Genomic DNA, 144179 nt, shown 5'->3' with positions numbered 1-144179 from the left:
ACTCACAATGTTTACATCATGTTAGCACATTGTAGTTATCAGCAGAATTGAACTGTACACTCCTTTGAGTTCAATGCATTCTTTCTATTCAATGCATTCTGTGGTAACGTTGTGTACATAACTACTCAGTGTGATTTGGAACTGTATAGATATTGCATGTAGAGTGCTCAGTGCCATGGAATACTGCAATGCAAGCTGAATTCAGGAACCTACCTGGTACCATTTACACTGGAACAGCCATTGACTTGGTGTAATTCTGTAAAGGCTAAAGTTCCACTGTGTAGAGAAGGTAATGTTACTGAACGTAACTTTTGGAGCATAGGTAGCACAACCATAAAATTGGTTGCTGACAAGTGTAAACCATTTGGTTAGTGTCCTAACAATGTTTACATCATGTTAGCACACAGTAGTTATCAGCAAAATTGAACTGTACTCTCCTTTGAGTTGAATGCATTCTTTCTATTCAATGCATTCTGTGGTAACGTTGTGTACATAACTACTCAGGGTGATTTGGAACTGTATAGATATTGCATGTAGAGTGCTCAGTGCAATGGAATACTGCAATGCAAGCTGAATTCAGGAACCTACCTGGTACCATTTACAGTGGAACAGCCACTGACTTGGTTTAATTCTGTCAAGGCTAAAGTTCCACTGTGCAGAGAAAGTAATGTTACTGAAAGTAATTTCTGGTGCATAGGTAGCACACTCATAAAATTGGTTACAGACAACTCTAAATCATATGGTTAGTGTACTAACAATGATTACATCATGTTAGCAAATGGTAGTCATTAGCAAAATTGAACTGTACACTCCTTTGAGTTGAATGCATTTCTTTATTCAATGCATTCTGTGGTAACGTTGTGTACATAACTACTCAGGGTGATTTGGAACTGTATAGATATTGCATGTAGAGTGCTCAGCGCCATGGAATACTCCAATGCAAGCTGAATTCAGGAACCCACCTGGTACCATTTACAGTGGAACAGCCTTTGACTGGGTTTAATTCTGACAAGGCTAAAGTTTCACTGTGTAGAGAAGGTAATGTTACTGAACGTAACTTTTGGAGCATAGGTAGCACACTCATAAAATTGGTTGCAGAAACCTCTAAATCATATGGTTAGTGTACTAACAATGATTACATCATGTTAGCAAATGGTAGTTATCAGCAAAATTGAACTGTACACTCCATTGTGTTGAATGCATTACTTTCTATTCAATGCATTCTGTGGTAACTTTGTGTACATAACTACTCAGGGTGATTTGGAACTGTATAGATATTGCATGTAGAGTGCTCAGCGCCATGGAATACTCCAATACAAGCTGAATTCAGGAACCTACCTGGTACCATTTACACTGGAACAGCCATTGACTTGGTTTAATTCTGTAAAGGCTAAAGTTCCACTGTGTAGAGAAGGTAATGTTACTGAACGTAACTTCTGGAGCATAGGTAGCACAACCATAAAATTGGTTGCTGACAAGTGTAAACCATTTGGTTAGTGTCCTAACAATGTTTACATCATGTTAGCACACAGTAGTTATCAGCAAAATTGAACTGTACACTCCATTGAGTTGAATGCATTACTTTCTGTTCAATGCATTCTGTGGTAACGTGGTGTACATAACTACTCAGGGTGATTTGGAACTGTATAGATATTGCATGTAGAGTGCTCAGTGCCATGGAATACTCCAATGCAAGCTGAATTCAGGAACCTACCTGGTACCATTTACAGTGGAACAGCCACTGACTTGGTTTAATTCTGTCAAGGCTAAAGTTTCACTGTGTAGAGAAGGTAATGTTACTGAACGTACCTTCTGGAGCATAGGTAGCACACTCATAAAATTGGTTGCAGACACCTCTAAATCATATGGTTAGTGTACTAACAATGTTTACATCATGTTAGCAAATGGTAGTCATCAGCAAAATTGAACTGTACACGCCATTGAGTTGAATGCATTACTTTCTATTCAATGCATTCTGTGGTGGTTGTATAGATAACTACACAGGGAGATTTGGAACTGTATAGATATTGCATGTAGAGTGCTCAGTGTCATGGAATACTCCAATGCAAGCTGAATTCAGTAACCTACCTGGTACCATTTTCAGTGGAACAGCCATTGACTTGGTTAAATTCTGCAAAGGCTAAAGTTCCACTGTGTAGAGAAAGTAATGTTACTGAAAGTAATTTCTGGAGCATAGGTAGCACACTCATAAAATTGGTTGCAGACAAGTGTAAACCATTTGGTTAGTGTCCTAACAATGTTTACAGCATGCTAGCACACAGTAGTTATCAGCAAAATTGAACTGTACATTCCATTGAGTTGAATGCATTACTTTCTATTCAATGCATTCTGTGGTAACGTTGTGTACATAACTACTCAGGGTGATTTGCAACTGTATAGATATTGCATGTAGAGTGCTCAGTGCATTGGAATACTCCAATGCAAGCTGAATTCAGGAACCTACCTGGTACCATTTACAGTGGAATAGCCATTGACTTGGTTTAATTCTGTAAAGGCTAAAGTTCCACTGTGTAGAGAAGGTAATGTTACTGAACGTAACTTCTGGAGCATAGGTAGCACACTCATAAAATTGGTTGCAGAAACCTCTAAATCATATGGTTAGTGTACTAACAATGCTTACATCATGTTAGCAAATGGTAGTTATCTGCAAAATTGAATTGTACACTCCATTGAGTTGAAAGCATTACTTTCTATTCAATGCATTCTGTTGTAAGGTTGTATACATAACTACTCAGGGTGATTTGGAACTGTATAGATATTGCATGTAGAGTGCTCAGCGCCATGGAATACTCCAATACAAGCTGAATTCAGGAACCTACCTGGTACCATTTACACTGGAACAGCCATTGACTTGGTTTAATTCTGTAAAGGCTAAAGTTCCACTGTGTAGAGAAGGTAATGTTACTGAACGTAACTTCTGGAGCATAGGTAGCACAACCATAAAATTGGTTGCTGACAAGTGTAAACCATTTGGTTAGTGTCCTAACAATGTTTACATCATGTTAGCACACAGTAGTTATCAGCAAAATTGAACTGTACACTCCATTGAGTTGAATGCATTACTTTCTGTTCAATGCATTCTGTGGTAACGTGGTGTACATAACTACTCAGGGTGATTTGGAACTGTATAGATATTGCATGTAGAGTGCTCAGTGCCATGGAATACTCCAATGCAAGCTGAATTCAGGAACCTACCTGGTACCATTTACAGTGGAACAGCCACTGACTTGGTTTAATTCTGTCAAGGCTAAAGTTTCACTGTGTAGAGAAGGTAATGTTACTGAACGTACCTTCTGGAGCATAGGTAGCACACTCATAAAATTGGTTGCAGACACCTCTAAATCATATGGTTAGTGTACTAACAATGTTTACATCATGTTAGCAAATGGTAGTCATCAGCAAAATTGAACTGTACACTCCATTGAGTTGAATGCATTACTTTCTATTCAATGCATTCTGTGGTGGTTGTATAGATAACTACACAGGGAGATTTGGAACTGTATAGATATTGCATGTAGAGTGCTCAGTGTCATGGAATACTCCAATGCAAGCTGAATTCAGTAACCTACCTGGTACCATTTTCAGTGGAACAGCCATTGACTTGGTTAAATTCTGCAAAGGCTAAAGTTCCACTGTGTAGAGAAAGTAATGTTACTGAAAGTAATTTCTGGAGCATAGGTAGCACACTCATAAAATTGGTTGCAGACAAGTGTAAACCATTTGGTTAGTGTCCTAACAATGTTTACAGCATGCTAGCACACAGTAGTTATCAGCAAAATTGAACTGTACATTCCATTGAGTTGAATGCATTACTTTCTATTCAATGCATTCTGTGGTAACGTTGTGTACATAACTACTCAGGGTGATTTGCAACTGTATAGATATTGCATGTAGAGTGCTCAGTGCATTGGAATACTCCAATGCAAGCTGAATTCAGGAACCTACCTGGTACCATTTACAGTGGAATAGCCATTGACTTGGTTTAATTCTGTAAAGGCTAAAGTTCCACTGTGTAGAGAAGGTAATGTTACTGAACGTAACTTCTGGAGCATAGGTAGCACACTCAGAAAATTGTTTGCAGACAACTCTAAATCATATGGTTAGTGTACTCACAATGTTTACATCATGTTAGCACATTGTAGTTATCAGCAGAATTGAACTGTACACTCCTTTGAGTTGAATGCATTCTTTCTATTCAATGCATTCTGTGGTAACGTTGTGTACATAACTACTCAGTGTGATTTGGAACTGTATAGATATTGCATGTAGAGTGCTCAGTGCCATGGAATACTGCAATGCAAGCTGAATTCAGGAACCTACCTGGTACCATTTACACTGGAACAGCCATTGACTTGGTTTAATTCTGTAAAGGCTAAAGTTCACTGTGTAGAGAAGGTAATGTTACTGAACGTAACTTCTGGAGCATAGGTAGCACAAACATAAAATTGGTTGCTGACAAGTGTAAACCATTTGGTTAGTGTCCTAACAATGTTTACATCATGTTAGCACACAGTAGTTATCAGCAAAATTGAACTGTACTCTCCTTTGAGTTGAATGCATTCTTTCTATTCAATGCATTCTGTGGTAACGTTGTGTACATATCTACTCAGGGTGATTTGGAACTGTATAGATATTGCATGTAGAGTGCTCAGTGCAATGGAATACTGCAATGCAAGCTGAATTCAGGAACCTACCTGGTACCATTTACAGTGGAACAGCCACTGACTTGGTTTAATTCTGTCAAGGCTAAAGTTCCACTGTGCAGAGAAAGTAATGTTACTGAAAGTAATTTCTGGAGCATAGGTAGCACACTCATAAAATTGGTTACAGACAACTCTAAATCATATGGTTAGTGTACTAACAATGATTACATCATGTTAGCAAATGGTAGTCATTAGCAAAATTGAACTGTACACTCCTTTGAGTTGAATGCATTTCTTTATTCAATGCATTCTGTGGTAACGTTGTGTACATAACTACTCAGGGTGATTTGGAACTGTATAGATATTGCATGTAGAGTGCTCAGCGCCATGGAATACTCCAATGCAAGCTGAATTCAGGAACCTACCTGGTACCATTTACAGTGGAACAGCCACTGACTTGGTTTAATTCTGACAAGGCTAAAGTTTCACTGTGTAGAGAAGGTAATGTTACTGAACGTAACTTCTGGAGCATAGGTAGCACACTCATAAAATTGGTTGCAGAAACCTCTAAATCATATGGTTAGTGTACTAACAATGCTTACATCATGTTAGCAAATGGTAGTTATCTGCAAAATTGAATTGTACACTCCATTGAGTTGAAAGCATTACTTTCTATTCAATGCATTCTGTTGTAAGGTTGTATACATAACTACTCAGGGTGATTTGGAACTGTATAGTTATTGCATGTAGGAATAGCCATTGACTTGGTTTAATTCTGTATAGGCTAAAGTTCCACTGTGTAGAGAAGGTAATGTTACTGATCGTAACTTCTGGAGCATAGGTAGCACACCCATAAAACTGGTTGCTGACTACTCTAAATAATATGGTTAGTGTCCTAACAATGTTTACATCATGTTAGCACATAGTAGTTATCAGCAAAATTGAACTGTACACTCCATTGAGTGGAATGCATTACTTTCTATTCAATGCATTCTGTGGTAACGTTGTGTACATAACTACTCAGGGTGATTTGGAACTGTATAGATATTGCATGTAGAGTGCTCAGCGCCATGGAATACTCCAATGCAAGCTGAATTCAGGAACATACCTGATACCATTTACAGTGGAACAGCCTTTGACGGTTTAATTCTGACAAGGCTAATGTTTCACTGTGTAGAGAAGGTAATGTTACTGAACGTAACTTCTGGAGCATAGGTAGCACACTCGTAAAATTGGTTGCAGAAACCTCTAAATCATATGGTTAGTGTACCAAACAATGTTTATATCATGTTAGCAAACGCTAGTTATCTGCAAAATTGAATTGTACACTCCATTGAGTTGAAAGCATTACTTTCTATTCAATGCATTCTGTTGAAAGGTTGTATACATAACTACTCAGGGTGATTTGGAACAGTATAGTTATTGCATGTAGAGTGCTCAGCGCCATGGAATACTGCAATGCAAGCTGAATTCAGGAACCTACCTGGTACCATTTACACTGGAAAAGCCATTGACTTGGTTTAATTCTGTAAAGGCTAAAGTTCCACTGTGTAGAGAAGGTAATGTTACTGAACGTAACTTCTGGAGCATAGGTAGCACAACCATAAAATTGGTTGCTGACAAGTGTAAACCATTTGGTTAGTGTCCTAACAATGTTTACATCATGTTAGCACACAGTAGTTATCAGCAAAATTGAACTGTACACTCCATTGAGTTGAATGCATTACTTTCTATTGAATGCATTCTGTGGTAACGTTGTGTACATAACTACTCAGGGTGATTTGGAACTGTAATGATATTGCATGTAGAGTGCTCAGTGTCATGGAATACTCCAATGCAAGCTGAAATCAGTAACCTACCTGGTACCATTTTCAGTGGAACAGCCATTGACTTGGTTTAATTCTGTAAAGGCTAAAGTTCCACTGTGCAGAGAAGGTAATGTTACTGAACGTAACTTCTGGAGCATAGGTAGCACACCCATAAAATTGGTTGCAGACACCTCTAAATAATATGGTTAGTGTCCTAACAATGTTTACATCATGTTAGCAAATGGTAGTTATCAGCAAAATTGAACTGTACACTCCATTGAGTTGAAAGCATTACTTTCTATTCAATGCATTCTGTTGTAAGGTTGTATACATAACTACTCAGGGTGATTTGGAACTGTATAGATATTGCATGTAGAGTGCTCAGCGCCATGGAATACTCCAATGCAAGCTGAATTCAGGAACCTACCTGGTACCATTTACAGTGGAACAGCCTTTGACTTGGTGTAATTCTGTCAAGGCTAAAGTTCCAGTGTGTAGAGAAGGTAATGTTACTGAACGTAACTTCTGGAGCATAGGTAGCACTCTCATAAAATTGGTTGCAGACACCTCTAAATCATACGGTTAGTGTACTGACAATGTTTGCATCATGTTAGCACATAGTAGTTATCAGCAAAATTGAACTGTACACTCCTTTGATTTGAATGCATTCTTTCTATTCAATGCATTCTGTGGTAACGTTGTGTACATAACTACTCAGGGTGATTTGGAACTGTATAGATATTGCATGTAGAGTGCTCAGTGCATTGGAATACTCCAATGCAAGCTGAATTCAGGAACCTACCTGGTACCATTTACAGTGGAATAGCCATTGACTTGGTTTAATTCTGACAAGGCTAAAGTTCCACTGTGTAGAGAAGGTAATGTTACTGAACGTAACTTCTGGAGCATAGGTAGCACACTCATAAAATTGCTTGCAGACACCTCTAAATCATATGGTTAGTGAATTATCAATGTTTACATCATGTTAGCAAATGGTAGTTATCTGCAAAATTGAATTGTACACTCCATTGAATTGAAAGCATTACTTTCTATTCAATGCATTCTGTGGTAACGTTGTGTACATAACTACTCAGGGCGATTTGGAACTGTATAGATATTGCATGTAGAGTGCTCAGCGCCATGGAATACTCCAATGCAAGCTGAATTCAGGAACCTACCTGGTACCATTTACAGTGGAACAGCCTTTGACATGTTTTAATTCTGACAAGGCTAAAGTTTCACTGTGTAGAGAAGGTAATGTTACTGAACGTAACTTCTGGAGCATAGATAGCACACTCATAAAATTGGTTGCAGAAACCTCTAAATCATATGGTTAGTCTACTAAGAATGTTTACATCATGTTAGCAAATGGTAGTTTTCTGCAAAATTGAATTGTACACTCCATTGAGTTGAAAGCATTACTTTCTATTCAATGCATTCTGTTGTAAGGTTGTATACATAACCACTCAGGGTGATTTGGAACTGTATAGATATTGCATGTAGAGTGCTCAGTGTCATGGAATACTCCAATGCAAGCTGAATTCAGTAACCTACCTGGTACCATTTTCAGTGGAACAGCCATTGACTTGGTTAAATTCTGCAAAGGCTAAAGTTCCACTGTGTAGAGAAAGTAATGTTACTGAAAGTAATTTCTGGAGCATAGGTAGCACACTCATAAAATTGTTTGCAGACAAGTGTAAACCATTTGGTTAGTGTCCTAACAATGTTTACATTATGCTAGCACATAGTAGTAATCAGCAAAATTGAACTGTACTCTCCTTTGAGTTGAATGCATTCTTTCTATTCAATGCATTCTGTGGTAACGTTGTGTACATAACTACTCAGGGTGATTTGGAACTGTATAGATATTGCATGTAGAGTGCTCAGTGCATTGGAATACTCCAATGCAAGCTGAATTCAGGAACCTACCTGGTACCATTTACAGTGGAATAGCCATTGACTTGGTTTAATTCTGTAAAGGCTAAAGTTCCACTGTGTAGAGAAGGTAATGTTACTGAACGTAACCTCTGGAGCATAGGTAGCACACCCATAAAACTGGTTGCGGACCACTCTAAATAATATGGTTAGTGTCCTAACAATGTTTACATCATGTTAGCACATAGTAGTTATCAGCAAAATTGAACTGTACACTCCATTGAGTTGAATGCATTACTTTCTATTCAATGCATTCTGTGGTAACGTTGTGTACATAACTACTCAGAGTGATTTGGAACTGTATAGATATGGTATGTAGAGTGCTCAGCGCCATGGAATACTGCAATGCAAGCTGAATTCAGGAACCTACCTGGTACCATTTACAGTGGAACAGCCATTGACTTGGTTTAATTCTGTAAAGGCTAAAGTTCCACTGTGTAGAGAAGGTAATGTTACTGAACGTAACTTCTGGAGCATAGGTAGCAGAGCCATAAAATTGGTTGCTGACAAGTGTAAACCATTTGGATAGTGTCCTAACAATGTTTACATCATGTTAGCACATAGTAGTTATCAGCAAAATTGAACTGTACTCTCCTTTGAGTTGAATGCATTCTTTCTATTCAATGCATTCTGTGGTAACGTTGTGTACATAACTACTCAGGGTGGTTTGGAACTGTATAGATGTTGCATGTAGAGTGCTCAGTGCATTGGAATACTCCAATGCAAGCTGAATTCAGGAACCTACCTGGTACCATTTACAGTGGAATAGCCATTGACTTGGTTTAATTCTGTAAAGGCTAAAGTTCCACTGTGTAGAGAAGGTAATGTTACTGAACGTAACTTCTGGTGCATAGGTAGCACACCCATAAAATTGGTTGCTGACCACTCAAAATAATATGGTTAGTGTCCTAACAATGTTTACATCATGTTAGCACATAGTAGTTATCAGCAAAATTGAACTGTACACTCCATTGAGTTGAATGCATTACTTTCTATTCAATGCATTCTGCGGTAACGTTGTGTACATAACTACTTAGGGTGATTTGGAACTGTATAGATATTGCATGTAGAGTGCTCAGCGCCATGGAATACTCCAATGCAAGCTGAATTCAGGAACCTACCTTTTACCATTTACAGTGGAACAGCCTTTGACATGGTTTAATTCTGACAAGGCTAAAGTTTCACTGTGTAGAGAAGGTAATGTTACTGAACGTAACTTCTGGAGCATAGGTAGCACACTCATAAAATTGGTTGCAGAAACCTCTAAATCATATGGTTAGTGTACTAAGAATGTTTACATCATGTTAGCAAATGGTAGTTATCTGCAAAATTGAATTGTACACTCCATTGAGTTGAAAGCATTACTTTCTATTCAATGCATTCTGTTGTAAGGTTGTATACATAACTACTCAGGGTGATTTGGAACTGTATAGATATTGCATGTAGAGTGCTCAGTGTCATGGAATACTCCAATGCAAGCTGAATTCAGTAACCTACCTGGTACCATTTTCAGTGGAACAGCCATTGACTTGGTTAAATTCTGCAAAGGCTAAAGTTCCACTGTGTAGAGAAAGTAATGTTACTGAAAGTTATTTCTGGAGCATAGGTAGCACACTCATAAAATTGTTTGCAGACAAGTGTAAACCATTTGGTTAGTGTCCTAACAATGTTTACATCATGCTAGCACATAGTAGTAATCAGCAAAATTGAACTGTACTTTGAGTTGAATGCATTCTTTCTATTCAATGCATTCTGTGGTAACGTTGTGTACATAACTACTCAGGGTGATTTGGAACTGTATAGATATTGCATGTAGAGTGCTCAGTGCATTGGAATACTCCAATGCAAGCTGAATTCAGGAACCTACCTGGTACCATTTAATGTGGAATAGCCATTGACTTGGTTTAATTCTGTAAAGGCTAAAGTTCCACTGTGTAGAGAAGGTAATGTTACTGAACGTAACTTCTGGTGCATAGGTAGCACACCCATAAAATTGGTTGCTGACCACTCAAAATAATATGGTTAGTGTCCTAACAATGTTTACATCATGTTAGCACATAGTAGTTATCAGCAAAATTGAACTGTACACTCCATTGAGTTGAATGCATTACTTTCTATTCAATGCATTCTGCGGTAACGTTGTGTACATAACTACTCAGGGTGATTTGGAACTGTATAGATATTGCATGTAGAGTGCTCAGTGCATTGGAATACTCCAATGCAAGCTGAATTCAGGAACCTACCTGGTACCATTTACAGTGGAATAGCCATTGACTTGGTTTAATTCTGTAAAGGCTAAAGTTCCACTGTGTAGAGAAGGTAATGTTACTGAACGTACCTTCTGGAGCATAGGTAGCACAACCATAAAATTGGTTGCTGACAAGTGTAAACCATTTGGTTAGTGTCCTAACAATGTTTACATCATGTTAGCACATAGTAGTTATCAGCAAAATTGAACTGTACACTCCATTGAGTTGAATGCATTACTTTCTATTCAATGCATTCTGTGGTAACGTTGTGTACATAACTACTTAGGGTGATTTGGAACTGTATAGATATTGCATGTTGAGTGCTCAGCGCCATGGAATACTCCAATGCAAACTGAATTCAGGAACCTACCTTTTACCATTTACAGTGGAACAGCCTTTGACATGGTTTAATTCTGACAAGGCTAAAGTTTCACTGTGTAGAGAAGGTAATGTTACTGAACGTAACTTCTGGAGCATAGGTAGCACACTCATAAAATTGGTTGCAGAAACCTCTAAATCATATGGTTAGTGTACTAAGAATGTTTACATCATGTTAGCAAATGGTAGTTATCTGCAAAATTGAATTGTACACTCCATTGAGTTGAAAGCATTACTTTCTATTCAATGCATTCTGTTGTAAGGTTGTATACATAACTACTCAGGGTGATTTGGAACTGTATAGATATTGCATGTAGAGTGCTCAGTGTCATGGAATACTCCAATGCAAGCTGAATTCAGTAACCTACCTGGTACCATTTTCAGTGGAACAGCCATTGACTTGGTTAAATTCTGCAAAGGCTAAAGTTCCACTGTGTAGAGAAAGTAATGTTACTGAAAGTTATTTCTGGAGCATAGGTAGCACACTCATAAAATTGTTTGCAGACAAGTGTAAACCATTTGGTTAGTGTCCTAACAATGTTTACATCATGCTAGCACATAGTAGTAATCAGCAAAATTGAACTGTACTCTCCTTTGAGTTGAATGCATTCTTTCTATTCAATGCATTCTGTGGTAACGTTGTGTACATAACTACTCAGGGTGATTTGGAACTGTATAGATATTGCATGTAGAGTGCTCAGTGCATTGGAATACTCCAATGCAAGCTGAATTCAGGAACCTACCTGGTACCATTTACAGTGGAATAGCCATTGACTTGGTTTAATTTTGTAAAGGCTAAAGTTCCACTGTGTAGAGAAGGTAATGTTACTGAACGTAACTTCTGGAGCATAGGTAGCACACTCATAAAATTGTTTGCAGACAACTCTAAATCATATGGTTAGTGTACTAACAATGATTACATCATGTTAGCAAATGGTAGTTATCAGCAAAATTAAACTGTACACTCCATTGAGTTGTATAGTTATTGCATGTAGAGTGCTCAGTGTCATGGAATACACCAATGCAAGCTGAATTCAGTAACCTTCCTGGTACCATTTTCACTGGAACAGCCATTGACTTGGTTTAATTTTGTAAAGGCTAAAGTTCCACTGTGTAGAGAAGGTAATGTTACTGAACGTAACTTCTGGAGCATAGGTAGCACACCCATAAAACTGGTTGCTGACCACTCTAAATAATATGGTTAGTGTCCTAACAATGTTTACATCATGTTAGCACATAGTAGTTATCAGCAAAATTGAACTGTACACTCCATTGAGTTGAATGCATTACTTTCTATTCAATGCATTCTGTGGTAACGTTGTGTACATAACTACTCAGAGTGATTTGGAACTGTATAGATATTGTATGTAGAGTGCTCAGCGCCATGGAATACTGCAATGCAAGCTGAATTCAGGAACCTACCTGGTACCATTTACACTGGAACAGCCATTGACTTGGTTTAATTCTGTAAAGGCTAAAGTTCCACTGTGTAGAGGAGGTAATGTTACTGAACGTCACTTCTGGAGCATAGGTAGCACAACCATAAAATTGGTTGCTGACAAGTGTAAACCATTTGGTTAGTGTCCTAACAATGTTTACATCATGTTAGCACATAGTAGTTATCAGCAAAATTGAACTGTACTCTCCTTTGAGTTGAATGCATTCTTTCTATTCAATGCATTCTGTGGTAACGTTGTGTACATAACTACTCAGGCTGGTTTGGAACTGTATAGATGTTGCATGTAGAGTGCTCAGTGCATTGGAATACTCCAATGCAAGCTGAATTCAGGAACCTACCTGGTACCATTTAATGTGGAATAGCCATTGACTTGGTTTAATTCTGTAAAGGCTAAAGTTCCACTGTGTAGAGAAGGTAATGTTACTGAACGTAACTTCTGGTGCATAGGTAGCACACCCATAAAATTGGTTGCTGACCACTCAAAATAATATGGTTAGTGTCCTAACAATGTTTACATCATGTTAGCACATAGTAGTTATCAGCAAAATTGAACTGTACACTCCATTGAGTTGAATGCATTACTTTCTATTCAATGCATTCTGTGGTAACGTTGTGTACATAACTACTCAGGGTGATTTGGAACTGTATAGATATTGCATGTAGAGTGCTCAGCGCCATGGAGTACTGCAATGCAAGCTGAATTCAGGAACCTACCTGGTACCATTTACACTGGAACAGCCATTGACTTGGTTTAATTCTGTAAAGGCTAAAGTTCCACTGTGTAGAGAAGGTAATGTTACTGAACGTACCTTCTGGAGCATAGGTAGCACAACCATAAAATTGGTTGCTGACAAGTGTAAACCATTTGGTTAGTGTCCTAACAATGTTTACATCATGTTAGCACATAGTAGTTATCAGCAAAATTGAACTGTACACTCCATTGAGTTGAATGCATTACTTTCTATTCAATGCATTCTGTGGTAACGTTGTGTACATAACTACTTAGGGTGATTTGGAACTGTATAGATATTGCATGTAGAGTGCTCAGCGCCATGGAATACTCCAATGCAAACTGAATTCAGGAACCTACCTTTTACCATTTACAGTGGAACAGCCTTTGACATGGTTTAATTCTGACAAGGCTAAAGTTTCACTGTGTAGAGAAGGTAATGTTACTGAACGTAACTTCTGGAGCATAGGTAGCACACTCATAAAATTGGTTGCAGAAACCTCTAAATCATATGGTTAGTGTACTAAGAATGTTTACATCATGTTAGCAAATGGTAGTTATCTGCAAAATTGAATTGTACACTCCATTGAGTTGAAAGCATTACTTTCTATTCAATGCATTCTGTTGTAAGGTTGTATACATAACTACTCAGGGTGATTTGGAACTGTATAGATATTGCATGTACAGTGCTCAGTGTCATGGAATACTCCAATGCAAGCTGAATTCAGTAACCTACCTGGTACCATTTTCAGTGGAACAGCCATTGACTTGGTTAAATTCTGCAAAGGCTAAAGTTCCACTGTGTAGAGAAAGTAATGTTACTGAAAGTAATTTCTGGAGCATAGGTAGCACACTCATAAAATTGTTTGCAGACAAGTGTAAACCATTTGGTTAGTGTCCTAACAATGTTTACATCATGCTAGCACATAGTAGTTATCAGCAAAATTGAACTGTACACTCCATTGAGTTGAATGCATTACTTTCTATTCAATGCATTCTGTGGTAACGTTGTGTACATAACTACTCAGGGTGATTTGGAACTGTATAGATATTGCATGTAGAGTGCTCAGTGCATTGGAATACTCCAATGCAAGCTGAATTCAGGAACCTACCTGGTACCATTTACAGTGGAACAGCCTTTGACATGGTTTAATTCTGACAAGGCTAAAGTTTCACTGTGTAGAGAAGGTAATGTTACTGAACGTAACTTCTGGAGCATAGGTAGCACACTCATAAAATTGGTTGCAGAAACCTCTAAATCATATGGTTAGTGTACTAAGAATGTTTACATCATGTTAGCAAATGGTAGTTATCTGCAAAATTGAATTGTACACTCCATTGAGTTGAAAGCATTACTTTCTATTCAATGCATTCTGTTGTAAGGTTGTATACATAACTACTCAGGGTGATTTGGAACTGTATAGATATTGCATGTAGAGTGCTCAGTGTCATGGAATACTCCAATGCAAGCTGAATTCAGTAACCTACCTGGTACCATTTTCAGTGGAACAGCCATTGACTTGGTTAAATTCTGCAAAGGCTAAAGTTCCACTGTGTAGAGAAAGTAATGTTACTGAAAGTAATTTCTGGAGCATAGGTAGCACACTCATAAAATTGTTTGCAGACAAGTGTAAACCATTTGGTTAGTGTCCTAACAATGTTTACATCATGCTAGCACATAGTAGTAATCAGCAAAATTGAACTGTACTCTCCTTTGAGTTGAATGCATTCTTTCTATTCAATGCATTCTGTGGTAACGTTGTGTACATAACTACTCAGGGTGATTTGGAACTGTATAGATATTGCATGTAGAGTGCTCAGTGCATTGGAATACTCCAATGCAAGCTGAATTCAGGAACCTACCTGGTACCATTTACAGTGGAATAGCCATTGACTTGGTTTAATTTTGTAAAGGCTAAAGTTCCACTGTGTAGAGAAGGTAATGTTACTGAACGTAACTTCTGGAGCATAGGTAGCCCACTCATAAAATTGTTTGCAGACAACTCTAAATCATATGGTTAGTGTACTAACAATGATTACATCATGTTAGCAAATGGTAGTTATCAGCAAAATTAAACTGTACACTCCATTGAGTTGTATAGTTATTGCATGTAGAGTGCTCAGTGTCATGGAATACTCCAATGCAAGCTGAATTCAGTAACCTACCTGGTACCATTTTCAGTGGAACAGCCATTGACTTGGTTTAATTCTGTCAAGGCTAAAGTTCCACTGTGTAGTGAACGTAATTTTACTGAACGTAACTTCTGGAGCATAGGTAGCACACCCATAAAACTGGTTGCTGACCACTCTAAATAATATGTTTAGTGTCCTAACAATGTTTACATCATGTTAGCACATAGTAGTTATCAGCAAAATTGAACTGTACACTCCATTGAGTTGAAAGCATTACTTTCTATTCAATGCATTCTGTGGTAACGTTGTGTACATAACTACTCAGGGTGATTTGGAACTGTATAGATATAGCATGTAGAGTGCTCAGCGCCATGGAATACTGCAATGCAAGCTGAATTCAGGAACCTACCTGGTACCATTTACACTGGAAAAGCCATTGACTTGGTTTAATTCTGTAAAGGCTAAAGTTCCACTGTGTAGAGAAGGTAATGTTACTGAACGTAACTTCTGGAGCATAGGTAGCACAACCATAAAATTGGTTGCTGACAAGTGTAAACCATTTGGTTAGTGTCCTAACAATGTTTACATCATGTTAGCACACAGTAGTTATCAGCAAAATTGAACTGTACACTCCATTGAGTTGAATGCATTACTTTCTATTCAATGCATTCTGTGGTAACGTTGTGTACATAACTACTCAGGGTGATTTGGAACTGTAATGATATTGCATGTAGAGTGCTCAGTGTCATGGAATACTCCAATGCAAGCTGAATTCAGTAACCTACCTGGTACCATTTTCAGTGGAACAGCCATTTACTTGGTTTAATTCTGTAAAGGCTAAAGTTCCACTGTGTAGAGAAGGTAATGTTACTGAACGTAACTTCTGGAGCATAGGTAGCACACTCATAAAATTGGTTGCTGACCACTCTAAATAATATGGTTAGTGTCCTAACAATGTTTACATCATGTTAGCACATAGTAGTTATCAGCAAAATTGAACTGTACACTCTATTGAGTTGAATGCATTACTTTCTATTCAATGCATTCTGTGGTAACGTTGTGTACATAACTACTCAGGGTGATTTGGAACTGTATATATATTGCATGTAGAGTGCTCAGCGCCATGGAATACTCCAATGCAAGCTGAATTCAGGAACCTACCTGGTACCATTTACAGTGGAACAGCCTTTGACATGGTTTAATTCTGACAAGGCTAAAGTTTCACTGTGTAGAGAAGGTAATGTTACTGAACGTAACTTCTGGAGCATAGGTAGCACACACATAAAATTGGTTGCAGACAAGTGTAAACCATTTGGTTAGTGTCCTAACAATGTTTACATCATGCTAGCACATCGTAGTTATCAGCATAATTGAACTGTACACTCCTTTGAGTTGAATGCATTCTTTCTATTCAATGCATTCTGTGGTAACGTTGTGTACATAACTACTCAGTGTGATTTGGAACTGTATAGATATTGCATGTAGAGTGCTCAGTGCATTGGAATACTCCAATGCAAGCTGAATTCAGGAACCTACCTGGTACCATTTACAGTGGAACAACCATTGACTTGGTTTAATTTTGTAAAGGCTAAAGTTCCACTGTGTAGAGAAGGTAATCTAACTGAACGTAACTTCTGGAGCATAGGTAGCACACTCAAAAAATTGTTTGCAGACAACTCTAAATCATATGGTTAGTGTACTAACAATGTTTACATCATGTTAGCACATAGTAGTTATCAGCAAAATTGAACTGTACACTCCATTGAGTTGAATGCATTACTTTCTATTCAATGCATTCTGTGGTAACGTTGTGTACATAACTACTCTGGGTGATTTGGAACTGTAATGATATTGCATGTAGAGTGCTCAGTGTCATGGAATACTCCAATGCAAGCTGAATTCAGTAACCTACCTGGTACCATTTTCAGTGGAACAGCCATTTACTTGGTTTAATTCTGTAAAGGCTAAAGTTCCACTGTGCAGAGAAGGTAATGTTACTGAACGTAACTTCTGGAGCATAGGTAGCACACCCATAAAACTGGTTGCTGACCACTCTAAATAATATGGTTAGTGTCCTAACAATGTTTACATCATGTTAGCACATAGTAGTTATCAGCAAAATTGAACTGTACACTCCATTGAGTTGAATGCATTACTTTCTATTCAATGCATTCTGTGGTAACGTTGTGTACATAACTACTCAGAGTGATTTGGAACTGTATAGATATTGTATGTAGAGTGCTCAGCGCCATGGAATACTGCAATGCAAGCTGAATTCAGGAACCTACCTGGTACCATTTACACTGGAACAGCCATTGACTTGGTTTAATTCTGTAAAGGCTAAAGTTCCACTGTGTAGAGGAGGTAATGTTACTGAACGTCACTTCTGGAGCATAGGTAGCACAACCATAAAATTGGTTGCTGACAAGTGTAAACCATTTGGTTAGTGTCCTAACAATGTTTACATCATGTTAGCACATAGTAGTTATCAGCAAAATTGAACTGTACTCTCCTTTGAGTTGAATGCATTCTTTCTATTCAATGCATTCTGTGGTAACGTTGTGTACATAACTACTCAGGCTGGTTTGGAACTGTATAGATGTTGCATGTAGAGTGCTCAGTGCATTGGAATACTCCAATGCAAGCTGAATTCAGGAACCTACCTGGTACCATTTAATGTGGAATAGCCATTGACTTGGTTTAATTCTGTAAAGGCTAAAGTTCCACTGTGCAGAGAAGGTAATGTTACTGAACGTAACTTCTGGAGCATAGGTAGCACACCCATAAAATTGGTTGCTGACCACTCAAAATAATATGGTTAGTGTCCTAACAATGTTTACATCATGTTAGCACATAGTAGTTATCAGCAAAATTGAACTGTACACTCCATTGAGTTGAATGCATTACTTTCTATTCAATGCATTCTGTGGTAACGTTGTGTACATAACTACTCAGGGTGATTTGGAACTGTATAGATATTGCATGTAGAGTGCTCAGCGCCATGGAGTACTGCAATGCAAGCTGAATTCAGGAACCTACCTGGTACCATTTACACTGGAACAGCCATTGACTTGGTTTAATTCTGTAAAGGCTAAAGTTCCACTGTGTAGAGAAGGTAATGTTACTGAACGTACCTTCTGGAGCATAGGTAGCACAACCATAAAATTGGTTGCTGACAAGTGTAAACCATTTGGTTAGTGTCCTAACAATGTTTACATCATGTTAGCACATAGTAGTTATCAGCAAAATTGAACTGTACACTCCATTGAGTTGAATGCATTACTTTCTATTCAATGCATTCTGTGGTAACGTTGTGTACATAACTACTTAGGGTGATTTGGAACTGTATAGATATTGCATGTAGAGTGCTCAGCGCCATGGAATACTCCAATGCAAACTGAATTCAGGAACCTACCTTTTACCATTTACAGTGGAACAGCCTTTGACATGGTTTAATTCTGACAAGGCTAAAGTTTCACTGTGTAGAGAAGGTAATGTTACTGAACGTAACTTCTGGAGCATAGGTAGCACACTCATAAAATTGGTTGCAGAAACCTCTAAATCATATGGTTAGTGTACTAAGAATGTTTACATCATGTTAGCAAATGCTAGTTATCTGCAAAATTGAATTGTACACTCCATTGAGTTGAAAGCATTACTTTCTATTCAATGCATTCTGTTGTAAGGTTGTATACATAACTACTCAGGGTGATTTGGAACTGTATAGATATTGCATGTAGAGTGCTCAGTGTCATGGAATACTCCAATGCAAGCTGAATTCAGTAACCTACCTGGTACCATTTTCAGTGGAACAGCCATTGACTTGGTTAAATTCTGCAAAGGCTAAAGTTCCACTGTGTAGAGAAAGTAATGTTACTGAAAGTTATTTCTGGAGCATAGGTAGCACACTCATAAAATTGTTTGCAGACAAGTGTAAACCATTTGGTTAGTGTCCTAACAATGTTTACATCATGCTAGCACATAGTAGTAATCAGCAAAATTGAACTGTACTCTCCTTTGAGTTGAATGCATTCTTTCTATTCAATGCATTCTGTGGTAACGTTGTGTACATAACTACTCAGGGTGATTTGGAACTGTATAGATATTGCATGTAGAGTGCTCAGTGCATTGGAATACTCCAATGCAAGCTGAATTCAGGAACCTACCTGGTACCATTTACAGTGGAATAGCCATTGACTTGGTTTAATTTTGTAAAGGCTAAAGTTCCACTGTGTAGAGAAGGTAATGTTACTGAACGTAACTTCTGGAGCATAGGTAGCACACTCATAAAATTGTTTGCAGACAACTCTAAATCATATGGTTAGTGTACTAACAATGATTACATCATGTTAGCAAATGGTAGTTATCAGCAAAATTAAACTGTACACTCCATTGAGTTGTATAGTTATTGCATGTAGAGTGCTCAGTGTCATGGAATACACCAATGCAAGCTGAATTCAGTAACCTTCCTGGTACCATTTTCAGTGGAACAGCCATTGACTTGGTTTAATTCTGTCAAGGCTAAAGTTCCACTGTGTAGTGAACGTAATGTTACTGAACGTAACTTCTGGAGCATAGGTAGCACACCCATAAAACTGGTTGCTGACCACTCTAAATAATATGGTTAGTGTCCTAACAATGTTTACATCATGTTAGCACATAGTAGTTATCAGCAAAATTGAACTGTACACTCCATTGAGTTGAATGCATTACTTTCTATTCAATGCATTCTGTGGTAACGTTGTGTACATAACTACTCAGAGTGATTTGGAACTGTATAGATATTGTATGTAGAGTGCTCAGCGCCATGGAATACTGCAATGCAAGCTGAATTCAGGAACCTACCTGGTACCATTTACACTGGAACAGCCATTGACTTGGTTTAATTCTGTAAAGGCTAAAGTTCCACTGTGTAGAGGAGGTAATGTTACTGAACGTCACTTCTGGAGCATAGGTAGCACAACCATAAAATTGGTTGCTGACAAGTGTAAACCATTTGGTTAGTGTCCTAACAATGTTTACATCATGTTAGCACATAGTAGTTATCAGCAAAATTGAACTGTACTCTCCTTTGAGTTGAATGCATTCTTTCTATTCAATGCATTCTGTGGTAACGTTGTGTACATAACTACTCAGGGTGGTTTGGAACTGTATAGATGTTGCATGTAGAGTGCTCAGTGCATTGGAATACTCCAATGCAAGCTGAATTCAGGAACCTACCTGGTACCATTTAATGTGGAATAGACATTGACTTGGTTTAATTCTGTAAAGGCTAAAGTTCCACTGTGTAGAGAAGGTAATGTTACTGAACGTAACTTCTGGTGCATAGGTAGCACACCCATAAAATTGGTTGCTGACCACTCAAAATAATATGGTTAGTGTCGTAACAATGTTTACATCATGTTAGCACATAGTAGTTATCAGCAAAATTGAACTGTACACTCCATTGAGTAAAATGCATTACTTTCTATTCAATGCATTCTGTGGTAACGTTGTGTACATAACTACTTAGGGTGATTTGGAACTGTATAGATATTGCATGCAGAGTGCTCAGCGCCATGGAATACTCCAATGCAAGCTGAATTCAGGAACCTACCTGGTACCATTTACAGTGGAACAGCCTTTGACATGGTTTAATTCTGACAAGGCTAAAGTTTCACTGTGTAGAGAAGGTAATGTTACTGAACGTACCTTCTGGAGCATAGGTAGCACAACCATAAAATTGGTTGCTGACAAGTGTAAACCATTTGGTTAGTGTCCTAACAATGTTTACATCATGTTAGCACATAGTAGTTATCAGCAAAATTGAACTGTACACTCCATTGAGTTGAATGCATTACTTTCTATTCAATGCATTCTGTGGTAACGTTGTGTACATAACTACTTAGGGTGATTTGGAACTGTATAGATATTGCATGTAGAGTGCTCAGCGCCATGGAATACTCCAATGCAAGCTGAATTCAGGAACCTACCTGGTACCATTTACAGTGGAACAGCCTTTGACATGGTTTAATTCTGACAAGGCTAAAGTTTCACTGTGTAGAGAAGGTAATGTTACTGAACGTAACTTCTGGAGCATAGGTAGCACACTCATAAAATTGGTTGCAGAAACCTCTAAATCATATGGTTAGTGTACTAAGAATGTTTACATCATGTTAGCAAATGGTAGTTAACTGCAAAATTGAATTGTACACTCCATTGAGTTGAAAGCATTACTTTCTATTCAATGCATTCTGTTGTAAGGTTGTATACATAACTACTCAGGGTGATTTGGAACTGTATAGATATTGCATGTACAGTGCTCAGTGTCATGGAATACTCCAATGCAAGCTGAATTCAGTAACCTACCTGGTACCATTTTCAGTGGAACAGCCATTGACTTGGTTAAATTCTGCAAAGGCTAAAGTTCCACTGTGTAGAGAAAGTAATGTTACTGAAAGTAATTTCTGGAGCATAGGTAGCACACTCATAAAATTGTTTGCAGACAAGTGTAAACCATTTGGTTAGTGTCCTAACAATGTTTACATCATGCTAGCACATAGTAGTTATCAGCAAAATTGAACTGTACACTCCATTGAGTTGAATGCATTACTTTCTATTCAATGCATTCTGTGGTAACGTTGTGTACATAACTACTCAGGGTGATTTGGAACTGTATAGATATTGCATGTAGAGTGCTCAGTGCATTGGAATACTCCAATGCAAGCTGAATTCAGGAACCTACCTGGTACCATTTACAGTGGAACAGCCTTTGACATGGTTTAATTCTGACAAGGCTAAAGTTTCACTGTGTAGAGAAGGTAATGTTACTGAACGTAACTTCTGGAGCATAGGTAGCACACTCATAAAATTGGTTGCAGAAACCTCTAAATCATATGGTTAGTGTACTAAGAATGTTTACATCATGTTAGCAAATGGTAGTTATCTGCAAAATTGAATTGTACACTCCATTGAGTTGAAAGCATTACTTTCTATTCAATGCATTCTGTTGTAAGGTTGTATACATAACTACTCAGGGTGATTTGGAACTGTATAGATATTGCATGTAGAGTGCTCAGTGTCATGGAATACTCCAATGCAAGCTGAATTCAGTAACCTACCTGGTACCATTTTCAGTGGAACAGCCATTGACTTGGTTAAATTCTGCAAAGGCTAAAGTTCCACTGTGTAGAGAAAGTAATGTTACTGAAAGTAATTTCTGGAGCATAGGTAGCACACTCATAAAATTGTTTGCAGACAAGTGTAAACCATTTGGTTAGTGTCCTAACAATGTTTACATCATGCTAGCACATAGTAGTAATCAGCAAAATTGAACTGTACTCTCCTTTGAGTTGAATGCATTCTTTCTATTCAATGCATTCTGTGGTAACGTTGTGTACATAACTACTCAGGGTGATTTGGAACTGTATAGATATTGCATGTAGAGTGCTCAGTGCATTGGAATACTCCAATGCAAGCTGAATTCAGGAACCTACCTGGTACCATTTACAGTGGAATAGCCATTGACTTGGTTTAATTTTGTAAAGGCTAAAGTTCCACTGTGTAGAGAAGGTAATGTTACTGAACGTAACTTCTGGAGCATAGGTAGCCCACTCATAAAATTGTTTGCAGACAACTCTAAATCATATGGTTAGTGTACTAACAATGATTACATCATGTTAGCAAATGGTAGTTATCAGCAAAATTAAACTGTACACTCCATTGAGTTGTATAGTTATTGCATGTAGAGTGCTCAGTGTCATGGAATACTCCAATGCAAGCTGAATTCAGTAACCTACCTGGTACCATTTTCAGTGGAACAGCCATTGACTTGGTTTAATTCTGTCAAGGCTAAAGTTCCACTGTGTAGTGAACGTAATTTTACTGAACGTAACTTCTGGAGCATAGGTAGCACACCCATAAAACTGGTTGCTGACCACTCTAAATAATATGTTTAGTGTCCTAACAATGTTTACATCATGTTAGCACATAGTAGTTATCAGCAAAATTGAACTGTACACTCCATTGAGTTGAAAGCATTACTTTCTATTCAATGCATTCTGTGGTAACGTTGTGTACATAACTACTCAGGGTGATTTGGAACTGTATAGATATAGCATGTAGAGTGCTCAGCGCCATGGAATACTGCAATGCAAGCTGAATTCAGGAACCTACCTGGTACCATTTACACTGGAAAAGCCATTGACTTGGTTTAATTCTGTAAAGGCTAAAGTTCCACTGTGTAGAGAAGGTAATGTTACTGAACGTAACTTCTGGAGCATAGGTAGCACAACCATAAAATTGGTTGCTGACAAGTGTAAACCATTTGGTTAGTGTCCTAACAATGTTTACATCATGTTAGCACACAGTAGTTATCAGCAAAATTGAACTGTACACTCCATTGAGTTGAATGCATTACTTTCTATTCAATGCATTCTGTGGTAACGTTGTGTACATAACTACTCAGGGTGATTTGGAACTGTAATGATATTGCATGTAGAGTGCTCAGTGTCATGGAATACTCCAATGCAAGCTGAATTCAGTAACCTACCTGGTACCATTTTCAGTGGAACAGCCATTTACTTGGTTTAATTCTGTAAAGGCTAAAGTTCCACTGTGTAGAGAAGGTAATGTTACTGAACGTAACTTCTGGAGCATAGGTAGCACACTCATAAAATTGGTTGCTGACCACTCTAAATAATATGGTTAGTGTCCTAACAATGTTTACATCATGTTAGCACATAGTAGTTATCAGCAAAATTGAACTGTACACTCTATTGAGTTGAATGCATTACTTTCTATTCAATGCATTCTGTGGTAACGTTGTGTACATAACTACTCAGGGTGATTTGGAACTGTATATATATTGCATGTAGAGTGCTCAGCGCCATGGAATACTCCAATGCAAGCTGAATTCAGGAACCTACCTGGTACCATTTACAGTGGAACAGCCTTTGACATGGTTTAATTCTGACAAGGCTAAAGTTTCACTGTGTAGAGAAGGTAATGTTACTGAACGTAACTTCTGGAGCATAGGTAGCACACACATAAAATTGGTTGCAGACAAGTGTAAACCATTTGGTTAGTGTCCTAACAATGTTTACATCATGCTAGCACATCGTAGTTATCAGCATAATTGAACTGTACACTCCTTTGAGTTGAATGCATTCTTTCTATTCAATGCATTCTGTGGTAACGTTGTGTACATAACTACTCAGTGTGATTTGGAACTGTATAGATATTGCATGTAGAGTGCTCAGTGCATTGGAATACTCCAATGCAAGCTGAATTCAGGAACCTACCTGGTACCATTTACAGTGGAACAACCATTGACTTGGTTTAATTTTGTAAAGGCTAAAGTTCCACTGTGTAGAGAAGGTAATCTAACTGAACGTAACTTCTGGAGCATAGGTAGCACACTCAAAAAATTGTTTGCAGACAACTCTAAATCATATGGTTAGTGTACTAACAATGATTACATCATGTTAGCAAATGGTAGTTATCAGCAAAATTGAACTGTACACTCCATTGAGTTGTATAGTTATTGCATGTAGAGTGCTCAGTGTCATGGAATACTCCAATGCAAGCTGAATTCAGTAACCTACCTGGTACCATTTTCAGTGGAACAGCCATTGACTTGGTTAAATTCTGCAAAGGCTAAAGTTCCACTGTGTAGAGAAAGTAATGTTACTGAAAGTAATTTCTGAAGCATAGGTAGCACACACATAAAATTGGTTGCAGACAAGTGTAAACCATTTGGATAGTGTCCTAACAATGTTTACATCATGCTAGCACATAGTAGTTATCAGCATAATTGAACTGTACACTCCTTTGAGTTGAATGCATTCTTTCTATTCAATGCATTCTGTGGTAACGTTGTGTACATAACTACTCAGTGTGATTTGGAACTGTATAGATATTGCATGTAGAGTGCTCAGTGCATTGGAATACTCCAATGCAAGCTGAATTCAGGAACCTACCTGGTACCATTTACAGTGGAATAGCCATTGACTTGGTTTAATTCTGTCAAGGCTAAAGTTCCACTGTGTAGTGAAGGTAATGTTACTGAACGTAACTTCTGGAGCATAGGTAGCACACCCATAAAAGTGGTTGCTGACAAGTGTAAACCATTTGGTTAGTGTCCTAACAATGTTTACATCATGTTAGCACATAGTAGTTATCAGCAAAATTGAACTGTACACTCCATTGAGTTGAATGCATTACTTTCTATTCAATGCATTCTGTGGTAACGTTGTGTACATAACTACTCTGGGTGATTTGGAACTGTAATGATATTGCATGTAGAGTGCTCAGTGTCATGGAATACTCCAATGCAAGCTGAATTCAGTAACCTACCTGGTACCATTTTCAGTGGAACAGCCATTTACTTGGTTTAATTCTGTAAAGGCTAATGTTCCACTGTGCAGAGAAGGTAATGTTACTGAACGTAACTTCTGGAGCATAGGTAGCACACTCATAAAATTGGTTGCTGACCACTCTAAATAATATGGTTAGTGTCCTAACAATGTTTACATCATGTTAGCACATAGTAGTTATCAGCAAAATTGAACTGTACACTCTATTGAGTTGAATGCATTACTTTCTATTCAATGCATTCTGTGGTAACGTTGTGTACATAACTACTCAGGGTGATTTGGAACTGTATATATATTGCATGTAGAGTGCTCAGCGCCATGGAATACTCCAATGCAAGCTGAATTCAGGAACCTACCTGGTACCATTTACAGTGGAACAGCCTTTGACATGGTTTAATTCTGACAAGGCTAAAGTTTCACTGTGTAGAGAAGGTAATGTTACTGAACGTAACTTCTGGAGCATAGGTAGCACACACATAAAATTGGTTGCAGACAAGTGTAAACCATTTGGTTAGTGTCCTAACAATGTTTACATCATGCTAGCACATCGTAGTTATCAGCATAATTGAACTGTACACTCCTTTGAGTTGAATGCATTCTTTCTATTCAATGCATTCTGTGGTAACGTTGTGTACATAACTACTCAGTGTGATTTGGAACTGTATAGATATTGCATGTAGAGTGCTCAGTGCATTGGAATACTCCAATGCAAGCTGAATTCAGGAACCTACCTGGTACCATTTACAGTGGAACAACCATTGACTTGGTTTAATTTTGTAAAGGCTAAAGTTCCACTGTGTAGAGAAGGTAATCTAACTGAACGTAACTTCTGGAGCATAGGTAGCACACTCAAAAAATTGTTTGCAGACAACTCTAAATCATATGGTTAGTGTACTAACAATGATTACATCATGTTAGCAAATGGTAGTTATCAGCAAAATTGAACTGTACACTCCATTGAGTTGTATAGTTATTGCATGTAGAGTGCTCAGTGTCATGGAATACTCCAATGCAAGCTGAATTCAGTAACCTACCTGGTACCATTTTCAGTGGAACAGCCATTGACTTGGTTAAATTCTGCAAAGGCTAAAGTTCCACTGTGTAGAGAAAGTAATGTTACTGAAAGTAATTTCTGAAGCATAGGTAGCACACACATAAAATTGGTTGCAGACAAGTGTAAACCATTTGGTTAGTGTCCTAACAATGTTTACATCATGCTAGCACATAGTAGTTATCAGCATAATTGAACTGTACACTCCTTTGAGTTGAATGCATTCTTTCTATTCAATGCATTCTGTGGTAACGTTGTGTACATAACTACTCAGTGTGATTTGGAACTGTATAGATATTGCATGTAGAGTGCTCAGTGCATTGGAATACTCCAATGCAAGCTGAATTCAGGAACCTACCTGGTACCATTTACAGTGGAATAGCCATTGACTTGGTTTAATTCTGTCAAGGCTAAAGTTCCACTGTGTAGTGAAGGTAATGTTACTGAACGTAACTTCTGGAGCATAGGTAGCACACCCATAAAAGTGGTTGCTGACAAGTGTAAACCATTTGGTTAGTGTCCTAACAATGTTTACATCATGTTAGCACATAGTAGTTATCAGCAAAATTGAACTGTACACTCCATTGAGTTGAATGCATTACTTTCTATTCAATGCATTCTGTGGTAACGTTGTGTACATAACTACTCTGGGTGATTTGGAACTGTATAGATATTGCATGTAGAGGGCTCAGCGCCATGGAATACTGCAATGCAAGCTGAATTCAGGAACCTACCTGGTACCATTTACAGTGGAATAGCCATTGACTTGGTTTAATTCTGACAAGGCTAAAGTTCCACTCTGTAGAGAAGGTAATTTTACTGAACGTAACTTCTGGAGCATAGGTAGCACACCCATAAAACACAGAATGCATTGAATAGAAAGTAATGCTTTCAGCTCAATCGAGTGTACAGTTCAATTTTGCTGATAACTACCATTTGCTAACATGATGTAAACATTGTTAGTACACTAACCATATGATTTAGAGTGGTCTGCAACCAATTTTATGGGTGTGCTACCTATGCTCCAGAAGTTACGTTCAGTAACATTACCTTCTCTACACAGTGGAACTTTAGCCTTGTCAGAATTAAACCATGTCAAAGGCTGTTCCAGTGTAAATGGTACCAGGTAGGTTCCTGAATTCAGCTTGCATTGGAGTATTCCATGGCGCTGAGCACTCTACATGGAATAACTATACAGTTCCAAATCACCCTGAGTAGTTATGTACACAACGTTACCACAGAATGCATTGAATAGAAAGTAATGCATTCAACTCAATGGTGTGTACAGTTCAATTTTGCTGATAACTACTATGTGCTAACATGATGTAAACATTGTTAGGACACTAACCAAATGGTTTACACTTGTCAGCAACCAATTTTATGGTTGTGCTACCTATGCTCCAGAAGTTACGTTCAGTAACATTACCTTCTCTACACAGTGGAACTTTAGCCTTTACAGAATTAAACCCAATGGCTATTCCACTGTAAATGGTACCAGGTAGGTTCCTGAATTCAGCTTGCATTGGAGTATTCCAATGCACTGAGCACTCTACATGCAACATCTATACAGTTCCAAACCACCCTGAGTAGTTATGTACACAACGTTACCACAGAATGCATTGAATAGAAAGAATGCATTCAACTCAAAGGAGAGTACAGTTCAATTTTGCTGATAACTACTATGTGCTAACATGATGTAAACATTGTTAGGACACTAACCAAATGGTTTACACTTGTCAGCAACCAATTTTATGGTTGTGCTACCTATGCTCCAGAAGTTACGTTCAGTAACATTACCTTCTCTACACAGTGGAACTTTAGCCTTTACAGAATTAAACCAAGTCAATGGCTGTTCCAGTGTAAATGGTACCTGGTAGGTTCCTGAATTCAGCTTGCATTTCAGTATTCCATGGCGCTGAGCACTCTACATACAATATCTATACAGTTCCAAATCACTCTGAGTAGTTATGTACACAACGTTACCACAGAATGCATTGAATAGAAAGTAATGCATTCAACTCAATGGAGTGTACAGTTCAATTTTGCTGATAACTACTATGTGCTAACATGATGTAAACATTGTTAGGACACTAACCATATTATTTAGAGTGGTCAGCAACCAGTTTTATGGGTGTGCTACCTATGCTCCAGAAGTTACGTTCAGTAACATTACCTTCTCTACACAGTGGAACTTTAGCCTTTACAGAATTAAACCCAATGGCTATTCCACTGTAAATGGTACCAGGTAGGTTCCTGAATTCAGCTTGCATTGGAGTATTCCAATGCACTGAGCACTCTACATGCAATATCTATACAGTTCCAAATCACCCTGAGTAGTTATGTACACAACGTTACCACAGAATGCATTGAATAGAAAGAATGCATTCAACTCAAAGGAGAGTACAGTTCAATTTTGCTGATTACTACTATGTGCTAGCATGATGTAAACATTGTTAGGACACTAACCAAATGGTTTACACTTGTCTGCAAACAATTTTATGAGTGTGCTACCTATGCTCCAGAAATTACTTTCAGTAACATTACTTTCTCTACACAGTGGAACTTTAGCCTTTGCAGAATTTAACCAAGTCAATGGCTGTTCCACTGAAAATGGTACCAGGTAGGTTACTGAATTCAGCTTGCATTGGAGTATTCCATGACACTGAGCACTCTACATGCAATATCTATACAGTTCCAAATCACCCTGAGTAGTTATGTATACAACCTTACAACAGAATGCATTGAATAGAAAGTAATGCTTTCAACTCAATGGAGTGTACAATTCAATTTTGCAGAAAACTACCATTTGCTAACATGATGTAAACATTCTTAGTACACTAACCATATGATTTAGAGGTTTCTGCAACCAATTTTATGAGTGTGCTACCTATGCTCCAGAAGTTACGTTCAGTAACATTACCTTCTCTACACAGTGGAACTTTAGCCTTTACAGAATTAAACCAAGTCAATGGCTGTTCCAGTGTAAATGGTACCAGGTAGGTTCCTGAATTCAGCTTGCATTGCAGTATTCCATGGCGCTGAGCACTCTACATACAATATCTATACAGTTCCAAATCACTCTGAGTAGTTATGTACACAACGTTACCACAGAATGCATTGAATAGAAAGTAATGCATTCAACTCAATGGAGTGTACAGTTCAATTTTGCTGATAACTACTATGTGCTAACATGATGTAAACATTGTTAGGACACTAACCATATTATTTAGAGTGGTCAGGAACCAGTTTTATGGGTGTGCTACCTATGCTCCAGAAGTTACGTTCAGTAACATTACCTTCTCTACACAGTGGAACTTTAGCCTTTACAGAATTAAACCAAGTCAATGGCTATTCCACTGTAAATGGTACCAGGTAGGTTCCTGAAGTCAGCTTGCATTGGAGTATTCCAATGCACTGAGCACTCTACATGCAGTATCTATACAGTTCCAAATCACCCTGAGTAGTTATGTACACAACGTTACCACAGAACGCATTGAATAGAAAGAATGCATTCAACTCAAAGGAGAGTACAGTTCAATTTTGCTGATTACTACTATGTGCTAGCATGATGTAAACATTGTTAGGACACTAACCAAATGGTTTACACTTGTCTGCAAACAATTTTATGAGTGTGCTACCTATGCTCCAGAAATTACTTTCAGTAACATTACTTTCTCTACACAGTGGAACTTTAGCCTTTGCAGAATTTAACCAAGTCAATGGCTGTTCCACTGAAAATGGTACCAGGTAGGTTACTGAATTCAGCTTGCATTGGAGTATTCCATGACACTGAGCACTCTACATGCAATATCTATACAGTTCCAAATCACCCTGAGTAGTTATGTATACAACCTTACAACAGAATGCATTGAATAGAAAGTAATGCTTTCAACTCAATGGAGTGTACAATTCAATTTTGCAGAAAACTACCATTTGCTAACATGATGTAAACATTCTTAGTACACTAACCATATGATTTAGAGGTTTCTGCAACCAATTTTATGAGTGTGCTACCTATGCTCCAGAAGTTACGTTCAGTAACATTACCTTCTCTACACAGTGAAACTTTAGCCTTGTCAGAATTAAACCATGTCAAAGGCTGTTCCACTGTAAATGGTACCAGGTAGGTTCCTGAATTCAGCTTGCATTGGAGTATTCCATGGCGCTGAGCACTCTACATGCAATATTTATACAGTTCCAAATCACCCTGAGTAGTTATGTACACAACGTTACCACAGAATGCATTAAATAGAAAGTAATGCATTCAACTCAATGGAGTGTACAGTTCAATTTTGCTGATAACTACTATGTGCTAACATGATGTAAACATTGTTAGGACACTAACCAAATGGTTTACACTTGTCAGCAACCAATTTTATGGGTGTGCTACCTATGCACCAGAAGTTACGTTCAGTAACATTACCTTCTCTACACAGTGGAACTTTAGCCTTTACAGAATTAAACCAAGTCAATGGCTATTCCACTGTAAATGGTACCAGGTAGGTTCCTGAATTCAGCTTGCATTGGAGTATTCCAATGCACTGAGCACTCTACATGCAATATCTATACAGTTCCAAATCACCCTGAGTAGTTATGTACACAACGTTACCACAGAATGCATTGAATAGAAAGAATGCATTCAACTCAAAGGAGAGTACAGTTCAATTTTGCTGATAACTACTATGTGCTAACATGATGTAAACATTGTTAGGACACTAACCAAATGGTTTACACTTGTCTGCAACCAATTTTATGAGTGTGCTACCTATGCTCCAGAAGTTACTTTCAGTAACATTACTTTCTCTACACAGTGGAACTTTAGCCTTTGCAGAATTTAACCAAGTCAATGGCTGTTCCACTGAAAATGGTACCAGGTAGGTTACTGAATTCAGCTTGCATTGGAGTATTCCATGACACTGAGCACTCTACATGCAATAACTATACTGTTCCAAATCACCCTGAGTAGTTATGTATACAACCTTACAACAGAATGCATTGAATAGAAAGTAATGCTTTCAATTCAATGGAGTGTACAATTCAATTTTGCAGATAACTACCATTTGCTAACATGATGTAAACATTGATAGTTCACTAACCATATTATTTAGAGTGGTCAGCAACCAGTTTTATGGGTGTGCTACCTATGCTCCAGAAGTTACGTTCAGTAACATTACCTTCTCTACACAGTGGAACTTTAGCCTTTACAGAATTAAACCAAGTCAATGGCTATTCCACTGTAAATGGTACCAGGTAGGTTCCTGAATTCAGCTTGCATTGGAGTATTCCAATGCACTGAGCACTCTACATGCAGTATCTATACAGTTCCAAATCACCCTGAGTAGTTATGTACACAACGTTACCACAGAACGCATTGAATAGAAAGAATGCATTCAACTCAAAGGAGAGTACAGTTCAATTTTGCTGATTACTACTATGTGCTAGCATGATGTAAACATTGTTAGGACACTAACCAAATGGTTTACACTTGTCTGCAAACAATTTTATGAGTGTGCTACCTATGCTCCAGAAATTACTTTCAGTAACATTACTTTCTCTACACAGTGGAACTTTAGCCTTTGCAGAATTTAACCAAGTCAATGGCTGTTCCACTGAAAATGGTACCAGGTAGGTTACTGAATTCAGCTTGCATTGGAGTATTCCATGACACTGAGCACTCTACATGCAATATCTATACAGTTCCAAATCACCCTGAGTAGTTATGTATACAACCTTACAACAGAATGCATTGAATAGAAAGTAATGCTTTCAACTCAATGGAGTGTACAATTCAATTTTGCAGAAAACTACCATTTGCTAACATGATGTAAACATTCTTAGTACACGAACCATATGATTTAGAGGTTTCTGCAACCAATTTTATGAGTGTGCTACCTATGCTCCAGAAGTTACGTTCAGTAACATTACCTTCTCTACACAGTGAAACTTTAGCCTTGTCAGAATTAAACCATGTCAAAGGCTGTTCCACTGTAAATGGTACCAGGTAGGTTCCTGAATTCAGCTTGCATTGGAGTATTCCATGGCGCTGAGCACTCTACATGCAATATCTATACAGTTCCAAATCACCCTGAGTAGTTATGTACACAACGTTACCACAGAATGCATTAAATAGAAAGTAATGCATTCAACTCAATGGAGTGTACAGTTCAATTTTGCTGATAACTACTATGTGCTAACATGATGTAAACATTGTTAGGACACTAACCAAATGGTTTACACTTGTCAGCAACCAATTTTATGGGTGTGCTACCTATGCACCAGAAGTTACGTTCAGTAACATTACCTTCTCTACACAGTGGAACTTTAGCCTTTACAGAATTAAATCAAGTCAATGGCTATTCCACTGTAAATGGTACCAGGTAGGTTACTGAATTCAGCTTGCATTGGAGTATTCCATGACACTGAGGACACTACATGCAATATCTATACAGTTCCAAATCACCCTGAGTAGTTATGTATACAACCTTACAACAGAATGCATTGAATAGAAAGTAATGCATTCAACTCAATGGAGTGTACAGTTCAATTTTGCTGATAACTACTATGTGCTAACATGATGTAAACATTGTTAGGACACTAACCATATTATTTAGAGTGGTCAGCAACCAGTTTTATGGGTGTGCTACCTATGCTCCAGAAGTTACGTTCAGTAACATTACCTTCTCTACACAGTGGAACTTTAGCCTTTACAGAATTAAACCAAGTCAATGGCTATTCCACTGTAAATGGTACCAGGTAGGTTCCTGAATTCAGCTTGCATTGGAGTATTCCAATGCACTGAGCACTCTACATGCAGTATCTATACAGTTCCAAATCACCCTGAGTAGTTATGTACACAACGTTACCACAGAATGCATTGAATAGAAAGAATGCATTCAACTCAAAGGAGAGTACAGTTCAATTTTGCTGATTACTACTATGTGCTAGCATGATGTAAACATTGTTAGGACACTAACCAAATGGTTTACACTTGTCTGCAAACAATTTTATGAGTGTGCTACCTATGCTCCAGAGATTACTTTCAGTAACATTACTTTCTCTACACAGTGGAACTTTAGCCTTTGCAGAATTTAACCAAGTCAATGGCTGTTCCACTGAAAATGGTACCAGGTAGGTTACTGAATTCAGCTTGCATTGGAGTATTCCATGACACTGAGCACTCTACATGCAATATCTATACAGTTCCAAATCACCCTGAGTAGTTATGTATACAACCTTACAACAGAATGCATTGAATAGAAAGTAATGCTTTCAACTCAATGGAGTGTACAATTCAATTTTGCAGAAAACTACCATTTGCTAACATGATGTAAACATTCTTAGTACACGAACCATATGATTTAGAGGTTTCTGCAACCAATTTTATGAGTGTGCTACCTATGCTCCAGAAGTTACGTTCAGTAACATTACCTTCTCTACACAGTGAAACTTTAGCCTTGTCAGAATTAAACCATGTCAAAGGCTGTTCCACTGTAAATGGTACCAGGTAGGTTCCTGAATTCAGCTTGCATTGGAGTATTCCATGGCGCTGAGCACTCTACATGCAATATCTATACAGTTCCAAATCACCCTGAGTAGTTATGTACACAACGTTACCACAGAATGCATTAAATAGAAAGTAATGCATTCAACTCAATGGAGTGTACAGTTCAATTTTGCTGATAACTACTATGTGCTAACATGATGTAAACATTGTTAGGACACTAACCAAATGGTTTACACTTGTCAGCAACCAATTTTATGGGTGTGCTACCTATGCACCAGAAGTTACGTTCAGTAACATTACCTTCTCTACACAGTGGAACTTTAGCCTTTACAGAATTAAATCAAGTCAATGGCTATTCCACTGTAAATGGTACCAGGTAGGTTCCTGAACTCAGCTTGCATTGGAGTATTCCAATGCACTGAGCACTCTACATGCAACATCTATACAGTTCCAAACCACCCTGAGTAGTTATGTACACAACGTTACCACAGAATGCATTGAATAGAAAGAATGCATTCAACTCAAAGGAGAGTACAGTTCAATTTTGCTGATAACTACTATGTGCTAACATGATGTAAACATTGTTAGGACACTAACCATATTATTTAGAGTGGTCAGCAACCAGTTTTATGGGTGTGCTACCTATGCTCCAGAAGTTACGTTCAGTAACATTACCTTCTCTACACAGTGGAACTTTAGCCTTTACAGAATTAAACCAAGTCAATGGATGTTCCAGTGTAAATGGTACCAGGTAGGTTCCTGAATTCAGCTTGCATTGCAGTATTCCATGGCGCTGAGCACTCTACATACAATATCTATACAGTTCCAAATCACTCTGAGTAGTTATGTACACAACGTTACCACAGAATGCATTGAATAGAAAGTAATGCATTCAACTCAATGGAGTGTACAGTTCAATTTTGCTGATAACTACTATGTGCTAACATGATGTAAACATTGTTAGGACACTAACCATATTATTTAGAGTGGTCAGCAACCAGTTTTATGGGTGTGCTACCTATGCTCCAGAAGTTACGTTCAGTAACATTACCTTCTCTACACAGTGGAACTTTAGCCTTTGCAGAATTTAACCAAGTCAATGGCTGTTCCACTGAAAATGGTACCAGGTAGGTTACTGAATTCAGCTTGCATTGGAGTATTCCATGACACTGAGCACTCTACATGCAATATCTATACAGTTCCAAATCACCCTGAGTAGTTATGTATACAACCTTACAACAGAATGCATTGAATAGAAAGTAATGCATTCAACTCAATGGAGTGTACAGTTCAATTTTGCTGATAACTACTATGTGCTAACATGATGTAAACATTGTTAGGACACTAACCAAATGGGTTACACTTGTCAGCAACCAATTTTATGGTTGTGCTACCTATGCTCCAGAAGTTACGTTCAGTAACATTACCTTCTCTACACAGTGGAACTTTAGCCTTTACAGAATTAAACCAAGTCAATGGCTGTTCCAGTGTAAATGGTACCAGGTAGGTTCCTGAATTCAGCTTGCATTGCAGTATTCCATGGCGCTGAGCACTCTACATGCAATATCTATACAGTTCCAAATCACCCTGAGTAGTTATGTACACAACGTTACCACAGAATGCATTGAATAGAAAGTAATGCATTCAACTCAATGGAGTGTACAGTTCAATTTTGCTGATAACTACTATGTGCTAACATGATGTAAACATTGTTAGGACACTAACCATATTATTTAGAGTGGTCAGCAACCAGTTTCATGGGTGTGCTACCTATGCTCCAGAAGTTACGTTCAGTAACATTACCTTCTCTACACAGTGGAACTTTAGCCTTTACAGAATTAAACCAAGTCAATGGCTATTCCACTGTAAATGGTATCAGGTTGGTTCCTGAATTCAGCTTGCATTGGAGTATTCCAATGCGCTGGGCACTCTACATGCAATATCTATACAGTTCCAAATCACCCTGAGTAGTTATGTACACAACGTTACCACAGAATGCATTGAATAGAAAGAATGCATTCAACTCAAAGGAGAGTACAGTTCAATTTTGCTGATAACTACTCTGTACTAGCATGATGTAAACATTGTTAGGACACTAACCAAATGGTTTACACTTGTCTGCAACCAATTTTATGAGTGTGCTACCTATGCTCCAGAAGTTACGTTCAGTAACATTACCTTCTCTACAGAGTGAAACTTTAGCCTTGTCAGATTTAAACCAAGTCAAAGGCTGTTCCACTGTAAATGGTACCAGGTAGGTTCCTGAATTCATCTTGCATTGGAGTATTCCATGGCGCTGAGCACTCTACATGCAATATCTATACAGTTCCAAATCACCCTGAGTAGTTATGTACACAACGTTACCACAGTATGCATTGAACAGAAAGTAATGCATTCAACTCAATGGAGTGTACAGTTCAATTTTGCTGATAACTACTATGTGCTAACATGATGTAAACATTGTTAGGACACTAACCATATTATTTAGAGTGGTCAGCAACCAGTTTTATGGGTGTGCTACCTATGCTCCAGAAGTTACGTTCAGTAACATTACCTTCTCTACACAGTGGAACTTTAGCCTTTACAGAATTAAACCAAGTCAATGGATGTTCCAGTGTAAATGGTACCAGGTAGGTTCCTGAATTCAGCTTGCATTGCAGTATTCCATGGCGCTGAGCACTCTACATACAATATCTATACAGTTCCAAATCACTCTGAGTAGTTATGTACACAACGTTACCACAGAATGCATTGAATAGAAAGTAATGCATTCAACTCAATGGAGTGTACAGTTCAATTTTGCTGATAACTACTATGTGCTAACATGATGTAAACATTGTTAGGACACTAACCATATTATTTAGAGTGGTCAGCAACCAGTTTTATGGGTGTGCTACCTATGCTCCAGAAGTTACGTTCAGTAACATTACCTTCTCTACACAGTGGAACTTTAGCCTTTACAGAATTAAACCAAGTCAATGGCTATTCCACTGTAAATGGTACCAGGTAGGTTCCTGAATTCAGCTTGCATTGGAGTATTCCAATGCACTGAGCACTCTACATGCAGTATCTATACAGTTCCAAATCACCCTGAGTAGTTATGTACACAACGTTACCACAGAATGCATTGAATAGAAAGAATGCATTCAACTCAAAGGAGAGTACAGTTCAATTTTGCTGATTACTACTATGTGCTAGCATGATGTAAACATTGTTAGGACACTAACCAAATGGTTTACACTTGTCTGCAAACAATTTTATGAGTGTGCTACCTATGCTCCAGAAATTACTTTCAGTAACATTACTTTCTCTACACAGTGGAACTTTAGCCTTTGCAGAATTTAACCAAGTCAATGGCTGTTCCACTGAAAATGGTACCAGGTAGGTTACTGAATTCAGCTTGCATTGGAGTATTCCATGACACTGAGCACTCTACATGCAATATCTATACAGTTCCAAATCACCCTGAGTAGTTATGTATACAACCTTACAACAGAATGCATTGAATAGAAAGTAATGCATTCAACTCAATGGAGTGTACAGTTCAATTTTGCTGATAACTACTATGTGCTAACATGATGTAAACATTGTTAGGACACTAACCAAATGGTTTACACTTGTCAGCAACCAATTTTATGGTTGTGCTACCTATGCTCCAGAAGTTACGTTCAGTAACATTACCTTCTCTACACAGTGGAACTTTAGCCTTTACAGAATTAAACCAAGTCAATGGCTGTTCCAGTGTAAATGGTACCAGGTAGGTTCCTGAATTCAGCTTGCATTGCAGTATTCCATGGCGCTGAGCACTCTACATGCAATATCTATACAGTTCCAAATCACCCTGAGTAGTTATGTACACAACGTTACCACAGAATGCATTGAATAGAAAGTAATGCATTCAACTCAATGGAGTGTACAGTTCAATTTTGCTGATAACTACTATGTGCTAACATGATGTAAACATTGTTAGGACACTAACCATATTATTTAGAGTGGTCAGCAACCAGTTTCATGGGTGTGCTACCTATGCTCCAGAAGTTACGTTCAGTAACATTACCTTCTCTACACAGTGGAACTTTAGCCTTTACAGAATTAAACCAAGTCAATGGCTATTCCACTGTAAATGGTATCAGGTTGGTTCCTGAATTCAGCTTGCATTGGAGTATTCCAATGCGCTGAGCACTCTACATGCAATATCTATACAGTTCCAAATCACCCTGAGTAGTTATGTACACAACGTTACCACAGAATGCATTGAATAGAAAGAATGCATTCAACTCAAAGGAGAGTACAGTTCAATTTTGCTGATAACTACTCTGTGCTAGCATGATGTAAACATTGTTAGGACACTAACCAAATGGTTTACACTTGTCTGCAACCAATTTTATGAGTGTGCTACCTATGCTCCAGAAGTTACGTTCAGTAACATTACCTTCTCTACAGAGTGAAACTTTAGCCTTGTCAGATTTAAACCAAGTCAAAGGCTGTTCCACTGTAAATGGTACCAGGTAGGTTCCTGAATTCATCTTGCATTGGAGTATTCCATGGCGCTGAGCACTCTACATGCAATATCTATACAGTTCCAAATCACCCTGAGTAGTTATGTACACAACGTTACCACAGTATGCATTGAACAGAAAGTAATGCATTCAACTCAATGGAGTGTACAGTTCAATTTTGCTGATAACTACTATGTGCTAACATGATGTAAACATTGTTAGGACACTAACCATATTATTTAGAGTGGTCAGCAACCAGTTTTATGGGTGTGCTACCTATGCTCCAGAAGTTACGTTCAGTAACATTACCTTCTCTACACAGTGGAACTTTAGCCTTTACAGAATTAAACCAAGTAAATGGCTATTCCACTGTAAATGGTACCAGGTAGGTTCCTGAATTCAGCTTGCATTGGAGTATTCCAATGCACTGAGCACTCTACATGCAATATCTATACAGTTCCAAATCACCCTGAGTAGTTATGTACACAACGTTACCACAGAATGCATTGAATAGAAAGAATGCATTCAACTCAAAGGAGAGTACAGTTCAATTATGCTGATAACTACTATGTGCTAGCATGATGTAAACATTGTTAGGACACTAACCAAATGGTTTACACTTGTCTGCAAGCAATTTTATGAGTGTGCTACCTATGCTCCAGAAATTACTTTCTGTAACATTACTTTCTCTACACAGTGGAACTCTAGCCTTTGCAGAATTTAACCAAGTCAATGGCTGTTCCACTGAAAATGGTACCAGGTAGGTTACTGAATTCAGCTTGCATTGGAGTATTCCATGACACTGAGCACTCTACATGCAATAACTATACAGTTCCAAATCACCCTGAGTAGTTATGTATACAACCTTTCAACAGAATGCATTGAATAGAAAGTAATGCTTTCAACTCAATGGAGTGTACAATTCAATTTTGCAGATAACTAGCGTTTGCTAACATGATGTAAACATTGTTTGGTACACTAACCATATGATTTAGAGGTTTCTGCAATCAATTTTATGAGTGTGCTACCTATGCTCCAGAAGTTACGTTCAGTAACATTACCTTCTCTACACAGTGAAACTTTAGCCTTGTCAGAATTAAACCGTCAAAGGCTGTTCCACTGTAAATGGTACCAGGTATATTCCTGAATTCAGCTTGCATTGGAGTATTCCATGGCGCTGAGCACTCTACATGCAATATCTATACAGTTCCAAATCACCCTGAGTAGTTATGTACACAACGTTACCACAGAATGCATTGAATAGAAAGAATGCATTCAACTCAAAGGAGAGTACAGTTCAATTTTGCTGATTACTACTATGTGCTAGCATGATGTAAACATTGTTAGGACACTAACCAAATGGTTTACACTTGTCTGCAAACAATTTTATGAGTGTGCTACCAATGCTCCAGAAATTACTTTCAGTAACATTACTTTCTCTACACAGTGGAACTTTAGCCTTTGCAGAATTTAACCAAGTCAATGGCTGTTCCACTGAAAATGGTACCAGGTAGGTTACTGAATTCAGCTTGCATTGGAGTATTCCATGACACTGAGCACTCTACATGCAATATCTATACAGTTCCAAATCACCCTGAGTAGTTATGTATACAACCTTACAACAGAATGCATTGAATAGAAAGTAATGCTTTCAACTCAATGGAGTGTACAATTCAATTTTGCAGAAAAGTACCATTTGCTAACATGATGTAAACATTCTTAGTACACTAACCATATGATTTAGAGGTTTCTGCAACCAATTTTATGAGTGTGCTACCTATGCTCCAGAAGTTACGTTCAGTAACATTACCTTCTCTACACAGTGAAACTTTAGCCTTGTCAGAATTAAACCATGTCAAAGGCTGTTCCACTGTAAATGGTACCAGGTAGGTTCCTGAATTCAGCTTGCATTGGAGTATTCCATGGTGCTGAGCACTCTACATGCAATATCTATACAGTTCCAAATCACCCTGAGTAGTTATGTACACAACGTTACCACAGAATGCATTAAATAGAAAGTAATGCATTCAACTCAATGGAGTGTACAGCAATTTTGCTGATAACTACTATGTGCTAACATGATGTAAACATTGTTAGGACACTAACCAAATGGTTTACACTTGTCTGCAACCAATTTTATGGGTGTGCTGCCTATGCACCAGAAGTTACGTTCAGTAACATTACCTTCTCTACACAGTGGAACTTTAGCCTTTACAGAATTAAACCAAGTCAATGGCTATTCCACTGTAAATGGTACCAGGTAGGTTCCTGAATTCAGCTTGCATTGGAGTATTCCAATGCACTGAGCACTCTACATGCAACATCTATACAGTTCCAAACCACCCTGAGTAGTTATGTACACAACGTTACCACAGAATGCATTGAATAGAAAGAATGCATTCAACTCAAAGGAGAGTACAGTTCAATTTTGCTGATAACTACTATGTGCTAACATGATGTAAACATTGTTAGGACACTAACCATATTATTTAGAGTGGTCAGCAACCAGTTTTATGGGTGTGCTACCTATGCTCCAGAAGTTACGTTCAGAAACATTACCTTCTCTACATAGTGGAACTTTAGCCTTTACAGAATTAAACCAAGTCAATGGCTATTCCACTGTAAATGGTACCAGGTAGGTCCCTGAATTCAGCTTGCATTGGAGTATTCCAATGCACTGAGCACTCTACATGCAATATCTATACAGTTCCAAATCACCCTGAGTAGTTATGTACACAACGTTACCACAGAATGCATTGAATAGAAAGAATGCATTCAACTCAAAGGAGAGTACAGTTCAATTTTGCTGATAACTACTATGTGCTAACATGATGTAAACATTGTTAGGACACTAACCAAATGGTTTACACTTGTCTGCAACCAATTTTATGAGTGTGCTACCTATGCTCCAGAAATTTCTTTCAGTAACATTACTTTCTCTACACAGTGGAACTTTAGCCTTTGCAGAATTTAACCAAGTCAATGGCTGTTCCACTGAAAATGGTACCAGGTAGGTTACTGAATTCAGCTTGCATTGGAGTATTCCATGACACTGAGCACTCTACATGCAATAACTATACAGTTGCAAATCACCCTGAGTAGTTATGTATACAACCTTACAACAGAATGCATTGAATAGAAAGTGATGCTTTCAATTCAATGGAGTGTACAATTCAATTTTGCAGATAACTACCATTTGCTAACATGATGTAAACATTGATAGTTCACTAACCATATGATTTAGAGGTGTCTGCAACCAATTTTATGAGTGTGCTACCTATGCTCCAGAAGTTACGTTCAGTAACATTACCTTCTCTACACAGTGGAACTTTAGCCTTTACAGAATTAAACCAAGTCAATGGCTATTCCACTGTAAATGGTACCAGGTAGGTTCCTGAATTCAGCTTGCATTGGAGTATTCCAATGCACTGAGCACTCTACATGCAATATCTATACAGTTCCAAATCACCCTGAGTAGTTATGTACACAACGTTACCACAGAATGCATTGAATAGAAAGAATGCATTCAAATCAAAGGAGTGTACAGTTCAATTTTGCTGATAACTACTATGTGCTGACATGATGCAAACATTGTCAGTACACTAACCGTATGATTTAGAGGTGTCTGCAACCAATTTTATGAGTGTGCTACCTATGCTCCAGAAGTTACGTTCAGTAACATTACCTTCTCTACACACTGGAACTTTAGCCTTGACAGAATTAAACCGTCAAAGGCTGTTCCACTGTAAATGGTACCAGGTAGGTTCCTGAATTCAGCTTGCATTGGAGTATTCCATGGCGCTGAGCACTCTACATACAATATCTATACAGTTCCAAATCACTCTGAGTAGTTATGTACACAACGTTACCACAGAATGCATTGAATAGAAAGTAATGCATTCAACTCAATGGAGTGTACAGTTCAATTTCGCTGATTACTACTATGTGCTAGCATGATGTAAACATTGTTAGGACACTAACCAAATGGTTTACACTTGTCTGCAAACAATTTTATGAGTGTGCTACCTATGCTCCAGAAATTACTTTCAGTAACATTACTTTCTCTACACAGTGGAACTTTAGCCTTTGCAGAATTTAACCAAGTCAATGGCTGTTCCACTGAAAATGGTACCAGGTAGGTTACTGAATTCAGCTTGCATTGGAGTATTCCATGACACTGAGCACTCTACATGCAATATCTATACAGTTCCAAATCACCCTGAGTAGTTATGTATACAACCTTACAACAGAATGCATTGAATAGAAAGTAATGCTTTCAACTCAATGGAGTGTACAATTCAATTTTGCAGAAAACTACCATTTGCTAACATGATGTAAACATTCTTAGTACACTAACCATATGATTTAGAGGTTTCTGCAACCAATTTTATGAGTGTGCTACCTATGCTCCAGAAGTTACGTTCAGTAACATTACCTTCTCTACACAGTGAAACTTTAGCCTTGTCAGAATTAAACCATGTCAAAGGCTGTTCCACTGTAAATGGTACCAGGTAGGTTCCTGAATTCAGCTTGCATTGGAGTATTCCATGGCGCTGAGCACTCTACATGCAATATCTATACAGTTCCAAATCACCCTGAGTAGTTATGTACACAACGTTACCACAGAATGCATTGAATAGAAAGTAATGCATTCAACTCAATGGAGTGTACAGTTCAATTTTGCTGATAACTACTATGTGCTAACATGATGTAAACATTGTTAGTACACTAACCATATGATTTAGAGTTGTCTGCAACCAATTTTATGGGTGTGCTACCTATGCTCCAGAAGTTACGTTCAGTAACATTACCTTCTCTACACAGTGGAACTTTAGAATTTACAGAATTAAACCATGTCAAAGGCTCTTCCACTGTAAATGGTACCAGGTAGGTTCCTGAATTCAGCTTGCATTGGAGTATTCCAATGCACTGAGCACTCTACATGCAATATCTATACAGTTCCAAATCACCCTGAGCAGTTATGTACACAACGTTACCACAGAATGCATTGAATAGAAAGAATGCATTCAACTCAAAGGAGAGAACAGTTCAATTTTGCTGATAACTACTATGTGCTAACATGATGTAAACATTGTTAGGACACTAACCATATTATTTAGAGTGGTCAGCAACCAATTTTATGGGTGTGCTACCTATGCACCAGAAGTTACGTTCCGTAACATTACCTTCTCTACACAGTGGAACTTTAGCCTTTACAGAATTAAACCAAGTCAATGGCTATTCCACTGTAAATGGTACCAGGTAGGTTCCTGAATTCAGCTTGCATTGGAGTATTCCAATGCACTGAGCACTCTACATGCAACATCTATACAGTTCCAAACCACCCTGAGTAGTTATGTACACAACGTTACCACAGAATGCATTGAACAGAAAGAATGCATTCAACTCAAAGGAGAGTACAGTTCAATTTTGCTGATAACTACTATGTGCTAGCATGATGTAAACATTGTTAGGACACTAACCAAATGGTTTACACTTGTCTGCAACCAATTTTATGAGTGTGCTACCTATGCTCCAGATATTACTTTCAGTAACATTACTTTCTCTACACAGTGGAACTTTAGCCTTTGCAGAATTTAACCAAGTCAATGGCTGTTCCACTGAAAATGGTACCAGGTAGGTTACTGAATTCAGCTTGCATTGGAGTATTCCATGACACTGAGCACTCTACATGCAATATCTATACAGTTCCAAATCACCCTGAGTAGTTATGTATACAACCTTACAACAGAATGCATTGAATAGAAAGTAATGCTTTCAACTCAATGGAGTGTACAATTCAATTTTGCAGAAAACTACCATTTGCTAACATGATGTAAACATTCTTAGTACACTAACCATATGATTTAGAGGTTTCTGCAACCAATTTTATGAGTGTGCTACCTATGCTCCAGAAGTTACGTTCAGTAACATTACCTTCTCTACACAGTGAAACTTTAGCCTTGTCAGAATTAAACCATGTCAAAGGCTGTTCCACTGTAAATGGTACCAGGTAGGTTCCTGAATTCAGCTTGCATTGGAGTATTCCATGGCGCTGAGCACTCTACATGCAATATCTATACAGTTCCAAATCACCCTGAGTAGTTATGTACACAACGTTACCACAGAATGCATTAAATAGAAAGTAATGCATTCAACTCAATGGAGTGTACAGTTCAATTTTGCTGATAACTACTATGTGCTAACATGATGTAAACATTGTTAGGACACTAACCAAATGGTTTACACTTGTCAGCAAACCAATTTTATGGGTGTGCTACCTATGCACCAGAAGTTACGTTCAGTAACATTACCTTCTCTACACAGTGGAACTTTAGCCTTTACAGAATTAAACCAAGTCAATGGCTATTCCACTGTAAATGGTACCAGGTAGGTTCCTGAATTCAGCTTGCATTGGAGTATTCCAATGCACTGAGCACTCTACATGCAACATCTATACAGTTCCAAACCACCCTGAGTAGTTATGTACACAACGTTACCACAGAATGCATTGAATAGAAAGAATGCATTCAACTCAAAGGAGAGTACAGTTCAATTTTGCTGATAACTACTATGTGCTAACATGATGTAAACATTGTTAGGACACTAACCATATTATTTAGAGTGGTCAGCAACCAGTTTTATGGGTGTGCTACCTATGCTCCAGAAGTTACGTTCAGTAACATTACCTTCTCTACACAGTGGAACTTTAGCCTTTACAGAATTAAACCAAGTCAATGGCTGTTCCACTGTAAATGGTACCAGGTAGGTTCCTGAATTCAGCTTGCATTGCAGTATTCCATGGCGCTGAGCACTCTACATACAATATCTATACAGTTCCAAATCACTCTGAGTAGTTATGTACACAACGTTACCACAGAATGCATTGAATAGAAAGTAATGCATTCAACTCAATGGAGTGTACAGTTCAATTTTGCTGATAACTACTATGTGCTAACATGATGTAAACATTGTTAGGACACTAACCATATTATTTAGAGTGGTCAGCAACCAATTTTATGGGTGTGCTACCTATGCACCAGAAGTTACGTTCAGTAACATTACCTTCTCTACACAGTGGAACTTTAGCCTTTACAGAATTAAACCAAGTCAATGGCTATTCCACAGTAAATGGTACCAGGTAGGTTCCTGAATTCAGCTTGCATTGGAGTATTCCAATGCACTGAGCACTCTACATGCAACATCTATACAGTTCCAAACCACCCTGAGTAGTTATGTACACAACGTTACCACAGAATGCATTGAACAGAAAGAATGCATTCAACTCAAAGGAGAGTACAGTTCAATTTTGCTGATTACTACTATGTGCTAGCATGATGTAAACATTGTTAGGACACTAACCAAATGGTTTACACTTGTCTGCAACCAATTTTATGAGTGTGCTACTTATGCTCCAGATATTACTTTCAGTAACATTACTTTCTCTACACAGTGGAACTTTAGCCTTTGCAGAATTTAACCAAGTCAATGGCTGTTCCACTGAAAATGGTACCAGGTAGGTTACTGAATTCAGCTTGCATTGGAGTATTCCATGACACTGAGCACTCTACATGCAATATCTATACAGTTCCAAATCACCCTGAGTAGTTATGTATACAACCTTACAACAGAATGCATTGAATAGAAAGTAATGCTTTCAACTCAATGGAGTGTACAATTCAATTTTGCAGAAAACTACCATTTGCTAACATGATGTAAACATTCTTAGTACACTAACCATATGATTTAGAGGTTTCTGCAACCAATTTTATGAGTGTGCTACCTATGCACCAGAAGTTACGTTCAGTAACATTACCTTCTCTACACAGTGGAACTTTAGCCTTTACAGAATTAAACCAAGTCAATGGCTATTCCACTGTAAATGGTACCAGGTAGGTTCCTGAATTCAGCTTGCATTGGAGTATTCCAATGCACTGAGCACTCTACATGCAACATCTATACAGTTCCAAACCACCCTGAGTAGTTATGTACACAACGTTACCACAGAATGCATTGAATAGAAAGAATGCATTCAACTCAAAGGAGAGTACAGTTCAATTTTGCTGATAACTACTATGTGCTAACATGATGTAAACATTGTTAGGACACTAACCATATTATTTAGAGTGGTCAGCAACCAGTTTTATGGGTGTGCTACCTATGCTCCAGAAGTTACGTTCAGTAACATTACCTTCTCTACACAGTGGAACTTTAGCCTTTACAGAATTAAACCAAGTCAATGGCTGTTCCACTGTAAATGGTACCAGGTAGGTTCCTGAATTCAGCTTGCATTGCAGTATTCCATGGCGCTGAGCACTCTACATACAATATCTATACAGTTCCAAATCACTCTGAGTAGTTATGTACACAACGTTACCACAGAATGCATTGAATAGAAAGTAATGCATTCAACTCAATGGAGTGTACAGTTCAATTTTGCTGATAACTACTATGTGCTAACATGATGTAAACATTGTTAGGACACTAACCATATTATTTAGAGTGGTCAGCAACCAATTTTATGGGTGTGCTACCTATGCACCAGAAGTTACGTTCAGTAACATTACCTTCTCTACACAGTGGAACTTTAGCCTTTACAGAATTAAACCAAGTCAATGGCTATTCCACAGTAAATGGTACCAGGTAGGTTCCTGAATTCAGCTTGCATTGGAGTATTCCAATGCACTGAGCACTCTACATGCAACATCTATACAGTTCCAAACCACCCTGAGTAGTTATGTACACAACGTTACCACAGAATGCATTGAACAGAAAGAATGCATTCAACTCAAAGGAGAGTACAGTTCAATTTTGCTGATTACTACTATGTGCTAGCATGATGTAAACATTGTTAGGACACTAACCAAATGGTTTACACTTGTCTGCAACCAATTTTATGAGTGTGCTACTTATGCTCCAGATATTACTTTCAGTAACATTACTTTCTCTACACAGTGGAACTTTAGCCTTTGCAGAATTTAACCAAGTCAATGGCTGTTCCACTGAAAATGGTACCAGGTAGGTTACTGAATTCAGCTTGCATTGGAGTATTCCATGACACTGAGCACTCTACATGCAATATCTATACAGTTCCAAATCACCCTGAGTAGTTATGTATACAACCTTACAACAGAATGCATTGAATAGAAAGTAATGCTTTCAACTCAATGGAGTGTACAATTCAATTTTGCAGAAAACTACCATTTGCTAACATGATGTAAACATTCTTAGTACACTAACCATATGATTTAGAGGTTTCTGCAACCAATTTTATGAGTGTGCTACCTATGCACCAGAAGTTACGTTCAGTAACATTACCTTCTCTACACAGTGGAACTTTAGCCTTTACAGAATTAAACCAAGTCAATGGCTATTCCACTGTAAATGGTACCAGGTAGGTTCCTGAATTCAGCTTGCATTGGAGTATTCCAATGCACTGAGCACTCTACATGCAACATCTATACAGTTCCAAACCACCCTGAGTAGTTATGTACACAACGTTACCACAGAATGCATTGAATAGAAAGAATGCATTCAACTCAAAGGAGAGTACAGTTCAATTTTGCTGATAACTACTATGTGCTAACATGATGTAAACATTGTTAGGACACTAACCATATTATTTAGAGTGGTCAGCAACCAGTTTTATGGGTGTGCTACCTATGCTCCAGAAGTTACGTTCAGTAACATTACCTTCTCTACACAGTGGAACTTTAGCCTTTACAGAATTAAACCAAGTCAATGGCTGTTCCAGTGTAAATGGTACCAGGTAGGTTCCTGAATTCAGCTTGCATTGCAGTATTCCATGGCGCTGAGCACTCTACATACAATATCTATACAGTTCCAAATCACTCTGAGTAGTTATGTACACAACGTTACCACAGAATGCATTGAATAGAAAGTAATGCATTCAACTCAATGGAGTGTACAGTTCAATTTTGCTGATAACTACTATGTGCTAACATGATGTAAACATTGTTAGGACACTAACCATATTATTTAGAGTGGTCAGCAACCAGTTTTATGGGTGTGCTACCTATGCTCCAGAAGTTACGTTCAGTAACATTACCTTCTCTACACAGTGGAACTTTAGCCTTTACAGAATTAAACCAAGTCAATGGCTATTCCACTGTAAATGGTACCAGGTAGGTTCCTGAATTCAGCTTGCATTGGAGTATTCCAATGCACTGAGCACTCTACATGCAGTATCTATACAGTTCCAAATCACCCTGAGTAGTTATGTACACAACGTTACCACAGAATGCATTGAATAGAAAGAATGCATTCAACTCAAAGGAGAGTACAGTTCAATTTTGCTGATTACTACTATGTGCTAGCATGATGTAAACATTGTTAGGACACTAACCAAATGGTTTACACTTGTCTGCAAACAATTTTATGAGTGTGCTACCTATGCTCCAGAAATTACTTTCAGTAACATTACTTTCTCTACACAGTGGAACTTTAGCCTTTGCAGAATTTAACCAAGTCAATGGCTGTTCCACTGAAAATGGTACCAGGTAGGTTACTGAATTCAGCTTGCATTGGAGTATTCCATGACACTGAGCACTCTACATGCAATAACTATACAGTTGCAAATCACCCTGAGTAGTTATGTATACAACCTTACAACAGAATGCATTGAATAGAAAGTGATGCTTTCAATTCAATGGAGTGTACAATTCAATTTTGCAGATAACTACCATTTGCTAACATGATGTAAACATTGATAGTTCACTAACCATATGATTTAGAGGTGTCTGCAACCAATTTTATGAGTGTGCTACCTATGCTCCAGAAGTTACGTTCAGTAACATTACCTTCTCTACACAGTGGAACTTTAGCCTTTACAGAATTAAACCAAGTCAATGGCTATTCCACTGTAAATGGTACCAGGTAGGTTCCTGAATTCAGCTTGCATTGGAGTATTCCAATGCACTGAGCACTCTACATGCAATATCTATACAGTTCCAAATCACCCTGAGTAGTTATGTACACAACGTTACCACAGAATGCATTGAATAGAAAGAATGCATTCAACTCAAAGGAGAGAACAGTTCAATTTTGCTGATAACTACTATGTGCTAACATGATGTAAACATTGTTAGGACACTAACCATATTATTTAGAGTGGTCAGCAACCAATTTTATGGGTGTGCTACCTATGCACCAGAAGTTACGTTCCGTAACATTACCTTCTCTACACAGTGGAACTTTAGCCTTTACAGAATTAAACCAAGTCAATGGCTATTCCACTGTAAATGGTACCAGGTAGGTTCCTGAATTCAGCTTGCATTGGAGTATTCCAATGCACTGAGCACTCTACATGCAACATCTATACAGTTCCAAACCACCCTGAGTAGTTATGTACACAACGTTACCACAGAATGCATTGAACAGAAAGAATGCATTCAACTCAAAGGAGAGTACAGTTCAATTTTGCTGATAACTACTATGTGCTAGCATGATGTAAACATTGTTAGGACACTAACCAAATGGTTTACACTTGTCTGCAACCAATTTTATGAGTGTGCTACCTATGCTCCAGATATTACTTTCAGTAACATTACTTTCTCTACACAGTGGAACTTTAGCCTTTGCAGAATTTAACCAAGTCAATGGCTGTTCCACTGAAAATGGTACCAGGTAGGTTACTGAATTCAGCTTGCATTGGAGTATTCCATGACACTGAGCACTCTACATGCAATATCTATACAGTTCCAAATCACCCTGAGTAGTTATGTATACAACCTTACAACAGAATGCATTGAATAGAAAGTAATGCTTTCAACTCAATGGAGTGTACAATTCAATTTTGCAGAAAACTACCATTTGCTAACATGATGTAAACATTCTTAGTACACTAACCATATGATTTAGAGGTTTCTGCAACCAATTTTATGAGTGTGCTACCTATGCTCCAGAAGTTACGTTCAGTAACATTACCTTCTCTACACAGTGAAACTTTAGCCTTGTCAGAATTAAACCATGTCAAAGGCTGTTCCACTGTAAATGGTACCAGGTAGGTTCCTGAATTCAGCTTGCATTGGAGTATTCCATGGCGCTGAGCACTCTACATGCAATATCTATACAGTTCCAAATCACCCTGAGTAGTTATGTACACAACGTTACCACAGAATGCATTAAATAGAAAGTAATGCATTCAACTCAATGGAGTGTACAGTTCAATTTTGCTGATAACTACTATGTGCTAACATGATGTAAACATTGTTAGGACACTAACCAAATGGTTTACACTTGTCAGCAACCAATTTTATGGGTGTGCTACCTATGCACCAGAAGTTACGTTCAGTAACATTACCTTCTCTACACAGTGGAACTTTAGCCTTTACAGAATTAAACCAAGTCAATGGCTATTCCACTGTAAATGGTACCAGGTAGGTTCCTGAATTCAGCTTGCATTGGAGTATTCCAATGCACTGAGCACTCTACATGCAACATCTATACAGTTCCAAACCACCCTGAGTAGTTATGTACACAACGTTACCACAGAATGCATTGAATAGAAAGAATGCATTCAACTCAAAGGAGAGTACAGTTCAATTTTGCTGATAACTACTATGTGCTAACATGATGTAAACATTGTTAGGACACTAACCATATTATTTAGAGTGGTCAGCAACCAGTTTTATGGGTGTGCTACCTATGCTCCAGAAGTTACGTTCAGTAACATTACCTTCTCTACACAGTGGAACTTTAGCCTTTACAGAATTAAACCAAGTCAATGGCTGTTCCACTGTAAATGGTACCAGGTAGGTTCCTGAATTCAGCTTGCATTGCAGTATTCCATGGCGCTGAGCACTCTACATACAATATCTATACAGTTCCAAATCACTCTGAGTAGTTATGTACACAACGTTACCACAGAATGCATTGAATAGAAAGAATGCATTCAACTCAAAGGAGAGTACAGTTCAATTTTGCTGATTACTACTATGTGCTAGCATGATGTAAACATTGTTAGGACACTAACCAAATGGTTTACACTTGTCTGCAAACAATTTTATGAGTGTGCTACCTATGCTCCAGAAATTACTTTCAGTAACATTACTTTCTCTACACAGTGGAACTTTAGCCTTTGCAGAATTTAACCAAGTCAATGGCTGTTCCACTGAAAATGGTACCAGGTAGGTTACTGAATTCAGCTTGCATTGGAGTATTCCATGACACTGAGCACTCTACATGCAATATCTATACAGTTCCAAATCACTCTGAGTAGTTATGTACACAACGTTACCACAGAATGCATTGAATAGAAAGAATGCATTCAACTCAAAGGAGAGTACAGTTCAATTTTGCTGATTACTACTATGTGCTAGCATGATGTAAACATTGTTAGGACACTAACCAAATGGTTTACACTTGTCTGCAAACAATTTTATGAGTGTGCTACCTATGCTCCAGAAATTACTTTCAGTAACATTACTTTCTCTACACAGTGGAACTTTAGCCTTTGCAGAATTTAACCAAGTCAATGGCTGTTCCACTGAAAATGGTACCAGGTAGGTTACTGAATTCAGCTTGCATTGGAGTATTCCATGACACTGAGCACTCTACATGCAATATCTATACAGTTCCAAATCACCCTGAGTAGTTATGTATACAACCTTACAACAGAATGCATTGAATAGAAAGTAATGCATTCAACTCAATGGAGTGTACAGTTCAATTTTGCTGATAACTACTATGTGCTAACATGATGTAAACATTGTTAGGACACTAACCATATTATTTAGAGTGGTCAGCAACCAGTTTTATGGGTGTGCTACCTATGCTCCAGAAGTTACGTTCAGTAACATTACCTTCTCTACACAGTGGAACTTTAGCCTTTACAGAATTAAACCAAGTCAATGGCTATTCCACTGTAAATGGTACCAGGTAGGTTCCTGAATTCAGCTTGCATTGGAGTATTCCAATGCACTGAGCACTCTACAGGCAGTATCTATACAGTTCCAAATCACCCTGAGTAGTTATGTACACAACGTTACCACAGAATGCATTGAATAGAAAGAATGCATTCAACTCAAAGGAGAGTACAGTTCAATTTTGCTGATTACTACTATGTGCTAGCATGATGTAAACATTGTTAGGACACTAACCAAATGGTTTACACTTGTCTGCAAACAATTTTATGAGTGTGCTACCTATGCTCCAGAAATTACTTTCAGTAACATTACTTTCTCTACACAGTGGAACTTCAGCCTTTGCAGAATTTAACCAAGTCAATGGCTGTTCCACTGAAAATGGTACCAGGTAGGTTACTTAATTCAGCTTGCATTGGAGTATTCCATGACACTGAGCACTCTACATGCAATATCTATACAGTTCCAAATCACCCTGAGTAGTTATGTATACAACCTTACAACAGAATGCATTGAATAGAAAGTAATGCTTTCAACTCAATGGAGTGTACAATTCAATTTTGCAGAAAACTACCATTTGCTAACATGATGTAAACATTCTTAGTACGCTAACGATATGATTTAGAGGTTTCTGCAACCAATTTTATGAGTGTGCTACCTATGCTCCAGAAGTTACGTTCAGTAACATTACCTTCTCTACACAGTGAAACTTTAGCTTTGTCAGAATTAAACCATGTCAAAGGCTGTTCCAGTGTAAATGGTACCAGGTAGGTTCCTGAATTCAGCTTGCATTGCAGTATTCCATGGCGCTGAGCACTCTACATACAATATCTATACAGTTCCAAATAACTCTGAGTAGTTATGTACACAACGTTACCACAGAATGCATTGAATAGAAAGTAATGCATTCAACTCAATGGAGTGTACAGTTCAATTTTGCTGATAACTACTATGTGCTAACATGATGTAAACATTGTTAGGACACTAACCATATTATTTAGAGTGGTCAGCAACCAGTTTTATGGGTGTGCTACCTATGCTCCAGAAGTTACGTTCAGTAACATTACCTTCTCTACACAGTGGAACTTTAGCCTTTACAGAATTAAACCAAGTCAATGGCTATTCCACTGTAAATGGTACCAGGTAGGTTCCTGAATTCAGCTTGCATTGGAGTATTCCAATGCACTGAGCACTCTACATGCAGTATCTATACAGTTCCAAATCACCCTGAGTAGTTATGTACACAACGTTACCACAGAATGCATTGAATAGAAAGAATGCATTCAACTCAAAGGAGAGTACAGTTCAATTTTGCTGATTACTACTATGTGCTAGCATGATGTAAACATTGTTAGGACACTAACCAAATGGGTTACACTTGTCTGCAAACAATTTTATGAGTGTGCTACCTATGCTCCAGAAATTACTTTCAGTAACATTACTTTCTCTACACAGTGGAACTTTAGCCTTTGCAGAATTTAACCAAGTCAATGGCTGTTCCACTGAAAATGGTACCAGGTAGGTTACTGAATTCAGCTTGCATTGGAGTATTCCATGACACTGAGCACTCTACATGCAATATCTATACAGTTCCAAATCACCCTGAGTAGTTATGTATACAACCTTACAACAGAATGCATTGAATAGAAAGTAATGCTTTCAACTCAATGGAGTGTACAATTCAATTTTGCAGAAAACTACCATTTGCTAACATGATGTAAACATTCTTAGTACGCTAACCATATGATTTAGAGGTTTCTGCAACCAATTTTATGAGTGTGCTACCTATGCTCCAGAAGTTACGTTCAGTAACATTACCTTCTCTACACAGTGAAACTTTAGCTTTGTCAGAATTAAACCATGTCAAAGGCTGTTCCAGTGTAAATGGTACCAGGTAGGTTCCTGAATTCAGCTTGCATTGCAGTATTCCATGGCGCTGAGCACTCTACATACAATATCTATACAGTTCCAAATAACTCTGAGTAGTTATGTACACAACGTTACCACAGAATGCATTGAATAGAAAGTAATGCATTCAACTCAATGGAGTGTACAGTTCAATTTTGCTGATAACTACTATGTGCTAACATGATGTAAACATTGTTAGGACACTAACCATATTATTTAGAGTGGTCAGCAACCAGTTTTATGGGTGTGCTACCTATGCTCCAGAAGATACGTTCAGTAACATTACCTTCTCTACACAGTGAAACTTTAGCTTTGTCAGAATTAAACCATGTCAAAGGCTGTTCCAGTGTAAATGGTACCAGGTAGGTTCCTGAATTCAGCTTGCATTGCAGTATTCCATGGCGCTGAGCACTCTACATACAATATCTATACAGTTCCAAATAACTCTGAGTAGTTATGTACACAACGTTACCACAGAATGCATTGAATAGAAAGTAATGCATTCAACTCAATGGAGTGTACAGTTCAATTTTGCTGATAACTACTATGTGCTAACATGATGTAAACATTGTTAGGACACTAACCATATTATTTAGAGTGGTCAGCAACCAGTTTTATGGGTGTGCTACCTATGCTCCAGAAGTTACGTTCAGTAACATTACCTTCTCTACACAGTGGAACTTTAGCCTTTACAGAATTAAACCAAGTCAATGGCTATTCCACTGTAAATGGTACCAGGTAGGTTCCTGAATTCAGCTTGCATTGGAGTATTCCAATGCACTGAGCACTCTACATGCAGTATCTATACAGTTCCAAATCACCCTGAGTAGTTATGTACACAACGTTACCACAGAATGCATTGAATAGAAAGAATGCATTCAACTCAAAGGAGAGTACAGTTCAATTTTGCTGATTACTACTATGTGCTAGCATGATGTAAACATTGTTAGGACACTAACCAAATGGTTTACACTTGTCTGCAAACAATTTTATGAGTGTGCTACCTATGCTCCAGAAATTACTTTCAGTAACATTACTTTCTCTACACAGTGGAACTTTAGCCTTTGCAGAATTTAACCAAGTCAATGGCTGTTCCACTGAAAATGGTACCAGGTAGGTTACTGAATTCAGCTTGCATTGGAGTATTCCATGACACTGAGCACTCTACATGCAATATCTATACAGTTCCAAATCACCCTGAGTAGTTATGTATACAACCTTACAACAGAATGCATTGAATAGAAAGTAATGCATTCAACTCAATGGAGTGTACAGTTCAATTTTGCTGATAACTACTATGTGCTAACATGATGTAAACATTGTTAGGACACTAACCATATTATTTAGAGTGGTCAGCAACCAGTTTTATGGGTGTGCTACCTATGCTCCAGAAGTTACGTTCAGTAACATTACCTTCTCTACACAGTGGAACTTTAGCCTTTACAGAATTAAAACAAGTCAATGGCTATTCCACTGTAAATGGTACCAGGTAGGTTCCTGAATTCAGCTTGCATTGGAGTATTCCAATGCACTGAGCACTCTACATGCAGTATCTATACAGTTCCAAATCACCCTGAGTAGTTATGTACACAACGTTACCACAGAATGCATTGAATAGAAAGAATGCATTCAACTCAAAGGAGAGTACAGTTCAATTTTGCTGATTACTACTATGTGCTAGCATGATGTAAACATTGTTAGGACACTAACCAAATGGTTTACACTTGTCTGCAAACAATTTTATGAGTGTGCTACCTATGCTCCAGAAATTACTTTCAGTAACATTACTTTCTCTACACAGTGGAACTTTAGCCTTTGCAGAATTAAACCATGTCAAAGGCTGTTCCACTGTAAATGGTACCAGGTAGGTTCCTGAATTCAGCTTGCATTGGAGTATTCCAATGCACTGAGCACTCTACATGCAATATCTATACAGTTCCAAATCACCCTGAGTAGTTATGTACACAACGTTACCACAGAATGCATTGAATAGAAAGAATGCATTCAACTCAAAGGAGAGTACAGTTCAATTTTGCTGATAACTACTATGTGCTAACATGATGTAAACATTGTTAGGACACTAACCAAATGGTTTACACTTGTCTGCAAACAATTTTATGAGTGTGCTACCTATGCTCCAGAAATTACTTTCAGTAACATTACTTTCTCTACACAGTGGAACTTTAGCCTTTGCAGAATTTAACCAAGTCAATGGCTGTTCCACTGAAAATGGTACCAGGTAGGTTACTGAATTCAGCTTGCATTGGAGTATTCCAATGCACTGAGCACTCTACATGCAGTATCTATACAGTTCCAAATCACCCTGAGTAGTTATGTACACAACGTTACCACAGAATGCATTGAATAGAAAGAATGCATTCAACTCAAAGGAGAGTACAGTTCAATTTTGCTGATTACTACTATGTGCTAGCATGATGTAAACATTGTTAGGACACTAACCAAATGGTTTACACTTGTCTGCAAACAATTTTATGAGTGTGCTACCTATGCTCCAGAAATTACTTTCAGTAACATTACTTTCTCTACACAGTGGAACTTTAGCCTTTGCAGAATTTAACCAAGTCAATGGCTGTTCCACTGAAAATGGTACCAGGTAGGTTACTGAATTCAGCTTGCATTGGAGTATTAGCATTTGCTAACATGATGTAAACATTGTTAGTACACTAACCATATGATTTAGAGGTTTCTGCAACCAATTTTATGAGTGTGCTACCTATGCTCCAGAAGTTACGTTCAGTAACATTACCTTCTCTACAGAGTGAAACTTTAGCCTTGTCAGAATTAAACCAAGTCCAAGGCTGTTCCACTGTAAATGGTACCAGGTAGGTTCCTGAATTCATCTTGCATTGGAGTATTCCATGGCGCTGAGCACTCTACATGCAATATCTATACAGTTCCAAATCACCCTGAGTAGTTATGTACACAACGTTACCACAGTATGCATTGAATAGAAAGTAATGCATTCAACTCAATGGAGTGTACAGTTCAATTTTGCTGATAACTACCATTTGCTAACATGATGTAAACATTGTTAGGACACTAACCATATTATTTAGAGTGGTCAGCAACCAGTTTTATGGGTGTGCTACCTATGCTCCAGAAATTACTTTCAGTAACATTACTTTCTCTACACAGTGGAACTTTAGCCTTTGCAGAATTTAACCAAGTCAATGGCTGTTCCACTGAAAATGGTACCAGGTAGGTTACTGAATTCAGCTTGCATTGGAGTATTCCATGACACTGAGCACTCTACATGCAATATCTATACAGTTCCAAATCACCCTGAGTAGTTATGTATACAACCTTACAACAGAATGCATTGAATAGAAAGTAATGCATTCAACTCAATGGAGTGTACAGTTCAATTTTGCTGATAACTACTATGTGCTAACATGATGTAAACATTGTTAGGACACTAACCATATTATTTAGAGTGGTCAGCAACCAGTTTTATGGGTGTGCTACCTATGCTCCAGAAGTTACGTTCAGTAACATTACCTTCTCTACACAGTGGAACTTTAGCCTTTACAGAATTAAACCAAGTCAATGGCTATTCCACTGTAAATGGTACCAGGTAGGTTCCTGAATTCAGCTTGCATTGGAGTATTCCAATGCACTGAGCACTCTACAGGCAGTATCTATACAGTTCCAAATCACCCTGAGTAGTTATGTACACAACGTTACCACAGAATGCATTGAATAGAAAGAATGCATTCAACTCAAAGGAGAGTACAGTTCAATTTTGCTGATTACTACTATGTGCTAGCATGATGTAAACATTGTTAGGACACTAACCAAATGGTTTACACTTGTCTGCAAACAATTTTATGAGTGTGCTACCTATGCTCCAGAAATTACTTTCAGTAACATTACTTTCTCTACACAGTGGAACTTTAGCCTTTGCAGAATTTAACCAAGTCAATGGCTGTTCCACTGAAAATGGTACCAGGTAGGTTACTTAATTCAGCTTGCATTGGAGTATTCCATGACACTGAGCACTCTACATGCAATATCTATACAGTTCCAAATCACCCTGAGTAGTTATGTATACAACCTTACAACAGAATGCATTGAATAGAAAGTAATGCTTTCAACTCAATGGAGTGTACAATTCAATTTTGCAGAAAACTACCATTTGCTAACATGATGTAAACATTCTTAGTACGCTAACGATATGATTTAGAGGTTTCTGCAACCAATTTTATGAGTGTGCTACCTATGCTCCAGAAGTTACGTTCAGTAACATTACCTTCTCTACACAGTGAAACTTTAGCTTTGTCAGAATTAAACCATGTCAAAGGCTGTTCCAGTGTAAATGGTACCAGGTAGGTTCCTGAATTCAGCTTGCATTGCAGTATTCCATGGCGCTGAGCACTCTACATACAATATCTATACAGTTCCAAATAACTCTGAGTAGTTATGTACACAACGTTACCACAGAATGCATTGAATAGAAAGTAATGCATTCAACTCAATGGAGTGTACAGTTCAATTTTGCTGATAACTACTATGTGCTAACATGATGTAAACATTGTTAGGACACTAACCATATTATTTAGAGTGGTCAGCAACCAGTTTTATGGGTGTGCTACCTATGCTCCAGAAGTTACGTTCAGTAACATTACCTTCTCTACACAGTGGAACTTTAGCCTTTACAGAATTAAACCAAGTCAATGGCTATTCCACTGTAAATGGTACCAGGTAGGTTCCTGAATTCAGCTTGCATTGGAGTATTCCAATGCACTGAGCACTCTACATGCAGTATCTATACAGTTCCAAATCACCCTGAGTAGTTATGTACACAACGTTACCACAGAATGCATTGAATAGAAAGAATGCATTCAACTCAAAGGAGAGTACAGTTCAATTTTGCTGATTACTACTATGTGCTAGCATGATGTAAACATTGTTAGGACACTAACCAAATGGGTTACACTTGTCTGCAAACAATTTTATGAGTGTGCTACCTATGCTCCAGAAATTACTTTCAGTAACATTACTTTCTCTACACAGTGGAACTTTAGCCTTTGCAGAATTTAACCAAGTCAATGGCTGTTCCACTGAAAATGGTACCAGGTAGGTTACTGAATTCAGCTTGCATTGGAGTATTCCATGACACTGAGCACTCTACATGCAATATCTATACAGTTCCAAATCACCCTGAGTAGTTATGTATACAACCTTACAACAGAATGCATTGAATAGAAAGTAATGCTTTCAACTCAATGCAGTGTACAATTCAATTTTGCAGAAAACTACCATTTGCTAACATGATGTAAACATTCTTAGTACGCTAACCATATGATTTAGAGGTTTCTGCAACCAATTTTATGAGTGTGCTACCTATGCTCCAGAAGTTACGTTCAGTAACATTACCTTCTCTACACAGTGAAACTTTAGCTTTGTCAGAATTAAACCATGTCAAAGGCTGTTCCAGTGTAAATGGTACCAGGTAGGTTCCTGAATTCAGCTTGCATTGCAGTATTCCATGGCGCTGAGCACTCTACATACAATATCTATACAGTTCCAAATAACTCTGAGTAGTTATGTACACAACGTTACCACAGAATGCATTGAATAGAAAGTAATGCATTCAACTCAATGGAGTGTACAGTTCAATTTTGCTGATAACTACTATGTGCTAACATGATGTAAACATTGTTAGGACACTAACCATATTATTTAGAGTGGTCAGCAACCAGTTTTATGGGTGTGCTACCTATGCTCCAGAAGATACGTTCAGTAACATTACCTTCTCTACACAGTGAAACTTTAGCTTTGTCAGAATTAAACCATGTCAAAGGCTGTTCCAGTGTAAATGGTACCAGGTAGGTTCCTGAATTCAGCTTGCATTGCAGTATTCCATGGCGCTGAGCACTCTACATACAATATCTATACAGTTCCAAATAACTCTGAGTAGTTATGTACACAACGTTACCACAGAATGCATTGAATAGAAAGTAATGCATTCAACTCAATGGAGTGTACAGTTCAATTTTGCTGATAACTACTATGTGCTAACATGATGTAAACATTGTTAGGACACTAACCATATTATTTAGAGTGGTCAGCAACCAGTTTTATGGGTGTGCTACCTATGCTCCAGAAGTTACGTTCAGTAACATTACCTTCTCTACACAGTGGAACTTTAGCCTTTACAGAATTAAACCAAGTCAATGGCTATTCCACTGTAAATGGTACCAGGTAGGTTCCTGAATTCAGCTTGCATTGGAGTATTCCAATGCACTGAGCACTCTACATGCAGTATCTATACAGTTCCAAATCACCCTGAGTAGTTATGTACACAACGTTACCACAGAATGCATTGAATAGAAAGAATGCATTCAACTCAAAGGAGAGTACAGTTCAATTTTGCTGATTACTACTATGTGCTAGCATGATGTAAACATTGTTAGGACACTAACCAAATGGTTTACACTTGTCTGCAAACAATTTTATGAGTGTGCTACCTATGCTCCAGAAATTACTTTCAGTAACATTACTTTCTCTACACAGTGGAACTTTAGCCTTTGCAGAATTTAACCAAGTCAATGGCTGTTCCACTGAAAATGGTACCAAGTAGGTTACTGAATTCAGCTTGCATTGGAGTATTCCATGACACTGAGCACTCTACATGCAATATCTATACAGTTCCAAATCACCCTGAGTAGTTATGTATACAACCTTACAACAGAATGCATTGAATAGAAAGTAATGCATTCAACTCAATGGAGTGTACAGTTCAATTTTGCTGATAACTACTATGTGCTAACATGATGTAAACATTGTTAGGACACTAACCATATTATTTAGAGTGGTCAGCAACCAGTTTTATGGGTGTGCTACCTATGCTCCAGAAGTTACGTTCAGTAACATTACCTTCTCTACACAGTGGAACTTTAGCCTTTACAGAATTAAAACAAGTCAATGGCTATTCCACTGTAAATGGTACCAGGTAGGTTCCTGAATTCAGCTTGCTTTGGAGTATTCCAATGCACTGAGCACTCTACATGCAGTATCTATACAGTTCCAAATCACCCTGAGTAGTTATGTACACAACGTTACCACAGAATGCATTGAATAGAAAGAATGCATTCAACTCAAAGGAGAGTACAGTTCAATTTTGCTGATTACTACTATGTGCTAGCATGATGTAAACATTGTTAGGACACTAACCAAATGGTTTACACTTGTCTGCAAACAATTTTATGAGTGTGCTACCTATGCTCCAGAAATTACTTTCAGTAACATTACTTTCTCTACACAGTGGAACTTTAGCCTTTGCAGAATTAAACCATGTCAAAGGCTGTTCCACTGTAAATGGTACCAGGTAGGTTCCTGAATTCAGCTTGCATTGGAGTATTCCAATGCACTGAGCACTCTACATGCAATATCTATACAGTTCCAAATCACCCTGAGTAGTTATGTACACAACGTTACCACAGAATGCATTGAATAGAAAGAATGCATTCAACTCAAAGGAGAGTACAGTTCAATTTTGCTGATAACTACTATGTGCTAACATGATGTAAACATTGTTAGGACACTAACCAAATGGTTTACACTTGTCTGCAAACAATTTTATGAGTGTGCTACCTATGCTCCAGAAATTACTTTCAGTAACATTACTTTCTCTACACAGTGGAACTTTAGCCTTTGCAGAATTTAACCAAGTCAATGGCTGTTCCACTGAAAATGGTACCAGGTAGGTTACTGAATTCAGCTTGCATTGGAGTATTCCAATGCACTGAGCACTCTACATGCAGTATCTATACAGTTCCAAATCACCCTGAGTAGTTATGTACACAACGTTACCACAGAATGCATTGAATAGAAAGAATGCATTCAACTCAAAGGAGAGTACAGTTCAATTTTGCTGATTACTACTATGTGCTAGCATGATGTAAACATTGTTAGGACACTAACCAAATGGTTTACACTTGTCTGCAAACAATTTTATGAGTGTGCTACCTATGCTCCAGAAATTACTTTCAGTAACATTACTTTCTCTACACAGTGGAACTTTAGCCTTTGCAGAATTTAACCAAGTCAATGGCTGTTCCACTGAAAATGGTACCAGGTAGGTTACTGAATTCAGCTTGCATTGGAGTATTAGCATTTGCTAACATGATGTAAACATTGTTAGTACACTAACCATATGATTTAGAGGTTTCTGCAACCAATTTTATGAGTGTGCTACCTATGCTCCAGAAGTTACGTTCAGTAACATTACCTTCTCTACAGAGTGAAACTTTAGCCTTGTCAGAATTAAACCAAGTCCAAGGCTGTTCCACTGTAAATGGTACCAGGTAGGTTCCTGAATTCATCTTGCATTGGAGTATTCCATGGCGCTGAGCACTCTACATGCAATATCTATACAGTTCCAAATCACCCTGAGTAGTTATGTACACAACGTTACCACAGTATGCATTGAATAGAAAGTAATGCATTCAACTCAATGGAGTGTACAGTTCAATTTTGCTGATAACTACCATTTGCTAACATGATGTAAACATTGTTAGGACACTAACCATATTATTTAGAGTGGTCAGCAACCAGTTTTATGGGTGTGCTACCTATGCTCCAGAAGTTACGTTCAGTAACATTACCTTCTCTACACAGTGGAACTTTAGCCTTTACAGAATTAAACCAAGTAAATGGCTATTCCACTGTAAATGGTACCAGGTAGGTTCCTGAATTCAGCTTGCATTGGAGTATTCCAATGCACTGAGCACTCTACATGCAATATCTATACAGTTCCAAATCACCCTGAGCAGTTATGTACACAACGTTACCACAGAATGCATTGAATAGAAAGTAATGCATTCAACTCAATGGAGTGTACAGTTCAATTTTGCTGATAACTACTATGTGCTAATATGATGTAAACATTGTTAGGACACTAACCAAATGGTTTACACTTGTCAGCAACCAATTTTATGGTTGTGCTGCCTATGCTCCAGAAGTTACGTTCAGTAACATTACCTTCTCTACACAGTGGAACTTTAGCCTTTACAGAATTAAATCAAGTCAATGGCTGTTCCAGTGTAAATGGTACCAGGTAGGTTCCTGAATTCAGCTTGCATTGCAGTATTCCATGGCGCTGAGCACTCTACATGCAATATCTATACAGTTCCAAATCACCTGAGTAGTTATGTACACAACGTTACCACAGAATGCATTGAATAGAAAGTAATGCATTCAACTCAATGGAGTGTGCAGTTCAATTTTGCTGATAACTACTATGTGCTAGCATGATGTAAACATTGTTAGGACACTAACCAAATGGTTTACACTTGTCTGCAACCAATTTTATGAGTGTGCTACCTATGCTCCAGATATTACTTTCAGTAACATTACTTTCTCTACACAGTGGAACTTTAGCCTTTGCAGAATTTAACCAAGTCAATGGCTGTTCCACTGAAAATGGTACCAGGTAGGTTACTGAATTCAGCTTGCATTGGAGTATTCCATGACACTGAGCACTCTACATGCAATATCTATACAGTTCCAAATCACCCTGAGTAGTTATGTATACAACCTTACAACAGAATGCATTGAATAGAAAGTAATGCTTTCAACTCAATGGAGTGTACAATTCAATTTTGCAGAAAACTACCATTTGCTAACATGATGTAAACATTCTTAGTACACTAACCATATGATTTAGAGGTTTCTGCAACCAATTTTATGAGTGTGCTACCTATGCTCCAGAAGTTACGTTCAGTAACATTACCTTCTCTACACAGTGAAACTTTAGCCTTGTCAGAATTAAACAATGTCAAAGGCTGTTCCACTGTAAATGGTACCAGGTAGGTTCCTGAATTCAGCTTGCATTGGAGTATTCCATGGCGCTGAGCACTCTACATGCAATATCTATACAGTTCCAAATCACCCTGAGTAGTTATGTACACAACGTTACCACAGAATGCATTAAATAGAAAGTAATGCATTCAACTCAATGGAGTGTACAGTTCAATTTTGCTGATAACTACTATGTGCTAACATGATGTAAACATTGTTAGGACACTAACCAAATGGTTTACACTTGTCAGCAACCAATTTTATGGGTGTGCTACCTATGCACCAGAAGTTACGTTCAGTAACATTACCTTCTCTACACAGTGGAAATTTAGCCTTTACAGAATTAAACCAAGTCAATGGCTATTCCACTGTAAATGGTACCAGGTAGGTTCCTGAATTCAGCTTGCATTGGAGTATTCCAATGCACTGAGCACTCTACATGCAACATCTATACAGTTCCAAACCACCCTGAGTAGTTATGTACAAAACGTTACCACAGAATGCATTGAATAGAAAGAATGCATTCAACTCAAAGGAGAGTACAGTTCAATTTTGCTGATAACTACTATGTGCTAACATGATGTAAACATTGTTAGGACACTAACCATATTATTTAGAGTGGTCAGCAACCAGTTTTATGGGTGTGCTACCTATGCTCCAGAAGTTACGTTCAGTAACATTACCTTCTCTACACAGTGGAACTTTAGCCTTTACAAAATTAAACCAAGTCAATGGCTATTCCACTGTAAATGGTACCAGGTAGGTTCCTGAATTCAGCTTGCATTGGAGTATTCCAATGCACTGAGCACTCTACATGCAGTATCTATACAGTTCCAAATCACCCTGAGTAGTTATGTACACAACGTTACCACAGAATGCATTGAATAGAAAGAATGTATTCAACTCAAAGGAGAGTACAGTTCAATTTTGCTGATTACTACTATGTGCTAGCATGATGTAAACATTGTTAGGACACTAACCAAATGGTTTACACTTGTCTGCAAACAATTTTATGAGTGTGCTACCTATGCTCCAGAAATTACTTTCAGTAACATTACTTTCTCTACACAGTGGAACTTTAGCCTTTGCAGAATTTAACCAAGTCAATGGCTGTTCCACTGAAAATGGTACCAGGTAGGTTACTGAATTCAGCTTGCATTGGAGTATTCCATGACACTGAGCACTCTACATGCAATATCTATACAGTTCCAAATCACCCTGAGTAGTTATGTATACAACCTTACAACAGAATGCATTGAATAGAAAGTAATGCATTCAACTCAATGGAGTGTACAGTTCAATTTTGCTGATAACTACTATGTGCTAACATGATGTAAACATTGTTAGGACACTAACCATATTATTTAGAGTGGTCAGCAACCAGTTTTATGGGTGTGCTACCTATGCTCCAGAAGTTACGTTCAGTAACATTACCTTCTCTACACAGTGGAACTTTAGCCTTTACAGAATTAAACCAAGTCAATGGCTATTCCACTGTAAATGGTACCAGGTAGGTTCCTGAATTCAGCTTGCATTGGAGTATTCCAATGCACTGAGCACTCTACATGCAGTATCTGTACAGTTCCAAATCACCCTGAGTAGTTATGTACACAACGTTACCACAGAATGCATTGAATAGAAAGAATGCATTCAACTCAAAGGAGAGTACAGTTCAATTTTGCTGATTACTACTATGTGCTAGCATGATGTAAACATTGTTAGGACACTAACCAAATGGTTTACACTTGTCTGCAAACAATTTTATGAGTGTGCTACCTATGCTCCAGAAATTACTTTCAGTAACATTACTTTCTCTACACAGTGGAACTTTAGCCTTTGCAGAATTTAACCAAGTCAATGGCTGTTCCACTGAAAATGGTACCAGGTAGGTTACTTAATTCAGCTTGCATTGGAGTATTCCATGACACTGAGCACTCTACATGCAATATCTATACAGTTCCAAATCACCCTGAGTAGTTATGTATACAACCTTACAACAGAATGCATTGAATAGAAAGTAATGCTTTCAACTCAATGGAGTGTACAATTCAATTTTGCAGAAAACTACCATTTGCTAACATGATGTAAACATTCTTAGTACGCTAACCATATGATTTAGAGGTTTCTGCAACCAATTTTATGAGTGTGCTACCTATGCTCCAGAAATTACTTTCAGTAACATTACTTTCTCTACACAGTGGAACTTTAGCCTTTGCAGAATTTAACCAAGTCAATGGCTGTTCCACTGAAAATGGTACCAGGTAGGTTACTGAATTCAGCTTGCATTGGAGTATTCCATGACACTGAGCACTCTACATGCAATATCTATACAGTTCCAAATCACCCTGAGTAGTTATGTATACAACCTTACAACAGAATGCATTGAATAGAAAGTAATGCATTCAACTCAATGGAGTGTACAGTTCAATTTTGCTGATAACTACTATGTGCTAACATGATGTAAACATTGTTAGGACACTAACCATATTATTTAGAGTGGTCAGCAACCAGTTTTATGGGTGTGCTACCTATGCTCCAGAAGTTACGTTCAGTAACATTACCTTCTCTACACAGTGGAACTTTAGCCTTTACAGAATTAAACCAAGTCAATGGCTATTCCACTGTAAATGGTACCAGGTAGGTTCCTGAATTCAGCTTGCATTGGAGTATTCCAATGCACTGAGCACTCTACATGCAGTATCTGTACAGTTCCAAATCACCCTGAGTAGTTATGTACACAACGTTACCACAGAATGCATTGAATAGAAAGAATGCATTCAACTCAAAGGAGAGTACAGTTCAATTTTGCTGATTACTACTATGTGCTAGCATGATGTAAACATTGTTAGGACACTAACCAAATGGTTTACACTTGTCTGCAAACAATTTTATGAGTGTGCTACCTATGCTCCAGAAATTACTTTCAGTAACATTACTTTCTCTACACAGTGGAACTTTAGCCTTTGCAGAATTTAACCAAGTCAATGGCTGTTCCACTGAAAATGGTACCAGGTAGGTTACTTAATTCAGCTTGCATTGGAGTATTCCATGACACTGAGCACTCTACATGCAATATCTATACAGTTCCAAATCACCCTGAGTAGTTATGTATACAACCTTACAACAGAATGCATTGAATAGAAAGTAATGCTTTCAACTCAATGGAGTGTACAATTCAATTTTGCAGAAAACTACCATTTGCTAACATGATGTAAACATTCTTAGTACGCTAACCATATGATTTAGAGGTTTCTGCAACCAATTTTATGAGTGTGCTACCTATGTTCCAGAAGTTACGTTCAGTAACATTACCTTCTCTACACAGTGAAACTTTAGCTTTGTCAGAATTAAACCAAGTCAATGGCTATTCCACTGTAAATGGTACCAGGTAGGTTCCTGAATTCAGCTTGCATTGGAGTATTCCAATGCACTGAGCACTCTACATGCAACATCTATACAGTTCCAAACCACCCTGAGTAGTTATGTACAAAACGTTACCACAGAATGCATTGAATAGAAAGAATGCATTCAACTCAAAGGAGAGTACAGTTCAATTTTGCTGATAACTACTATGTGCTAACATGATGTAAACATTGTTAGGACACTAACCATATTATTTAGAGTGGTCAGCAACCAGTTTTATGGGTGTGCTACCTATGCTCCAGAAGTTACGTTCAGTAACATTACCTTCTCTACACAGTGGAACTTTAGCCTTTACAAAATTAAACCAAGTCAATGGCTATTCCACTGTAAATGGTACCAGGTAGGTTCCTGAATTCAGCTTGCATTGGAGTATTCCAATGCACTGAGCACTCTACATGCAGTATCTATACAGTTCCAAATCACCCTGAGTAGTTATGTACACAACGTTACCACAGAATGCATTGAATAGAAAGAATGCATTCAACTCAAAGGAGAGTACAGTTCAATTTTGCTGATTACTACTATGTGCTAGCATGATGTAAACATTGTTAGGACACTAACCAAATGGTTTACACTTGTCTGCAAACAATTTTATGAGTGTGCTACCTATGCTCCAGAAATTACTTTCAGTAACATTACTTTCTCTACACAGTGGAACTTTAGCCTTTGCAGAATTTAACCAAGTCAATGGCTGTTCCACTGAAAATGGTACCAGGTAGGTTACTGAATTCAGCTTGCATTGGAGTATTCCATGACACTGAGCACTCTACATGCAATATCTATACAGTTCCAAATCACCCTGAGTAGTTATGTATACAACCTTACAACAGAATGCATTGAATAGAAAGTAATGCATTCAACTCAATGGAGTGTACAGTTCAATTTTGCTGATAACTACTATGTGCTAACATGATGTAAACATTGTTAGGACACTAACCATATTATTTAGAGTGGTCAGCAACCAGTTTTATGGGTGTGCTACCTATGCTCCAGAAGTTACGTTCAGTAACATTACCTTCTCTACACAGTGGAACTTTAGCCTTTACAGAATTAAACCAAGTCAATGGCTATTCCACTGTAAATGGTACCAGGTAGGTTCCTGAATTCAGCTTGCATTGGAGTATTCCAATGCACTGAGCACTCTACATGCAGTATCTGTACAGTTCCAAATCACCCTGAGTAGTTATGTACACAACGTTACCACAGAATGCATTGAATAGAAAGAATGCATTCAACTCAAAGGAGAGTACAGTTCAATTTTGCTGATTACTACTATGTGCTAGCATGATGTAAACATTGTTAGGACACTAACCAAATGGTTTACACTTGTCTGCAAACAATTTTATGAGTGTGCTACCTATGCTCCAGAAATTACTTTCAGTAACATTACTTTCTCTACACAGTGGAACTTTAGCCTTTGCAGAATTTAACCAAGTCAATGGCTGTTCCACTGAAAATGGTACCAGGTAGGTTACTTAATTCAGCTTGCATTGGAGTATTCCATGACACTGAGCACTCTACATGCAATATCTATACAGTTCCAAATCACCCTGAGTAGTTATGTATACAACCTTACAACAGAATGCATTGAATAGAAAGTAATGCTTTCAACTCAATGGAGTGTACAATTCAATTTTGCAGAAAACTACCATTTGCTAACATGATGTAAACATTCTTAGTACGCTAACCATATGATTTAGAGGTTTCTGCAACCAATTTTATGAGTGTGCTACCTATGCTCCAGAAATTACTTTCAGTAACATTACTTTCTCTACACAGTGGAACTTTAGCCTTTGCAGAATTTAACCAAGTCAATGGCTGTTCCACTGAAAATGGTACCAGGTAGGTTACTGAATTCAGCTTGCATTGGAGTATTCCATGACACTGAGCACTCTACATGCAATATCTATACAGTTCCAAATCACCCTGAGTAGTTATGTATACAACCTTACAACAGAATGCATTGAATAGAAAGTAATGCATTCAACTCAATGGAGTGTACAGTTCAATTTTGCTGATAACTACTATGTGCTAACATGATGTAAACATTGTTAGGACACTAACCATATTATTTAGAGTGGTCAGCAACCAGTTTTATGGGTGTGCTACCTATGCTCCAGAAGTTACGTTCAGTAACATTACCTTCTCTACACAGTGGAACTTTAGCCTTTACAGAATTAAACCAAGTCAATGGCTATTCCACTGTAAATGGTACCAGGTAGGTTCCTGAATTCAGCTTGCATTGGAGTATTCCAATGCACTGAGCACTCTACATGCAGTATCTGTACAGTTCCAAATCACCCTGAGTAGTTATGTACACAACGTTACCACAGAATGCATTGAATAGAAAGAATGCATTCAACTCAAAGGAGAGTACAGTTCAATTTTGCTGATTACTACTATGTGCTAGCATGATGTAAACATTGTTAGGACACTAACCAAATGGTTTACACTTGTCTGCAAACAATTTTATGAGTGTGCTACCTATGCTCCAGAAATTACTTTCAGTAACATTACTTTCTCTACACAGTGGAACTTTAGCCTTTGCAGAATTTAACCAAGTCAATGGCTGTTCCACTGAAAATGGTACCAGGTAGGTTACTTAATTCAGCTTGCATTGGAGTATTCCATGACACTGAGCACTCTACATGCAATATCTATACAGTTCCAAATCACCCTGAGTAGTTATGTATACAACCTTACAACAGAATGCATTGAATAGAAAGTAATGCTTTCAACTCAATGGAGTGTACAATTCAATTTTGCAGAAAACTACCATTTGCTAACATGATGTAAACATTCTTAGTACGCTAACCATATGATTTAGAGGTTTCTGCAACCAATTTTATGAGTGTGCTACCTATGTTCCAGAAGTTACGTTCAGTAACATTACCTTCTCTACACAGTGAAACTTTAGCTTTGTCAGAATTAAACCATGTCAAAGGCTGTTCCAGTGTAAATGGTACCAGGTAGGTTCCTGAATTCAGCTTGCATTGCAGTATTCCATGGCGCTGAGCACTCTACATACAATATCTATACAGTTCCAAATAACTCTGAGTAGTTATGTACACAACGTTACCACAGAATGCATTGAATAGAAAGTAATGCATTCAACTCAATGGAGTGTACAGTTCAATTTTGCTGATAACTACTATGTGCTAACATGATGTAAACATTGTTAGGACACTAACCATATTATTTAGAGTGGTCAGCTACCAGTTTTATGGGTGTGCTACCTATGCTCCAGAAGTTACGTTCAGTAACATTACCTTCTCTACACAGTGGAACTTTAGCCTTTACAGAATTAAACCAAGTCAATGGCTATTCCACTGTAAATGGTACCAGGTAGGTTCCTGAATTCAGCTTGCATTGGAGTATTCCAATGCACTGAGCACTCTACATGCAGTATCTATACAGTTCCAAATCACCCTGAGTAGTTATGTACACAACGTTACCACAGAATGCATTGAATAGAAAGAATGCATTCAACTCAAAGGAGAGTACAGTTCAATTTTGCTGATTACTACTATGTGCTAGCATGATGTAAACATTGTTAGGACACTAACCAAATGGTTTACACTTGTCTGCAAACAATTTTATGAGTGTGCTACCTATGCTCCAGAAATTACTTTCAGTAACATTACTTTCTCTACACAGTGGAACTTTAGCCTTTGCAGAATTAAACCATGTCAAAGGCTGTTCCACTGTAAATGGTACCAGGTAGGTTCCTGAATTCAGCTTGCATTGGAGTATTCCAATGCACTGAGCACTCTACATGCAATATCTATACAGTTCCAAATCACCCTGAGTAGTTATGTACACAACGTTACCACAGAATGCATTGAATAGAAAGAATGCATTCAACTCAAAGGAGAGTACAGTTCAATTTTGCTGATAACTACTATGTGCTAACATGATGTAAACATTGTTAGGACACTAACCAAATGGTTTACACTTGTCTGCAACCAATTTTATGAGTGTGCTACCTATGCTCCAGAAATTACTTTCAGTAACATTACTTTCTCTACACAGTGGAACTTTAGCCTTTGCAGAATTTAACCAAGTCAATGGCTGTTCCACTGAAAATGGTACCAGGTAGGTTACTGAATTCAGCTTGCATTGGAGTATTCCAATGCACTGAGCACTCTACATGCAGTATCTATACAGTTCCAAATCACCCTGAGTAGTTATGTACACAACGTTACCACAGAATGCATTGAATAGAAAGAATGCATTCAACTCAAAGGAGAGTACAGTTCAATTTTGCTGATTACTACTATGTGCTAGCATGATGTAAACATTGTTAGGACACTAACCAAATGGTTTACACTTGTCTGCAAACAATTTTATGAGTGTGCTACCTATGCTCCAGAAATTACTTTCAGTAACATTACTTTCTCTACACAGTGGAACTTTAGCCTTTGCAGAATTTAACCAAGTCAATGGCTGTTCCACTGAAAATGGTACCAGGTAGGTTACTGAATTCAGCTTGCATTGGAGTATTAGCATTTGCTAACATGATGTAAACATTGTTAGTACACTAACCATATGATTTAGAGGTTTCTGCAACCAATTTTATGAGTGTGCTACCTATGCTCCAGAAGTTACGTTCAGTAACATTACCTTCTCTACAGAGTGAAACTTTAGCCTTGTCAGAATTAAACCAAGTCCAAGGCTGTTCCACTGTAAATGGTACCAGGTAGGTTCCTGAATTCATCTTGCATTGGAGTATTCCATGGCGCTGAGCACTCTACATGCAATATCTATACAGTTCCAAATCACCCTGAGTAGTTATGTACACAACGTTACCACAGTATGCATTGAATAGAAAGTAATGCATTCAACTCAATGGAGTGTACAGTTCAATTTTGCTGATAACTACCATTTGCTAACATGATGTAAACATTGTTAGGACACTAACCATATTATTTAGAGTGGTCAGCAACCAGTTTTATGGGTGTGCTACCTATGCTCCAGAAGTTACGTTCAGTAACATTACCTTCTCTACACAGTGGAACTTTAGCCTTTACAGAATTAAACCAAGTAAATGGCTATTCCACTGTAAATGGTACCAGGTAGGTTCCTGAATTCAGCTTGCATTGGAGTATTCCAATGCACTGAGCACTCTACATGCAATATCTATACAGTTCCAAATCACCCTGAGCAGTTATGTACACAACGTTACCACAGAATGCATTGAATAGAAAGTAATGCATTCAACTCAATGGAGTGTACAGTTCAATTTTGCTGATAACTACTATGTGCTAATATGATGTAAACATTGTTAGGACACTAACCAAATGGTTTACACTTGTCAGCAACCAATTTTATGGTTGTGCTACCTATGCTCCAGAAGTTACGTTCAGTAACATTACCTTCTCTACACAGTGGAACTTTAGCCTTTACAGAATTAAATCAAGTCAATGGCTGTTCCAGTGTAAATGGTACCAGGTAGGTTCCTGAATTCAGCTTGCATTGCAGTATTCCATGGCGCTGAGCACTCTACATGCAATATCTATACAGTTCCAAATCACCTGAGTAGTTATGTACACAACGTTACCACAGAATGCATTGAATAGAAAGTAATGCATTCAACTCAATGGAGTGTACAGTTCAATTTTGCTGATAACTACTATGTGCTAGCATGATGTAAACATTGTTAGGACACTAACCAAATGGTTTACACTTGTCTGCAACCAATTTTATGAGTGTGCTACCTATGCTCCAGATATTACTTTCAGTAACATTACTTTCTCTACACAGTGGAACTTTAGCCTTTGCAGAATTTAACCAAGTCAATGGCTGTTCCACTGAAAATGGTACCAGGTAGGTTACTGAATTCAGCTTGCATTGGAGTATTCCATGACACTGAGCACTCTACATGCAATATCTATACAGTTCCAAATCACCCTGAGTAGTTATGTATACAACCTTACAACAGAATGCATTGAATAGAAAGTAATGCTTTCAACTCAATGGAGTGTACAATTCAATTTTGCAGAAAACTACCATTTGCTAACATGATGTAAACATTCTTAGTACACTAACCATATGATTTAGAGGTTTCTGCAACCAATTTTATGAGTGTGCTACCTATGCTCCAGAAGTTACGTTCAGTAACATTACCTTCTCTACACAGTGAAACTTTAGCCTTGTCAGAATTAAACCATGTCAAAGGCTGTTCCACTGTAAATGGTACCAGGTAGGTTCCTGAATTCAGCTTGCCTTGGAGTATTCCATGGCGCTGAGCACTCTACATGCAATATCTATACAGTTCCAAATCACCCTGAGTAGTTATGTACACAACGTTACCACAGAATGCATTAAATAGAAAGTAATGCATTCAACTCAATGGAGTGTACAGTTCAATTTTGCTGATAACTACTATGTGCTAACATGATGTAAACATTGTTAGGACACTAACCAAATGGTTTACACTTGTCAGCAACCAATTTTATGGGGGTGCTACCTATGCACCAGAAGTTACGTTCAGTAACATTACCTTCTCTACACAGTGGAAATTTAGCCTTTACAGAATTAAACCAAGTCAATGGCTATTCCACTGTAAATGGTACCAGGTAGGTTCCTGAATTCAGCTTGCATTGGAGTATTCCAATGCACTGAGCACTCTACATGCAACATCTATACAGTTCCAAACCACCCTGAGTAGTTATGTACACAACGTTACCACAGAATGCATTGAATAGAAAGAATGCATTCAACTCAAAGGAGAGTACAGTTCAATTTTGCTGATAACTACTATGTGCTAACATGATGTAAACATTGTTAGGACACTAACCATATTATTTAGAGTGGTCAGCAACCAGTTTTATGGGTGTGCTACCTATGCTCCAGAAGTTACGTTCAGTAACATTACCTTCTCTACACAGTGGAACTTTAGCCTTTACAGAATTAAACCAAGTCAATGGCTGTTCCACTGTAAATGGTACCAGGTAGGTTCCTGAATTCAGCTTGCATTGCAGTATTCCATGGCGCTGAGCACTCTACATACAATATCTATACAGTTCCAAATCACTCTGAGTAGTTATGTACACAACGTTACCACAGAATGCATTGAATAGAAAGTAATGCATTCAACTCAATGGAGTGTACAGTTCAATTTTGCTGATAACTACTATGTGCTAACATGATGTAAACATTGTTAGGACACTAACCATATTATTTAGAGTGGTCAGCAACCAGTTTTATGGGTGTGCTACCTATGCTCCAGAAGTTACGTTCAGTAACATTACCTTCTCTACACAGTGGAACTTTAGCCTTTACAGAATTAAACCAAGTCAATGGCTATTCCACTGTAAATGGTACCAGGTAGGTTCCTGAATTCAGCTTGCATTGGAGTATTCCAATGCACTGAGCACTCTACATGCAGTATCTATACAGTTCCAAATCACCCTGAGTAGTTATGTACACAACGTTACCACAGAATGCATTGAATAGAAAGAATGCTTTCAACTCAATGGAGTGTACAATTCAATTTTGCAGAAAACTACCATTTGCTAACATGATGTAAACATTGTTAGGACACTAACCAAATGGTTTACACTTGTCAGCAACCAATTTTATGGGGGTGCTACCTATGCACCAGAAGTTACGTTCAGTAACATTACCTTCTCTACACAGTGGAAATTTAGCCTTTACAGAATTAAACCAAGTCAATGGCTATTCCACTGTAAATGGTACCAGGTAGGTTCCTGAATTCAGCTTGCATTGGAGTATTCCAATGCACTGAGCACTCTACATGCAACATCTATACAGTTCCAAACCACCCTGAGTAGTTATGTACACAACGTTACCACAGAATGCATTGAATAGAAAGAATGCATTCAACTCAAAGGAGAGTACAGTTCAATTTTGCTGATAACTACTATGTGCTAACATGATGTAAACATTGTTAGGACACTAACCATATTATTTAGAGTGGTCAGCAACCAGTTTTATGGGTGTGCTACCTATGCTCCAGAAGTTACGTTCAGTAACATTACCTTCTCTACACAGTGGAACTTTAGCCTTTACAGAATTAAACCAAGTCAATGGCTGTTCCACTGTAAATGGTACCAGGTAGGTTCCTGAATTCAGCTTGCATTGCAGTATTCCATGGCGCTGAGCACTCTACATACAATATCTATACAGTTCCAAATCACTCTGAGTAGTTATGTACACAACGTTACCACAGAATGCATTGAATAGAAAGTAATGCATTCAACTCAATGGAGTGTACAGTTCAATTTTGCTGATAACTACTATGTGCTAACATGATGTAAACATTGTTAGGACACTAACCATATTATTTAGAGTGGTCAGCAACCAGTTTTATGGGTGTGCTACCTATGCTCCAGAAGTTACGTTCAGTAACATTACCTTCTCTACACAGTGGAACTTTAGCCTTTACAGAATTAAACCAAGTCAATGGCTATTCCACTGTAAATGGTACCAGGTAGGTTCCTGAATTCAGCTTGCATTGGAGTATTCCAATGCACTGAGCACTCTACATGCAGTATCTATACAGTTCCAAATCACCCTGAGTAGTTATGTACACAACGTTACCACAGAATGCATTGAATAGAAAGAATGCATTCAACTCAAAGGAGAGTACAGTTCAATTTTGCTGATTACTACTATGTGCTAGCATGATGTAAACATTGTTAGGACACTAACCAAATGGTTTACACTTGTCTGCAAACAATTTTATGAGTGTGCTACCTATGCTCCAGAAATTACTTTCAGTAACATTACTTTCTCTACACAGTGGAACTTTAGCCTTTGCAGAATTTAACCAAGTCAATGGCTGTTCCACTGAAAATGGTACCAGGTAGGTTACTGAATTCAGCTTGCATTGGAGTATTCCATGACACTGAGCACTCTACATGCAATATCTATACAGTTCCAAATCACCCTGAGTAGTTATGTATACAACCTTACAACAGAATGCATTGAATAGAAAGTAATGCATTCAACTCAATGGAGTGTTCAGGTCAATTTTGCTGATAACTACTATGTGCTAACATGATGTAAACATTGTTAGGACACTAACCATATTATTTAGAGTGGTCAGCAACCAGTTTTATGGGTGTGCTACCTATGCTCCAGAAGTTACGTTCAGTAACATTACCTTCTCTACACAGTGGAACTTTAGCCTTTACAGAATTAAACCAAGTCAATGGCTATTCCACTGTAAATGGTACCAGGTAGGTTCCTGAATTCAGCTTGCATTGGAGTATTCCAATGCACTGAGCACTCTACATGCAGTATCTGTACAGTTCCAAATCACCCTGAGTAGTTATGTACACAACGTTACCACAGAATGCATTGAATAGAAAGAATGCATTCAACTCAAAGGAGAGTACAGTTCAATTTTGCTGATTACTACTATGTGCTAGCATGATGTAAACATTGTTAGGACACTAACCAAATGGTTTACACTTGTCTGCAAACAATTTTATGAGTGTGCTACCTATGCTCCAGAAATTACTTTCAGTAACATTACTTTCTCTACACAGTGGAACTTTAGCCTTTGCAGAATTTAACCAAGTCAATGGCTGTTCCACTGAAAATGGTACCAGGTAGGTTACTTAATTCAGCTTGCATTGGAGTATTCCATGACACTGAGCACTCTACATGCAATATCTATACAGTTCCAAATCACCCTGAGTAGTTATGTATACAACCTTACAACAGAATGCATTGAATAGAAAGTAATGCTTTCAACTCAATGGAGTGTACAATTCAATTTTGCAGAAAACTACCATTTGCTAACATGATGTAAACATTCTTAGTACGCTAACCATATGATTTAGAGGTTTCTGCAACCAATTTTATGAGTGTGCTACCTATGCTCCAGAAGTTACGTTCAGTAACATTACCTTCTCTACACAGTGAAACTTTAGCTTTGTCAGAATTAAACCATGTCAAAGGATGTTCCAGTGTAAATGGTACCAGGTAGGTTCCTGAATTCAGCTTGCATTGCAGTATTCCATGGCGCTGAGCACTCTACATACAATATCTATACAGTTCCAAATAACTCTGAGTAGTTATGTACACAACGTTACCACAGAATGCATTGAATAGAAAGTAATGCATTCAACTCAATGGAGTGTACAGTTCAATTTTGCTGATAACTACTATGTGCTAACATGATGTAAACATTGTTAGGACACTAACCATATTATTTAGAGTGGTCAGCAACCAGTTTTATGGGTGTGCTACCTATGCTCCAGAAGTTACGTTCAGTAACATTACCTTCTCTACACAGTGGAACTTTAGCCTTTACAGAATTAAACCAAGTCAATGGCTATTCCACTGTAAATGGTACCAGGTAGGTTCCTGAATTCAGCTTGCATTGGAGTATTCCAATGCACTGAGCACTCTACATGCAGTATCTATACAGTTCCAAATCACCCTGAGTAGTTATGTACACAACGTTACCACAGAATGCATTGAATAGAAAGAATGCATTCAACTCAAAGGAGAGTACAGTTCAATTTTGCTGATTACTACTATGTGCTAGCATGATGTAAACATTGTTAGGACACTAACCAAATGGTTTACACTTGTCTGCAAACAATTTTATGAGTGTGCTACCTATGCTCCAGAAATTACTTTCAGTAACATTACTTTCTCTACACAGTGGAACTTTAGCCTTTGCAGAATTTAACCAAGTCAATGGCTGTTCCACTGAAAATGGTACCAGGTAGGTTACTGAATTCAGCTTGCATTGGAGTATTCCATGACACTGAGCACTCTACATGCAATATCTATACAGTTCCAAATCACCCTGAGTAGTTATGTATACAACCTTACAACAGAATGCATTGAATAGAAAGTAATGCTTTCAACTCAATGGAGTGTACAATTCAATTTTGCAGAAAACTACCATTTGCTAACATGATGTAAACATTCTTAGTACGCTAACCATATGATTTAGAGGTTTCTGCAAACAATTTTATGAGTGTGCTACCTATGCTCCAGAAGTTACGTTCAGTAACATTACCTTCTCTACACAGTGAAACTTTAGCTTTGTCAGAATTAAACCATGTCAAAGGCTGTTCCAGTGTAAATGGTACCAGGTAGGTTCCTGAATTCAGCTTGCATTGCAGTATTCCATGGCGCTGAGCACTCTACATACAATATCTGTACAGTTCCAAATAACTCTGAGTAGTTATGTACACAACGTTACCACAGAATGCATTGAATAGAAAGTAATGCATTCAACTCAATGGAGTGTACAGTTCAATTTTGCTGATAACTACTATGTGCTAACATGATGTAAACATTGTTAGGACACTAACCATATTATTTAGAGTGGTCAGCAACCAGTTTTATGTGTGTGCTACCTATGCTCCAGAAGTTACGTTCAGTAACATTACCTTCTCTACACAGTGAAACTTTAGCTTTGTCAGAATTAAACCATGTCAAAGGCTGTTCCAGTGTAAATGGTACCAGGTAGGTTCCTGAATTCAGCTTGCATTGGAGTATTCCAATGCACTGAGCACTCTACATGCAGTATCTATACAGTTCCAAATCACCCTGAGTAGTTATGTACACAACGTTACCACAGAATGCATTGAATAGAAAGAATGCATTCAACTCAAAGGAGAGTACAGTTCAATTTTGCTGATTACTACTATGTGCTAGCATGATGTAAACATTGTTAGGACACTAACCAAATGGTTTACACTTGTCTGCAAACAATTTTATGAGTGTGCTACCTATGCTCCAGAAATTACTTTCAGTAACATTACTTTCTCTACACAGTGGAACTTTAGCCTTTGCAGAATTTAACCAAGTCAATGGCTGTTCCACTGAAAATGGTACCAGGTAGGTTACTGAATTCAGCTTGCATTGGAGTATTCCAATGCACTGAGCACTCTACATGCAGTATCTATACAGTTCCAAATCACCCTGAGTAGTTATGTACACAACGTTACCACAGAATGCATTGAATAGAAAGAATGCATTCAACTCAAAGGAGAGTACAGTTCAATTTTGCTGATTACTACTATGTGCTAGCATGATGTAAACATTGTTAGGACACTAACCAAATGGTTTACACTTGTCTGCAAACAATTTTATGAGTGTGCTACCTATGCTCCAGAAATTACTTTCAGTAACATTACTTTCTCTACACAGTGGAACTTTAGCCTTTGCAGAATTTAACCAAGTCAATGGCTGTTCCACTGAAAATGGTACCAGGTAGGTTACTGAATTCAGCTTGCATTGGAGTATTAGCATTTGCTAACATGATGTAAACATTGTTAGTACACTAACCATATGATTTAGAGGTTTCTGCAACCAATTTTATGAGTGTGCTACCTATGCTCCAGAAGTTACGTTCAGTAACATTACCTTCTCTACAGAGTGAAACTTTAGCCTTGTCAGAATTAAACCAAGTCCAAGGCTGTTCCACTGTAAATGGTACCAGGTAGGTTCCTGAATTCATCTTGCATTGGAGTATTCCATGGCGCTGAGCACTCTACATGCAATATCTATACAGTTCCAAATCACCCTGAGTAGTTATGTACACAACGTTACCACAGTATGCATTGAATAGATAGTAATGCATTCAACTCAATGGAGTGTACAGTTCAATTTTGCTGATAACTACTATGTGCTAACATGATGTAAACATTGTTAGGACACTAACCATATTATTTAGAGTGGTCAGCAACCAGTTTTATGGGTGTGCTACCTATGCTCCAGAAGTTACGTTCAGTAACATTACCTTCTCTACACAGTGGAACTTTAGCCTTTACAGAATTAAACCAAGTAAATGGCTATTCCACTGTAAATGGTACCAGGTAGGTTCCTGAATTCAGCTTGCATTGGAGTATTCCAATGCACTGAGCACTCTACATGCAATATCTATACAGTTCCAAATCACCCTGAGCAGTTATGTACACAACGTTACCACAGAATGCATTGAATAGAAAGTAATGCATTCAACTCAATGGAGTGTACAGTTCAATTTTGCTGATAACTACTATGTGCTAATATGATGTAAACATTGTTAGGACACTAACCAAATGGTTTACACTTGTCAGCAACCAATTTTATGGTTGTGCTACCTATGCTCCAGAAGTTACGTTCAGTAACATTACCTTCTCTACACAGTGGAACTTTAGCCTTTACAGAATTAAATCAAGTCAATGGCTGTTCCAGTGTAAATGGTACCAGGTAGGTTCCTGAATTCAGCTTGCATTGCAGTATTCCATGGCGCTGAGCACTCTACATGCAATATCTATACAGTTCCAAATCACGTGAGTAGTTATGTACACAACGTTACCACAGAATGCATTGAATAGAAAGTAATGCATTCAACTCAATGGAGTGTACAGTTCAATTTTGCTGATAACTACTATGTGCTAACATGATGTAAACATTGTTAGGACACTAACCATATCATTTAGAGTGGTCAGCAACCAGTTTTATGGGTGTGCTACCTATGCTCCAGAAGTTACGTTCAGTAACATTACCTTCTCTACACAGTGGAACTTTAGCCTTTACAGAATTAAACCAAGTCAATGGCTATTCCACTGTAAATGGTATCAGGTAGGTTCCTGAATTCAGCTTGCATTGGAGTATTCCAATGCACTGATCACTCTACATGCAATATCTATACAGTTCCAAATCACCCTGAGTAGTTATGTACACAACGTTACCACAGAATGCATTGAATAGAAAGTAATGCATTCAACTCAATGGAGTGTACAGTTCAATTTTGCTGATAACTACTATGTGCTAATATGATGTAAACATTGTTAGGACACTAACCAAATGGTTTACACTTGTCAGCAACCAATTTTATGGTTGTGCTACCTATGCTCCAGAAGTTACGTTCAGTAACATTACCTTCTCTACACAGTGGAACTTTAGCCTTTACAGAATTAAATCAAGTCAATGGCTGTTCCAGTGTAAATGGTACCAGGTAGGTTCCTGAATTCAGCTTGCATTGCAGTATTCCATGGCGCTGAGCACTCTACATGCAATATCTATACAGTTCCAAATCACCCTGAGTAGTTATGTACACAACGTTACCACAGAATGCATTGAATAGAAAGAATGCATTCAACTCAAAGGAGAGTACAGTTCAATTTTGCTGATAACTACTCTGTGCTAGCATGATGTAAACATTGTTAGGACACTAACCAAATGGTTTACACTTGTCTGCAACCAATTTTATGAGTGTGCTACCTATGCTCCAGAAATTACTTTCAGTAACATTACTTTCTCTACACAGTGGAACTTTAGCCATTGCAGAATTTAACCAAGTCAATGGCTGTTCCACTGAAAATGGTACCAGGTAGGTTACTGAATTCAGCTTGCATTGGAGTATTCCATGACACTGAGCACTCTACATGCAATAACTATACAGTTCCAAATCACCCTGAGTAGTTATGTATACAACCTTACAACAGAATGCATTGAATAGAAAGTAATGCTTTCAACTCAATGGAGTGTACAATTCAATTTTGCAGAAAACTACCATTTGCTAACATGATGTAAACATTCTTAGTACGCTAACCATATGATTTAGAGGTTTCTGCAAACAATTTTATGAGTGTGCTACCTATGCTCCAGAAGTTACGTTCAGTAACATTACCTTCTCTACACAGTGAAACTTTAGCTTTGTCAGAATTAAACCATGTCAAAGGCTGTTCCAGTGTAAATGGTACCAGGTAGGTTCCTGAATTCAGCTTGCATTGCAGTATTCCATGGCGCTGAGCACTCTACATACAATATCTGTACAGTTCCAAATAACTCTGAGTAGTTATGTACACAACGTTACCACAGAATGCATTGAATAGAAAGTAATGCATTCAACTCAATGGAGTGTACAGTTCAATTTTGCTGATAACTACTATGTGCTAACATGATGTAAACATTGTTAGGACACTAACCATATTATTTAGAGTGGTCAGCAACCAGTTTTATGTGTGTGCTACCTATGCTCCAGAAGTTACGTTCAGTAACATTACCTTCTCTACACAGTGAAACTTTAGCTTTGTCAGAATTAAACCATGTCAAAGGCTGTTCCAGTGTAAATGGTACCAGGTAGGTTCCTGAATTCAGCTTGCATTGCAGTATTCCATGGCGCTGAGCACTCTACATACAATATCTATACAGTTCCAAATAACTCTGAGTAGTTATGTACACAACGTTACCACAGAATGCATTGAATAGAAAGTAATGCATTCAACTCAATGGAGTGTACAGTTCAATTTTGCTGATAACTACTATGTGCTAACATGATGTAAACATTGTTAGGACACAAACCATATTATTTAGAGTGGTCAGCAACCAGTTTTATGGGTGTGCTACCTATGCTCCAGAAGTTACGTTCAGTAACATTACCTTCTCTACACAGTGGAACTTTAGCCTTTACAGAATTAAACCAAGTCAATGGCTATTCCACTGTAAATGGTACCAGGTAGGTTCCTGAATTCAGCTTGCATTGGAGTATTCCAATGCACTGAGCACTCTACATGCAGTATCTATACAGTTCCAAATCACCCTGAGTAGTTATGTACACAACGTTACCACAGAATGCATTGAATAGAAAGAATGCATTCAACTCAAAGGAGAGTACAGTTCAATTTTGCTGATTACTACTATGTGCTAGCATGATGTAAACATTGTTAGGACACTAACCAAATGGTTTACACTTGTCTGCAAACAATTTTATGAGTGTGCTACCTATGCTCCAGAAATTACTTTCAGTAACATTACTTTCTCTACACAGTGGAACTTTAGCCTTTGCAGAATTTAACCAAGTCAATGGCTGTTCCACTGAAAATGGTACCAGGTAGGTTACTGAATTCAGCTTGCATTGGAGTATTCCATGACACTGAGCACTCTACATGCAATATCTATACAGTTCCAAATCACCCTGAGTAGTTATGTATACAACCTTACAACAGAATGCATTGAATAGAAAGTAATGCATTCAACTCAATGGAGTGTACAGTTCAATTTTGCTGATAACTACTATGTGCTAACATGATGTAAACATTGTTAGGACACTAACCATATTATTTAGAGTGGTCAGCAACCAGTTTTATGGGTGTGCTACCTATGCTCCAGAAGTTACGTTCAGTAACATTACCTTCTCTACACAGTGGAACTTTAGCCTTTACAGAATTAAAACAAGTCAATGGCTATTCCACTGTAAATGGTACCAGGTAGGTTCCTGAATTCAGCTTGCATTGGAGTATTCCAATGCACTGAGCACTCTACATGCAGTATCTATACAGTTCCAAATCACCCTGAGTAGTTATGTACACAACGTTACCACAGAATGCATTGAATAGAAAGAATGCATTCAACTCAAAGGAGAGTACAGTTCAATTTTGCTGATTACTACTATGTGCTAGCATGATGTAAACATTGTTAGGACACTAACCAAATGGTTTACACTTGTCTGCAAACAATTTTATGAGTGTGCTACCTATGCTCCAGAAATTACTTTCAGTAACATTACTTTCTCTACAAAGTGGAACTTTAGCCTTTGCAGAATTTAACCAAGTCAATGGCTGTTCCACTGAAAATGGTACCAGGTAGGTTACTGAATTCAGCTTGCATTGGAGTATTAGCATTTGCTAACATGATGTAAACATTGTTAGTACACTAACCATATGATTTAGAGGTTTCTGCAACCAATTTTATGAGTGTGCTACCTATGCTCCAGAAGTTACGTTCAGTAACATTACCTTCTCTACAGAGTGAAACTTTAGCCTTGTCAGAATTAAACCAAGTCCAAGGCTGTTCCACTGTAAATGGTACCAGGTAGGTTCCTGAATTCATCTTGCATTGGAGTATTCCATGGCGCTGAGCACTCTACATGCAATATCTATACAGTTCCAAATCACCCTGAGTAGTTATGTACACAACGTTACCACAGTATGCATTGAATAGAAAGTAATGCATTCAACTCAATGGAGTGTACAGTTCAATTTTGCTGATAACTACTATGTGCTAACATGATGTAAACATTGTTAGGACACTAACCATATTATTTAGAGTGGTCAGCAACCAGTTTTATGGGTGTGCTACCTATGCTCCAGAAGTTACGTTCAGTAACATTACCTTCTCTACACAGTGGAACTTTAGCCTTTACAGAATTAAACCAAGTAAATGGCTATTCCACTGTAAATGGTACCAGGTAGGTTCCTGAATTCAGCTTGCATTGGAGTATTCCAATGCACTGAGCACTCTACATGCAATATCTATACAGTTCCAAATCACCCTGAGCAGTTATGTACACAACGTTACCACAGAATGCATTGAATAGAAAGTAATGCATTCAACTCAATGGAGTGTACAGTTCAATTTTGCTGATAACTACTATGTGCTAATATGATGTAAACATTGTTAGGACACTAACCAAATGGTTTACACTTGTCAGCAACCAATTTTATGGTTGTGCTACCTATGCTCCAGAAGTTACGTTCAGTAACATTACCTTCTCTACACAGTGGAACTTTAGCCTTTACAGAATTAAATCAAGTCAATGGCTGTTCCAGTGTAAATGGTACCAGGTAGGTTCCTGAATTCAGCTTGCATTGCAGTATTCCATGGCGCTGAGCACTCTACATGCAATATCTATACAGTTCCAAATCACGTGAGTAGTTATGTACACAACGTTACCACAGAATGCATTGAATAGAAAGTAATGCATTCAACTCAATGGAGTGTACAGTTCAATTTTGCTGATAACTACTATGTGCTAACATGATGTAAACATTGTTAGGACACTAACCATATCATTTAGAGTGGTCAGCAACCAGTTTTATGGGTGTGCTACCTATGCTCCAGAAGTTACGTTCAGTAACATTACCTTCTCTACACAGTGGAACTTTAGCCTTTACAGAATTAAACCAAGTCAATGGCTATTCCACTGTAAATGGTATCAGGTAGGTTCCTGAATTCAGCTTGCATTGGAGTATTCCAATGCACTGATCACTCTACATGCAATATCTATACAGTTCCAAATCACCCTGAGTAGTTATGTACACAACGTTACCACAGAATGCATTGAATAGAAAGTAATGCATTCAACTCAATGGAGTGTACAGTTCAATTTTGCTGATAACTATGTGCTAATATGATGTAAACATTGTTAGGACACTAACCAAATGGTTTACACTTGTCAGCAACCAATTTTATGGTTGTGCTACCTATGCTCCAGAAGTTACGTTCAGTAACATTACCTTCTCTACACAGTGGAACTTTAGCCTTTACAGAATTAAATCAAGTCAATGGCTGTTCCAGTGTAAATGGTACCAGGTAGGTTCCTGAATTCAGCTTGCATTGCAGTATTCCATGGCGCTGAGCACTCTACATGCAATATCTATACAGTTCCAAATCACCCTGAGTAGTTATGTACACAACGTTACCACAGAATGCATTGAATAGAAAGAATGCATTCAACTCAAAGGAGAGTACAGTTCAATTTTGCTGATAACTACTCTGTGCTAGCATGATGTAAACATTGTTAGGACACTAACCAAATGGTTTACACTTGTCTGCAACCAATTTTATGAGTGTGCTACCTATGCTCCAGAAATTACTTTCAGTAACATTACTTTCTCTACACAGTGGAACTTTAGCCATTGCAGAATTTAACCAAGTCAATGGCTGTTCCACTGAAAATGGTACCAGGTAGGTTACTGAATTCAGCTTGCATTGCAGTATTCCATGACACTGAGCACTCTACATGCAATAACTATACAGTTCCAAATCACCCTGAGTAGTTATGTATACAACCTTACAACAGAATGCATTGAATAGAAAGTAATGCTTTCAACTCAATGGAGTGTACAATTCAATTTTGCAGATAACTAGCATTTGCTAACATGATGTAAACATTGTTAGTACACTAACCATATGATTTAGAGGTTTCTGCAACCAATTTTATGAGTGTGCTACCTATGCTCCAGAAGTTACGTTCTGTAACATTACCTTCTCTACAGAGTGAAACGTTAGCCTTGTCAGAATTAAACCAAGTCAAAGGCTGTTCCACTGTAAATGGTACCAGGTAGGTTCCTGAATTCAGCTTGCATTGGAGTATTCCAATGCACTGAGCACTCTACATGCAATATCTATACAGTTCCAAATCACCCTGAGTAGTTATGTACACAACGTTACCACAGAATGCATTGAATAGAAAGTAATGCATTCAACTCAATGGAGTGTACAGTTCAATTTTGCTGATAACTACTATGTGCTAACATGATGTAAACATTGTTAGTACACTAACCATATGATTTAGAGTTGTCTGCAACCAATTTTATGGGTGTGCTACCTATGCTCCAGAAGTTACGTTTAGTAACATTAACTTCTCTACACAGTGGAACTTTAGAATTTACAGAATTAAACCAAGTCAGTGGCTCTTCCACTGTAAATGGTACCAGGTAGGTTCCTGAATTAAGCTTGCATTGGAGTATTCCATGGCACTGAGCACTCTACATGCAATATCTATACAGTTCCAAATCACCCTGAGTAGCTATGTACACAACGTTACCACAGAATGCATTGAATAGAAAGTAATGCATTCAACTCAATGGAGTGTACAGTTCAATTTTGCTGATAACTACTATGTGCTAACATGATGTAAACATTGTTAGGACACTAACCATATTATTTAGAGTGGTCAGCAACCAGTTTTATGGGTGTGCTACCTATGCTCCAGAAGTTACGTTCAGTAACATTACCTTCTCTACACAGTGGAACTTTAGCCTTTACAGAATTAAACCAAGTCAATGGCTATTCCACTGTAAATGGTATCAGGTAGGTTCCTGAATTCAGCTTGCATTGGAGTATTCCAATGCACTGAGCACTCTACATGCAATATCTATACAGTTCCAAATCACCCTGAGTAGTTATGTACACAACGTTACCACAGAATGCATTGAATAGAAAGTAATGCATTCAACTCAATGGAGTGTACAGTTCAATTTTGCTGATAACTACTATGTGCTAACATGATGTAAACATTGTTAGGACACTAACCAAATGGTTTACACTTGTCAGCAACCAATTTTATGGTTGTGCTACCTATGCTCCAGAAGTTACGTTCAGTAACATTACCTTCTCTACACAGTGGAACTTTAGCCTTTACAGAATTAAATCAAGTCAATGGCTGTTCCAGTGTAAATGGTACCAGGTAGGTTCCTGAATTCATCTTGCATTGGAGTATTCCATGGCGCTGAGCACTCTACATGCAATATCTATACAGTTCCAAATCACCCTGAGTAGTTATGTACACAACGTTACCACAGTATGCATTGAATAGAAAGTAATGCATTCAACTCAATGGAGTGTACAGTTCAATTTTGCTGATAACTACTATGTGCTAACATGATGTAAACATTGTTAGGACACTAACCATATTATTTAGAGTGGTCAGCAACCAGTTTTATGGGTGTGCTACCTATGCTCCAGAAGTTACGTTCAGTAACATTACCTTCTCTACACAGTGGAACTTTAGCCTTTACAGAATTAAACCAAGTAAATGGCTATTCCACTGTAAATGGTACCAGGTAGGTTCCTGAATTCAGCTTGCATTGGAGTATTCCAATGCACTGAGCACTCTACATGCAATATCTATACAGTTCCAAATCACCCTGAGTAGTTATGTACACAACGTTACCACAGAATGCATTGAATAGAAAGAATGCATTCAACTCAAAGGAGAGTACAGTTCAATTTTGCTGATAACTACTATGTGCTAGCATGATGTAAACATTGTTAGGACACTAACCAAATGGTTTACACTTGTCTGCAAGCAATTTTATGAGTGTGCTACCTATGCTCCAGAAATTACTTTCAGTAACATTACTTTCTCTACACAGTGGAACTCTAGCCTTTGCAGAATTTAACCAAGTCAATGGCTGTTCCACTGAAAATGGTACCAGGTAGGTTACTGAATTCAGCTTGCATTGGAGTATTCCATGACACTGAGCACTCTACATGCAATAACTATACAGTTCCAAATCACCCTGAGTAGTTATGTATACAACCTTTCAACAGAATGCATTGAATAGAAAGTAATGCATTCAACTCAATGGAGAGTACAGTTCAATTTTGCTGATAACTACTATGTGCTAGCATGATGTAAACATTGTTAGGACACTAACCAAATGGTTTACACTTGTCTGCAACCAATTTTATGAGTGTGCTACCTATGCTCCAGAAATTACTTTCAGTAACAATACTTTCTCTACACAGTGGAACTTTAGCCTTTGCAGAATTTAACCAAGTCAATGGCTGTTCCACTGTAAATGGTACCAGGTATGTTCCTGAATTCAGCTTGCATTGGAGTATTCCATGGCGCTGAGCACTCTACATGCAATGTCTATACAGTTCCAAATCACCCTGAGTAGTTATGTACACAACGTTACCACAGAATGCATTCAATAGAAAGTAATGCATTCAACTCAATGGAGTGTACAGTTCAATTTTGCTGATAACTACTATGTGCTAGCATGATGTAAATATTGTTAGGACAGTACCCAAATGGTTTACACTTGTCTGCAACCAATTTTATGGGTGTGCTACCTATGCTCCAGAAGTTACGTTCAGTAACATTACCTTCTCTACACAGTGGAACTTTAGAATTTACAGAATTAAACCGTCAGTGGCTCTTCCACTGTAAATGGTACCAGGTAGGTTCCTGAATTAAGCTTGCAATGGAGTATTCCATGGCACTGAGCACTCTACATGCAATATCTATACAGTTCCAAATCACCCTGAGTAGTTATGTACACAACGTTACCACAGAATGCATTGAATAGAAAGTAATGCATTCAACTCAATGGAGTGTACAGTTCAATTTTGCTGATAACTACTATGTGCTAACATGATGTAAACATTGTTAGGACACTAACCATATTATTTAGAGTGGTCAGCAACCAGTTTTATGGGTGTGCTACCTATGCTCCAGAAGTTACGTTCAGTAACATTACCTTCTCTACACAGTGGAACTTTAGCCTTTACAGAATTAAACCAAGTCAATGGCTATTCCACTGTAAATGGTATCAGGTAGGTTCCTGAATTCAGCTTGCATTGGAGTATTCCAATGCACTGAGCACTCTACATGCAATATCTATACAGTTCCAAATCACCCTGAGTAGTTATGTACACAACGTTACCACAGAATGCATTGAATAGAAAGAATGCATTCAACTCAAAGGAGAGTACAGTTCAATTTTGCTGATAACTACTCTGTGCTAGCATGATGTAAACATTGTTAGGACACTAACCAAATGGTTTACACTTGTCTGCAACCAATTTTATGAGTGTGCTACCTATGCTCCAGAAATTACTTTCAGTAACATTACTTTCTCTACACAGTGGAACTTTAGCCTTTGCAGAATTTAACCAAGTCAATGGCTGTTCCACTGAAAATGGTACCAGGTAGGTTACTGAATTCAGCTTGCATTGGAGTATTCCATGACACTGAGCACTCTACATGCAATAACTATACAGTTCCAAATCACCCTGAGTAGTTATGTATACAACCTTACAACAGAATGCATTGAATAGAAAGTAATGCTTTCAACTCAATGGAGTGTACAATTCAATTTTGCAGATAACTAGCATTTGCTAACATGATGTAAACATTGTTAGTACACTAACCATATGATTTAGAGGTTTCTGCAACCAATTTTATGAGTGTGCTACCTATGCTCCAGAAGTTACGTTCAGTAACATTACCTTCTCTACAGAGTGAAACTTTAGCCTTGTCAGAATTAAACCAAGTCCAAGGCTGTTCCACTGTAAATGGTACCAGGTAGGTTCCTGAATTCATCTTGCATTGGAGTATTCCATGGCGCTGAGCACTCTACATGCAATATCTATACAGTTCCAAATCACCCTGAGTAGTTATGTACACAACGTTACCACAGTATGCATTGAATAGAAAGTAATGCATTCAACTCAATGGAGTGTACAGTTCAATTTTGCTGATAACTACTATGTGCTAACATGATGTAAACATTGTTAGGACACTAACCATATTATTTAGAGTGGTCAGCAACCAGTTTTATGGGTGTGCTACCTATGCTCCAGAAGTTACGTTCAGTAACATTACCTTCTCTACACAGTGGAACTTTAGCCTTTACAGAATTAAACCAAGTAAATGGCTATTCCACTGTAAATGGTACCAGGTAGGTTCCTGAATTCAGCTTGCATTGGAGTATTCCAATGCACTGAGCACTCTACATGCAATATCTATACAGTTCCAAATCACCCTGAGTAGTTATGTACACAACGTTACCACAGAATGCATTGAATAGAAAGTAATGCATTCAACTCAATGGAGTGTACAGTTCAATTTTGCTGATAACTACTATGTGCTAACATGATGTAAACATTGTTAGGACACTAACCATATTATTTAGAGTGGTCAGCAACCAGTTTTATGGGTGTGCTACCTATGCTCCAGAAGTTACGTTCAGTAACATTACCTTCTCTACACAGTGGAACTTTAGCCTTTACAGAATTAAACCAAGTCAATGGCTATTCCACTGTAAATGGTATCAGGTAGGTTCCTGAATTCAGCTTGCATTGGAGTATTCCAATGCACTGAGCACTCTACATGCAATATCTATACAGTTCCAAATCACCCTGAGTAGTTATGTACACAACGTTACCACAGAATGCATTGAATAGAAAGAATGCATTCAACTCAAAGGAGAGTACAGTTCAATTTTGCTGATAACTACTCTGTGCTAGCATGATGTAAACATTGTTAGGACACTAACCAAATGGTTTACACTTGTCTGCAACCAATTTTATGAGTGTGCTACCTATGCTCCAGAAATTACTTTCAGTAACATTACTTTCTCTACACAGTGGAACTTTAGCCTTTGCAGAATTTAACCAAGTCAATGGCTGTTCCACTGAAAATGGTACCAGGTAGGTTACTGAATTCAGCTTGCATTGGAGTATTCCATGACACTGAGCACTCTACATGCAATAACTATACAGTTCCAAATCACCCTGAGTAGTTATGTATACAACCTTACAACAGAATGCATTGAATAGAAAGTAATGCTTTCAACTCAATGGAGTGTACAGTTCAATTTTGCTGATAACTACTATGTGCTAACATGATGTAAACATTGTTAGGACACTAACCAAATGGTTTACACTTGTCAGCAACCAATTTTATGGTTGTGCTACCTATGCTCCAGAAGTTACGTTCAGTAACATTACCTTCTCTACACAGTGGAACTTTAGCCTTTACAGAATTAAATCAAGTCAATGGCTGTTCCAGTGTAAATGGTACCAGGTAGGTTCCTGAATTCAGCTTGCATTGCAGTATTCCATGGCGCTGAGCACTCTACATGCAATATCTATACAGTTCCAAATCACCTGAGTAGTTATGTACACAACGTTACCACAGAATGCATTGAATAGAAAGTAATGCATTCAACTCAATGGAGTGTACAGTTCAATTTTGCTGATAACTACTATGTGCTAACATGATGTAAACATTGTTAGGACACTAACCATATTATTTAGAGTGGTCAGCAACCAGTTTTATGGGTGTGCTACCTATGCTCCAGAAGTTACGTTCAGTAACATTACCTTCTCTACACAGTGGAACTTTAGCCTTTACAGAATTAAACCAAGTCAATGGCTATTCCACTGTAAATGGTATCAGGTAGGTTCCTGAATTCAGCTTGCATTGGAGTATTCCAATGCACTGAGCACTCTACATGCAATATCTATACAGTTCCAAATCACCCTGAGTAGTTATGTACACAACGTTACCACAGAATGCATTGAATAGAAAGAATGCATTCAACTCAAAGGAGAGTACAGTTCAATTTTGCTGATAACTACTCTGTGCTAGCATGATGTAAACATTGTTAGGACACTAACCAAATGGTTTACACTTGTCTGCAACCAATTTTATGAGTGTGCTACCTATGCTCCAGAAATTACTTTCAGTAACATTACTTTCTCTACACAGTGGAACTTTAGCCTTTGCAGAATTTAACCAAGTCAATGGCTGTTCCACTGAAAATGGTACCAGGTAGGTTACTGAATTCAGCTTGCATTGGAGTATTCCATGACACTGAGCACTCTACATGCAATAACTATACAGTTCCAAATCACCCTGAGTAGTTATGTATACAACCTTACAACAGAATGCATTGAATAGAAAGTAATGCTTTCAACTCAATGGAGTGTACAATTCAATTTTGCAGATAACTAGCATTTGCTAACATGATGTAAACATTGTTAGTACACTAACCATATGATTTAGAGGTTTCTGCAACCAATTTTATGAGTGTGCTACCTATGCTCCAGAAGTTACGTTCAGTAACATTACCTTCTCTACAGAGTGAAACTTTAGCCTTGTCAGAATTAAACCAAGTCCAAGGCTGTTCCACTGTAAATGGTACCAGGTAGGTTCCTGAATTCATCTTGCATTGGAGTATTCCATGGCGCTGAGCACTCTACATGCAATATCTATAGAGTTCCAAATCACCCTGAGTAGTTATGTACACAACGTTACCACAGTATGCATTGAATAGAAAGTAATGCATTCAACTCAATGGAGTGTACAGTTCAATTTTGCTGATAACTACTATGTGCTAACATGATGTAAACATTGTTAGGACACTAACCATATTATTTAGAGTGGTCAGCAACCAGTTTTATGGGTGTGCTACCTATGCTCCAGAAGTTACGTTCAGTAACATTACCTTCTCTACACAGTGGAACTTTAGCCTTTACAGAATTAAACCAAGTAAATGGCTATTCCACTGTAAATGGTACCAGGTAGGTTCCTGAATTCAGCTTGCATTGGAGTATTCCAATGCACTGAGCACTCTACATGCAATATCTATACAGTTCCAAATCACCCTGAGTAGTTATGTACACAACGTTACCACAGAATGCATTGAATAGAAAGTAATGCATTCAACTCAATGGAGTGTACAGTTCAATTTTGCTGATAACTACTATGTGCTAACATGATGTAAACATTGTTAGGACACTAACCATATTATTTAGAGTGGTCAGCAACCAGTTTTATGGGTGTGCTACCTATGCTCCAGAAGTTACGTTCAGTAACATTACCTTCTCTACACAGTGGAACTTTAGCCTTTACAGAATTAAACCAAGTCAATGGCTATTCCACTGTAAATGGTATCAGGTAGGTTCCTGAATTCAGCTTGCATTGGAGTATTCCAATGCACTGAGCACTCTACATGCAATATCTATACAGTTCCAAATCACCCTGAGTAGTTATGTACACAACGTTACCACAGAATGCATTGAATAGAAAGAATGCATTCAACTCAAAGGAGAGTACAGTTCAATTTTGCTGATAACTACTCTGTGCTAGCATGATGTAAACATTGTTAGGACACTAACCAAATGGTTTACACTTGTCTGCAACCAATTTTATGAGTGTGCTACCTATGCTCCAGAAATTACTTTCAGTAACATTACTTTCTCTACACAGTGGAACTTTAGCCTTTGCAGAATTTAACCAAGTCAATGGCTGTTCCACTGAAAATGGTACCAGGTAGGTTACTGAATTCAGCTTGCATTGGAGTATTCCATGACACTGAGCACTCTACATGCAATAACTATACAGTTCCAAATCACCCTGAGTAGTTATGTATACAACCTTACAACAGAATGCATTGAATAGAAAGTAATGCTTTCAACTCAATGGAGTGTACAATTCAATTTTGCAGATAACTAGCATTTGCTAACATGATGTAAACATTGTTAGTACACTAACCATATGATTTAGAGGTTTCTGCAACCAATTTTATGAGTGTGCTACCTATGCTCCAGAAGTTACGTTCAGTAACATTACCTTCTCTACACAGTGAAACTTTAGCCTTGTCAGAATTAAACCAAGTCCAAGGCTGTTCCACTGTAAATGGTACCAGGTAGGTTCCTGAATTCATCTTGCATTGGAGTATTCCATGGCGCTGAGCACTCTACATGCAATATCTATACAGTTCCAAATCACCCTGAGTAGTTATGTACACAACGTTACCACAGTATGCATTGAATAGAAAGTAATGCATTCAACTCAGTGGAGTGTACAGTTCAATTTTGCTGATAACTACTATGTGCTAACATGATGTAAACATTGTTAGTACACTAACCATATGATTTAGAGTTGTCTGCAACCAATTTTATGGGTGTGCTACCTATGCTCCAGAAGTTACGTTCAGTAACATTACCTTCTCTACACAGTGGAACTTTAGCCTTTACAGAATTAAACCAAGTCAATGGCTATTCCACTGTAAATGGTATCAGGTAGGTTCCTGAATTCAGCTTGCATTGGAGTATTCCAATGCACTGAGCACTCTACATGCAATATCTATACAGTTCCAAATCACCCTGAGTAGTTATGTACACAACGTTACCACAGAATGCATTGAATAGAAAGAATGCATTCAACTCAAAGGAGAGTACAGTTCAATTTTGCTGATAACTACTCTGTGCTAACATGATGTAAACATTGTTAGGACACTAACCAAATGGTTTACACTTGCCTGCAACCAATTTTATGAGTGTGCTACCTATGCTCCAGAAATTACTTTCAGTAACATTACTTTCTCTACACAGTGGAACTTTAGCCTTTGCAGAATTTAACCAAGTCAATGGCTGTTCCACTGAAAATGGTACCAGGTAGGTTACTGAATTCAGCTTGCATTGCAGTATTCCATGGCGCTGAGCACTCTACATACAATATCTATACAGTTCCAAATCACTCTGAGTAGTTATGTACACAACGTTACCACAGAATGCATTGAATAGAAAGTAATGCATTCAACTCAATGGAGTGTACAGTTCAATTTTGCTGATAACTACTATGTGCTAACATGATGTAAACATTGTTAGGACACTAACCAAATGGTTTACACTTGTCAGCAACCAATTTTATGGTTGTGCTACCTATGCTCCAGAAGTTACGTTCAGTAACATTACCTTCTCTACACAGTGGAACTTTAGCCTTTACAGAATTAAATCAAGTCAATGGCTGTTCCAGTGTAAATGGTACCAGGTAGGTTCCTGAATTCAGCTTGCATTGCAGTATTCCATGGCGCTGAGCACTCTACATGCAATATCTATACAGTTCCAAATCACCTGAGTAGTTATGTACACAACGTTACCACAGAATGCATTGAATAGAAAGTAATGCATTCAACTCAATGGAGTGTACAGTTCAATTTTGCTGATAACTACTATGTGCTAACATGATGTAAACATTGTTAGGACACTAACCATATTATTTAGAGTGGTCAGCAACCAGTTTTATGGGTGTGCTACCTATGCTCCAGAAGTTATGTTCAGTAACATTACCTTCTCTACACAGTGGAACTTTAGCCTTTACAGAATTAAACCAAGTCAATGGCTATTCCACTGTAAATGGTATCAGGTAGGTTCCTGAATTCAGCTTGCATTGGAGTATTCCAATGCACTGAGCACTCTACATGCAATATCTATACAGTTCCAAATCACCCTGAGTAGTTATGTACACAACGTTACCACAGAATGCATTGAATAGAAAGAATGCATTCAACTCAAAGGAGAGTACAGTTCAATTTTGCTGATAACTACTCTGTGCTAGCATGATGTAAACATTGTTAGGACACTAACCAAATGGTTTACACTTGTCTGCAACCAATTTTATGAGTGTGCTACCTATGCTCCAGAAATTACTTTCAGTAACATTACTTTCTCTACACAGTGGAACTTTAGCCTTTGCAGAATTTAACCAAGTCAATGGCTGTTCCACTGAAAATGGTACCAGGTAGGTTACTGAATTCAGCTTGCATTGGAGTATTCCATGACACTGAGCACTCTACATGCAATAACTATACAGTTCCAAATCACCCTGAGTAGTTATGTATACAACCTTACAACAGAATGCATTGAATAGAAAGTAATGCTTTCAACTCAATGGAGTGTACAATTCAATTTTGCAGATAACTAGCATTTGCTAACATGATGTAAACATTGTTAGTACACTAACCATATGATTTAGAGGTTTCTGCAACCAATTTTATGAGTGTGCTACCTATGCTCCAGAAGTTACGTTCAGTAACATTACCTTCTCTACAGAGTGAAACTTTAGCCTTGTCAGAATTAAACCAAGTCCAAGGCTGTTCCACTGTAAATGGTACCAGGTAGGTTCCTGAATTCATCTTGCATTGGAGTATTCCATGGCGCTGAGCACTCTACATGCAATATCTATACAGTTCCAAATCACCCTGAGTAGTTATGTACACAACGTTACCACAGTATGCATTGAATAGAAAGTAATGCATTCAACTCAATGGAGTGTACAGTTCAATTTTGCTGATAACTACTATGTGCTAACATGATGTAAACATTGTTAGGACACTAACCATATTATTTAGAGTGGTCAGCAACCAGTTTTATGGGTGTGCTACCTATGCTCCAGAAGTTACGTTCAGTAACATTACCTTCTCTACACAGTGGAACTTTAGCCTTTACATAATTAAACCAAGTAAATGGCTATTCCACTGTAAATGGTACCAGGTAGGTTCCTGAATTCAGCTTGCATTGGAGTATTCCAATGCACTGAGCACTCTACATGCAATATCTATACAGTTCCAAATCACCCTGAGTAGTTATGTACACAACGTTACCACAGAATGCATTGAATAGAAAGTAATGCATTCAACTCAATGGAGTGTACAGTTCAATTTTGCTGATAACTACTATGTGCTAACATGATGTAAACATTGTTAGGACACTAACCATATTATTTAGAGTGGTCAGCAACCAGTTTTATGGGTGTGCTACCTATGCTCCAGAAGTTACGTTCAGTAACATTACCTTCTCTACACAGTGGAACTTTAGCCTTTACAGAATTAAACCAAGTCAATGGCTATTCCACTGTAAATAGTATCAGGTAGGTTCCTGAATTCAGCTTGCATTGGAGTATTCCAATGCACTGAGCACTCTACATGCAATATCTATACAGTTCCAAATCACCCTGAGTAGTTATGTACACAACGTTACCACAGAATGCATTGAATAGAAAGAATGCATTCAACTCAAAGGAGAGTACAGTTCAATTTTGCTGATAACTACTCTGTGCTAGCATGATGTAAACATTGTTAGGACACTAACCAAATGGTTTACACTTGTCTGCAACCAATTTTATGAGTGTGCTACCTATGCTCCAGAAATTACTTTCAGTAACATTACTTTCTCTACACAGTGGAACTTTAGCCTTTGCAGAATTTAACCAAGTCAATGGCTGTTCCACTGAAAATGGTACCAGGTAGGTTACTGAATTCAGCTTGCATTGGAGTATTCCATGACACTGAGCACTCTACATGCAATAACTATACAGTTCCAAATCACCCTGAGTAGTTATGTATACAACCTTACAACAGAATGCATTGAATAGAAAGTAATGCTTTCAACTCAATGGAGTGTACAATTCAATTTTGCAGATAACTAGCATTTGCTAACATGATGTAAACATTGTTAGTACACTAACCATATGATTTAGAGGTTTCTGCAACCAATTTTATGAGTGTGCTACCTATGCTCCAGAAGTTACGTTCAGTAACATTACCTTCTCTACAGAGTGAAACTTTAGCCTTGTCAGAATTAAACCAAGTCCAAGGCTGTTCCACTGTAAATGGTACCAGGTAGGTTCCTGAATTCATCTTGCATTGGAGTATTCCATGGCGCTGAGCACTCTACATGCAATATCTATACAGTTCCAAATCACCCTGAGTAGTTATGTACACAACGTTACCACAGTATGCATTGAATAGAAAGTAATGCATTCAACTCAGTGGAGTGTACAGTTCAATTTTGCTGATAACTACTATGTGCTAACATGATGTAAACATTGTTAGTACACTAACCATATGATTTAGAGTTGTCTGCAACCAATTTTATGGGTGTGCTACCTATGCTCCAGAAGTTACGTTCAGTAACATTACCTTCTCTACACAGTGGAACTTTAGCCTTTACATAATTAAACCAAGTAAATGGCTATTCCACTGTAAATGGTACCAGGTAGGTTCCTGAATTCAGCTTGCATTGGAGTATTCCAATGCACTGAGCACTCTACATGCAATATCTATACAGTTCCAAATCACCCTGAGTAGTTATGTACACAACGTTACCACAGAATGCATTGAATAGAAAGTAATGCATTCAACTCAATGGAGTGTACAGTTCAATTTTGCTGATAACTACTATGTGCTAACATGATGTAAACATTGTTAGGACACTAACCATATTATTTAGAGTGGTCAGCAACCAGTTTTATGGGTGTGCTACCTATGCTCCAGAAGTTACGTTCAGTAACATTACCTTCTCTACACAGTGGAACTTTAGCCTTTACAGAATTAAACCAAGTCAATGGCTATTCCACTGTAAATAGTATCAGGTAGGTTCCTGAATTCAGCTTGCATTGGAGTATTCCAATGCACTGAGCACTCTACATGCAATATCTATACAGTTCCAAATCACCCTGAGTAGTTATGTACACAACGTTACCACAGAATGCATTGAATAGAAAGAATGCATTCAACTCAAAGGAGAGTACAGTTCAATTTTGCTGATAACTACTCTGTGCTAGCATGATGTAAACATTGTTAGGACACTAACCAAATGGTTTACACTTGTCTGCAACCAATTTTATGAGTGTGCTACCTATGCTCCAGAAATTACTTTCAGTAACATTACTTTCTCTACACAGTGGAACTTTAGCCTTTGCAGAATTTAACCAAGTCAATGGCTGTTCCACTGAAAATGGTACCAGGTAGGTTACTGAATTCAGCTTGCATTGGAGTATTCCATGACACTGAGCACTCTACATGCAATAACTATACAGTTCCAAATCACCCTGAGTAGTTATGTATACAACCTTACAACAGAATGCATTGAATAGAAAGTAATGCTTTCAACTCAATGGAGTGTACAATTCAATTTTGCAGATAACTAGCATTTGCTAACATGATGTAAACATTGTTAGTACACTAACCATATGATTTAGAGGTTTCTGCAACCAATTTTATGAGTGTGCTACCTATGCTCCAGAAGTTACGTTCAGTAACATTACCTTCTCTACAGAGTGAAACTTTAGCCTTGTCAGAATTAAACCAAGTCCAAGGCTGTTCCACTGTAAATGGTACCAGGTAGGTTCCTGAATTCATCTTGCATTGGAGTATTCCATGGCGCTGAGCACTCTACATGCAATATCTATACAGTTCCAAATCACCCTGAGTAGTTATGTACACAACGTTACCACAGTATGCATTGAATAGAAAGTAATGCATTCAACTCAGTGGAGTGTACAGTTCAATTTTGCTGATAACTACTATGTGCTAACATGATGTAAACATTGTTAGTACACTAACCATATGATTTAGAGTTGTCTGCAACCAATTTTATGGGTGTGCTACCTATGCTCCAGAAGTTACGTTCAGTAACATTACCTTCTCTACACAGTGGAACTTTAGCCTTTACAGAATTAAACCAAGTCAATGGCTATTCCACTGTAAATGGTATCAGGTAGGTTCCTGAATTCAGCTTGCATTGGAGTATTCCAATGCACTGAGGACTCTACATGCAATATCTATACAGTTCCAAATCACCCTGAGTAGTTATGTACACAACGTTACCACAGAATGCATTGAATAGAAAGAATGCATTCAACTCAAAGGAGAGTACAGTTCAATTTTGCTGATAACTACTCTGTGCTAACATGATGTAAACATTGTTAGGACACTAACCAAATGGTTTACACTTGCCTGCAACCAATTTTATGAGTGTGCTACCTATGCTCCAGAAATTACTTTCAGTAACATTACTTTCTCTACACAGTGGAACTTTAGCCTTTGCAGAATTTAACCAAGTCAATGGCTGTTCCACTGAAAATGGTACCAGGTAGGTTACTGAATTCAGCTTGCATTGCAGTATTCCATGGCGCTGAGCACTCTACATACAATATCTATACAGTTCCAAATCACTCTGAGTAGTTATGTACACAACGTTACCACAGAATGCATTGAATAGAAAGTAATGCATTCAACTCAATGGAGTGTACAGTTCAATTTTGCTGATAACTACTATGTGCTAACATGATGTAAACATTGTTAGGACACTAACCAAATGGTTTACACTTGTCAGCAACCAATTTTATGGTTGTGCTACCTATGCTCCAGAAGTTACGTTCAGTAACATTACCTTCTCTACACAGTGGAACTTTAGCCTTTACAGAATTAAATCAAGTCAATGGCTGTTCCAGTGTAAATGGTACCAGGTAGGTTCCTGAATTCAGCTTGCATTGCAGTATTCCATGGCGCTGAGCACTCTACATGCAATATCTATACAGTTCCAAATCACCTGAGTAGTTATGTACACAACGTTACCACAGAATGCATTGAATAGAAAGTAATGCATTCAACTCAATGGAGTGTACAGTTCAATTTTGCTGATAACTACTATGTGCTAACATGATGTAAACATTGTTAGGACACTAACCATATTATTTAGAGTGGTCAGCAACCAGTTTTATGGGTGTGCTACCTATGCTCCAGAAGTTATGTTCAGTAACATTACCTTCTCTACACAGTGGAACTTTAGCCTTTACAGAATTAAACCAAGTCAATGGCTATTCCACTGTAAATGGTATCAGGTAGGTTCCTGAATTCAGCTTGCATTGGAGTATTCCAATGCACTGAGCACTCTACATGCAATATCTATACAGTTCCAAATCACCCTGAGTAGTTATGTACACAACGTTACCACAGAATGCATTGAATAGAAAGAATGCATTCAACTCAAAGGAGAGTACAGTTCAATTTTGCTGATAACTACTCTGTGCTAGCATGATGTAAACATTGTTAGGACACTAACCAAATGGTTTACACTTGTCTGCAACCAATTTTATGAGTGTGCTACCTATGCTCCAGAAATTACTTTCAGTAACATTACTTTCTCTACACAGTGGAACTTTAGCCTTTGCAGAATTTAACCAAGTCAATGGCTGTTCCACTGAAAATGGTACCAGGTAGGTTACTGAATTCAGCTTGCATTGGAGTATTCCATGACACTGAGCACTCTACATGCAATAACTATACAGTTCCAAATCACCCTGAGTAGTTATGTATACAACCTTACAACAGAATGCATTGAATAGAAAGTAATGCTTTCAACTCAATGGAGTGTACAATTCAATTTTGCAGATAACTAGCATTTGCTAACATGATGTAAACATTGTTAGTACACTAACCATATGATTTAGAGGTTTCTGCAACCAATTTTATGAGTGTGCTACCTATGCTCCAGAAGTTACGTTCAGTAACATTACCTTCTCTACAGAGTGAAACTTTAGCCTTGTCAGAATTAAACCAAGTCCAAGGCTGTTCCACTGTAAATGGTACCAGGTAGGTTCCTGAATTCATCTTGCATTGGAGTATTCCATGGCGCTGAGCACTCTACATGCAATATCTATACAGTTCCAAATCACCCTGAGTAGTTATGTACACAACGTTACCACAGTATGCATTGAATAGAAAGTAATGCATTCAAATCAATGGAGTGTACAGTTCAATTTTGCTGATAACTACTATGTGCTAACATGATGTAAACATTGTTAGTACACTAACCATATGATTTAGAGTTGTCTGCAACCAATTTTATGGGTGTGCTACCTATGCTCCAGAAGTTACGTTCAGTAACATTACCTTCTCTACACAGTGGAACTTTAGAATTTACAGAATTAAACCAAGTCAGTGGCTCTTCCACTGTAAATGGTACCAGGTAAGTTCCTGAATTAAGCTTGCATTGGAGTATTCCATGGCACTGAGCACTCTACATGCAATATCTATACAGTTCCAAATCACCCTGAGTAGTTATGTACACAACGTTACCACAGAATGCATTGAATAGAAAGTAATGCATTCAACTCAATGGAGTGTACAGTTCAATTTTGCTGATAACTACTATGTGCTAACATGATGTAAACATTGTTAGGACACTAACCATATTATTTAGAGTGGTCAGCAACCAGTTTTATGGGTGTGCTACCTATGCTCCAGAAGTTACGTTCAGTAACATTACCTTCTCTACACAGTGGAACTTTAGCCTTTACAGAATTAAACCAAGTCAATGGCTATTCCACTGTAAATGGTACCAGGAAGGTTCCTGAATTCAGCTTGCATTGGAGTATTCCAATGCACTGAGCACTCTACATGCAGTATCTATACAGTTCCAAATCACCCTGAGTAGTTATGTACAAAACGTTACCACAGAATGCATTGAATAGAAAGAATGCATTCAACTCAAAGGAGAGTACAGTTCAATTTTGCTGATTACTACTATGTGCTAGCATCATGTAAACATTGTTAGGACACTAACCAAATGGTTTACACTTGTCTGCAAACAATTTTATGAGTGTGCTACCTATGCTCCAGAAATTACTTTCAGTAACATTACCTTCTCTACACAGTGTAACTTTAGCCTTTACAGAATTAAACCAAGTCAATGGCTATTCCACTGTAAATGGTATCAGGTAGGTTCCTGAATTCAGCTTGCATTGGAGTATTCCAATGCACTGAGCACTCTACATGCAATATCTATACAGTTCCAAATCACCCTGAGTAGTTATGTACACAACGTTACCACAGAATGCATTGAATAGAAAGAATGCATTCAACTCAAAGGAGAGTACAGTTCAATTTTGCTGATAACTACTCTGTGCTAACATGATGTAAACATTGTTAGGACACTAACCAAATGGTTTACACTTGCCTGCAACCAATTTTATGAGTGTGCTACCTATGCTCCAGAAATTACTTTCAGTAACATTACTTTCTCTACACAGTGGAACTTTAGCCTTTGCAGAATTTAACCAAGTCAATGGCTGTTCCACTGAAAATGGTACCAGGTAGGTTACTGAATTCAGCTTGCATTGCAGTATTCCATGGCGCTGAGCACTCTACATACAATATCTATACAGTTCCAAATCACTCTGAGTAGTTATGTACACAACGTTACCACAGAATGCATTGAATAGAAAGTAATGCATTCAACTCAATGGAGTGTACAGTTCAATTTTGCTGATAACTACTATGTGCTAACATGATGTAAACATTGTTAGGACACTAACCAAATGGTTTACACTTGTCAGCAACCAATTTTATGGTTGTGCTACCTATGCTCCAGAAGTTACGTTCAGTAACATTACCTTCTCTACACAGTGGAACTTTAGCCTTTACAGAATTAAATCAAGTCAATGGCTGTTCCAGTGTAAATGGTACCAGGTAGGTTCCTGAATTCAGCTTGCATTGCAGTATTCCATGGCGCTGAGCACTCTACATGCAATATCTATACAGTTCCAAATCACCTGAGTAGTTATGTACACAACGTTACCACAGAATGCATTGAATAGAAAGTAATGCATTCAACTCAATGGAGTGTACAGTTCAATTTTGCTGATAACTACTATGTGCTAACATGATGTAAACATTGTTAGGACACTAACCATATTATTTAGAGTGGTCAGCAACCAGTTTTATGGGTGTGCTACCTATGCTCCAGAAGTTATGTTCAGTAACATTACCTTCTCTACACAGTGGAACTTTAGCCTTTACAGAATTAAACCAAGTCAATGGCTATTCCACTGTAAATGGTATCAGGTAGGTTCCTGAATTCAGCTTGCATTGGAGTATTCCAATGCACTGAGCACTCTACATGCAATATCTATACAGTTCCAAATCACCCTGAGTAGTTATGTACACAACGTTACCACAGAATGCATTGAATAGAAAGAATGCATTCAACTCAAAGGAGAGTACAGTTCAATTTTGCTGATAACTACTCTGTGCTAGCATGATGTAAACATTGTTAGGACACTAACCAAATGGTTTACACTTGCCTGCAACCAATTTTATGAGTGTGCTACCTATGCTCCAGAAATTACTTTCAGTAACATTACTTTCTCTACACAGTGGAACTTTAGCCTTTGCAGAATTTAACCAAGTCAATGGCTGTTCCACTGAAAATGGTACCAGGTAGGTTACTGAATTCAGCTTGCATTGCAGTATTCCATGGCGCTGAGCACTCTACATACAATATCTATACAGTTCCAAATCACTCTGAGTAGTTATGTACACAACGTTACCACAGAATGCATTGAATAGAAAGTAATGCATTCAACTCAATGGAGTGTACAGTTCAATTTTGCTGATAACTACTATGTGCTAACATGATGTAAACATTGTTAGGACACTAACCAAATGGTTTACACTTGTCAGCAACCAATTTTATGGTTGTGCTACCTATGCTCCAGAAGTTACGTTCAGTAACATTACCTTCTCTACACAGTGGAACTTTAGCCTTTACAGAATTAAATCAAGTCAATGGCTGTTCCAGTGTAAATGGTACCAGGTAGGTTCCTGAATTCAGCTTGCATTGCAGTATTCCATGGCGCTGAGCACTCTACATGCAATATCTATACAGTTCCAAATCACCTGAGTAGTTATGTACACAACGTTACCACAGAATGCATTGAATAGAAAGTAATGCATTCAACTCAATGGAGTGTACAGTTCAATTTTGCTGATAACTACTATGTGCTAACATGATGTAAACATTGTTAGGACACTAACCATATTATTTAGAGTGGTCAGCAACCAGTTTTATGGGTGTGCTACCTATGCTCCAGAAGTTATGTTCAGTAACATTACCTTCTCTACACAGTGGAACTTTAGCCTTTACAGAATTAAACCAAGTCAATGGCTATTCCACTGTAAATGGTATCAGGTAGGTTCCTGAATTCAGCTTGCATTGGAGTATTCCAATGCACTGAGCACTCTACATGCAATATCTATACAGTTCCAAATCACCCTGAGTAGTTATGTACACAACGTTACCACAGAATGCATTGAATAGAAAGAATGCATTCAACTCAAAGGAGAGTACAGTTCAATTTTGCTGATAACTACTCTGTGCTAGCATGATGTAAACATTGTTAGGACACTAACCAAATGGTTTACACTTGTCTGCAACCAATTTTATGAGTGTGCTACCTATGCTCCAGAAATTACTTTCAGTAACATTACTTTCTCTACACAGTGGAACTTTAGCCTTTGCAGAATTTAACCAAGTCAATGGCTGTTCCACTGAAAATGGTACCAGGTAGGTTACTGAATTCAGCTTGCATTGGAGTATTCCATGACACTGAGCACTCTACATGCAATAACTATACAGTTCCAAATCACCCTGAGTAGTTATGTATACAACCTTACAACAGAATGCATTGAATAGAAAGTAATGCTTTCAACTCAATGGAGTGTACAATTCAATTTTGCAGATAACTAGCATTTGCTAACATGATGTAAACATTGTTAGTACACTAACCATATGATTTAGAGGTTTCTGCAACCAATTTTATGAGTGTGCTACCTATGCTCCAGAAGTTACGTTCAGTAACATTACCTTCTCTACAGAGTGAAACTTTAGCCTTGTCAGAATTAAACCAAGTCCAAGGCTGTTCCACTGTAAATGGTACCAGGTAGGTTCCTGAATTCATCTTGCATTGGAGTATTCCATGGCGCTGAGCACTCTACATGCAATATCTATACAGTTCCAAATCACCCTGAGTAGTTATGTACACAACGTTACCACAGTATGCATTGAATAGAAAGTAATGCATTCAACTCAATGGAGTGTACAGTTCAATTTTGCTGATAACTACTATGTGCTAACATGATGTAAACATTGTTAGGACACTAACCATATTATTTAGAGTGGTCAGCAACCAGTTTTATGGGTGTGCTACCTATGCTCCAGAAGTTACGTTCAGTAACATTACCTTCTCTACACAGTGGAACTTTAGCCTTTACAGAATTAAACCAAGTAAATGGCTATTCCACTGTAAATGGTACCAGGTAGGTTCCTGAATTCAGCTTGCATTGGAGTATTCCAATGCACTGAGCACTCTACATGCAATATCTATACAGTTCCAAATCACCCTGAGTAGTTATGTACACAACGTTACCACAGAATGCATTGAATAGAAAGTAATGCATTCAACTCAATGGAGTGTACAGTTCAATTTTGCTGATAACTACTATGTGCTAACATGATGTAAACATTGTAAGGACACTAACCATATTATTTAGAGTGGTCAGCAACCAGTTTTATGGGTGTGCTACCTATGCTCCAGAAGTTACGTTCAGTAACATTACCTTCTCTACACAGTGGAACTTTAGCCTTTACAGAATTAAACCAAGTCAATGGCTATTCCACTGTAAATGGTATCAGGTAGGTTCCTGAATTCAGCTTGCATTGGAGTATTCCAATGCACTGAGCACTCTACATGCAATATCTATACAGTTCCAAATCACCCTGAGTAGTTATGTACACAACGTTACCACAGAATGCATTGAATAGAAAGAATGCATTCAACTCAAAGGAGAGTACAGTTCAATTTTGCTGATAACTACTCTGTGCTAGCATGATGTAAACATTGTTAGGACACTAACCAAATGGTTTACACTTGTCTGCAACCAATTTTATGAGTGTGCTACCTATGCTCCAGAAATTACTTTCAGTAACATTACTTTCTCTACACAGTGGAACTTTAGCCTTTGCAGAATTTAACCAAGTCAATGGCTGTTCCACTGAAAATGGTACCAGGTAGGTTACTGAATTCAGCTTGCATTGGAGTATTCCATGACACTGAGCACTCTACATGCAATAACTATACAGTTCCAAATCACCCTGAGTAGTTATGTATACAACCTTACAACAGAATGCATTGAATAGAAAGTAATGCTTTCAACTCAATGGAGTGTACAATTCAATTTTGCAGATAACTAGCATTTGCTAACATGATGTAAACATTGTTAGTACACTAACCATATGATTTAGAGGTTTCTGCAACCAATTTTATGAGTGTGCTACCTATGCTCCAGAAGTTACGTTCAGTAACATTACCTTCTCTACAGAGTGAAACTTTAGCCTTGTCAGAATTAAACCAAGTCCAAGGCTGTTCCACTGTAAATGGTACCAGGTAGGTTCCTGAATTCATCTTGCATTGGAGTATTCCATGGCGCTGAGCACTCTACATGCAATATCTATACAGTTCCAAATCACCCTGAGTAGTTATGTACACAACGTTACCACAGTATGCATTGAATAGAAAGTAATGCATTCAACTCAGTGGAGTGTACAGTTCAATTTTGCTGATAACTACTATGTGCTAACATGATGTAAACATTGTTAGTACACTAACCATATGATTTAGAGTTGTCTGCAACCAATTTTATGGGTGTGCTACCTATGCTCCAGAAGTTACGTTCAGTAACATTACCTTCTCTACACAGTGGAACTTTAGCCTTTACAGAATTAAACCAAGTCAATGGCTATTCCACTGTAAATGGTATCAGGTAGGTTCCTGAATTCAGCTTGCATTGGAGTATTCCAATGCACTGAGGACTCTACATGCAATATCTATACAGTTCCAAATCACCCTGAGTAGTTATGTACACAACGTTACCACAGAATGCATTGAATAGAAAGAATGCATTCAACTCAAAGGAGAGTACAGTTCAATTTTGCTGATAACTACTCTGTGCTAACATGATGTAAACATTGTTAGGACACTAACCAAATGGTTTACACTTGCCTGCAACCAATTTTATGAGTGTGCTACCTATGCTCCAGAAATTACTTTCAGTAACATTACTTTCTCTACACAGTGGAACTTTAGCCTTTGCAGAATTTAACCAAGTCAATGGCTGTTCCACTGAAAATGGTACCAGGTAGGTTACTGAATTCAGCTTGCATTGCAGTATTCCATGGCGCTGAGCACTCTACATACAATATCTATACAGTTCCAAATCACTCTGAGTAGTTATGTACACAACGTTACCACAGAATGCATTGAATAGAAAGTAATGCATTCAACTCAATGGAGTGTACAGTTCAATTTTGCTGATAACTACTATGTGCTAACATGATGTAAACATTGTTAGGACACTAACCAAATGGTTTACACTTGTCAGCAACCAATTTTATGGTTGTGCTACCTATGCTCCAGAAGTTACGTTCAGTAACATTACCTTCTCTACACAGTGGAACTTTAGCCTTTACAGAATTAAATCAAGTCAATGGCTGTTCCAGTGTAAATGGTACCAGGTAGGTTCCTGAATTCAGCTTGCATTGCAGTATTCCATGGCGCTGAGCACTCTACATGCAATATCTATACAGTTCCAAATCACCTGAGTAGTTATGTACACAAAGTTACCACAGAATGCATTGAATAGAAAGTAATGCATTCAACTCAATGGAGTGTACAGTTCAATTTTGCTGATAACTACTATGTGCTAACATGATGTAAACATTGTTAGGACACTAACCATATTATTTAGAGTGGTCAGCAACCAGTTTTATGGGTGTGCTACCTATGCTCCAGAAGTTATGTTCAGTAACATTACCTTCTCTACACAGTGGAACTTTAGCCTTTACAGAATTAAACCAAGTCAATGGCTATTCCACTGTAAATGGTATCAGGTAGGTTCCTGAATTCAGCTTGCATTGGAGTATTCCAATGCACTGAGCACTCTACATGCAATATCTATACAGTTCCAAATCACCCTGAGTAGTTATGTATACAACCTTACAACAGAATGCATTGAATAGAAAGTAATGCTTTCAACTCAATGGAGTGTACAATTCAATTTTGCAGATAACTAGCATTTGCTAACATGATGTAAACATTGTTAGTACACTAACCATATGATTTAGAGGTTTCTGCAACCAATTTTATGAGTGTGCTACCTATGCTCCAGAAGTTACGTTCAGTAACATTACCTTCTCTACAGAGTGAAACTTTAGCCTTGTCAGAATTAAACCAAGTCCAAGGCTGTTCCACTGTAAATGGTACCAGGTAGGTTCCTGAATTCATCTTGCATTGGAGTATTCCATGGCGCTGAGCACTCTACATGCAATATCTATACAGTTCCAAATCACCCTGAGTAGTTATGTACACAACGTTACCACAGTATGCATTGAATAGAAAGTAATGCATTCAAATCAATGGAGTGTACAGTTCAATTTTGCTGATAACTACTATGTGCTAACATGATGTAAACATTGTTAGTACACTAACCATATGATTTAGAGTTGTCTGCAACCAATTTTATGGGTGTGCTACCTATGCTCCGGAAGTTACGTTCAGTAACATTACCTTCTCTACACAGTGGAACTTTAGAATTTACAGAATTAAACCAAGTCAGTGGCTCTTCCACTGTAAATGGTACCAGGTAAGTTCCTGAATTAAGCTTGCATTGGAGTATTCCATGGCACTGAGCACTCTACATGCAATATCTATACAGTTCCAAATCACCCTGAGTAGTTATGTACACAACGTTACCACAGAATGCATTGAATAGAAAGTAATGCATTCAACTCAATGGAGTGTACAGTTCAATTTTGCTGATAACTACTATGTGCTAACATGATGTAAACATTGTTAGGACACTAACCATATTATTTAGAGTGGTCAGCAACCAGTTTTATGGGTGTGCTACCTATGCTCCAGAAGTTACGTTCAGTAACATTACCTTCTCTACACAGTGGAACTTTAGCCTTTACAGAATTAAACCAAGTCAATGGCTATTCCACTGTAAATGGTACCAGGAAGGTTCCTGAATTCAGCTTGCATTGGAGTATTCCAATGCACTGAGCACTCTACATGCAGTATCTATACAGTTCCAAATCACCCTGAGTAGTTATGTACAAAACGTTACCACAGAATGCATTGAATAGAAAGAATGCATTCAACTCAAAGGAGAGTACAGTTCAATTTTGCTGATTACTACTATGTGCTAGCATGATGTAAACATTGTTAGGACACTAACCAAATGGTTTACACTTGTCTGCAAACAATTTTATGAGTGTGCTACCTATGCTCCAGAAATTACTTTCAGTAACATTACTTTCTCTACACAGTGGAACTTTAGCCTTTGCAGAATTTAACCAAGTCAATGGCTGTTCCACTGAAAATGGTACCAGGTAGGTTACTGAATTCAGCTTGCATTGGAGTATTCCATGACACTGAGCACTCTACATGCAATATCTATACAGTTCCAAATCACCCTGAGTAGTTATGTATACAACCTTACAACAGAATGCATTGAATAGAAAGTAATGCTTTCAAATCAATGGAGTGTACAATTCAATTTTGCAGAAAACTACCATTTGCTAACATGATGTAAACATTCTGAGTACACTAACCATATGATTTAGAGGTTTCTGCAACCAATTTTATGAGTGTGCTACCTATGCTCCAGAAGTTACGTTCAGTAACATTACCTTCTCTACACAGTGAAAGTTTAGACTTGTCAGAATTAAACCATGTCAAAGGCTGTTCCACTGTAAATGGTACCAGGTAGGTTCCGGAATTTAGCTTGCATTGGAGTATTCCATGGCGCTGAGCACTCTACATGCAATATCTATACAGTTCCAAATCACCCTGAGTAGTTATGTACACAACGTTACCACAGAATGCATTAAATAGAAAGTAATGCATTCAACTCAATGGAGTGTACAGTTCAATTTTGCTGATAACTACTATGTGCTAACATGATGTAAACATTGTTAGGACACTAACCAAATGGTTTACACTTGTCAGCAACCAATTCTATGGGTGTGCTACCTATGCACCAGAAGTTACGTTCAGTAACATTACCTTCTCTACACAGTGGAACTTTAGCCTTTACAGAATTAAACCAAGTCAATGGCTATTCCACTGTAAATGGTACCAGGTAGGTTCCAGAATTCAGCTTGCATTGGAGTATTCCAATGCACTGAGCACTCTACATGCAATATCTATACAGTTCCAAATCACCCTGAGTAGTTATGTACACAACGTTACCACAGAGCGCATTGAATAGAAAGAATGCATTCAACTCAAAGGAGAGCAGTTCAATTTTGCTGATAACTACTATGAGCTAACATGATGTAAACATTGTTAGGACACTAACCAAATGGTTTACACTTGTCTGCAACCAATTTTATGAGTGTGCTACCTATGCTCCAGAAATTACTTTCAGTAACATTACTTTCTCTACACAGTGGAACTTTAGCCTTTGCAGAATTTAACCAAGTCAATGGCTGTTCCACTGAAAATGGTACCAGGTAGGGTACTGAATTCAGCTTGCATTTCAGTATTCCATGGCGCTGAGCACTCTACATACAATATCTATACAGTTCCAAATCACTCTGAGTAGTTATGTACACAACGTTACCACAGAATGCATTGAATAGAAAGTAATGCATTCAACTCAATGGAGTGTACAGTTCAATTTTGCTGATAACTACTATGTGCTAACATGATGTAAACATTGTTAGGACACTAACCATATTATTTAGAGTGGTCAGCAACCAGTTTTATGGGTGTGCTACCTATACTCCAGAAGTTACGTTCAGTAACATTACCTTCTCTACACAGTGGAACTTTAGCCTTTACAGAATTAAACCAAGTCAATGGCTATTCCACTGTAAATGGTACCAGGTAGGTTCCTGAATTCAGCTTGCATTGGAGTATTCCAATGCACTGAGCACTCTACATGCAGTATCTATACAGTTCCAAATCACCCTGAGTAGTTATGTACAAAACGTTACCACAGAATGCATTGAATAGAAAGAATGCATTCAACTCAAAGGAGAGTACAGTTCAATTTTGCTGATTACTACTATGTGCTAGCATGATGTAAACATTGTTAGGACACTAACCAAATGGTTTACACTTGTCTGCAAACAATTTTATGAGTGTGCTACCTATGCTCCAGAAATTACTTTCAGTAACATTACTTTCTCTACACAGTGGAACTTTAGCCTTTGCAGAATTTAACCAAGTCAATGGCTGTTCCACTGAAAATGGTACCAGGTAGGTTACTGAATTCAGCTTGCATTGGAGTATTCCATGACACTGAGCACTCTACATGCAATATCTATACAGTTCCAAATCACCCTGAGTAGTTATGTATACAACCTTACAACAGAATGCATTGAATAGAAAGTAATGCTTTCAAATCAATGGAGTGTACAATTCAATTTTGCAGAAAACTACCATTTGCTAACATGATGTAAACATTCTGAGTACACTAACCATATGATTTAGAGGTTTCTGCAACCAATTTTATGAGTGTGCTACCTATGCTCCAGAAGTTACGTTCAGTAACATTACCTTCTCTACACAGTGAAAGTTTAGACTTGTCAGAATTAAACCATGTCAAAGGCTGTTCCACTGTAAATGGTACCAGGTAGGTTCCGGAATTTAGCTTGCATTGGAGTATTCCATGGCGCTGAGCACTCTACATGCAATATCTATACAGTTCCAAATCACCCTGAGTAGTTATGTACACAACGTTACCACAGAATGCATTAAATAGAAAGTAATGCATTCAACTCAATGGAGTGTACAGTTCAATTTTGCTGATAACTACTATGTGCTAACATGATGTAAACATTGTTAGGACACTAACCAAATGGTTCACACTTGTCAGCAACCAATTCTATGGGTGTGCTACCTATGCACCAGAAGTTACGTTCAGTAACATTACCTTCTCTACACAGTGGAACTTTAGCCTTTACAGAATTAAACCAAGTCAATGGCTATTCCACTGTAAATGGTACCAGGTAGGTTCCAGAATTCAGCTTGCATTGGAGTATTCCAATGCACTGAGCACTCTACATGCAATATCTATACAGTTCCAAATCACCCTGAGTAGTTATGTACACAACGTTACCACAGAGCGCATTGAATAGAAAGAATGCATTCAACTCAAAGGAGAGCAGTTCAATTTTGCTGATAACTACTATGTGCTAACATGATGTAAACATTGTTAGGACACTAACCAAATGGTTTACACTTGTCTGCAACCAATTTTATGAGTGTGCTACCTATGCTCCAGAAATTACTTTCAGTAACATTACTTTCTCTACACAATGGAACTTTAGCCTTTGCAGAATTTAACCAAGTCAATGGCTGTTCCACTGAAAATGGTACCAGGTAGGGTACTGAATTCAGCTTGCATTTCAGTATTCCATGGCGCTGAGCACTCTACATACAATATCTATACAGTTCCAAATCACTCTGAGTAGTTATGTACACAACGTTACCACAGAATGCATTGAATAGAAAGTAATGCATTCAACTCAATGGAGTGTACAGTTCAATTTTGCTGATAACTACTATGTGCTAACATGATGTAAACATTGTTAGGACACTAACCATATTATTTAGAGTGGTCAGCAACCAGTTTTATGGGTGTGCTACCTATACTCCAGAAGTTACGTTCAGTAACATTACCTTCTCTACACAGTGGAACTTTAGCCTTTACAGAATTAAACCAAGTCAATGGCTATTCCACTGTAAATGGTACCAGGTAGGTTCCTGAATTCAGCTTGCATTGGAGTATTCCAATGCACTGAGCACTCTACATGCAGTATCTATACAGTTCCAAATCACCCTGAGTAGTTATGTACACAACGTTACCACAGAATGCATTGAATAGAAAGAATTCATTCAACTCAAAGGAGAGTACAGTTCAATTTTGCTGATTACTACTATGTGCTAGCATGATGTAAACATTGTTAGGACACTAACCAAATGGTTTACACTTGTCTGCAAACAATTTTATGAGTGTGCTACCTATGCTCCAGAAATTACTTTCAGTAACATTACTTTCTCTACACAGTGGAACTTTAGCGTTTGCAGAATTTAACCAAGTCAATGGCTGTTCCACTGAAAATGGTACCAGGTAGGTTACTGAATTCAGCTTGCATTGGAGTATTCCATGACACTGAGCACTCTACATGCAATAACTATACAGTTCCAAATCACCCTGAGTAGTTATGTACACAACGTTACCACAGAATGCATTGAATAGAAAGTAATGCTTTCAGCTCAATGGAGTGTACAGTTCAATTTTGCTGATAACTACCATTTGCTAACATGATGTAAACATTGTTAGTACACTAACCATATGATTTAGAGTTGTCTGCAACCAATTTTATGGGTGTGCTACCTATGCTCCAGAAGTTACGTTCAGTAACATTACCTTCTCTACACAGTGGAACTTTAGAATTTACAGAATTAAACCAAGTCAGTGGCTCTTCCACTGTAAATGGTACCAGGTAGGTTCCTGAATTAAGCTTGCATTGGAGTATTCCATGGCACTGAGCACTCTACATGCAATATCTATACAGTTCCAAATCACCCTGAGTAGTTATGTACACAACGTTACCACAGAATGCATTGAATAGAAAGAATGCATTCAACTCAAAGGAGAGTACAGTTCAATTTTGCTGATAACTACTCTGTGCTAGCATGATGTAAACATTGTTAGGACACTAACCAAATGGTTTACACTTGTCTGCAACCAATCTTATGAGTGTGCTACCTATGCTCCAGAAATTACTTTCAGTAACATTACTTTCTCTACACAGTGGAACTTTAGCCATTGCAGAATTTAACCAAGTCAATGGCTGTTCCACTGAAAATGGTACCAGGTAGGTTACTGAATTCAGCTTGCATTGGAGTATTCCATGACACTGAGCACTCTACATGCAATAACTATACAGTTCCAAATCACCCTGAGTAGTTATGTATAAAACCTTACAACAGAATGCATTGAATAGAAAGTAATGCTTTCAACTCAATGGAGTGTACAATTCAATTTTGCAGATAACTAGCATTTGCTAACATGATGTAAACATTGTTAGTACACTAACCATATGATTTAGAGGTTTCTGCAACCAATTTTATGAGTGTGCTACCTATGCTCCAGAAGTTACGTTCAGTAACATTACCTTCTCTACAGAGTGAAACATTAGCCTTGTCAGAATTAAACCAAGTCAAAGGCTGTTCCACTGTAAATGGTACCAGGTAGGTTCCTGAATTCATCTTGGATTGGAGTATTCCATGGCGCTGAGCACTCTACATGCAATATCTATACAGTTCCAAATCACCCTGAGTAGTTATGTGCAAAGGCTAAAGTTCCACTGTGTAGAGAAAGTAATGTTACTGAAAGTAATTTCTGGAGCATAGGTAGCACACTCATAAAATTGTTTGCAGACAAGTGTAAACCATTTGGTTAGGGTCCTAACAATGTTTACATCATGCTAGCACATAGTAGTAATCAGCAAAATTGAACTGTACTCTCCTTTGAGTTGAATGCAGTCTTTCTATTCAATGCATTCTGTGGTAACGTTGTGTACATAACTACTCAGGGTGATTTGGAACTGTATAGATATTGCATGTAGAGTGCTCAGTGCATTGGAATACTCCAATGCAAGCTGAATTCAGGAACCTACCTGGTACCATTTACAGTGGAATAGCCATTGACTTGGTTTAATTCTGACAAGGCTAAATTTCCACTGTGTAGAGAAGGTAATGTTACTGAACGTTACTTCTGGAGTATAGGTAGCACAGCAATAAAACTGGTTGCTGACCACTCTAAATAATATGGTTAGTGTCCTAACAATATTTACATCATGTTAGCACATAGTAGTTATCAGCAAAATTGAACTGTACACTCCATTGAGTTGAATGCATTACTTTCTATTCAATGCATTCTGTGGTAACGTTGTGTACATAACTACTCAGAGTGATTTGGAACTGTATAGATATTGTATGTAGAGTGCTCAGCGCCATGGAATACTGCAATGCAAGCTGAATTCAGGAACCTACCTGGTACCATTTACACTGGAACAGCCATTGAGTTGGTTTAATTCTGTAAAGGCTAAAGTTCCACTGTGTAGAGAAGGTAATGTTACTGAACGTAACTTCTGGAGCATAGGTAGCACAACCATAAAATTGGTTGCTGACAAGTGTAAACCATTTGGTTAGTGTCCTAACAATGTTTACATCATGTTAGCACATAGTAGTTATCAGCAACATTGAACTGTACACTCCATTGAGTTGAATGCATTACTTTCTATTCAATGCATTCTGTGGTAACGTTGTGTACATAACTACTCAGGGTGATTTGGAACTGTATAGATATTGCATGTAGAGTGCTCAGTGCCATGGAATACTCCAATGCAAGCTGAATTCAGGAACCTACCTGGTACCATTTACAGTGGAACATATTTTAACTTGGTTTAATTCTGACAAGGCTAAAGTTTCACTGTGTAGAGAAGGTAATGTTACTGTACGTAACTTCTGGAGCATAGGTAGCACACTCATAAAATTGGTTGCAGACACCTCTAAATCATATGGTTAGTGTCCTAACAATGTTTACATCATGTTAGCACATAGTAGTTATCAGCAAAATTGAACTGTACACTCCATTGAGTTGAATGCATTACTTTCTATTCAATGCATTCTGTGGTAACGTTGTGTACATAACTACTCAGGGTGATTTGGAACTGTATAGTTATTCCATGTAGAGTGCTCAGCGCCATGGAATACTCCAATGCAAGCTGAATTCAGGAACCTACCTGGTACCATTTACACTGGAACAGCCTTTGACATGGTTTAATTCTGACAAGGCTAAAGTTCCACTGTGTAGAGAAGGTAATGTTACTGAACGTAACTTCTGGAGCATAGGTAGCACACCCATAAAATTGGTTGCAGACCACTCTAAATCATATGGTTAGTGTACTAACAATGTTTACATCATGTTAGCAAATGGTAGTTATCAGCAAAATTGAACTGTACACTCCATTGAGCTGAAAGCATTACTTTCTATTCAATGCATTCTGTGGTAACGTTGTGTACATAACTACTCAGGGTGATTTGGAACTGTATAGATATTGCATGTAGAGTGCTCAGTGCCATGGAATACTCCAATGCAAGCTGAATTCAGGAACCTACCTGGTACCATTTACAGTGGAACAGCCTTTAACTTGGTTTAATTCTGACAAGGCTAAAGTTTCACTGTGTAGAGAAGGTAATGTTACTGAACGTAACTTCTGGAGCATAGGTAGCACACTCATAAAATTGGTTGCAGACACCTCTAAATCATATGGTTAGTGAACTAACAATGTTTACATCATGTTAGCAAATGGTAGTTATCTGCAAAATTGAATTGTACACTCCATTGAATTGAAAGCATTACTCTCTATTCAATGCATTCTGTGGTAACGTTGTGTACATAACTACTCAGAGTGATTTGGAACTGTATAGATATTGTATGTAGAGTGCTCAGCGCCATGGAATACTGCAATGCAAGCTGAATTCAGGAACCTACCAGGTACCATTTACACTGGAACAGCCATTGACTTGGTTTAATTCTGTAAAGGCTAAAGTTCCACTGTGTAGAGAAGGTAATGTTACTGAACGTAACTTCTGGAGCATAGGTAGCACAACCATAAAATTGGTTGCTGACAAGTGTAAACCATTTGGTTAGTGTCCTAACAATGTTTACATCATGTTAGCACATAGTAGTTATCAGCAAAATTGAACTGTACACTCCATTGAGTTGAATGCATTACTTTCTATTCAATGCATTCTGTGGTAACGTTGTGTACATAACTACTCAGGGTGATTTGGAACTGTATAGTTATTCCATGTAGAGTGCTCAGCGCCATGGAATACTCCAATGCAAGCTGAATTCAGGAACCTACCTGGTACCATTTACACTGGAACAGCCTTTGACATGGTTTAATTCTGACAAGGCTAAAGTTCCACTGTGTAGAGAAGGTAATGTTACTGAACGTAACTTCTGGAGCATAGGTAGCACACCCATAAAATTGGTTGCAGACCACTCTAAATCATATGGTTAGTGTACTAACAATGTTTACATCATGTTAGCAAATGGTAGTTATCAGCAAAATTGAACTGTACACTCCATTGAGCTGAAAGCATTACTTTCTATTCAATGCATTCTGTGGTAACGTTGTGTACATAACTACTCAGGGTGATTTGGAACTGTATAGATATTGCATGTAGAGTGCTCAGCGCCATGGAATACTCCAATGCAAGCTGAATTCAGGAACCTACCTGGTACCATTTACAGTGGAACAGCCTTTGACTTGGTTTAATTCTGACAAGGCTAAAGTTCCACTGTGTAGAGAAGGTAATGTTACTGAACGTAACTTCTGGAGCATAGGTAGCACACCCATAAAACTGGTTGCTGACCACTCTAAATAATATGGTTAGTGTCCTAACAATGTTTACATCATGTTAGCACATAGTAGTTATCAGCAAAATTGAACTGTACACTCCATTGAGTTGAATGCATTACTTTCTATTCAATGCATTCTGTGGTAACGTTGTGTACATAACTACTCAGAGTGATTTGGAACTGTATAGATATTGTATGTAGAGTGCTCATCGCCATGGAATACTGCAATGCAAGCTGAATTCAGGAACCTACCTGGTACCATTTACACTGGAACAGCCATTGACTTGGTTTAATTCTGTAAAGGCTGAAGTTCCACTGTGTAGAGAAGGTAATGTTACTGAAAGTAATTTCTGGAGCATAGGTAGCACACTCATAAAATTGTTTGCAGACAAGTGTAAACCATTTGGTTAGTGTCCTAACAATGTTTACATCATGCTAGCACATAGTAGTAATCAGCAAAATTGAACTGTACTCTCCTTTGAGTTGAATACATTCTTTCTATTCAATGCATTCTGTGGTAACGTTGTGTACATAACTACTCAGGGTGATTTGGAACTGTATAGATATTGCATGTAGAGTGCTCAGTGCATTGGAATACTCCAATGCAAGCTGAATTCAGGAACCTACCTGGTACCATTTACAGTGGAACAGCCACTGACTTGGTTTAATTCTGTCAAGGCTAAAGTTTCACTGTGTAGTGAAGGTAATGTTACTGAACGTAACTTCTGGAGCATAGGTAGCACACTCATAAAATTGGTTGCAGAAACCTCTAAATCATATGGTTAGTGTACTAACAATGTTTACATCATGTTAGCACATAGTAGTTATCAGCAAAATTGAACTGTACACTCCATTGAGTTGAATGCATTACTTTCTATTCAATGCATTCTGTGGTAACGTTGTGTACATAACTACTCAGAGTGATTTGGAACTGTATAGATATGGTATGTAGAGTGCTCAGCGCCATGGAATACTGCAATGCAAGCTGAATTCAGGAACCTACCTGGTACCATTTACAGTGGAATAGCCATTGACTTGGTTTAATTCTGACAAGGCTAAAGTTCCACTGTGTAGAGAAGGTAATGTTACTGAACGTAACTTCTGGAGCATAGGTAGCACACCCATAAAACTGGTTGCTGACCACTCTAAATAATATGGTTAGTGTCCTAACAATGTTTACATCATGTTAGCACATAGTAGTTATCAGCAAAATTGAACTGTACACTCCATTGAGTTGAATGCATTACTTTCTATTCAATGCATTCTGTGGTAACGTTGTGTACATAACTACTGAGAGTGATTTGGAACTGTATAGATATTGTATGTAGAGTGCTCAGCGCCATGGAATACTGCAATGCAAGCTGAATTCAGGAACCTACCTGGTACCATTTACACTGGAACAGCCATTGAGTTGGTTTAATTCTGTAAAGGCTAAAGTTCCACTGTGTAGAGAAGGTAATGTTACTGAACGTAACTTCTGGAGCATAGGTAGCTCAACCATAAAATTGGTTGCTGACAAGTGTAAACCATTTGGTTAGTGTCCGAACAATGTTTACATCATGTTAGCACATAGTAGTTATCAGCAAAATTGAACTGTACACTCCATTGAGTTGAATGCATTACTTTCTATTCAATGCATTCTGTGGTAACGTTGTGTACATAACTACTCAGGGTGATTTGGAACTGTATAGATATTGCATGTAGAGTGCTCAGTGCCATGGAATACTCCAATGCAAGCTTAACTCAGGAACCTACCTGGTACCATTTACAGTGGAAGAGCCACTGACTTGGTTTAATTCTGGAAATTCTAAAGTTCCACTGTGTAGAGAAGGTAATGTTACTGAACGTAACCTCTGGAGCATAGGTAGCACACCCATAAAATTGGTTGCAGACCACTCTAAATCATATGGTTAGGGTACTAACAATGTTTACATCATGTTAGCAAATGGTAGTTATCAGCAAAATTGAACTGTACACTCCATTGAGCTGAAAGCATTACTTTCTATTCAATGCATTCTGTGGTAACGTTGTGTACATAACTACTCAGGGTGATTTGGAACTGTATAGATATTGCATGTAGAGTGCTCAGCGCCATGGAATACTCCAATGCAAGCTGAATTCAGGAACCTACCTGGTACCATTTACAGTGGAACAGCCTTTGACTTGGTTTAATTCTGACAAGGCTAAAGTTCCACTGTGTAGAGAAGGTAATGTTACTGAACGTAAATTCTGGAGCATAGGTAGCACACCCATAAAACTGGTTGCTGACCACTCTAAATAATATGGTTAGTGTCCTAACAATGTTTACATCATGTTAGCACATAGTAGTTATCAGCAAAATTGAACTGTACACTCCATTGAGTTGAATGCATTACTTTCTATTCAATGCATTCTGTGGTAACGTTGTGTACATAACTACTCAGGGTGATTTGGAACTGTATAGTTATTCCATGTAGAGTGCTCAGCGCCATGGAATACTCCAATGCAAGCTGAATTCAGGAACCTACCTGGTACCATTTACACTGGAACAGCCTTTGACATGGTTTAATTCTGACAAGGCTAAAGTTCCACTGTGTAGAGAAGGTAATGTTACTGAACGTAACTTCTGGAGCATAGGTAGCACACCCATAAAATTGGTTGCAGACCACTCTAAATCATATGGTTAGTGTACTAACAATGTTTACATCATGTTAGCAAATGGTAGTTATCAGCAAAATTGAACTGTACACTCCATTGAGCTGAAAGCATTACTTTCTATTCAATGCATTCTGTGGTAACGTTGTGTACATAACTACTCAGGGTGATTTGGAACTGTATAGATATTGCATGTAGAGTGCTCAGTGCCATGGAATACTCCAATGCAAGCTGAATTCAGGAACCTACCTGGTACCATTTACAGTGGAACAGCCTTTAACTTGGTTTAATTCTGACAAGGCTAAAGTTTCACTGTGTAGAGAAGGTAATGTTACTGAACGTAACTTCTGGAGCATAGGTAGCACACTCATAAAATTGGTTGCAGACACCTCTAAATCATATGGTTAGTGAACTAACAATGTTTACATCATGTTAGCAAATGGTAGTTATCTGCAAAATTGAATTGTACACTCCATTGAATTGAAAGCATTACTCTCTATTCAATGCATTCTGTGGTAACGTTGTGTACATAACTACTCAGAGTGATTTGGAACTGTATAGATATTGTATGTAGAGTGCTCAGCGCCATGGAATACTGCAATGCAAGCTGAATTCAGGAACCTACCAGGTACCATTTACACTGGAACAGCCATTGACTTGGTTTAATTCTGTAAAGGCTAAAGTTCCACTGTGTAGAGAAGGTAATGTTACTGAACGTAACTTCTGGAGCATAGGTAGCACAACCATAAAATTGGTTGCTGACAAGTGTAAACCATTTGGTTAGTGTCCTAACAATGTTTACATCATGTTAGCACATAGTAGTTATCAGCAAAATTGAACTGTACACTCCATTGAGTTGAATGCATTACTTTCTATTCAATGCATTCTGTGGTAACGTTGTGTACATAACTACTCAGGGTGATTTGGAACTGTATAGTTATTCCATGTAGAGTGCTCAGCGCCATGGAATACTCCAATGCAAGCTGAATTCAGGAACCTACCTGGTTCCATTTACACTGGAACAGCCTTTGACATGGTTTAATTCTGACAAGGCTAAAGTTCCACTGTGTAGAGAAGGTAATGTTACTGAACGTAACTTCTGGAGCATAGGTAGCACACCCATAAAATTGGTTGCAGACCACTCTAAATCATATGGTTAGTGTACTAACAATGTTTACATCATGTTAGCAAATGGTAGTTATCAGCAAAATTGAACTGTACACTCCATTGAGCTGAAAGCATTACTTTCTATTCAATGCATTCTGTGGTAACGTTGTGTACATAACTACTCAGGGTGATTTGGAACTGTATAGATATTGCATGTAGAGTGCTCAGCGCCATGGAATACTCCAATGCAAGCTGAATTCAGGAACCTACCTGGTACCATTTACAGTGGAACAGCCTTTGACTTGGTTTAATTCTGACAAGGCTAAAGTTCCACTGTGTAGAGAAGGTAATGTTACTGAACGTAACTTCTGGAGCATAGGTAGCACACCCATAAAACTGGTTGCTGACCACTCTAAATAATATGGTTAGTGTCCTAACAATGTTTACATCATGTTAGCACATAGTAGTTATCAGCAAAATTGAACTGTACACTCCATTGAGTTGAATGCATTACTTTCTATTCAATGCATTCTGTGGTAACGTTGTGTACATAACTACTCAGAGTGATTTGGAACTGTATAGATATTGTATGTAGAGTGCTCAGCGCCATGGAATACTGCAATGCAAGCTGAATTCAGGAACCTACCTGGTACCATTTACACTGGAACAGCCATTGACTTGGTTTAATTCTGTAAAGGCTGAAGTTCCACTGTGTAGAGAAGGTAATGTTACTGAAAGTAATTTCTGGAGCATAGGTAGCACACTCATAAAATTGTTTGCAGACAAGTGTAAACCATTTGGTTAGTGTCCTAACAATGTTTACATCATGCTAGCACATAGTAGTAATCAGCAAAATTGAACTGTACTCTCCTTTGAGTTGAATACATTCTTTCTATTCAATGCATTCTGTGGTAACGTTGTGTACATAACTACTCAGGGTGATTTGGAACTGTATAGATATTGCATGTAGAGTGCTCAGTGCATTGGAATACTCCAATGCAAGCTGAATTCAGGAACCTACCTGGTACCATTTACAGTGGAACAGCCACTGACTTGGTTTAATTCTGTCAAGGCTAAAGTTTCACTGTGTAGTGAAGGTAATGTTACTGAACGTAACTTCTGGAGCATAGGTAGCACACTCATAAAATTGGTTGCAGAAACCTCTAAATCATATGGTTAGTGTACTAACAATGTTTACATCATGTTAGCACATAGTAGTTATCAGCAAAATTGAACTGTACACTCCATTGAGTTGAATGCATTACTTTCTATTCAATGCATTCTGTGGTAACGTTGTGTACATAACTACTCAGAGTGATTTGGAACTGTATAGATATTGTATGTAGAGTGCTCAGCGCCATGGAATACTGCAATGCAAGCTGAATTCAGGAACCTACCTGGTACCATTTACAGTGGAATAGCCATTGACTTGGTTTAATTCTGACAAGGCTAAAGTTCCACTGTGTAGAGAAGGTAATGTTACTGAACGTAACTTCTGGAGAATAGGTAGCACACCCATAAAACTGGTTGCTGACCACTCTAAATAATATGGTTAGTGTCCTAACAATGTTTACATCATGTTAGCACATAGTAGTTATCAGCAAAATTGAACTGTACACTCCATTGAGTTGAATGCATTACTTTCTATTCAATGCATTCTGTGGTAACGTTGTGTACATAACTACTGAGAGTGATTTGGAACTGTATAGATATTGTATGTAGAGTGCTCAGCGCCATGGAATACTGCAATGCAAGCTGAATTCAGGAACCTACCTGGTACCATTTACACTGGAACAGCCATTGAGTTGGTTTAATTCTGTAAAGGCTAAAGTTCCACTGTGTAGAGAAGGTAATGTTACTGAACGTAACTTCTGGAGCATAGGTAGCACAACCATAAAATTGGTTGCTGACAAGTGTAAACCATTTGGTTAGTGTCCGAACAATGTTTACATCATGTTAGCACATAGTAGTTATCAGCAAAATTGAACTGTACACTCCATTGAGTTGAATGCATTACTTTCTATTCAATGCATTCTGTGGTAACGTTGTGTACATAACTACTCAGGGTGATTTGGAACTGTATAGATATTGCATGTAGAGTGCTCAGTGCCATGGAATACTCCAATGCAAGCTTAACTCAGGAACCTACCTGGTACCATTTACAGTGGAAGAGCCACTGACTTGGTTTAATTCTGTAAATTCTAAAGTTCCACTGTGTAGAGAAGGTAATGTTACTGAACGTAAATTCTGGAGCATAGGTAGCACACCCATAAAACTGGTTGCTGACCACTCTAAATAATATGGTTAGTGTCCTAACAATGTTTACATCATGTTAGCACATAGTAGTTATCAGCAAAATTGAACTGTACACTCCATTGAGTTGAATGCATTACTTTCTATTCAATGCATTCTGTGGTAACGTTGTGTACATAACTACTCAGAGTGATTTGGAACTGTATAGATATTGTATGTAGAGTGCTCAGCGCCATGGAATACTGCAATGCAAGCTGAATTCAGGAACCTACCTGGTACCATTTACAGTGGAATAGCCATTGACTTGGTTTAATTCTGACAAGGCTAAAGTTCCACTGTGTAGAGAAGGTAATGTTACTGAACGTAACTTCTGGAGCATAGGTAGCACACCCATAAAACTGGTTGCTGACCACTCTAAATAATATGGTTAGTGTCCTAACAATGTTTACATCATGTTAGCACATAGTAGTTATCAGCAAAATTGAACTGTACACTCCATTGAGTTGAATGCATTACTTTCTATTCAATGCATTCTGTGGTAACGTTGTGTACATAACTACTTAGAGTGATTTGGAACTGTATAGATATTGTATGTAGAGTGCTCAGCGCCATGGAATACTGCAATGCAAGCTGAATTCAGGAGCCTACCTGGTACCATTTACAGTGGAAGAGCCACTGACTTGGTTTAATTCTGTAAATTCTAAAGTTCCACTTTGTAGAGAAGGTAATGTTACTGAACGTAACTTCTGGAGCATAGGTAGCACACCCATAAAATTGGTTGCAGACCACTCTAAATCATATGGTTAGTGTACTAACAATGTTTACATCATGTTAGCAAATGGTAGTTATCAGCGAAATTGAACTCTACACTCCATTGAGCTGAAAGCATTACTTTCTATTCAATGCATTCTGTGGTAACGTTGTGTACATAACTACTCAGAGTGATTTGGAACTGTATAGATATTGTATGTAGAGTGCTCAGCGCCATGGAATACTGCAATGCAAGCTGAATTCAGGAACCTACCTGGTACCATTTACACTGGAACAGCCATTGACTTGGTTTAATTCTGTAAAGGCTAAAGTTCCACTGTGTAGAGAAGGTAATGTTACTGAACGTAACTTCTGGAGCATAGATAGCACAACCATAAAATTGGTTGCTGACAAGTGTAAACCATTTGGTTAGTGTCCTAACAATGTTTACATCATGTTAGCACATAGTAGTTATCAGCAAAATTGAACTGTACACTCCATTGAGTTGAATGCATTACTTTCTATTCAATGCATTCTGTGGTAACGTTGTGTACATAACTACTCAGGGTGATTTGGAACTGTATAGTTATTCCATGTAGAGTGCTCAGCGGCATGGAATACTCCAATGCAAGCTGAATTCAGGAACCTACCTGGTACCATTTACACTGGAACAGCCTTTGACATGGTTTAATTCTGACAAGGCTAAAGTTCCACTGTGTAGAGAAGGTAATGTTACTGAACGTAACTTCTGGAGCATAGGTAGCACACCCATAAAATTGGTTGCAGACCACTCTAAATCATATGGTTAGTGTACTAACAATGTTTACATCATGTTAGCAAATGGTAGTTATCAGCAAAATTGAACTGTACACTCCATTGAGCTGAAAGCATTACTTTCTATTCAATGCATTCTGTGGTAACGTTGTGTACATAACTACTCAGGGTGATTTGGAACTGTATAGATATTGCATGTAGAGTGCTCAGCGCCATGGAATACTCCAATGCAAGCTGAATTCAGGAACCTACCTGGTACCATTTACAGTGGAACAGCCTTTGACTTGGTTTAATTCTGACAAGGCTAAAGTTTCACTGTGTAGAGAAGGTAATGTTACTGAACGTAACTTATGGAGCATAGGTAGCACACTCATAAAATTGGTTGCAGAGACCTCTAAATCATATGGTTAGTGAACTAACAATGTTTACATCATGTTAGCAAATGGTAGTTATCTGCAAAATTGAATTGTACACTCCATTGAATTGAAAGCATTACTCTCTATTCAATGCATTCTGTTGTAAGGTTGTATACATAACTACTCAGGGTGATTTGGAACTGTATAGATATTGCATGTAGAGTGCTCAGTGTCATGGAATACTCCAATGCAAGCTGAATTCAGTAACCAACCTGGTACCATTTTCAGTGGAACAACCATTGACTTGGTTAAATTCTGCAAAGGCTAAAGTTCCACTGTGTAGAGAAAGTAATGTTACTGAAAGTAATTTCTGGAGCATAGGTAGCACACTCATAAAATTGTTTGCAGACAAGTGTAAACCATTTGGTTAGTGTCCTAACAATGTTTACATCATGCTAGCACATAGTAGTAATCAGCAAAATTGAACTGTACTCTCCTTTGAGTTGAATGCATTCTTTCTATTCAATGCATTCTGTGGTAACGTTGTGTACATAACTACTCAGGGTGATTTGGAACTGTATAGATATTGCATGTAGAGTGCTCAGTGCATTGGAATACTCCAATGCAAGCTGAATTCAGGAACCTACCTGGTACCATTTACAGTGGAATAGCCATTGACTTGGTTTAATTCTGACAAGGCTAAAGTTCCACTGTGTAGAGAAGGTAATGTTACTGAACGTAACTTCTGGAGCATAGGTAGCACACCCATAAAACTGGTTGCTGACCACTCTAAATAATATGGTTAGTGTCCTAACAATGTTTACATCATGTTAGCACATAGTAGTTATCAGCAAAATTGAACTGTACACTCCATTGAGTTGAATGCATTACTTTCTATTCAATGCATTCTGTGGTAACGTTGTGTACATAACTACTCAGGGTGATTTGGAACTGTATAGTTATTCCATGTAGAGTGCTCAGCGCCATGGAATACTCCAATGCAAGCTGAATTCAGGAACCTACCTGGTACCATTTACACTGGAACAGCCTTTGACATGGTTTAATTCTGACAAGGCTAAAGTTCCACTGTGTAGAGAAGGTAATGTTACTGAACGTAACTTCTGGAGCATAGGTAGCACACCCATAAAATTGGTTGCAGACCACTCTAAATCATATGGTTAGTGTACTAACAATGTTTACATCATGTTAGCAACTGGTAGTTATCAGCAAAATTGAACTGTACACTCCATTGAGCTGAAAGCATTACTTTCTATTCAATGCATTCTGTGGTAACGTTGTGTACATAACTACTCAGGGTGATTTGGAACTGTATAGATATTGCATGTAGAGTGCTAAGCGCCATGGAATACTCCAATGCAAGCTGAATTCAGGAACCTACCTGGTACCATTTACAGTGGAACAGCCTTTGACTTGGTTTAATTCTGAGAAGGCTAAAGTTTCACTGTGTAGAGAAGGTAATGTTACTGAACGTAACTTCTGGAGCATAGGTAGCACACTCATAAAATTGGTTGCAGACACCTCTAAATCATATGGTTAGTGAACTAACAATGTTTACATCATGTTAGCAAATGGTAGTTATCAGCAAAATTGAATTGTACACTCCATTGAATTGAAAGCATTACTCTCTATTCAATGCATTCTGTTGTAAGGTTGTATACATAACTACTCAGGGTGATTTGGAACTGTATAGATATTGCATGTAGAGTGCTCAGTGTCATGGAATACTCCAATGCAAGCTGAATTCAGTAACCAACCTGGTACCATTTTCAGTGGAACAACCATTGACTTGTTTAAATTCTGCAAAGGCTAAAGTTCCACTGTGTAGAGAAAGTAATGTTACTGAAAGTAATTTCTGGAGCATAGGTAGCACACTCATAAAATTGTTTGCAGACAAGTGTAAACCATTTGGTTAGTGTCCTAACAATGTTTACATCATGCTAGCACATAGTAGTAATCAGCAAAATTGAACTGTACTCTCCTTTGAGTTGAATGCATTCTTTCTATTCAATGCATTCTGTGGTAACGTTGTGTACATAACTAAGGGTGATTTGGAACTGTATAGATATTGCATGTAGAGTGCTCAGCGCCATGGAATACTCCAATGCAAGCTGAATTCAGGAACCTACCTGGTACCATTTACAGTGGAACAGCCTTTGACTTGGTTTAATTCTGACAAGGCTAAAGTTCCACTGTGTAGAGAAGGTAATGTTACTGAACGTAACTTCTGGAGCATAGGTAGCACACCCATAAAACTGGTTGCTGACCACTCTAAATAATATGGTTAGTGTCCTAACAATGTTTACATCATGTTAGCACATAGTAGTTATCAGCAAAATTGAACTGTACACTCCATTGAGTTGAATGCATTACTTTCTATTCAATGCATTCTGTGGTAACGTTGTGTACATAACTACTCAGAGTGATTTGGAACTGTATAGATATTGTATGTAGAGTGCTCAGCGCCATGGAATACTGCAATGCAAGCTGAATTCAGGAACCTACCTGGTACCATTTACACTGGAACAGCCATTGACTTGGTTTAATTCTGTAAAGGCTAAAGTTCCACTGTGTAGAGAAGGTAATGTTACTGAACGTAACTTTTGGAGCATAGGTAGCACACCCATAAAACTGGTTGCTGACCACTCTAAATAATATGGTTAGTGTCCTAACAATGTTTACATCATGTTAGCACATAGTAGTTATCAGCAAAATTGAACTGTACACTCCATTGAGTTGAATGCATTACTTTCTATTCAATGCATTCTGTGGTAACGTTGTGTACATAACTACTCAGAGTGATTTGGAACTGTATAGATATTGTATGTAGAGTGCTCAGCGCCATGGAATACTGTAATGCAAGCTGAATTCAGGAACCTACCTGGTACCATTTACACTGGAACAGCCATTGACTTGGTTTAATTCTGTAAAGGCTAAAGTTCCACTGTGTAGAGAAGGTAATGTTACTGAACGTAACTTCTGGAGCATAGGTAGCACAACCATAAAACTGGTTGCTGACAAGTGTAAACCATTTGGTTAGTGTCCTAACAATGTTTACATCATGTTAGCACATAGTAGTTATCAGCAAAATTGAACTGTACACTCCATTGAGTTGAATGCATTACTTTCTATTCAATGCATTCTGTGGTAACGTTGTGTACATAACTACTCAGGGTGATTTGGAACTGTATAGATATTGCATGTAGAGTGCTCAGTGCCATGGAATACTCCAATGCAAGCTTAATTCAGGAACCTACCTGGTACCATTTACAGTGGAAGAGCCACTGACTTGGTTTAATTCTGTAAATTCTAAATTTCCACTGTGTAGAGAAGGTAATGTTACTGAACGTAACTTCTGGAGCATAGGTAGCACACCCATAAAATTGGTTGCAGACCACTCTAAATCATATGGTTCGTGTACTAACAATGTTTACATCATGTTAGCAAATGGTAGTTATCAGCAAAATTGAACTGTACACTCCATTGAGCTGAAAGCATTACTTTCTATTCAATGCATTCTGTGGTAACGTTGTGTACATAACTACTCAGGGTGATTTGGAACTGTATAGATATTGCATGTAGAGTGCTCAGCGCCATGGAATACTCCAATGCAAGCTGAATTCAGGAACCTACCTGGTACCATTTACAGTGGAACAGCCTTTGACTTGGTTTAATTCTGACAAGGCTAAAGTTCCACTGTGTAGAGAAGGTAATGTTACTGAACGTAACTTCTGGAGCATAGGTAGCACACCCATAAAACTGGTTGCTGACCACTCTAAATAATATGGTTAGTGTCCTAACAATGTTTACATCATGTTAGCACATAGTAGTTATCAGCAAAATTGAACTGTACACTCCATTGAGTTGAATGCATTACTTTCTATTCAATGCATTCTGTGGTAACGTTGTGTACATAACTACTCAGAGTGATTTGGAACTGTATAGATATTGTATGTAGAGTGCTCAGCGCCATGGAATACTGCAATGCAAGCTGAATTCAGGAACCTACCTGGTACCATTTACACTGGAACAGCCATTGACTTGGTTTAATTCTGTAAAGGCTAAAGTTCCACTGTGTAGAGAAGGTAATGTTACTGAACGTAACTTTTGGAGCATAGGTAGCACAACCATAAAATTGGTTGCTGACAAGTGTAAACCATTTGGTTAGTGTCCTAACAATGTTTACATCATGTTAGCACATAGTAGTTATCAGCAAAATTGAACTGTATACTCCATTGAGTTGAATGCATTACTTTCTATTCAATGCATTCTGTGGTAACGTTGTGTACATAACTACTCAGGGTGATTTGGAACTGTATAGTTATTCCATGTAGAGTGCTCAGCGCCATGGAATACTCCAATGCAAGCTGAATTCAGGAACCTACCTGGTACCATTTACACTGGAACAGCCTTTGACATGGTTTAATTCTGACAAGGCTAAAGTTCCACTGTGTAGAGAAGGTAATGTTACTGAACGTAACTTCTGGAGCATAGGTAGCACACCCATAAAATTGGTTGCAGACCACTCTAAATCATATGGTTAGTGTACTAACAATGTTTACATCATGTTAGCAAATGGTAGTTATCAGCAAAATTGAACTGTACACTCCATTGAGCTGAAAGCATTACTTTCTATTCAATGCATTCTGTGGTAACGTTGTGTACATAACTACTCAGGGTGATTTGGAACTGTATAGATATTGCATGTAGAGTGCTCAGCGCCATGGAATACTCCAATGCAAGCTGAATTCAGGAACCTACCTGGTACCATTTACAGTGGAACAGCCTTTGACTTGGTTTAATTCTGACAAGGCTAAAGTTTCACTGTGTAGAGAAGGTAATGTTACTGAACGTAACTTCTGGAGCATAGGTAGCACACTCATAAAATTGGTTGCAGACACCTCTAAATCATATGGTTAGTGAACTAACAATGTTTACATCATGTTAGCAAATGGTAGTTATCTGCAAAATTGAATTGTACACTCCATTGAATTGAAAGCATTACTCTCTATTCAATGCATTCTGTTGTAAGGTTGTATACATAACTACTCAGGGTGATTTGGAACTGTATAGATATTGCATGTAGAGTGCTCAGTGTCATGGAATACTCCAATGCAAGCTGAATTCAGTAACCAACCTGGTACCATTTTCAGTGGAACAACCATTGACTTGGTTAAATTCTGCAAAGGCTAAAGTTCCACTGTGTAGAGAAAGTAATGTTACTGAAAGTAATTTCTGGAGCATAGGTAGCACACTCATAAAATTGTTTGCAGACAATTGTAAACCATTTGGTTAGTGTCCTAACAATGTTTACATCATGCTAGCACATAGTAGTAATCAGCAAAATTGAACTGTACTCTCCTTTGAGTTGAATGCATTCTTTCTATTCAATGCATTCTGTGGTAACGTTGTGTACATAACTACTCAGGGTGATTTGGAACTGTATAGATATTGCATGTAGAGTGCTCAGTGCATTGGAATACTCCAAAGCAAGCTGAATTCAGGAACCTACCTGGTACCATTTTCAGTGGAACAGCCATTGACTTGGTTAAATTCTGCAAAGGCTAAAGTTCCACTGTGTAGAGAAAGTAATGTTAATGAACGTAACTTCTGGAGCATAGGTAGCACAACCATAAAACTGGTTGCTGACCACTCTAAATAATATGGTTAGTGTCCTAACAATGTTTACATCATGTTAGCACATAGTAGTTATCAGCAAAATTGAACTGTACACTCCATTGAGTTGAATGCATTACTTTCTATTCAATGCATTCTGTGGTAACGTTGTGTACATAACTACTCAGAGTGATTTGGAACTGTATAGATATTGTATGTAGAGTGCTCAGCGCCATGGAATACTGCAATGCAAGCTGAATTCAGGAACCTACCTGGTACCATTTACACTGGAACAGCCATTGACTTGGTTTAATTCTGTAAAGGCTAAAGTTCCACTGTGTAGAGAAGGTAATGTTACTGAACGTAACTTTTGGAGCATAGGTAGCACAACCATAAAATTGGTTGCTGACAAGTGTAAACCATTTGGTTAGTGTCCTAACAATGTTTACATCATGTTAGCACATAGTAGTTATCAGCAAACTTGAACTGTATACTCCATTGAGTTGAATGCATTACTTTCTATTCAATGCATTCTGTGGTAACGTTGTGTACATAACTACTCAGGGTGATTTGGAACTGTATAGTTATTCCATGTAGAGTGCTCAGCGCCATGGAATACTCCAATGCAAGCTGAATTCAGGAACCTACCTGGTACCATTTACACTGGAACAGCCTTTGACATGGTTTAATTCTGACAAGGCTAAAGTTCCACTGTGTAGAGAAGGTAATGTTACTGAACGTAACTTCTGGAGCATAGGTAGCACACCCATAAAATTGGTTGCAGACCACTCTAAATCATATGGTTAGTGTACTAACAATGTTTACATCATGTTAGCAAATGGTAGTTATCAGCAAAATTGAACTGTACACTCCATTGAGCTGAAAGCATTACTTTCTATTCAATGCATTCTGTGGTAACGTTGTGTACATAACTACTCAGGGTGATTTGGAACTGTATAGATATTGCATGTAGAGTGCTCAGCGCCATGGAATACTCCAATGCAAGCTGAATTCAGGAACCTACCTGGTACCATTTACAGTGGAACAGCCTTTGACTTGGTTTAATTCTGACAAGGCTAAAGTTTCACTGTGTAGAGAAGGTAATGTTACTGAACGTAACTTCTGGAGCATAGGTAGCACACTCATAAAATTGGTTGCAGACACCTCTAAATCATATGGTTAGTGAACTAACAATGTTTACGTCATGTTAGCAAATGGTAGTTATCTGCAAAATTGAATTGTACACTCCATTGAATTGAAAGCATTACTCTCTATTCAATGCATTCTGTTGTAAGGTTGTATACATAACTACTCAGGGTGATTTGGAACTGTATAGATATTGCATGTAGAGTGCTCAGTGTCATGGAATACTCCAATGCAAGCTGAATTCAGTAACCAACCTGGTACCATTTTCAGTGGAACAACCATTGACTTGGTTAAATTCTGCAAAGGCTAAAGTTCCACTGTGTAGAGAAAGTAATGTTACTGAAAGTAATTTCTGGAGCATAGGTAGCACACTCATAAAATTGTTTGCAGACAATTGTAAACCATTTGGTTAGTGTCCTAACAATGTTTACATCATGCTAGCACATAGTAGTAATCAGCAAAATTGAACTGTACTCTCCTTTGAGTTGAATGCATTCTTTCTATTCAATGCATTCTGTGGTAACGTTGTGTACATAACTACTCAGGGTGATTTGGAACTGTATAGATATTGCATGTAGAGTGCTCAGTGCATTGGAATACTCCAAAGCAAGCTGAATTCAGGAACCTACCTGGTACCATTTTCAGTGGAACAGCCATTGACTTGGTTAAATTCTGCAAAGGCTAAAGTTCCACTGTGTAGAGAAAGTAATGTTAATGAACGTAACTTCTGGAGCATAGGTAGCACAACCATAAAATTGGTTGCTGACAAGTGTAAACCATTTGTTTAGTGTCCTAACAATGTTTACATCATGTTAGCACATAGTAGTTATGAGCAAAATTGTACACTCCATTGAGTTGAATGCATTACTTTCTATTCAATGCATTCTGTGGTAACGTTGTGTACATAACTACTCAGGGTGATTTGGAACTGTATAGATATTGCATGTAGAGTGCTCAGTGCCCTGGAATACTCCAATGCAAGCTTAATTCAGGAACCTACCTGGTACCATTTACAGTGGAAGAGCCACTGACTTGGTTTAATTCTGTAAATTCTAAAGTTCCACTGTGTAGAGAAGGTAATGTTACTGAACGTAACTTCTGGAGCATAGGTAGCACACCCATAAAATTGGTTGCAGACCACTCTAAATCATATTGTTAGTGTACTAACAATGTTTACATCATGTTAGCAAATGGTAGTTATCAGCAAAATTGAACTGTACACTCCATTGAGCTGAAAGCATTACTTTCTATTCAATGCATTCTGTGGTAACGTTGTGTACATAACTACTCAGGGTGATTTGGAACTGTATAGATATTGCATGTAGAGTGCTCAGCGCCATGGAATACTCCAATGCAAGCTGAATTCAGGAACCTACCTGGTACCATTTACAGTGGAACAGCCTTTGACTTGGTTTAATTCTGACAAGGCTAAAGTTTCACTGTGTAGAGAAAGTAATGTTACTGAACGTAACTTCTGGAGCAGAGGTAGCACACTCATAAAATTGGTTGCAGACACCTCTAAATCATATGGTTAGTGAACTAACAATGTTTACATCATGTTAGCAAATGGTAGTTATCTGCAAAATTGAATTGTACACTCCATTGAATTGAAGCATTACTCTCTATTCAATGCATTCTGTTGTAAGGTTGTATACATAACTACTCAGGGTGATTTGGAACTGTATAGATATTGCATGTAGAGTGCTCAGTGTCATGGAATACTCCAATGCAAGCTGAATTCAGGAACCTACCTGGTACCATTTACAGTGGAATAGCCATTGACTTGGTTTAATTCTGACAAGGCTAAAGTTCCACTGTGTAGAGAAGGTAATGTTACTGAACGTAACTTCTGGAGCATAGGTAGCACACCCATAAAACTGGTTGCTGACCACTCTAAATAATATGGTTAGTGTCCTAACAATGTTTACATCATGTTAGCACATAGTAGTTATCAGCAAAATTGAACTGTACACTCCATTGAGTTGAATGCATTACTTTCTATTCAATGCATTCTGTGGTAACGTTGTGTACATAACTACTCAGAGTGATTTGGAACTGTATAGATATTGTATGTAGAGTGCTCAGCGCCATGGAATACTGCAATGCAAGCTGAATTCAGGAACCTACCTGGTACCATTTACACTGGAACAGCCATTGACTTGGTTTAATTCTGTAAAGGCTAAAGTTCCACTGTGTAGAGAAGGTAATGTTACTGAACGTAACTTCTGGAGCATAGGTAGCACAACCATAAAATTGGTTGCTGACAAGTGTAAACCATTTGGTTAGTGTCCTAACAATGTTTACATCATGTTAGCACATAGTAGTTATCAGCAAAATTGAACTGTACACTCCATTGAGTTGAATGCATTACTTTCTATTCAATGCATTCTGTGGTAACGTTGTGTACATAACTACTCAGGGTGATTTAGAACTGTATAGATATTTCATGTAGAGTGCTCAGTGCCATGGAATACTCCAATGCAAGCTTAATTCAGGAACCTACCTGGTACCATTTACAGTGGAAGAGCCACTGACTTGGTTTAATTCTGTAAATTCTAAAGTTCCACTGTGTAGAGAAGGTAATGTTACTGAACGTAACTTCTGGAGCATAGGTAGCACACCCATAAAATTGGTTGCAGACCACTCTAAATCATATGGTTAGTGTACTAACAATGTTTACATCATGTTAGCAAATGGTAGTTATCAGCAAAATTGAACTGTACACTCCATTGAGCTGAAAGCATTACTTTCTATTCAATGCATTCTGTTGTAAGGTTGTATACATAACTACTCAGGGTGATTTGGAACTGTATAGATATTGCATGTAGAGTGCTCAGTGTCATGGAATACTTCAATGCAAGCTGAATTCAGGAACCTACCTGGTACCATTTACAGTGGAACAGCCATTGACTTGGTTAAATTCTGCAAAGGCTAAAGTTCCACTGTGTAGAGAAAGTAATGTTACTGAACGTAACTTCTGGAGCATAGGTAGCACACCCATAAAACTGGTTGCTGACCACTCTAAATAATATGGTTAGTGTCCTAACAATGTTTACATCATGTTAGCACATAGTAGTTATCAGCAAAATTGAACTGTACACTCCATTGAGTTGAATGCATTACTTTCTATTCAATGCATTCTGTGGTAACGTTGTGTACATAACTACTCAGAGTGATTTGGAACTGTATAGATATTGTATGTAGAGTGCTCAGCGCCATGGAATACTGCAATGCAAGCTGAATTCAGGAACCTACCTGGTACCATTTACACTGGAACAGCCATTGAGTTGGTTTAATTCTGTAAAGGCTAAAGTTCCACTGTGTAGAGAAGGTAATGTTACTGAACGTAACTTCTGGAGCATAGGTAGCACAACCATAAAATTGGTTGCTGACAAGTGTAAACCATTTGGTTAGTGTCCTAACAATGTTTACATCATGTTAGCACATAGTAGTTATCAGCAAAATTGAACTGTACACTCCATTGAGTTGAATGCATTACTTTCTATTCAATGCATTCTGTGGTAACGTTGTGTACATAACTACTCAGGGTGATTTGGAACTGTATAGATATTGCATGTAGAGTGCTCAGCGCCATGGAATACTCCAATGCAAGCTGAATTCAGGAACCTACCTGGTACCATTTACAGTGGAACAGCCTTTGACTTGGTTTAATTCTGACAAGGCTAAAGTTTCACTGTGTAGAGAAGGTAATGTTACTGAAAGTAACTTCTGGAGCATTGGTAGCACACTCATAAAATTGGTTGCAGACACCTCTAAATCATATGGTTACTGAACTGACAATGTTTACATCATGTTAGCAAATGGTAGTTATCTGCAAAATTGAATTGTACACTCCATTGAATTGAAAGCATTACTCTCTATTCAATGCATTCTGTTGTAAGGTTGTATACATAACTACTCAGGGTGATTTGGAACTGTATAGATATTGCATGTAGAGTGCTCAGTGTCATGGAATACTCCAAAGCAAGCTGAATTCAGTAACCTACCTGGTACCATTTTCAGTGGAACAGCCATTGACTTGGTTAAATTCTGCAAAGGCTAAAGTTCCACTGTGTAGAGAAAGTAATGTTACTGAAAGTAATTTCTGGAGCATAGGTAGCACGCTCATAAAATTGTTTGCAGACAAGTGTAAACCATTTGGTTAGTGTCCTAACAATGTTTACATCATGCTAGCACACAGTAGTAATCAGCAAAATTGAACTGTACTCTCCTTTGAGTTGAATGCATTCTTTCTATTCAATGCATTCTGTGGTAACGTTGTGTACATAACTACTCAGGGTGATTTGGAACTGTATAGATATTGCATGTAGAGTGCTCAGCGCCATGGAATACTGTAATGCAAGCTGAATTCAGGAACCTACCTGGTACCATTTACAGTGGAACAGCCTTTGACTTGGTTTAATTCTGACAAGGCTAAAGTTCCACTGTGTAGAGAAGGTAATGTTACTGAACGTAACTTCTGGAGCATAGGTAGCACACCCATAAAACTGGTTGCTGACCACTCTAAATAATATGGTTAGTGTCCTAACAATGTTTACATCATGTTAGCACATAGTAGTTATCAGCAAAATTGAACTGTACACTCCATTGAGTTGAATGCATTACTTTCTATTCAATGCATTCTGTGGTAACGTTGTGTACATAACTACTCAGAGTGATTTGGAACTGTATAGATATTGTATGTAGAGTGCTCAGCGCCATGGAATACTGCAATGCAAGCTGAATTCAGGAACCTACCTGGTACCATTTACACTGGAACAGCCATTGACGGTTTAATTCTGTAAAGGCTAAAGTTCCACTGTGTAGAGAAGGTAATGTTACTGAAAGTAATTTCTGGAGCATAGGTAGCACACTCATAAAATTGTTTGCAGACAAGTGTAAACCATTTGGTTAGTGTCCTAACAATGTTTACATCATGCTAGCACATAGTAGTAATCAGCAAAATTGAACTGTACTCTCCTTTGAGTTGAATGCATTCTTTCTATTCAATGCATTCTGTGGTAACGTTGTGTACATAACTACTCAGGGTGATTTGGAACTGTATAGATATTGCATGTAGAGTGCTCAGTGCATTGGAATACTCCAATGCAAGCTGAATTCAGGAACCTACCTGGTACCATTTACAGTGGAATAGCCATTGACTTGGTTTAATTCTGACAAGGCTAAAGTTCCACTGTGTAGAGAAGGTAATGTTACTGAACGTAACTTCTGGAGCATAGGTAGCACACCCATAAAACTGGTTGCTGACCACTCTAAATAATATGGTTAGTGTCCTAACAATGTTTACATCATGTTAGCACATAGTAGTTATCAGCAAAATTGAACTGTACACTCCATTGAGTTGAATGCATTACTTTCTATTCAATGCATTCTGTGGTAACGTTGTGTACATAACTACTCAGAGTGATTTGGAACTGTATAGATATTGTATGTAGAGTGCTCAGCGCCATGGAATACTGCAATGCAAGCTGAATTCAGGAACCTACCTGGTACCATTTATACTGGAACAGCCATTGACTTGGTTTAATTCTGTAAAGGCTAAAGTTCCACTGTGTAGAGAAGGTAATGTTACTGAACGTAACTTCTGGAGCATAGGTAGCACAACCATAAAATTGGTTGCTGACAAGTGTAAACCATTTGGTTAGTGTCCTAACAATGTTTACATCATGTTAGCACATAGTAGTTATCAGCAAAATTGAACTGTACACTCCATTGAGTTGAATGCATTACTTTCTATTCAATGCATTCTGTGGTAACGTTGTGTACATAACTACTCAGGGTGATTTGGAACTGTATAGATATTGCATGTAGAGTGCTCAGCGCCATGGAATACTCCAATGCAAGCTGAATTCAGGAACCTACCTGGTACCATTTACAGTGGAACAGCCTTTGACTTGGTTTAATTCTGACAAGGCTAAAGTTTCACTGTGTAGAGAAGGTAATGTTACTGAAAGTAACTTCTGGAGCATTGGTAGCACACTCATAAAATTGGTTGCAGACACCTCTAAATCATATGGTTAGTGAACTGACAATGTTTACATCATGTTAGCAAATGGTAGTTATCTGCAAAATTGAATTGTACACTCCATTGAATTGAAATCATTACTCTCTATTCAATGCATTCTGTTGTAAGGTTGTATACATAACTACTCAGGGTGATTTGGAACTGTATAGATATTCCATGTAGAGTGCTCAGCGCCATGGAATACTCCAATGCAAGCTGAATTCAGGAACCTACCTGGTACCATTTACACTGGAACAGCCTTTGACATGGTTTAATTCTGACAAGGCTAAAGTTCCACTGTGTAGAGAAGGTAATGTTACTGAACGTAACTTCTGGAGCATAGGTAGCACACCCATAAAATTGGTTGCAGACCACTCTAAATCATATGGTTAGTGTCCTAACAATGTTTACATCATGTTAGCACATAGTAGTTATCAGCAAAATTGAACTGTACACTCCATTGAGTTGAATGCATTACTTTCTATTCAATGCATTCTGTGGTAACGTTGTGTACATAACTACTCAGAGTGATTTGGAACTGTATAGATATTGTATGTAGAGTGCTCAGCGCCATGGAATACTGCAATGCAAGCTGAATTCAGGAACCTACCTGGTACCATTTACACTGGAACAGCCATTGACTTGGTTTAATTCTGTAAAGGCTAAAGTTCCACTGTGTAGAGAAGGTAATGTTACTGAACGTAACTTTTGGAGCATAGGTAGCACAACCATAAAATTGGTTGCTGACAAGTGTAAACCATTTGGTTAGTGTCCTAACAATGTTTACATCATGTTAGCACATAGTAGTTATCAGCAAACTTGAACTGTATACTCCATTGAGTTGAATGCATTACTTTCTATTCAATGCATTCTGTGGTAACGTTGTGTACATAACTACTCAGGGTGATTTGGAACTGTATAGTTATTCCATGTAGAGTGCTCAGCGCCATGGAATACTCCAATGCAAGCTGAATTCAGGAACCTACCTGGTACCATTTACACTGGAACAGCCTTTGACATGGTTTAATTCTGACAAGGCTAAAGTTCCACTGTGTAGAGAAGGTAATGTTACTGAACGTAACTTCTGGAGCATAGGTAGCACACCCATAAAATTGGTTGCAGACCACTCTAAATCATATGGTTAGTGTACTAACAATGTTTACATCATGTTAGCAAATGGTAGTTATCAGCAAAATTGAACTGTACACTCCATTGAGCTGAAAGCATTACTTTCTATTCAATGCATTCTGTGGTAACGTTGTGTACATAACTACTCAGGGTGATTTGGAACTGTATAGATATTGCATGTAGAGTGCTCAGCGCCATGGAATACTCCAATGCAAGCTGAATTCAGGAACCTACCTGGTACCATTTACAGTGGAACAGCCTTTGACTTGGTTTAATTCTGACAAGGCTAAAGTTTCACTGTGTAGAGAAGGTAATGTTACTGAACGTAACTTCTGGAGCATAGGTAGCACACTCATAAAATTGGTTGCAGACACCTCTAAATCATATGGTTAGTGAACTAACAATGTTTACATCATGTTAGCAAATGGTAGTTATCTGCAAAATTGAATTGTACACTCCATTGAATTGAAAGCATTACTCTCTATTCAATGCATTCTGTTGTAAGGTTGTATACATAACTACTCAGGGTGATTTGCAACTGTATAGATATTGCATGTAGAGTGCTCAGTGTCATGGAATACTCCAATGCAAGCTGAATTCAGTAACCAACCTGGTACCATTTTCAGTGGAACAACCATTGACTTGGTTAAATTCTGCAAAGGCTAAAGTTCCACTGTGTAGAGAAAGTAATGTTACTGAAAGTAATTTCTGGAGCATAGGTAGCACACTCATAAAATTGTTTGCAGACAATTGTAAACCATTTGGTTAGTGTCCTAACAATGTTTACATCATGCTAGCACATAGTAGTAATCAGCAAAATTGAACTGTACTCTCCTTTGAGTTGAATGCATTCTTTCTATTCAATGCATTCTGTGGTAACGTTGTGTACATAACTACTCAGGGTGATTTGGAACTGTATAGATATTGCATGTAGAGTGCTCAGTGCCCTGGAATACTCCAATGCAAGCTTAATTCAGGAACCTACCTGGTACCATTTACAGTGGAATAGCCATTGACTTGGTTTAATTCTGTAAATTCTAAAGTTCCACTGTGTAGAGAAGGTAATGTTACTGAACGTAACTTCTGGAGCATAGGTAGCACACCCATAAAATTGGTTGCAGACCACTCTAAATCATATTGTTAGTGTACTAACAATGTTTACATCATGTTAGCAAATGGTAGTTATCAGCAAAATTGAACTGTACACTCCATTGAGCTGAAAGCATTACTTTCTATTCAATGCATTCTGTGGTAACGTTGTGTACATAACTACTCAGGGTGATTTGGAACTGTATAGATATTGCATGTAGAGTGCTCAGCGCCATGGAATACTCCAATGCAAGCTGAATTCAGGAACCTACCTGGTACCATTTACAGTGGAACAGCCTTTGACTTGGTTTAATTCTGACAAGGCTAAAGTTTCACTGTGTAGAGAAAGTAATGTTACTGAACGTAACTTCTGGAGCATAGGTAGCACAACCATAAAATTGGTTGCTGACAAGTGTAAACCATTTGGTTAGTGTCCTAACAATGTTTACATCATGTTAGCACATAGTAGTTATCAGCAAAATTGAACTGTACACTCCATTGAGTTGAATGCATTACTTTCTATTCAATGCATTCTGTGGTAACGTTGTGTACATAACTACTCAGAGTGATTTGGAACTGTATAGATATTGTATGTAGAGTGCTCAGCGCCATGGAATACTGCAATGCAAGCTGAATTCAGGAACCTACCTGGTACCATTTACACTGGAACAGCCATTGACTTGGTTTAATTCTGTAAAGGCTAAAGTTCCACTGTGTAGAGAAGGTAATGTTACTGAACGTAACTTCTGGAGCATAGGTAGCACAACCATAAAATTGGTTGCTGACAAGTGTAAACCATTTGGTTAGTGTCCTAACAATGTTTACATCATGTTAGCACATAGTAGTTATCAGCAAAATTGAACTGTACACTCCATTGAGTTGAATGCATTACTTTCTATTCAATGCATTCTGTGGTAACGTTGTGTACATAACTACTCAGGGTGATTTGGAACTGTATAGATATTGCATGTAGAGTGCTCAGCGCCATGGAATACTCCAATGCAAGCTGAATTCAGGAACCTACCTGGTACCATTTACAGTGGAACAGCCTTTGACTTGGTTTAATTCTGACAAGGCTAAAGTTTCACTGTGTAGAGAAGGTAATGTTACTGAAAGTAACTTCTGGAGCATTGGTAGCACACTCATAAAATTGGTTGCAGACACCTCTAAATCATATGGTTAGTGAACTGACAATGTTTACATCATGTTAGCAAATGGTAGTTATCTGCAAAATTGAATTGTACACTCCATTGAATTGAAAGCATTACTCTCTATTCAATGCATTCTGTTGTAAGGTTGTATACATAACTACTCAGGGTGATTTGGAACTGTATAGATATTGCATGTAGAGTGCTCAGTGTCATGGAATACTCCAAAGCAAGCTGAATTCAGTAACCTACCTGGTACCATTTTCAGTGGAACAGCCATTGACTTGTTTAAATTCTGCAAAGGCTAAAGTTCCACTGTGTAGAGAAAGTAATGTTACTGAAAGTAATTTCTGGAGCATAGGTAGCACGCTCATAAAATTGTTTGCAGACAAGTGTAAACCATTTGGTTAGTGTCCTAACAATGTTTACATCATGCTAGCACACAGTAGTAATCAGCAAAATTGAACTGTACTCTCCTTTGAGTTGAATGCATTCTTTCTATTCAATGCATTCTGTGGTAACGTTGTGTACATAACTACTCAGGGTGATTTGGAACTGTATAGATATTGCATGTAGAGTGCTCAGCGCCATGGAATACTGTAATGCAAGCTGAATTCAGGAACCTACCTGGTACCATTTACAGTGGAACAGCCTTTGACTTGGTTTAATTCTGACAAGGCTAAAGTTCCACTGTGTAGAGAAGGTAATGTTACTGAACGTAACTTCTGGAGCATAGGTAGCACACCCATAAAACTGGTTGCTGACCACTCTAAATAATATGGTTAGTGTCCTAACAATGTTTTCATCATGTTAGCACATAGTAGTTATCAGCAAAATTGAACTGTACACTCCATTGAGTTGAATGCATTACTTTCTTTTCAATGCATTCTGTGGTAACGTTGTGTACATAACTACTCAGAGTGATTTGGAACTGTATAGATATTGTATGTAGAGTGCTCAGCGCCATGGAATACTGCAATGCAAGCTGAATTCAGGAACCTACCTGGTACCATTTACACTGGAACAGCCATTGACTTGGTTTAATTCTGTAAAGGCTAAAGTTCCACTGTGTAGAGAAGGTAATGTTACTGAAAGTAATTTCTGGAGCATAGGTAGCACACTCATAAAATTGTTTGCAGACAAGTGTAAACCATTTGGTTAGTGTCCTAACAATGTTTA

The sequence above is a fragment of the Hypanus sabinus genome, chromosome 31 (assembly GCF_030144855.1).
Source record: "Hypanus sabinus isolate sHypSab1 chromosome 31, sHypSab1.hap1, whole genome shotgun sequence".
Lineage (NCBI taxonomy): Eukaryota > Metazoa > Chordata > Chondrichthyes > Myliobatiformes > Dasyatidae > Hypanus > Hypanus sabinus.
The sequence above is the reverse complement of the archived record's forward strand: the minus strand, read 5'-3'. Positions refer to the sequence as shown.